This window comes from Hakea prostrata, chromosome 11, assembly GCF_041222555.1.
Source record: "Hakea prostrata isolate BN-2017 chromosome 11, UWA_Hpros_2, whole genome shotgun sequence".
Classification (NCBI taxonomy): domain Eukaryota; kingdom Viridiplantae; phylum Streptophyta; class Magnoliopsida; order Proteales; family Proteaceae; genus Hakea; species Hakea prostrata.
The window spans coordinates 22,614,853-22,748,020 of record NC_142610.1 but is presented as its reverse complement, the minus strand read 5'-3'; the positions used below and the strand labels follow the sequence as shown (position 1 = coordinate 22,748,020).

The 133,168-nt window shown below is 36.7% G+C and overlaps 17 protein-coding genes and 3 pseudogenes across 20 annotated transcripts in view; 15 read left to right on the top strand and 5 right to left on the bottom strand.

The window, feature by feature from the left end:
• The first annotated feature begins 1,791 nt into the window (after nt 1-1,791).
• Nucleotides 1,792-5,039, top strand: LOC149000967 (11-beta-hydroxysteroid dehydrogenase A-like). The gene is made up of 7 exons (XM_089140601.1): nt 1,792-2,232; nt 2,341-2,533; nt 2,644-2,729; nt 2,970-3,101; nt 3,199-3,363; nt 3,436-4,724; nt 4,858-5,039. The coding sequence occupies exons 1-6, from the start codon at nt 2,050-2,052 to the stop codon at nt 3,631-3,633; spliced, it is 957 nt and encodes a 318-aa protein (XP_088996727.1). The 5' UTR covers nt 1,792-2,049; the 3' UTR covers nt 3,634-4,724; nt 4,858-5,039.
• A 4,418-nt stretch (nt 5,040-9,457) lies between these two features.
• LOC149000966 (11-beta-hydroxysteroid dehydrogenase A-like) lies at nt 9,458-11,355 on the top strand. The gene is made up of 6 exons (XM_089139243.1): nt 9,458-9,640; nt 9,767-9,959; nt 10,055-10,140; nt 10,652-10,783; nt 10,886-11,050; nt 11,155-11,355. Exons 1-6 carry the CDS (start codon nt 9,458-9,460, stop codon nt 11,353-11,355), a joined length of 960 nt encoding a protein of 319 aa, XP_088995369.1.
• Nucleotides 11,356-12,041: 686 nt separating this feature from the next.
• On the top strand, nt 12,042-15,062 carry LOC149000965 (11-beta-hydroxysteroid dehydrogenase A-like). Its single transcript, XM_089139242.1, has 6 exons — nt 12,042-12,266; nt 12,365-12,557; nt 13,023-13,108; nt 13,199-13,330; nt 14,470-14,634; nt 14,847-15,062. The coding sequence occupies exons 1-6, from the start codon at nt 12,084-12,086 to the stop codon at nt 15,060-15,062; spliced, it is 975 nt and encodes a 324-aa protein (XP_088995368.1). The 5' UTR covers nt 12,042-12,083.
• An 8,800-nt stretch (nt 15,063-23,862) lies between these two features.
• LOC149000964 (caffeic acid 3-O-methyltransferase-like) lies at nt 23,863-26,040 on the top strand. The gene is made up of 4 exons (XM_089139641.1): nt 23,863-24,355; nt 24,481-24,791; nt 24,938-25,002; nt 25,335-26,040. Exons 1-4 carry the CDS (start codon nt 23,946-23,948, stop codon nt 25,626-25,628), a joined length of 1,080 nt encoding a protein of 359 aa, XP_088995767.1. The 5' UTR covers nt 23,863-23,945; the 3' UTR covers nt 25,629-26,040.
• Nucleotides 26,041-30,993: 4,953 nt separating this feature from the next.
• On the top strand, nt 30,994-32,786 carry LOC149000963 (caffeic acid 3-O-methyltransferase-like). The gene is made up of 4 exons (XM_089139724.1): nt 30,994-31,496; nt 31,619-31,929; nt 32,076-32,140; nt 32,472-32,786. The coding sequence occupies exons 1-4, from the start codon at nt 31,087-31,089 to the stop codon at nt 32,763-32,765; spliced, it is 1,080 nt and encodes a 359-aa protein (XP_088995850.1). The 5' UTR covers nt 30,994-31,086; the 3' UTR covers nt 32,766-32,786.
• Nucleotides 32,787-41,627: 8,841 nt separating this feature from the next.
• Nucleotides 41,628-43,355, top strand: LOC149000962 (caffeic acid 3-O-methyltransferase-like). The gene is given in 5 exon segments (XM_089139764.1): nt 41,628-41,792; nt 41,794-42,038; nt 42,146-42,456; nt 42,699-42,763; nt 43,062-43,355. Coding segments are annotated over 5 exon segments (1,080 nt in total).
• Nucleotides 43,356-44,912: 1,557 nt separating this feature from the next.
• Nucleotides 44,913-46,664, top strand: LOC149000961 (caffeic acid 3-O-methyltransferase 2-like; annotated as a pseudogene).
• Nucleotides 46,665-49,403: 2,739 nt separating this feature from the next.
• On the top strand, nt 49,404-52,571 carry LOC149000960 (caffeic acid 3-O-methyltransferase-like). The gene is made up of 4 exons (XM_089139960.1): nt 49,404-50,010; nt 50,118-50,428; nt 50,872-50,936; nt 51,170-52,571. Exons 1-4 carry the CDS (start codon nt 49,601-49,603, stop codon nt 51,461-51,463), a joined length of 1,080 nt encoding a protein of 359 aa, XP_088996086.1. The 5' UTR covers nt 49,404-49,600; the 3' UTR covers nt 51,464-52,571.
• Nucleotides 52,572-61,183: 8,612 nt separating this feature from the next.
• LOC149000959 (caffeic acid 3-O-methyltransferase 2-like) lies at nt 61,184-63,214 on the top strand (annotated as a pseudogene). The gene is made up of 3 exons (XR_016170736.1): nt 61,184-62,128; nt 62,354-62,418; nt 62,716-63,214. The product of XR_016170736.1 is annotated as a caffeic acid 3-O-methyltransferase 2-like (transcript).
• A 596-nt stretch (nt 63,215-63,810) lies between these two features.
• LOC149000958 (caffeic acid 3-O-methyltransferase-like) lies at nt 63,811-65,979 on the top strand. The gene is made up of 4 exons (XM_089139692.1): nt 63,811-64,431; nt 64,539-64,849; nt 65,319-65,383; nt 65,620-65,979. Exons 1-4 carry the CDS (start codon nt 64,022-64,024, stop codon nt 65,911-65,913), a joined length of 1,080 nt encoding a protein of 359 aa, XP_088995818.1. The 5' UTR covers nt 63,811-64,021; the 3' UTR covers nt 65,914-65,979.
• Nucleotides 65,980-66,392: 413 nt separating this feature from the next.
• Nucleotides 66,393-72,328, bottom strand: LOC149000957 (putative U3 small nucleolar RNA-associated protein 11). 2 transcript variants are annotated; one of them, XM_089139693.1, is made up of 9 exons: nt 71,923-72,328; nt 70,137-70,304; nt 69,951-70,041; nt 69,753-69,844; nt 69,581-69,674; nt 69,364-69,443; nt 68,624-68,707; nt 67,392-67,491; nt 66,393-67,306 (listed from the first exon to the last, which is right to left on the bottom strand). In XM_089139693.1, the coding sequence occupies exons 2-9, from the start codon at nt 70,190-70,192 to the stop codon at nt 67,214-67,216; spliced, it is 690 nt and encodes a 229-aa protein (XP_088995819.1). In that variant the 5' UTR covers nt 70,193-70,304; nt 71,923-72,328; the 3' UTR covers nt 66,393-67,213. The 2 variants fall into 2 exon arrangements, with proteins under 2 accessions (XP_088995819.1, XP_088995820.1); XM_089139694.1 differs by lacking the exon at nt 71,923-72,328 and having other exon boundaries at nt 70,137-70,419.
• A 2,490-nt stretch (nt 72,329-74,818) lies between these two features.
• Nucleotides 74,819-76,588, bottom strand: LOC149000956 (putative carotenoid cleavage dioxygenase 4, chloroplastic pseudogene; annotated as a pseudogene).
• A 4,912-nt stretch (nt 76,589-81,500) lies between these two features.
• On the top strand, nt 81,501-85,709 carry LOC149000955 (large ribosomal subunit protein uL23). Its single transcript, XM_089140705.1, has 4 exons — nt 81,501-81,586; nt 83,041-83,092; nt 83,355-83,718; nt 85,352-85,709. The coding sequence occupies exons 2-4, from the start codon at nt 83,074-83,076 to the stop codon at nt 85,434-85,436; spliced, it is 468 nt and encodes a 155-aa protein (XP_088996831.1). The 5' UTR covers nt 81,501-81,586; nt 83,041-83,073; the 3' UTR covers nt 85,437-85,709.
• A 2,353-nt stretch (nt 85,710-88,062) lies between these two features.
• EMB2731 (ER membrane protein complex subunit 8/9 homolog) lies at nt 88,063-93,542 on the top strand. Of its 2 annotated transcripts, XM_089140581.1 has the most exons (6): nt 88,063-88,172; nt 88,268-88,489; nt 88,588-88,734; nt 88,880-88,939; nt 92,825-92,991; nt 93,185-93,542. In XM_089140581.1, exons 2-6 carry the CDS (start codon nt 88,283-88,285, stop codon nt 93,213-93,215), a joined length of 612 nt encoding a protein of 203 aa, XP_088996707.1. In that variant the 5' UTR covers nt 88,063-88,172; nt 88,268-88,282; the 3' UTR covers nt 93,216-93,542. The 2 variants fall into 2 exon arrangements, with proteins under 2 accessions (XP_088996707.1, XP_088996706.1); XM_089140580.1 differs by having other exon boundaries at nt 88,076-88,489.
• A 1,906-nt stretch (nt 93,543-95,448) lies between these two features.
• Nucleotides 95,449-96,718, top strand: LOC149000953 (ribonucleoside-diphosphate reductase small chain). The gene has a single exon (XM_089140077.1). It carries the CDS (start codon nt 95,530-95,532, stop codon nt 96,523-96,525), a length of 996 nt encoding a protein of 331 aa, XP_088996203.1. The 5' UTR covers nt 95,449-95,529; the 3' UTR covers nt 96,526-96,718.
• A 4,391-nt stretch (nt 96,719-101,109) lies between these two features.
• Nucleotides 101,110-118,827, top strand: LOC149000952 (uncharacterized). Its single transcript, XM_089139527.1, has 8 exons — nt 101,110-102,557; nt 106,536-106,635; nt 108,120-108,188; nt 114,545-114,659; nt 116,214-116,302; nt 117,057-117,118; nt 117,240-117,336; nt 118,333-118,827. Exons 1-8 carry the CDS (start codon nt 102,196-102,198, stop codon nt 118,387-118,389), a joined length of 951 nt encoding a protein of 316 aa, XP_088995653.1. The 5' UTR covers nt 101,110-102,195; the 3' UTR covers nt 118,390-118,827.
• A 4,040-nt stretch (nt 118,828-122,867) lies between these two features.
• Nucleotides 122,868-124,206, bottom strand: PQL3 (PsbQ-like 3). The gene is made up of 2 exons (XM_089140424.1): nt 123,698-124,206; nt 122,868-123,317 (listed from the first exon to the last, which is right to left on the bottom strand). Exons 1-2 carry the CDS (start codon nt 124,136-124,138, stop codon nt 123,222-123,224), a joined length of 537 nt encoding a protein of 178 aa, XP_088996550.1. The 5' UTR covers nt 124,139-124,206; the 3' UTR covers nt 122,868-123,221.
• A 1,724-nt stretch (nt 124,207-125,930) lies between these two features.
• Nucleotides 125,931-128,045, top strand: LOC149000950 (GABA transporter 1-like). Its single transcript, XM_089139241.1, has 7 exons — nt 125,931-126,012; nt 126,122-126,352; nt 126,609-126,706; nt 126,797-126,983; nt 127,069-127,199; nt 127,302-127,535; nt 127,617-128,045. The coding sequence occupies exons 1-7, from the start codon at nt 125,931-125,933 to the stop codon at nt 127,995-127,997; spliced, it is 1,344 nt and encodes a 447-aa protein (XP_088995367.1). The 3' UTR covers nt 127,998-128,045.
• A 1,063-nt stretch (nt 128,046-129,108) lies between these two features.
• Nucleotides 129,109-131,705, bottom strand: LOC149000949 (GABA transporter 1-like). Its single transcript, XM_089139701.1, has 7 exons — nt 131,612-131,705; nt 131,297-131,527; nt 130,665-130,762; nt 130,141-130,327; nt 129,917-130,047; nt 129,596-129,829; nt 129,109-129,489 (listed from the first exon to the last, which is right to left on the bottom strand). Exons 1-7 carry the CDS (start codon nt 131,703-131,705, stop codon nt 129,109-129,111), a joined length of 1,356 nt encoding a protein of 451 aa, XP_088995827.1.
• Nucleotides 131,706-132,236: 531 nt separating this feature from the next.
• The window catches only part of LOC149000948 (GABA transporter 1-like), a 4,152-nt gene continuing 3,220 nt past the window's right edge, over nt 132,237-133,168 (bottom strand). Inside the window, exon 7 of the mRNA XM_089139702.1 lies at nt 132,237-133,107. Coding sequence (XP_088995828.1) covers nt 132,727-133,107 — 381 coding nt within the window. The 3' untranslated portion in view covers nt 132,237-132,726. The remainder of the gene's footprint in view (nt 133,108-133,168) is intronic.

Genomic DNA, 133,168 nt, shown 5'->3' with positions numbered 1-133,168 from the left:
ATATCATAATTCTGATGTATACATGAAACATGTGGCTTAACCGTGAGAACAAACAAGGAATGAGAGCCTTTATTTGAGTTAGGCACACCCAACTCAAATCTCAATTATTGAGACTAGTAGTTGAGTGTTGAGTGTCAAATGTAGCTTCTAGTCATAGAAGATAAGATTTAACTATCGCAGCTTTTCTTCGTACAAATTATATGATACATATGTGTCATAACTAAGCAAGTCCTTTCATGCCCAACTCAAATCTCAAATAATGAGACTAGTAGCTGAGTATCAAATATAGCTTTTAGTTATTGAAGATAAGATTTATCTCTCACAGCCACACATTTGGTAGAGGCATCCACCTTTGAACACTGATAAGGTTGATCAAAGGTGGCTTCCCTTCCTAGATGTATGTAAGAAGGATGTAAAGGTCCTACAATCCTCTACCCACTAGACTCATTGTATTGAATCCTTGTGCAATCTATGTGTTCACCACCTCACCACTTATAGGCACAATGGCTGTTGAGAAAAAGTAAAGACAACCATTGAATTTAAAAACAACGGGTGAATATCACTTGTGTGGCAGAAATCATAAAACCCTAACTAGAAGACCTAAATTACTATCTTGTCATACATGATATTGTCGACTAAATTGCCCTTTTGTCTACTTTTTGTTAGAAGGGGTCCGTGGCAGAAGCCTTGGAGGCATTGCTAGAAACCAAAGGAACCCTTTTAAGAACATATTTTTGTACCCTTGTTTGAGTCTGGATCATCTCCCCCAAAGGGGAGCACTCTGTGCTCTCCGGCGGCTATTGACCACAAAATTACGAGAGGGGGGGGGGGGGGGGCACAGAATTAGGGTGATGAATTTTTTTTTTTTTAAAATGTTAATTATTTTTTACTTGTGGGCCCCACATAGTTTGAAGTTGTAAAGCCGTCAGGGGAGCACCGAGTGCTCCCTGTCAGGGAAGATGATCCACACTCAAGGCGAAGTATCTATGGAGTAAGAAAGACATCTGCATCAAATAGCTAGTTTTATTCACTTCTAATACAAATGATCTGAAATTGGGATATATGAACAGGAGCTTGGAGGATCTGAAATTCCACTTGAAAGTGCAGGGACTGTACAAGGGCTGTTGTGGCTGGAGCATGCCATGGAGACAAATACATTACAGAGCCATAGTTTTATAATATGTTTTACCCCTTAAAGATCCTTAGCAGTTTTAACTGGTTGAATGGACTGGTAATTGGTTGAACTACCATACCTTGCCAAGCCCAACTTGAAAAAGAGGTTGATAAAACCATGAGATGTTGTATGCCACTGGATTAGGTGAACTTTGTCAAGCATGCATTGTGAATGATTTAAGCATCAATCTTAATAAAATTCTGTTATGGTCCACCAGCTTTCTCGGTGTTTAGGAACCAGGAAAAACTACTCATTTTCAATAAATCAAAACAAGAAACACTAATCAGTCATGAGCCAGACCTAGACAGAAAATTGAGGATTTTGAGTCTCTCTCACTGATTCCATAATTGAGAAGTTACTTGCTAACTCAGAATCACTTGCGTACAAACAAGTAAACATTCACATGAGAACTAACCATGCGTCTCATTTTTAACCTTGTTTTAAAGAACCACATGCTGTATGCACACAAACAAGACATACTTACTTGAATATCACATGCATGCTATAACATTTTGTGGCTCATTGATGGTGAAGTTGCCCGTCAAGATATCTTAATGACCATAAAAGGTGAAACCCGTCACCCTTTTTTTTGTGTTTTTTTGGGGTAAAACCATCAACTCCTTTAGGTGGTCGGTATTGATTATGCATTGCCAGATGATACTGTAATATGCTACCTCTTAACTCAAGAGCTCCAAAACTTTTGAGCCTTCTCCATGGCATGGTAGTATTGGTGCAGGTTTCTTCTAGGAAGTAAATAGGTTAAAAGTGATCGATGGAAGAGGCCTTGAAAGCACTGCACAACTGCTAAAACCAGAGGAACTCTTATAAGAGCTGGATTTCTGTTCCCCTGTTTCAGAGATTATTGGAGTAGAGTCATGGAGTTGACTCAGAATCTACTCAACTTAGTGATTCTTCCAATCACTATAGTTCTTATTTGTTTCATACTTCCTTTTCTCTTGGTTTTTAAGTTCTTATATTTTATTGTCAGATGTCTCTTCCCTGAGGAAATGAGGGGAAAAGTTGTTCTTATCACTGGTGCTTCTTCAGGCATTGGCGAGGTTTGCTCTGATTTTTTTCCCTGATGAATCTGTTATAATGACAGATTAGGAGACAGTGAATTTGGTAGTTTCATGGTTGATTTGATTTATGTTTCTATTGTTTTGCAGCATCTAGCATATGAATATGCTAAGAAAGGAGCAAATCTGGTACTTGTGGCAAGAAGGGAGGAAAGCCTTAGAAAAGTCGGGGAGAAGGCTGCTAAACTTGGTTCCCCTGATGTCTTAGTTGTTCCTGCAGATGTGTCAAGAGTTGATCAATGCAAGAAATTCATTGATGAAGCTGTGAATCATTTTGGCAGATGTAAGTTTCGAAGGAAAAGAAGCTTATGACATTCAATTCCATTTCCCTCTGCATCTGCAAGTTTGGTGCTTTGTTTTCATTTGTAACATATCAAATGCTTTGATTTCCAGTGGATCATCTGGTTTGCAATGCTGGGATTTTTAGCTATTGTACATTTGAAGAAATACCTGATGTCACAAATTTAACCGCAGTGATGGTACTTGAATCTCTCTCATCTCCAATGTTTGAAGTTCTATTGGAAGCTGATAGGGATGGTTTTGAACTCTCCATGTGTTGGAGGGCTTTGATGTCTTGCATTTGGCATTGCCAGTAAAAGGGTATCTAGGAGTGGGAACCAGGCAACCAGATAACATTCTTGTTCCTAAGGGTTCTTTCTCAGTGATCATCTTTTCTTCAATGGTTTTAAGTTGTCATTTTTAACATGAGCTGTGTACAGGATATAAACTTCTGGGGGTCAATCAACCCCACTCACTATGCAATTCCTCATCTCAGAAAATCCAAAGGCAAGATCATTGTGAATGCATCAGTAGCAGGGTGGATGCCTTCACCAAAGCAAAGCATTTATGCAGTAAGGAAGACATCTGCATCGACTCATCATCATCTCTATATATTTCTTACACTTCTTTTTCTCTTCTCCTTCCCTTTTAATTGAATCCATCTTGCAGGCAAGCAAATCTGCATTGATACACTTCTATGATAATCTGAGAATTGAAGTTGGCTCGGAGATTTCTATAGTTGTAGTTAGTCCTGGTTTTGTAGAATCAGAGATGGCCGAAGGCAAACTGCTAACCAAGAAAGGGGAAGTTGAACTAGATCCTAGGATTAGAAAGGTGAGACTCACTTAAGTAGATAGTTTTATTCACTTCTTATAAATATGATCTGAAATGGGTATTGATGAGCAGGAGCTTGGAGCATATGGACTCCCATTTGAAAGTACAGGGGAGTTTGCAAAGGCTATTGTGGGTGGGGCATGCCGTGGAGACAAATACATTACAGAGCCATGGTTGTATAATATGTTTTACCTCTTAAAGATCTTTTGCCCTGAACTGGTTGAATGGACTTCTAGGTTGATATACAGTACCTTGCCAAGCCCAACTTGAAACAAAGATTGGTTGAACTATGAGATGTTGGATGCCAATGGATTAGGTGAATTTTGTCAAGCATGTATTGTGAATGATTTTAAGTTCTAAATTCTCATCAATATGAATGGAGTGTTATTATGGTGCATCAGCAGCTATTCTCTGATCATCTTCTTTCTGGGTATTTGAGAACCTTCTTCAATCCAAGCATTTTTAACCGGTCATCAGCCAGGCATGGATGGAAGGTTGAGGATTTTAAGCCTCTTACTAACTCTATAATTGTGAAACTACTTAATGACTGCGAATCACTTGCATACCAACAAGTAAATATTCACATAAGAGCGAACCACGTATCCCATTTTTTGTGTTACTTGTCCGTTAAAGAACCCATGTAACACCCTGATGCCAATGGCCTGATGCTATGCATCCTGGGTCTATATCATTATATTCACAACAAGAGACATGTACTCCAAAATGCAGTGACACATGCAATAAAATGTTGTGCTGAATGACCATAAAAGGTGAACCCTATCTCCTCTTTTTGGTTTTATATTAGGTGACACCATCAACTCCTTTAGGTGGTTTTTATTGATTATGGACTGCCAGATGATGCTATAATATGCTACGTCTTCAACTCTAGAGCTCAAAAGTACAACGCAAGAGTGAGATCTCTCTCACTTCCCCATTCTAAATTTTTAGTATAGCCATGGTATTGATTCAAAATCTTCTGAACTTGGTGATTCCCCCAATCACTGTAGTTGTTCTTTGTCTCATACTACCTTTCCTCTTCATTTTCAAGTTCATCCACTTTGTCTTTGGGCACCTTTTCCCTGAAAACATGGGGAGGAAAGTTGTTCTCATCACTGGTACTTCTACAGGCATTGGCGAGGGTTTTTTTTATTTATTATTATTTTTTTTATATATCTTTTGTGGCATATGAATCTTTTGTGCATATCTAGCACTTGTTGCTAGAAGAGAGGAATGCCCCAGAAAAGTTGCAGAGAAGACTGGTAATCTTGGTTCCCCTGAAGTATTAGTTCTTCCAGCAGATGTGTCTAAAATTGATCGATGTAAAGGATTCATCAATGAAGCTTTGAGTCATTTTGGCAGATGTCAGTTTCAACAAAAATGGAGCTTGTGATGTTCTCTTACCAAAAAAAACAAAGAAGCTTGTGATATTCAATTCCAGTTCTCCAAATGTGCAATTTTGGAATTCAATTTTGATTCATAAACTTGTATTTCCAGTTGATCATCTGGTTTGCAATGCTGGGATGCTAGAATTTGTGCATTCCAGGATATGCCTGATGTCGCTAGTTACGCTCCAGTGATGGTAGTCCATCCACTCCCAGCTTATTTAATGTTTGAGGTTCTTTCTTGCAATCTAAGAGATCTTGTTTTGTATCCCCTAAACCCTTCTGTGCACTGTGTGATTGCTTGGGACTTTCCCATTTTTTTAGGTTTTTGTTTTCTATTTGGATTGTGGGTGTTCCATTGGGGATCACTTTTCCCACTTTTATGCAATTCCTCTCCTCAAGAGTGCAAAGGCATGTCATTGTGAATGCATCAGTCCTGGGTGGATGAGTCTGCCGGGAGGTGTTTTGGGTGAAAATCTCGTTCACATCTCTGTATTTCAGGCAATTCTTTCACTCCTGTGTTTCTTCGACAATCTGAGAATGGAAGTTTCCCCAGAGATTTCTCTAGTTTGTAATCAGTTCTAGTTATGTAGAATCAGAAATGAGCCAAGGTAAACATCTAACCAAGAGAGGGGAAATTGAAGTTGATCCCAGCAGGATTAAAAAGGTAGGACTCTCAATCGAATAGCTTCTTCATTTCATTCTTGAAAGTGACTAATTTCATACAAATGATCTGAAATGGGTATTGATGAACAGATGCTTGGAGGAATTGGAATTCTATTTGAGGCTGCAGAGGATTGTGCAAAGGCTATTGTGGCAGGGGCATGCCGTGGAGACAAATACATTACAGAGCCATGGTTATATAACATGCTTTACCTCTTTAAGATCCTTTGCCCTGAATTGGTTGAATGGGTTTCTAGTTGCTATATCGTACCTTGCTAAACCCAACTAGAAACAGAAATTGATGAAAGTATAAGATGTTGGATGCTTGTGGAGAAGGTGAAGATTCAGATAAACATTTCGTCAAACTTGTATTGTGCATGATTTGAGTTCTAAATAATTATGCTCTTGTAATAAAGTTCTATTGAGCAATAAGTTTTCATCCTTCTTTCTGTTGCCTTACAATTTGAAAATCCCTTCTTTCAGCTTTGTTATTTTCAGCAGGTCAAGTGTTGCTGAAAGAGATATTAGAAGACATGCCTTAGATATGAGCAACTGAAAAGAAACTCATCGTGTTCTGTAAGTATGAAATATGGTTATCACCTACATATACTCAACATTTTCATTATGCACATTTCCTTTCTCTTTACAATGAATATTGTTATGATATGAAAAAGAATTGCAATCAAGAGCTTGCAAATGCAAAGACTTAAGATATGGGAGAAAATTAATTTGATAAGTGTATATTTATCATAAGGAAATGTTTCAGAAATTCAAGTGGGATTAGTCTAACACCGTTGCCATCAGCTTGAAATGCATCCAATTTCCCCAATTCCTTCTCTTTATGATTCTCTGTTTTACTTTTGCTATAAACCAAGGAACAGGTTGTTGACACCCCAAGGAACATGCTTAGTGTTGTATCCTGGGGTCTTAGCTTTGCTTTCCAACCATCTATTTAGGGGTTATTTCCCCCTCTCTTTTGTACCATTTGTTTCTTTCTTCGTGCTTTATTTTAATATATATTTAATCATCAAAAAAAAATATGATTTGTTGGTGTGAAATCTCAGTTCATTCTCACATTTAAAAGTTAGATTTTAGCAATAAGAACATTGTTAACTGAGAAACCAAGTCATGCTTCTTCTTGATCAAAACCCATGTGCCTCCTTTGTCTTACAACCTCCTTTGCCAACACCTTAACCATTAAATGCTCAAGAAGTGTTTGCAAGAGGAAGGTGTTGCAGATGGAGTTGAATATAGGGTTTTAACTTCAAGGTTATTCTTGGTTTTATTTTTTATTTTTTTTTATTTCATTTTGAACATGCTTACATCATCACTTAAGTGTGATTTCCAAGGTACAAGGGTTTTTTTTTTTTTTTGGTAAAAAGGTACAAGGGGTTTCAATGATATATTTTTGCCTAATAGAGGGTCTTGACTAATAAATTGAATAACTTAGGAGTAAGCATTAATTTTAGGGCATAAATCAAGAAGTGGCACTAAAAATTTCCCTAAATAAAATCATTACCCAAGAGAAAGAAAAAGCGGGAGGGGGGAGTACAAATGCACAAAGGACTAGGCCCAGACAAAATGCAAGCAATAGAGGCTCAAGCACTGGCATTGCGCTAATTATAATATAAAGCAGCCCAAAAGAAAGCAAAAAACTAGACAAGGGAGACAGACCTTTTTTTTTTTTTTTTTTTTGTGTGTTCTAATGTTTTTCTTCTTCTTTGTTGGAGACTTAAAGTTGACAATAAAGTTGTTGCCAAGTTAATAGATACCCCTTGTTGGCACAAATGCTTCTTCTGCAACCATCAGGAACGGATATGTACACAGTAGATGAGATGTCAATTTTGTTATAATTTTTTTCTTCTCTTTGTTGGAGACTTAAAGTCAACAATAAAGTGGTTGCCAAGTTGATAGACACCCCTTTGTTGGAGACTTAAAGTCAACAATAAACAAAGTTGTTGCCAAGTTGATAGACACCCCTTTGTTGGAGACTTAAAGTCGACAATAAACAAAGTTGTTGCCAAGTTGATAGACACTCCTTTGTTGGAGACTTAAAGTCGACAATAAATAAAGTTGTTGCCAAGTTGATAGACACCCCTTGTTGGCACAAATACTTCTGCAACCATTAGGAACGGATATGTACACAGTAGATGAGATGTCAATGTCAATTGTGACCTCAAATGAGTCATTGCTGCATAACAAATTATCCAAATTACAAGAGACAGGGTTGCCCGCAAGAAGAACCCGGGAGGCAAAAGTAGAGGCCCACTAGGCCCATGGGCTGGTAAAGGGGTATAAGAGATTGGGAGGATAAGTGGACTGAGAATGGCCAAAAGTCCTACAAAGAGAGTAGCTAGTGCAGAGACAACCATGCATAACTCGCACTTTGCTTGAAACATCCTATGTTGTACTCAGCAGTGCACATATATACCAAACGATTGGCTGAGAAAACAAAGTAAATACAAGACTATTGAGAATTTTAAAATTTTAAAATTAAGCTTTTAATATCAACCAATCATTTAGTACAAAAATGCATTGATGTGTGCAACAGTGCACACATATAACAAATTATTGGCTGAAAAAAAAAAGTAAATGCAAGGCTATTGAAAATTTTAAAATTTTTAAATTAAACTTTTAATCTCAACCAATCATTTAGTACAAAAATGCATTGTTGTGCACATCACATGATTTGTTTTTCTCTTCCTGAAAACATGGCCATCCTGAACTTCAATTGTTACAATTTTTATTTTTTAATTTTTGTTCTCTAAACAACACATAAGGGATAGATTCTAGTAGAAGCAGGCACACATATGCCTCCTCTCATGACTCCACCACAAGTCTTCTCAATTCTTCAACATGGGCACTTGAATAGAAAGGTTTTGAAGGGATTTATGATGGACCTACGAAATCAAATATGGGCAGTCAGCTGCTTGGAGCAGTGCCACTCCCTAGCAGTTTGCAATAGCCATAAGGACCCTACCCTAGGTACCACATAAATTTGTCCCCTCCCTTCCCTTGGGGGTCAACAAATCCTAATGCCTGGAGATCCACATGGCCATTAGTCTTCATTGTCGATCATGTCCGTGATGATTGAATTTAATAGGTCCATTTTGTTCAGAAATGAAAACTTTGTCGAGCTATATGGGTGTTTCGGTAATTTACTATATAAGATTTATGTATGTATAAGAGTGCCTCCATTCAGAAGCATTACACTAAATGATATTTTTCAGTTCATTGCTACAAAATGGAAAGAACTCTTGCCAATATGGGTCAAATGCATATTCGACCACCCTTGAAAATGTAATTGGGAGTTTAGTGTAACATAAACTCTAACCAAGATTACAGAGATTGATTAAAACACCAAAATAGTGACAGAACAAGGTCATGAAGTATACTTTCTTTGGGATTCATTGGAGACATAACTCAACAAAATCTTCTCTTTAGTCTTCTACAAATAATGAACTCTCTTCGACATTAAGATCTTCTCATCTAAGCTCTTCCTTTTTCACTACCCCTCACTCCTTAATGTATAATTGATTAGAGTTAGAGGAGTGACCTAACTTCTCCTTATTGGTAATCCATTAATCCTTCAATAAAATCTAACTGTCCCTATTAGCCCAAACTGTATAGCTAGTCTATATCAGAGTTCTAATATCAAACCAATTTAAGAAATAAAATCAGAATATGATACAATCAATAATGCCCACTTTATGTAAATTATTTCATAAATATTCGAACCGTCTATTTATCACCAAGCAGAAATAATACATCGACATGTAGTTGTCTTGTTTAATTGTTTTCTTCTTTTGGTAGAACATGAAAAACCAATTTCATATGCAATAAATTTTGTAGCATGACAACAGCAAAAACTGAACCTAATCAGCCTGGTTGTGTGGTTGGGACATTTATAATGTATCCACTGTCTGGTCTACGGATGATTGCTGCATGACAATATAAACGCCAGCACTTAACACAAGAATTCAAAGTATAGAGAAGGAGATCTAGATATCTATCTTCCTCTTTCCCAGACTAAATTGTAAAATAGAGCCATGGAGTTGATTCAAAATCTTTTAAGTTTGGTGATTCCCCCCATCACCATAGTTTTTCTTTGTTTAGCATTACCTTTTCTCTTCGCTTTCAGATTCATCCACTTCATTCTCAGGCACCTCTTTCCTGAGAAAATGAAGGGGAAAGTTGTTCTCATTACTGGTGCTTCTTCAGGCATTGGTGAGGTATAATATATATATAGATAATAGTCTTGTGAATCTACTATTAGAGACATATATATGAACTCTATTTCATCCTTTACCTAGATTCATGGGGGTGTGGATAATCATACTATTTCTATTGATTTGTAGCATCTAGCATATGAATATGCAAAGAAAGGAGCATACCTAGTTATTGTAGCAAGAAGAGAGAAAAGCCTTAGAAAAGTTGCCGAGAAGGCCGAAAATCTTGGTTCCCCTGATGTGTTAGTTGTTCCTGCAGATGTATCAAGTGTTGATCAATGCAAGAAATTCATTGATGAAGCTGTGAACCACTTTGGTAGATGTAAGTTCCAGAGGAATAAAGTTTAATTGTGATTTTCAATTTTGCTTTTAATTTGATTCATGAATTAATAAGCTATCAAATTTTTTGATTTTCAGTGGATCATCTAGTTTGCAATGCTGGTATTGCTTCCTATTGCGCATTTCAAGATATTCATGACGTGACAAAATTTGCGCCGGTTATGGTATTTATTATTACTCTTATTAGAAGAACTATGCCTTTACCAACGGGGGTTGGTCCAAGTGATTAAGCAACTTGGTCCGCTTAAGCAAGGTTCCGGTATCGAAACCTTGTGAATGCAAAAAATCCCAGCTGGAAAACTCACCCACCACAGCCAGACCTGGGTCGAACACCGGATTAGTCGGGGCAAAGCCTTAGAACCGGGTTGGCAACAAAAAAAAAAAAAAAGAAGAACTATGCCTTTGAATGGAGTCTTTTATTTCTCTAAAAAATTATAGAAGTAACGTTTTTACATACAAGGTTAGAGTTCGAATCCCCTCGGGGCCAGGGACAAAATCCCATTCATATTAATTTTAATTAATTTATAAAAAATCCCCTGAAGATGTTGTTTGGGTGGACGTAGACTGATCCAAATGATCGTCAGATCCAAGAAAAAATTATAGAAACACAAAGAAAGAACTGAGAATTTTTTTTTTGGCAATTATGGTATTCTCTAAAACACTTTTTACGTTTAGGATGTGAACTTCTGGGGATCATTATATCCAACTTATTTTGCAATTCCACACCTCAAAAAATGCAAAGGCAAAATCATTGTGAATGCATCACTACTTGCGTGGATAAATGCTCCAAGGGCAAGTGTATATGCTGTAAGATAAATACATACTCTCATCATTTATTTTTCTAACCTTTCTTTCTCTCCTTTCTCTTTAATTGAATTCACTTTTGTGCAATTTTTCCATTGTTTTTAGGCATCAAAAGCAGCATTAATACAATTCTTTGACAGTTTGAGAATTGAAGTTGCCCCAGAGATTTCAATAGTTGTAGTCACTCTTGGTTTTGTAGAATCAGAAATTACCCAAGGCAAAGTTCTAACCAAGCAAGAGGTAGTCGAAGAAGATCAAAGTTTAAGAAATGTAAGATTCACTCAAACAACTAATAAAGAGATTATATATTGGGTGTGTGTATGTATGCTTTTCTTACTTAATATCAGTTATGTGAAATGGGTATTGATGAACAGGTTCTGAGAGGAATTCCATTTTCAATTGAGAGCACAGAGAAGTGTGCAAAGGCTATTGTGAGAGGGGTATGCAGTGGCAACAAATACATTACAGAGCCATGGTTAACTGCCAACATGATTTATCTCTTAAAGATCTTTTCCCCTGAGGTGTTCGAGTGGATTGTTGGCTTGTTTTATCGTACCTGGCTAAGCCAACCCTAAGAATGAGACATCCATGCTTTATATATATAATGCAATCTAGTGTATCAAGTTAAGATTCATATATAGATTGTTAGTCAGGTTATATATATTTCATAAATAATTGCACCTTGATGTAATTGTGTGTTTGTGGGGAGAGGAAGGTTTGTATTAATTTGTTAGAATTAGCTATGTAATATTTTTTGTTTTCACTGATATAAGGAAAATTTTCAGCATTATCTCCTGAGTTATTCAATTTATCAATTCACCTTATGAAAATGTTAATATTGCACTTAGTGACAATAGTGCATCTACCTTTCGTTTTGTTGCCAGTGTCAATCACAGGAATGACGATGACATTAGTTGACGAGTCTTTCGATCATTTGCGATATCTTAGAGTCATTATGAAAATTTACAAGTTGGTGAGAAGATGAGAAAAAATTTTGTTGAGGATTAAAAGTAATTTTCAATTAAATTTTAAAAATTTTTACTTGTACACGTATCATACATTCATAAAAAAATGGATAAAAATAAACCAAAATTTATATTTTTTTTTCCTTCTAAATGTTACACTTGTTTGATATATGATTTATGATACACCAACACGTGTATGCTTTAGCGCCAAGTGCAAGAGGATCCGTTTACTTGGTTCTCCAACTTCCTTGAATTCAGTAACCTACGATTTCCTCCATTAAAGCTGTGGTGAGAACTGAAACACTAAGCTTATTTGCCCTCTTTTTTTGGTAAGAGCCATGGAACTGATACACAAGTCACTAAACTTGGTGCTCCCTTCGATCACAATTTTTCTTATATGTCTCATGCTACCTTTTCTCTCCATTTACAAATTCGTTGATTACATCCTCAGACACCTCTTCCCAGAGAATTTGAGAGGGAAAGTTGTTCTCATCACTGGAGCTTCTTCTGGAATTGGAAAGGTTTGTTTCATTCTATTAACCTTTCATACAATAATAATAATCCCTTTTGATCCATACTTGAATGTTCTTCATTATATTCTCTCTGTGATCTTTGGTAGCACCTTGCATACGAATATGCAAAGAAAGGAGCTAATCTAGCCCTTGTTGCAAGACGAGAAGACACCCTTAGAGAAGTTGCAGGCAAGTCTGGTCAGCTGGGTTCTCCTGATGTCTTAGTTATTCGTGCTGATGTCTCCAAAGTTGATCAATGCAAGCAATTCATTCAAGCAGTTGTTGACCACTTTGGCCGATGTAAATTCCAGTTCAAACAAATCTTTCCTTCTCTCTCTTTGTATGCAAAGAAAAAAAAAACATGAAAAAAACAAAAATGAATTTGATGCCCAGAGAGATGCATCATCATGGTTTTTATTGCTTGAATTTGAGGTTATAGATACGAATACCATCATGGTTTTCTTCTCTCTTCATTCATTGACTTTGAATTTAAGGAGATTTGATAGGTTTGAAAATCGAGTTACTGCACTGGGATGATTTGTTTTTTGAATTTGATGAGATAGATAAACTTGAATATCAATTATTGTATCATTATGATGTTTTTTTATATATATAATTTTCAGAGATAAATAGACCAGGAAATTAATTATTACATTATTATGATTTTTGTTTAATTATTTTTTTTTTCTTGTTTTTGGTATCTGAACATAGTCTCAATGCCTGATCTATCATACATATAACTTATTGCAAAATTTTTATTTGTAGTGGATCATTTGGTATGCAATGCGGGGATTGGTGTTAATTACGCCTTTGAAGATGCATCAGATGTTACAAATTTGGTTCCTGTTATGGTATTCAGTTACTCACATTTTTTAGTATTCATTTGTTTAGAAAATTTATTAGATGTTTATATTCAGATTTGGATTATCTACACTCTACAGGATGTAAACTTCTGGGGATCAGTCTTTCCAACCTATTTTGCAATTCCTTATCTCAAAAGGTTCAGAGGCAAAATAATTGTGAATGCTTCTGTGGCTGGGTGGATGATCCAACCAACGGGTACCCTCTATTGTGTAAGTTTTATTATACAAAAATATTTTAAAAAATAAATTCGAAATGACATATTATTAGGTGATTATCAAAAAGGATCGTTATAATATATAGAGCAATTGTACCGATACCCCAAAATTGAGGTCTTAAAAGCACTGACACCTTAGTTTATATTTAAAAAACACGGATACTCCAAAATTGGATTTTTATTGGATACAATAGTCTAATTTGTCATTGAAAATTAGGGATTTAGGGGTGTAAACGGACCAGATTCGGATCAGATAGTGGTATATCCATATCCGCATCCTATTATATTCGGACGGATTCGGATAATATCCTATCGGTTTTCGGACGGATTCTGTCGGATTAGGATGATAAACGGATAGTTATTTTCTTAAGTAGATTCTTCTAAACGGACATGAATATTGATTGAATACAAGTTTTTGACTACCTATTTACATCTTTAACTTTTTATTTGTGAGGGCTAGGTTTGAAATTTAAGAATTTAACAACTTTGGTAGCTATTTTAGTAGAAAATCTAGAAAAATAGTCTCATATCATACGTAAAATTTATAAAAATAAGAATAATAAATCTAAATAAGTAACTTAATCGGATAATTTTATCAAACGGATAATATTCGGTAAGAAAGAGGTATACCATATCCACATCCTATTAATAATCGGACGGATTTGGATACCCCTAAACGGATGCAGATGCGGATTTCGATTTCGGTTATCCATTTACGCCCCTACTGATAATCGATAAATCACTATTTATTCTTTTCTTCCCTTATATTTTGATTGGGATATCTTTTGAATTGAAAGAAAATAAAAAGTAATTTAATGGTTTTGAATGACAAATTAGACCAATGTATCTAATGAAAATTCAATTTTGGGTGTCTGTATTTTTTAAACATAAAGTGGTGTGTTAGAACTTTAAGGTCACCATTTTGGGCTGCTTAGTGTAATTTGTTCTAACGAATATTTTAGTATATATGTAAAATAACACTATCACCCTCATTGGATGGAAAGCAATTGCTATCTCAAAAAGAGGGAAAGACCAAGATTATAGAAATCATATCTATTAATAATACTGTTGCTGTTGCTTTCATTTCCATCTTGAATTAATAATACTGTTTTTTTAACTTTTGATGTTTTTCAGGCAAGTAAAGCTGCATTGATACACTTCTACGACAATTTGAGAGTTGAATTAGGTCGAAAGGTTTCAATAACAATAGTTAGTCCTGGATTTGTTGACTCTGAACTTACAAGAGGCAAGCTCCTAAACAGGCATGGAGAAATTGAAGTTGATCCATTGATAGAAAAAGTAAGGCCCATTGGTTGGTGTTTTCAAACTAGAATACTTCTAAATGACTCCTTTACAGATGCCATTAAAACTTGACACTCTATGCACACAAGCGTAAGATCAACTTAATTCAGTTTGGTGATTCAATTTGGGGTTTTATATAATGGATTGTTTATGATGAAAATTGTTTGATTGTTACTGATCATATGATAAACTACTTTCATGTTGAACAGATCCGCCATTGTATTCCATTTGAGAGCACAGAGGAATGTGCAGAGGCTGTTGTGGCCGCGGCATCGTGTGGAGATAAATACATCACAGAGCCATGGTGGTATAATGTGCTTTACCCCCTAAGGATCCTCTGCCCTGACATAATCGAATGGATTTGTCATATGCTTTTTTCTATCATGTCAAAATACATGTTGAGAGATAGAAGTAGCCATACATGAAGAGATTTAAGACAATGATTTAGTATTTAAGGGATAAGAGAGCTTCCTGCTCTAAGACAGCATGATTTAGTATCTCTACCCAGGAATAAGTACTGTAAACATGATTCGATCGGTTGATTTTGCTAGCAGCTGAGTTTGTCCAGCCAAAACCTTGTTAAGTACTCCTTATTATACTCATCAATGGACAGTCACATTGACACTGAAACAAAATTCAACAATCCCGTGCGGTCCAGCCCAACACCTTGTTGAGCTACTCATTTTATTTAGTTAATGAATTAAATTTGCTTGTATTTTTATATCAAAAGAATCTTTGTGAAGTATTACTGTACCTCTATGAAACTTCAATCTCACTTCTTGAACTATTGTTGCTCGTCTACCACTGAAGTCTGATGAGTAAATCAATGTGAGGTCCTCTTATCACTGGTGATGAAGACCTAAGCAACCATCCAAGCTAGTAATGTTATAAAAAAATCAAACCCCAACTATGATAACTGGAATTACTCCATGAATATCATTACTTGTTCGATCAGTCAACCCACCCTTCTTCTTTCATTCATTTTCTTTAGATGAGTAAACATTTAATCATCCATTTAGTATTGCAGCATGATGAGATACATGATTACCTTTTAACCAGAGTGACCACAAACAAACAAAACCATGAAGCAAATTCCTAAAAATTTCTTAACAAAGTTCACTTTGATCAGTTAATGTAACCAGAGATCTAAGTACACCTGGACCAATACTGTCAGCCAGAACACAAAGAGATTTTTTTTTTTTTTTGGAAAATGGGAGCTTATATTATATTATATTGATAGAGATAAATATGAATTACAAAATTTTACATTCTAAAATATGATCGGCCATTTGCATCACCACGGACAATGTCCTTCAAAGGAGCAGGAAGGCCTCCAGGGTCAAAGTATATTTCATCATTAGAGTTTAGTAAACCAGCTAAGAAGTCAGCTGCATGGTTACTCTCCCGATAGCGATGTGAAAAAATACAATCTGCAACGTTCCTTTTTTTGTAATTTATCTCTGTCACAAGGTCCCTAGAATACCAAGGACATCTGTGGGCACCTAAAATCATTTGGACCGCTTCTTTAGAGTCAGAGAAGAGGCGCACTCTTCTAATCCCTCGATGTCTAGCCATCTCGAGGCCTTTAGAAATAGCCATGAGTTCCATCATAAGAATTTGATTTGTTCCTTCGGATGCACCTACCACTGCGAAGAGGACATCACCTTATAATTCCGACCCAAGAAGCCATAGCCACCTAGAGCTCGTTTGAGGGAGTCATCGCAATTGACACATAACCAACCAACATCCGGTGGTTCCCACTTAATTGACACAAAGAGACTTCTCCTTCACATAACTTTGTAGTTTCTTTGTACAATAATCAAGTCGTTCTTGATCTGCAAATCCAATAGAAAAGAATTAAGAAATTTAAACTAACAAATACGGCAAACAACTATTATAAATAAATGTCTACCAAATCAATGCACTGGTGTTTCTATTGCACATCAACCATCAATTTCCTACCAACCAGTTTGCTCCATTTTCATATAGTTTTATTTCTTAGGAGATCTTGGGAAGCTCAAAGCTTTACTGGATCTGGAACATGGGTTGGCTGAAATTTAGCATATTTGTGATGGAAAATTGACCCCCTTAGATCACATAAGCACTTGTGTTTTTATTGGAAATACAATGCATTCCATCAAAATCAAAATTTTGCAAAGATCACTTCCACACTAGACACCCGTTATGACCTTCTGTTTTTTTGTTCAAACGTTATGACCTATCAACCTAATTTTTATTATTTTTTAAAAACTAAGAACTGATAGTTATCTTTATGTTAGAATTAGGCATGTTAATGTATTAAAAACACCAGAACTAGCAGTAAAGCCAGAACCTCCAAAGACTCTAGTGGAAGAATTGAAGAGATTAAAGATGTTAACAGATATTTGATATCCATATTTGAACATGCAGCCGAATCTGTTTAAAAAAATGCAAATTTGTTTGAAAACTAATCAAATCTAAACATAGTAATCCCCTTAACCCTACCCTTCATTAATAAAATAACTGATGTTCTAATGGGTAGTAAGAAAATTTTGGCTAAAAAAAAAAAAAAGAATTTAGGAAATCAAATTCATATTTGACTTGTCTTCATATCTATTTTGGAAAACCTATATTACGAAAAATCATTACTCAAAAATTATTTGACCCTGTACAGAATAGATTGGGTACTATCTAAATCTGTTTAAATGTAATAAAAAAAAATTAAAAAAATTAAAAAGAATTTAATGTCACCATCCGAACCAAATATGATCAATAACATCCCTAGTTAGGGACTAGTTGAAATGTTAACAATGGGATATATAATTTTTTCTCTTTTTTCTTTGGGTAAAAGGGTATATAATACTCCTTTATGTCATGACAACATAATTTTTGTTTTTTTGGGTGGTGAAGAAATTACATTGTTTAATCACAAAGTTGATGCACTACTAGACAATGACAAAGAAAAGCACACATCAGGAAATGAACATTGATATGATATTGTACTGGGAGAGAAACAATTTTATTCTTCTTATCTTATCTTATTAGAGCAATACCTACACAACTACGCGTGGTGCTTTTCCATTTTAAATTGAATGAGAATCATTTAATATCTTTATACTTCTTGTCTTGAAGCAATACCCTACATGAACATGCGTGGTGTTTTTTATTTTAAATTGAATGTGAATCGTCTAATATCTTTTGGAAAAGAAAATCAATTGATTGTGACTCTTATCTAATATATATCTTTTGAAAAGGAGAAGAATTTTTAAGAAAACCACATAAAGAAGAAATTTGAATTCAAGGACTGAATGGTTAGAATATGATATCATCCTCATATCTAATCGGAATAGGAGAGAATATTAAGAAACAATATCAATGGGAAAAATAGTTGAATGATTTCATATGAGAGAACCTCAAATATATAGGCAGCATACATCCCATGCTATTAGGCAACTATAAACAATAAAAGAAAGAAATAAAACATAGAAATACAATACATGGAAATGTTTGCATGTAAATATAATACATGGAAATGTTTGTATGGAAATGATTTAATAGAGAAATCTAATCAAGCCAAAGCCAAATTAGGATATTGATGAAATGGAAGGATGAGATGGTATAGAAAGAATTCAAATGTAAAGAATGATGAATGGAAGGAATTCAAATTAGAGGAGTGATGATGAATGGAAAGAATTCAAATGAAAAGATGAAATGATATGGAAAGAATTCAAATGAGAGGATGAAATGATATGGAAAAATTCAAATTAGAGACAATTAGGGAAATGATGAAAAATCATCATTATCACGCCTAATACTCCCAACTTGCCTCTATGACTGAGAAATAAATCTTTTCCAAGGGCCTTGGTGAAAATGTCAGCAACTTGAGCAGCACTAGTGGTGGAGGTGGGTTGAATAAGACCATGTCGAACTTGATCACGAACCACATGACAAAAAATCTCAATGTGTTTGGTGCGCTCGTGAATGACTGGGTTTGTAGCAATATGTAAAGCAGCTTGATTGCCACAAAATAAAGGTATTGGTCGAGGGACCATGACGCCAAGATCTTTTAGCAATGTAACTAACCACATCAATTCACAAGTAGTGACAACCATAGCACGATATTTAGCCTCAATAGATGAGTGGGACACAGTAACTTGTTTTTTAGATTTCCAAGATAAATGGCTGGAACCAAGAAATACACAATATCCAGTGGTAGATCTTCGAGTCATAGGACAACTTGCCCAATCTGAGTCACAATAAGCATGAAGAGATAACTCACTATCAACAGATAAAAGAATCCCTTGTCCTAGAGTGCCATGGAGGTAACGAAGTAAATGATTAGCAACATCCATATGAGGTTTACGAGGCTCATGCATGAATTGACTAAGAACATTCACAGTTTGAATAATATCTGGACGAGTAATTGTGAGATAAATAAGTCTTCCCAATAACCAATAGTATGGTGTTGGATCAGGTAAGGGATCATCCATCAGAAGTAATTAACTTGAGGTGTTGTCCCATTGGAAATTGAGTCGGATTAGCACCTATGAAACCAACATCAGTTAAGATGTCCAATGTGTATTTTCGTTGGTTGATGAAAATACCTTTCTTAGAACGTGCCACCTAAAGACCAAGGAAATATTTAAGCAATCCAAGATCTTTAATTCGGAAACATAGCTGAAGAAGTGATTTTAAGTTGGAAATCACAGTTGTGTCAGACCCAACAATTAAAATGTCATCAACATAAACAAGTACAAAGGTAGATGGAGACTCTATAAGTAGAGAAAATAGAAAGTAATACCTTAGATTGTGTATATCCAAAATCAATAATGGCACCAGAAAGCTTGGAAAACCAATTACGGGATGCCTGCTTAAACCCATATAATGATTTGTGCAAGCGACAAACCAATTTCTCCCCCTTTCGATGATAACCAAGTGGAAGTGTCATATATACCTCTTCATCAAGATCGCCATAGAGAAAAGCGTTGTTCACATCCAATTGCTGCAAGGACCATCCTTTGATGGCAACAATGGCAAGAAGTGTTCTGACAATAACCAACTTAGCAACTAGGGTAAATGTTTCATGGTAATCAATCCCCTCAATTTGAGTATAACCCTTTGCCACCAAACGCGCTTTATAACGCTCAATTGACCCATCTGAATGCCGTTTAATTTTGTAAACTCATTTACAACCTATTGGTTTCTTGTTTGGGGACAAAGGTACAAGAGACCAAGTCTTGTTAAGGTCAAGAGCCGCGATTTCATTGTCCATTGCCTCCTTCCAATCAGGTGAAATAATAGCCTTAGCAAAGCTTGTAGGTTCAGTTATAGCATTGAGGGCCTTGAGATACCTGAAATGAGGTGAGGATAATCTATGATAGGATAAAAAACAACTTTCAGGAGTGAGAGTACATGTGCATGAAGGAGGAGCTTGGGCATCCATGACGTAACAATGATAGTCTTGAAGATGGGGTGGCGGTCGATGAACCCGAGATGGCCGAGAGATGGTAGTGGATGGGAGGGTGGGTGAAGGAGGTTCTTCAACCGGTTGGGGAGAGGGTGTGGTTGATAAGGGTGGGTCTAACAATATCTGAAGCTGCAATGGGTAAAACAGGCAATAATGGGGATGGCAATTTTGAAAAAGGAAAAGAATATTCAACAAATGTGACATCACGACTAATGTAAACCTTATGTGTTTGTAAATCATAAATCGTATACCCTTTTTGTGCATATGGATACCCAATAAAAACACCTGGAGATACTCGGGGATCAAATTTATGACGAATGGATGAATGGCTATGACCATAACAAAGGCATCCAAAAGTTCGAAGATGAGAATATGAAGGGATCTTGCCAAATAAAACTTGAAGTGGTGACTTACCATATAACAACGGGGTGGGTAAATGGTTAATTAGGTAAGCGGCTGTCAAAACACAAGGACCCCAAAACTTATGAGGTAGACTTGCTTGAAAAGAGAGAGCACGGGCCACATTAAGAAGATGGTGGTGTTTGCGTTCAACAACCCCATTTTGTTGGGGTGTATCAACGCAACTATGTTGATGAATAATACCATGGGTTGTAAAAAAGGCATTTGAATAGTGATTAAAAAACTCACGACCATTATCAGTTCGGAGTTGTTTAATTGGGTTTTGATCATAGCAAAAAATTCCCTTAATCGGGACCAAGCATCAAATTTATGATTTAACAAAAACACCAGGTGCATCGTGAAAAATCTTCCACAATAGTTAAAAAATGTTTTGCACCACAAATTGAGGAAACGAAATAAGGTCTCCATATATCACAATGTATCAATTCAAAGCAAGAGGTGGTAGAAATTGTACTAGATGGAAAAGGAAGTCGAGTTTGTTTAGCTAAAGGACAAATGGAGCAAACACAATCTTTAGGAAAAGAAATATTAGGATCCAAATGTGCAATATAACTAGAAACCTTTAAAGATGGATGGCCTAAACGAGAATGCCAAAGGTCTTTGGCGAGTAAAACAATAGCAGCGATAGGATGATCCAACTCCAAATAATAAAGTCCATTGTATGCCTTGCCTAGCCCAATCCTCTCCTTCATGCGTAGGTCCTGTATCACACAATGATCAGGATAGAAAGTTATGAAACAATGAAGTTGTTGGGTAAATTGGGTAACAGATAATAAATTAAAACCAAAAGAAGGAACATGTAATACATTCGTGAGAGGTAAAGTGGGTATGGGGCTGCAATTCCCAATATGTGTAACGGGAGCAAAACCACCATTTGGAAGACAAATAGATTGGGTGTGGGGAACAAGACTATTGGAATGAAATAAAGATAAGTCGGAAACCATATGAAGACTGGCACCCGAATCAATAACCCATAGAGAAGATACTTTATCTACAACATTTGCCAATGATGGAATGTTACTAGATTCCAACAGAGATAGAAGTTTATGGTACTGATCTGTGGTGAAAGATGGTGCAACAGCTAAAGAAGGGATCACAGTTGCAGCAAAAGAGTGAACCTTATGAGAGGAATCCATTGAAGACGTAATATTGGTAGCCATTGAAGAAGAGATAGAAGATGAGGAAGAAGAAGACGTGGTTGATAAAGATGTAGAATCATATGTTAGTCTGATACCATATTAAGAAACAATCTCAATGGGAAAAATAGTTGAATGATTTCATATGAGAGAACCTCAAATATATAGGCAGCATACATCCCATGCTGTTAGGCAACTATGTTAGAACCAGAAGACCAAAGGCACAGTATAGACAGACCAATAACAGAATCAAGGAGAAACGAATATATTAAGTATACCTTATGTCAGAATCACTTACCCGAATGTAGAAGAATAAGCGAAAGGAAAACCAACAAGAACTCAAACAAGGTGAGTTGAGGTGTACGAACAATACTTTTCCTTAAGGTATTTGAATGCCCCCTTTTATGCTGCTGGGTTTGACTTTGACGTTCTCACCTCCAAGATACAACAACTCCTAGATCTGAAGGCAGCACTCCAACAAAGTCTACTTGCAAAGGAGATCCGAAAGTAATACACAGCGACAGAATGAATAAAACAAAAAATGGAATTTTTCTAACACTAGATTTTCGAATTTCTGGTTTTCACCAAAAACCGAGTAATCCTTTGTTTAGAGCTTAACCTCTATTTATAGGCTCGTATGGACACCTTGAGAGCTACATATGTACGTAAGGTCACCTGCAGAGAGTTGTGACTGTATGATCAGTCACCTCCCTACTGGAAAACCCAAAACCGGGTTTTCTAGATCCATGACCCATCATAGAAACTTAATATTATTTATATAATATTATAATGCCCCATGGCCTGGTTAGACTAGGGTCTACGCACCACTACCGCAACCACGCCCGACTCGGTCCAGCTCGGTGCATGCGCGTGATCCACACTTAGCTCTCTATCAGCATACACCGCACTTAGGAGCTATATATGTATATATAAATCATATAATCATTAGCTCCATCCAATGTGGGACTAAACATATATGGTAATCTAAATTACCTAATATATATATGCCGAATTGCCAAAACCCTTTGATTGGAATCTATACATCCAAAAGAGTCCTATAGAGTAAGAATAAACAAGAGTCTTAAAACAAAACTAGGGAGATTTTAATGTTTTGAAACTTATCTAAATAGTATATTATATTATAATATTATTTTATTTTAAAACAAAAATCCAACAAACTATGAACAATAAAATAAATATATAAAACATAGAAATACAATACATGGAAATGTTTGCATGTAAATATAATACATGAAAATGTTTGTATGGAAATGATTTAATAGAGAAACCTAATCAAGCCAAAGCCAAATTAGGATATTGATGAAATGGAAGGATGAGATGGTATGGAAAGAAATCAAATGTAAAGAATGATTAATGGAATGAATTCAAATGAGAAGAGTGATGAATGGAAAGAATTCAAATTAGAGACAGTTAGGGAAAGAATGAAAAATCATCCTTATCACGCCTAATAGAGAATAATATTAATATAGATCCACCGACTGTGAGAAAAACATAAAAAAATATACAAAAAAATATAATAAAACCTCTTTCTTCTAATTAATGTTAAAAACTCAATTCTTTTTTTTTTTATTGGTGCAATGGGGCTTTATTAAGTCCAGGGATGGTGATATTAAATTATTAATATACTTCAACAAGAGTAAGAAGTACGTTGTTGGTTTCAACTTCTAGAACAACTCTGTGTTGGTAAAAAAACAAAAAAAAACAACTCAATTCTTTTTAAGTACCTGGTCAGCTAAATGAAGAAGCTTTTATGGAGAATTTTCAATAATAAATTAGATTCGACGTTTTCCCTGGTACATAGGGAATTGCATCGATCTCAATCACAAATAAAATATTGCAAATCATTATCTTCGACACAGTCCAAGAGCATTGGTTCGTGTATGTGTCTTCATATCCATCTTGTACCTATTAAAATATAATTATAAATAATAATAAAATTTGTTGAGCACTCCTTTATAACATTATTTATTCAAGAATGCCTCACAGCTTTGAAGTTGGGATTGAACGTAATAAATTTCCTTCAAAACCATAAAAACAAGATTTTGTGGTTGGCTCTTTAACATTTTTTTATTTTTTTCGATAAAATAAGATTTTATGGTCGGCCCTATGACTTTTTTTGTATTTGTTTATCTTTGATTAAATCTTAAGGTGATGGAACACTGGAACTTATATAACTACTCAGATCAATAAAATCAACAAGTCAGTTTTTCCATTTTTTGTAAGATCAGCGAGTCAGCTGAGCTTATAACAAAGCTTGAACTCTTCCCTGCAAAGCAAAACCCAGAATGGCTAGTGCAGGATCCCCACCCAAGAACATTAATGAAGAAGAAGATTGCTTATTTGCAATGCAAATAGCAAATGCTACAGTTTTGCCCATGGTGCTAAGAGCTGCAATAGAGCTTGATCTGCTAGAGATCATAGCCAAGGTTGGGGATGGTAACTTCCTCTCCCCTTCAGAGATTGCTTCTCATCTCCCCACTCAAAACCCAGATGCCCCTGTCATGATTGATCGTATACTTCGACTGCTCTCAAGTTTTTCCATCTTGTCATGTTCTCTGGTTACTGAAGAGAATGGTCAAGTCACAAGATTGTATGGCTTAGCACCTGTAAGCAAGTTCCTAGTAGGCAATCAAGAAGAAACGTCATTTTCTCCCTATGCATTACTGGTACGGGAAAAGACCTCAATTGCAAGTTGGTAAGTTCATTTTTCTTTTCTTTATTTTCCTCTTCTACTCATGATAAGGGTGACTGATAGATTTCAATTGCACCTGCCCTTCGAATTGGCTTTTTTCATGATTCTAGCTAATATATAAAATGTAGGTACCATGTGAAAGATGCAGTTCTTGAAGGAGGAACTCCATTTGAGAAGGCCCATGGGATGAACTTGTTTGATTATCTTGGCACAGATCCTATGGTTAACAAGCTCTTCAATACAGCCATGCACAATATCACTATGGCCACTATGAAGAAGCTCCTTATGACATATAATGGGTTTGAGGGACTAAAGGAGGTAGTTGATGTTGGTGGTGGGTATGGAGTTGCTCTAAACCTGATCATTTCTAAGTATCCAACAATCAAAGGAATTAACTTTGACTTGCCACATGTGGTAAAGACAGCACCATCATATCCTGGTAAGAAAGCTCTTAATGGAACCAGAACCTAGGGTGTTTGGAATTGAACTTCATCATCTATCAAAGAACTTCTAATTTGTTCTTTGGCTTTGTTATTGATTCAATTTTACATGATCTAAATGTCAAAGGTTTCACTTTGTTGTTAGGGGTTGAGAACGTTGAAGGAGATATGTTTGTCAGCATTCCGAAAGGAGATGCCATTTTCGTGAAGGTAATTAACTTTTTTTTTTTAAGTAGACACACATACTTTGTCTCTAATATTATTGAAAGATCATCAAACAAGTTGATTTTTCAATCAAATACTGTCAAGAAACAAGAACAATAGATCTATGGATCCATTTTTGTAAAAGCTCAAAACAGAGTCCAATAAACAGAAACATAATACTAATGGAGAGATGAAATCCCGATTCATACGCTATATACCATTAATGAGGCAAGAGCAAACCTCATATTTTTTTTCAAATCCAAATTAGATTCAATCATGTTCATTTATCATATATTTTTAAGTGCTAATTTTTCTGAGTTAAGCAAAATTGTTTGCAGTGGATGCTTCATTGCATGAGTGATGAGAAATGCTTGAAATTGCTGAAGAATTGTTGGGAAGCACTACCAGAGAATGGAAAAGTAATTGCTGTAGAGAAGGTAGTTCCTGAAGGACCAAAGAACAATATCCTATCTCATAACATCTTCCAGATGGACCTTACAATGTTAGCTCAAACAGGAGGCAAAGAAAGGACAGAGCAAGAATTTAAGGCCTTGGCTCAAGTAGCTGGATTTTCAGGCTTAAGAATTGTTTGTCAAGCCTACAGTGATTCAATCCTTGAATTCTATAAATAGATAATAAGTTAGAGTGAATAAACATGTCATAAATTTTGGATTTGCATCATTAAGATGATAAATCCACATCTAATAAAAAGATTAGAGCAAATTGCACTGGCACCTCAAAATAGAGGCTTTAAAGCACTAACAACCTACTTTTTTTTTGAAAAACACATAAATTCTATTATGTTAAAATGATTAGTTATATTATCGCAAAGACCATTATACCCTTTCAAGAAATCTTATTATCATTTACCAAAAAAAAAGTGGACATTCTTCTGGCTACAAAGGTTATTTGATGACGACATTGTTGTTGGATTTTTATTTTATTTTTTCCTCAAATTTTGGTAAGGGCACTTTTGGAATTAAAGAAAAATAAATAGTGGGTTAACTGTTTTATTAACATATATGGACTTATGTGTTTAATGAATTGGGGTGTCAGTGTTTTTCAAAGTGTCAATGCTTTAAAGCCTCCATTTGAGGTCCCAGTGCAATTTACTCAAAAGATTATAAAGGTTTCTCTTTCACATTACTTGAAATGTTGTAAACTAAAATAAGTAAAGTTTCCTGATTCTTGGAACAGGGAGCTCTTAAATAGATGGTGGCTAGGGCAAGTTGGGGAGAAAATTCTCTCAATACCAATCCCTCAGTTGGCCTTGGAGGATCGCTTAGTTTGGTACTAGACTTCTGTGGGGAATTTTTCAATTAGATCAACTTACAAACTAGCCTGTTCGCAAATGAATATACAAGATAATCACTCGAACACCAAATCACCAAGGCATCTTTTTTGGAAATTAGCTCTCCCTCCATAGGTTTTACATTTCCTTTGGAAACTCCTACATCAAAAGCTCCCAACAGCTAACTTGCTGGTAAGTCGTGGTTGTTATATGGCTCTTGTGTGTTTGTTTTGTGGGTTGCAGGAGACATCGTCGGATCATATTTTCATACACTGCCAGTATGCCAAACAAGTATGGAATGATTTGGGGATTAATGATTTGATCGGTGCAAATTTGATTATTTCTATTGTTCAATAGTGTATTAATTTGGCACAACACAGCATCAACAAAACAAAGATTCTCAACACTCTCCTTGCCTTCTAGCTTCTTTGGAAAGCGTACAAAGGCAAATATAGCAACTCACTCCACTATTTAGCCTTCACGAGTTAGCTTTCAGATATGGAAGGGTATTCAATTCTATTGCTTATCCAATGATATGAAGTCAGTGCCAATCTCCTCCCAAGGATGCATTAAATGGGAACTCCCTCCCTCTCATATAACAAATTAAATGTTGATGGTAGGGGCATCGTGGGTATATTGCTCATTCCCGCCGTTCGGCCTTGTCCCGCCCTGCCCCGCCTTCCCCTTTGGCCCGGCGGGGTGGGGCTGTGTGGCTCTTTTCTCCCGGCCCTTCCCCCGGCCCTCCTCCCCCCCTTCTTTCCTTTCCCTGCCCCCCCCCTTTCTTCCCTTTCTCGGGTGGTTCCCTTTCTTCCTCCCCTTTCCCTCCCGGCCCTAATTGGCCCCGCCCCGGCCGATTGGCGCATTGGCCCTAATTGGCCCCGACATTGGCCTCCCTGGCCCCTAATTGGCCTTGTCCCTAGCTTTAATTGGCTATATCTTTGGTCGTAAATATCAAATGTAAGACATGTAGAATTAAAATACATATTAAAGTAATTAAATACTTAAATTCCAAACTCAATTCGGAAAATAAAATATTAAAGATGTCAACAAATAATCCAAAACTTAGATTCAATATGTATTTAACTATTTATACCCATTTAGATTTTAGAGAAATAGAGAAATCCAAATTTCTAGGGTTTTTAATTTGCTCTCTCTCTCTCTCTCTCTCTCTTTTTCTCCTCTTTTTTCCTTTGGTTTTATCCAGCAACAAAGAGTTAAAATTATTCATGAAATAGAATAAGTAGAGAGAAGAATTGTAATTAAATTTAGGCATATTTGAAAGTCAAGTCAATTATAGAGAATGTCACACAAACTCTTTTTGTAAACTTAGAAACATCAGAGATTCATAATTCAAAAGGAATCTGATAAATGAAAATTTTATCTTCAAAGTCAAGAATTTAAGCCATAGGTAGGTATGTTTTCATTCACAACTGTTCAATAAATTGATATCTTTATTCAATACAAAAAAAATCATATTCAAAAACCTTGTTAACAAGTAAATGGACAATAATTTAGTATTCAACAAAAAAAAAATATTTTTTTTCATAGTTAAAGAAAATGATGTTTTAGTTACAAACATAGCTATATGTTTTTAATAATTTTTTTTGAAATATCACAGTAGATTTGTTAGATATTCATGATGAGAAGTTAGGGTATAGATTTGTTAGATATTCATTCTTTATGTAATAGTTTTTATTATTTATAATATATTATCTCGCCTTAGTCAAAAAACAAAATCCATATTTTACTGAACTAAAAATGACTTTGTTGGAAAAATAAAAATTACCTTACAAATAATATAAAAAGTGAATTTATAGTCTAATATGATCAAAGTGACTAAATATCAAAATCAAGACTCATATCAATGTTAGTATAAAGATCAGGGTAAAAATATAGTACTGTAGTAGATGATCATCGTCAAATTAATATTAAGATTAGAGCCAAAATTAGGGTCAGGATCAAGGCCAAAATCAAATAGATGCTTATTACATTGGTAATGAGGTTATAATTTATCTTTATTAATTTTCTACAAAACATGGTCATGTTTTTAAAATTTGACACGTGTCAAGTATCCACCTATATGTATTACAATTAATTCATCTCCATGTGGGTGAAGGGTCCAGAGTCTTTAGACTCAAATTAGGGCCAGGATCAGGGTCAAGGCTAATATCAGGGCCAGGATCAGGTTCAGGACTAATATCAGGGCCAAGATCAGGGCCAGGATCAGGGCCAAAATCGGGGCTAGGATCGGGACCAAAATCGGGGCTAGGATCAAGGCTCGGTTAAGGCCAAAATCGGGGCCTAGGTCGGGGCCAAAATCGGGGCCGGTCGGGGTCAAGATCGGGGCCAAAATCGGGGCTTGGGTTAGGGCTAAAAATCGGGGGCCGGGATGGGGGGTAGAGAGTAATCACGGGCCCCCTAGTTCGGGGCCGGAATATTTTGGCCCTAACCCCCCTGGCCAAAATCTTTGCCCAAGCCTTATTCGGGCTCGGGGCGGGCAGGGCCCAAACGCCCCCTAGTTGATGGCTCTCTCTTTTCTTTTTTCCTTTTTTTTTTTTTTTTCTTTTCTTTCTTTTTGGTACAAAAGGGCTTATTGATCGTCCGGGGATGGGGATATTAATATGCCTTAGCAAAAGTCGAACCCACGACCTCTTCATTGAGAGGTGTTGGCTTCACCACTAGAAAAAGCTCTGCGTTGGCGATGGCTCTCTCTTTAAGGAAGAGCATCTTGCGGGATATGGAGGGATTGCAAGGAATAATTGGGGCAAGATGATATTTGGTTTTGGGCAAGGTTCTGCAACTCAAGATGTTCTTACTCTTGAGGCTCTTGCTTTAAAGCAGACTATTCTATGGACGAAAGAGTTTAATTTACCCAAAATAGCTCTGGAAAGTGATAATCAAGCTCTAATCACCATCCTTCATAAGCATCCGACAAAGGTCCCGTGGAAGATCTTTCCAATCATATTGGATATCACCAACATGGCAAGCAAGTTTGACTACATTTCCTTTACCCATGTACTGAGGGAAGCAAATTTTGTGGCAAATGTTTTGGCAAAGGAATGCACATTAATGCAAGAAGCTTTCTTATATGTTCACACTCCCCCTTCTCATATTCGACAACTACTATTATTTGACACTGTATCTCTAGGTTGTAGTCATGGTTTTTCCCTTTAATAAAATTCCCTATTACCAAAAAGAAAAAATAAAAAAAATTTCCTGATTTCAGAATTTTAGTTTTCAAAATTAATTTTATTCCACCATAAATTTAGTTTTCCTGCATTTTAGTTCTTATGCCAGCATCTTCCACCACCCTAACAATTACATATGAATCTTCTTAATTGCATTTGGGGTAGAAAAACTCTGTGAAAGAGAGATTCATCCATCTTTACTAAAAGCAAAAACAAACCAAAAAAAAAATGGAGAGATTCATCCATTTGAAAAAAATGGTACAAGAGAGAAGCCCTGATTCACAACGAGTCAGAAGAAACAAAAAAGAGGGGAGGAGCACCAGGGCAGGAGGAGAAAGTTTTAATCGGTGGCTCTTGGACATTTCTTCACCAACTGTGTGTGAATTAAATAACTGTAAAATCAGTTTTTTCGATAAAACCAAATGAGTTTCAACAGTCATTGATTGCGTCTCCCAAATGAAACAGAACCATAAAGGTTATATTCAAAACAGAAATTGATGTCATCTTCACAATAATTTAAGTCAAGTATTGTTCATGCTAAAATCTCAGCAGTGAAACTTATCCAACTATCACATTGAATAAAACCAGCGGAGCAGTTGAGCTTATAACAAGCTCTCCCAGTTAGAAAATGACCAATGCAGAATCCCCAGCCAAGAACTCTAATGAAGAAGAATAATGTTTATTTGCCATGAAAATTGCAAATTCTGCGGTCCTTCCCATGGTACTAAGAGCTGCCTGCAATTGAGCTTGATCTACTTAGAGATCATAGACAAGGTTGGGGCCGGTAACTTGCTCACAGGTGCTAAGATTATATGGCTTAGCACCTGTGAGCAAGTTCCTAGTAAGCAATCAAGAAGAAATTTGCATTCAACGATTAGAATATAATATCATCCTCATATCTGATCGGAATAGGAGAGAATGATATCGATATAGATCCATCAACTATCATGTGAGAAAAACGTTAAAGTATACACAAGAAATATAATAAAACCTCTTCTTCCAAAATATATATATAATGTTAACTCAATTCTTTATGGACCTAGTCAGCTACTTGAAGAAGCTTCTATCCAGAATTTCTAATAATAAATTAGATTCCACGTTTCCTATGGTACATAGGGTATTGCATCTCAAACACAAATAAAATATTGCAAATAATTATCTTCGAAACAGTTAAAGTGCATGATTCATGTCTTCATATCCATCTTGTAGCTGTTAAAAAAATAACTATAAATAATAATAATTAAAATTTCTAGAGCTCTCCTTTATAACTTTATTTATTCAAGAATGCCTAGCTTCGAGGTCTGGGATTAAAGGTGATAAATTTCCTTCAAAACAGCCTGAAAAAAATGATAAAAACAAGATTTTGTGGTTGGCTCTTTGACATTTTTTTTAATTTTTATTCGATAAAAATAAGATTTTATGGTTGGCCCTTTGACTGTTTTTATTATTTGTTTATCTTTGATTAAATCTTAAGGTGATGGAACACTGGAACTTATATAACTACTCAGATCAAGAAAATCAACAAGTCAGTTTTCCCATTATCGGTAAGATCAGCAAGTCTGCTAAGCTTATAACAAAGCTTGAACTTTTCCCTACAAAGCAAAACCCAGAATGGCTAGTGCAGGATCCCCACCCAAGAACATTAATGAAGAAGAAGATTGCTTATTTGCAGTGCAAATAGCAAATGCAACAGCTTTGCCCATGGTGCTAAGAGCTGCAATAGAGCTTGATCTACTAGAGATCATAGCCAAGGTTGGGGATGGTAACTTCCTCTCCCCTTCAGAGATTGCTTCTCATCTCCCCACTCAAAACCCAGATGCCCCTGTCATGATTGATCGTATACTTCGACTGCTCTCAAGTTTTTCCATCTTGTCATGTTCTCTGGTTACTGAAGAGAATGGTCAAGTCACAAGATTGTATGGCTTAGCACCTGTAAGCAAGTTCCTAGTAGACAATCAAGAAGAAACGTCATTTTCTCCCTATGCATTACTGGCACGGGAAAAGACCTCCATTGCAAGTTGGTGAGTTCATTTCTCTTTTCTTTTTTTTCTCTTCTACTCATGATAAGGGTGACTGATAGATTTCATTTGCACCTGCCCTTCCACTAGGCTTTTTTCATGATTCTAGTTAATATAAAATGTAGGTACCATGTGAAAGATGCAGTTCTTGAAGGAGGAACTCCATTTGAGAAGGCCCATGGGATGAGCTTGTTTGATTATCTTGGCACAGATCCTATGTTTAACAAGCTCTTCAATACAGCCATGCACAATATCACTATGGCCACTATGAAGAAGCTCCTTATGACATATAATGGGTTTGAGGGACTAAAGCAGGTAGTTGATGTTGGTGGTGGGTATGGAGTTGCTCTTAACCTGATCATTTCTAAGCATCCAACAATCAAAGGAATTAACTTTGACTTGCCACATGTGGTAAAGACAGCACCATCATATCCTGGTAAGAAAGCTCTTAATGCAACCAGAACCTAGGGTGTTTGGAATTGAACTTCGTCATCTGTCATAGAACTTCTAATTTGTTCTTTTGCTTTGATATTGATTCAATTTTACATGATCTAAATGAACAAGGTTTCACTTTGTTGTTAGGGGTTGAGAACGTTGAAGGAGATATGTTTGTCAGCATCCCGAAAGGAGATGCCATTTTCGTTAAGGTAATAAACTTTTTTTTAAGTAGACACACATATACTTTGTCTCTAATATTATTGAAAGATCATCAAACAAGTTGATTTTTTCAATCTAATACTGTCAAGAAACAAGAACAATAGATCTATGGATCCATTTTTGTAAAAGCTCAAAACAGAGTTCAATAAGCAGAAACATAATACTAATGGAGAGATGAAATCCCAATTCATGTGCTATATACCATTACTGAGGCAAGAGCAAACCTCATATTTTTTTCAAATCCAAACTAGATTCAATCATGTTCATTTATCATATATTTTTAAGTGCTACTTTTTCTGAGTTAAGCAAAATTGTTTGCAGTGGATGCTTCATTGCATGAGTGATGAGAAATGCTTGAAATTGCTGAAGAATTGTTGGGAAGCACTACCAGAGAATGGAAAAGTAATTGCTGTAGAGAAGGTAGCTCCTGAAGGACCAAAGAACAATATCCTATCTCATAACATCTTCCAGATGGACCTTACAATGTTAGCTCAAACAGGAGGCAAAGAAAGGACAGAGAAAGAATTTAAGGCCTTGGCTCAAGCAGCTGGATTTGCAGGCTTAAGAATTGTTTGTCAAGCCTACAGTGATTCAATCCTTGAATTCTATAAATAGATGATAAAGAAGCTAGGAATTACAATCAATCAATCTTCCTGGATTGGTTTATGTTCAATTGTATCAGTTTCAATGTGAAAATGAGTGTGTTTACCAAAATAAATAAATAAAAATAAAATGTGAAAATGAGTGAATGAATACATCTCAAATCTCACAATTACTTTTACAAGAGTATTCTTTTTTCTTTTTTCTTTTTTTGTTCCCCTTTTTTATGTCGGAAAGGGTTAATATATTTAGTGTGACCCACGCAAGTAATCAAAATTACAAAGATCTTGAAATCAATGATGGGAATTTGGCCAACAAGTCCGGCACACTACGAACACAAACTCCTTCACTAGCAACTGTGAATGCGCTATATCAGCCAGAGTGATTATGCGCTATATTATCGATGCATCTAGTATATAAGCTATTTGACATTAACAATTTCTTCTCCGAAGGTAAAGCTAGCCTGCTTCTAGTGTTGAATAGATAGAACCAGTGAAGGGTCGTGGGGAGGTATAAATTTGAGGGATGATGCAAACCAAACAACTCTCAAGAAGCGACAGTCCATAAATATGTGGTCAACTGTTTGGAGATTCCACACCTGGCATACCGTGGGTTTACCTGAATGTTTCTCCTATTAAAATCTTTAGGGTTGGCAATGCACCTGCACAAGCTCTTCAGAGTAGGTTATGTATTTTGGGCATTGCATGGCTGGACCAAATGTTCTTCCATACCATAGGCGATACTTGAGAATGTCTTGAGCTCAATGAGCATGAGGGCCTTAAACTATTCTCCATGAGACCGATGGGATTTTCCTCCTGCCCCTAGAAGAACCAAATGGGATCGATCATTCTTAATATTGTCATGATGAGAAAGCTGGTAGTTTGAAGTGTGATGCTGATAAATTTCCATGCAAAAGAGTGCCTACGTATATCGCAAGAAATTGTATTGTAAGTGTGAAATCCAGCCCTAACTTTGACCCGGAAAACCTGTTGTTTGTAGGTCAGAAGACCCGAAGTGAAAGAAGAAGTCAACTATGGATCATCTTAGTGGAAGACATGGTGTTTGACCCAGAACCCATGGAAGTTGATGATGGTGCTCTATACTTAGAAGCCTTGGCAGATTTGGAAATGAAATTGCACTTTGATGAAGATGAGATTAGTTGATGGACCTAAAGCCTAAGTGGACATGATTTGAAGGCATTTCTCTATACTAGGTAAATCATATATTGAGTTGGGAAAAGCCCATTGGATTTGGAAGAGTTTTGGACCTTGATTTCCTTGTCTAGGCTTTGCTGACATGCTTGGTAGACTGGGTGGTCGACTGGACCACTTATAAGTAGATCTTCTTCGATCACAAGAGAGGCTTTGAGAGGAGTTCTCCACGTTCTCTAGGGGTTTTAGAAACAAAGGAGGCTAAAAACACGAAATTGTAATATATAGAACACCAAAGACCTAAACAGGAGATCTTAGCTGATTCTGTCCCTGTTGGTCTATTGGATATTGCCAGTTTTACATAAAACAATACTATATATAATAATTTACTAATTCACACATACATCATTAATTGGCCAATGTTGGACGGCATTAATAGCACCACAAAGGATGCAACAGTTTAGACCATTTATCTACCATGCATTTAGAAAGGGGGTCACTAGCACTAAAGGTTTATCTCTCATTCATTTCATGAAGAAATGAGAAGCCCAAGATGCATCCCCCCCATTCCCCGTCTATTAATATGTGTTGTAGAGATACAAGGAGAGCAAACACCTCTATGTGATGAATAAAAGATGTAAACTCCACGAGATGGACTAAGGCGAAGATTATTTCAACTCCTATTCTCGTTTGTTTTTGTTCTTTTTCATAGTATTATGGATTTGCCATACAATTCCTCAAGCTGTACTCAATGAATTCCAAAAAAAGAATTACAAAAACAAGAAGATAAAATTATATTATAAGAGCTTCAAAGCTCATTTATTCTTTAATATAATCTCAAGTGCTTCATGTATATATTTGTCCCTCTAATTTCTACTAATTAATACCCATATCCACAGGACCACAAGTGTAAGAACATCTGCAATAACCGAAGGGTTTAATCTTAAATTCACAGTAACCCCTGCCACCCCTCTTCGATCTGCAATCTTTCTTGCAATCAGCTTCAGTGTAATGTCTATTACAGTCACCCATGGGTTCAAGGCAGGTCTCTGCCTCTACTTTGGTCACCATCTTCTCAACTACCAACATTCACAAGCATTAGAGATCTGGGTTTCGTGAGCTTAAATCATTGAAGAATTAATGAAGGAAGAAACAAACCTGAGACAAGCATGAGTAAGGCAAGAACACAGAAGGTTACGTAGAGCTTCGCCATTGTATGTATAACAATCTAATATGAATTCCCAGCCAAATTAACGATAAAGTAACAAAAACTCTTGCACTTCTTTCTGTATAGAGCTGCTGATCAGTAGATCGAGATGGCTTTATAAGATGATATGAGTAGTAATTAAATAGGTAGATCTCAGTATCACCAAAAGATCTTCTAGGTTAATTGTTTAAGGAGGTGACTATTAAGGAATGAAATGACGAGGATTTGAGCTAATGAATTAACTTTCAGTTTTGTCCTGCTAAATTTCCTTTCATTGATCCATTAAATGGGTTACAACAGCGGGGATTGACTGGTTCTGGATCCTCTCTAACGTCCCTGTGGCTGTGGAAGAATCCTCTTCAGTGTAAACATTAGCAAGCTTTTAATCACTGGATTCCATGGAATTCAGATTTAGGATTTAAATAACTGTTTGGTTAAAAAACAATAATGCATTCACTAGAATCACATGATTCACTTAAATCTATTTTTAACACCAGAATGGATAGGGTGAGTCATTTCAAAACTTAAACTCAGGGTTTAAATTAACCACTTTTAGGCCCAGAGTGGTCGATTCTAGAAAATCCAATTTATGGTATGGGGTTTTTTCTTGCTGGAAAGAATAAGACTTTTGCTCTTCTTCTCAAACATGATGTTGTTCTGGTGGAGGATGTTAAACAACTTTCCTAATTAATTCAAAGGGGAAGGAGAGAAAACTTGGAGGATAAATTTCATTCCATATGCAAGTGACCACTTATATGATAGAGAGCAACCATAAAGCAATAATAAGGTTTGTCGTATACCCCATACACACTTCTACAACCTCTTCTATTCCCCAGCCATTCTGTTCTACATAGTCCTTCAATATCACAGTCCTCACCAAGTGTTGTTTGTGTATACAACTTCTGTTTTCTCTTGGTAGCAAGGGCTTCCTCATTCAGTGACCATTCAGGTAACGTAAACTCACTGCCACCAAATATGAATTCTCTGTATCTTTGCAATAGTGTAACCAAACAAAGTGAGATGGATGACGATACAGCAAGCACTGCTGATAAAAGTTGCTTCTGGAAGTGAAAATTTTGAAAATTGAGGAGAATGTCCATACCTACGAAGGAGAGCAAATTTTGTTTCCATCCTAGGAGCTTTTTACTGGTCCTCTCCTGAATTTCCCTAAAGATTTATGTCTTTTAAGAAGTGCTGAATTATGTAGGCAAGTCCAAGTTTTTTTTTTTTTTTTTTTTTTCTCTTTTTTTGGGGGCCTCGATGAGCGATCTTGAGGATTTTAGGTAGCCACCCGCATAGTCTAGGAGCTGCGTTGGTTCCCAGCAAATTTTCAAGTTTCAGATTTGTTGTTACAATAGTAATATTGTAAAAGGAGTTTTAAGAAATACTCTGAATGATATCATGCCTATTTGTGGCTGAGTAAAATAATGGACTATTAATGAATAATCATGAAGCTCGTCTTATTGGTTTTGCTCAATTCCCTGAAGTGAATACAGCAATTCATGATATGCATGAAAGAAGGCAAAATTAAAATTATGGTCATGACTGCGGAAGAGGATGAAGCAAAAGAGGGAATAATTACCGTCATTATTATGGAAATAAATAAGAGAATAATAAGGATTCTCAATACAACAATTCAAAAAGTGAAGATAATATTTGTTACCGATGTGATATGAAAACTATTAGACATGTATCTGTTATACTCCACAATATTTAATTAAGCTTTGTCAAGCCTTAATTAAAGAAATAAAAATAATGTGGAGATAAATTGGATTTTCCAAAATCATGATACTTGAGCAATTTTTTTTTCAAATGAACAAATTCAAACTTGTTATAAAACTAGATCTCAAACATGCTATTTATTTTCAAGTGAATGTTAGCTATTCTATGGCATTAAAAAAAAACTATAGCTGTCACTTCTTCAAATCATGAAGAGGTAATAGTGATTCATGAAGTAAACCAACAATATATTTGATTAAGATCAATGGTACAACACATTCAAGAAGCATGCAATCTTCTACTAGAAAAAGGGGTTTGAACAATATTATATGAAGATTATGCTGCATGCATAGCTCAATTGAAGGAATGATACATGAAAGGAGATAGAACGATACATATTTCACCGAACTTTTTCTTCACTCATGATCTTCAACAAAATGGTGAAATCGATGTTCATTGAATTCGTGCAATTGATAATTTCACAGACTTATTTACTGAGGCATTGCTTACTACAAAGATTGAGAAGCTGGTACATGATATTGTAATATGCGTATTCAAAGATACTCAATGATGTTATCATTAGGGGGAGTAAAATGCATGCTACACTCTTTTTCCCTTCACCAAGGTTTTGTCCCACTGGGTTTTCCTGGTAAGGTTTTTAATGACGTAGCTACCAATACGTATTATTTAGATATGTATACTCTTTTTCCTTCATTAAGATTTTTTCCCACAGGGTTTTTTCTTAGTAAGGTTTTAACGAGGTACATTATCTATTGATGGATATCCAAGGGGGAGTGTTATAAATAATATTGATTGTGGATATCCATCACCCCCTAATAGACAATACTTCCAGTTGAAGATCTCAACCACCTCAACATACAATCTTAGTGATTCATATTCCCATCTTAATTGAAGATTACAGTGATATCAACACACAATGTTGGCAGTCAATATTTCCATTCTATGCACCCTATCTTGGGTGACAATCTATCTTTCCATATCAAGAATATCTTATTGTGTGTAAGAATCATATATTGTATTTCTTTGTAAACTCTGATATTTCCATATTAGAGTAGATGCTTCTTCTACTATAATTATGTAATGCATTCAACTGAATGGACTAGTTCTGATTGAACTCATCTTGTCTTTCTTCTTTGTATTCTATATTTTCTCTTTATTTTATAACAAAATTAATTATTTTACCTAAATAAGAGTTTGTAAATCTAGACAAATCAAACTAGGACCAATCTTAGCAACTCTAGTGCCCCCTTTGTAACACGGACTCCAAGGAAATATATTTTTGGTATCTACTATTTATTGTTTCAATTAAGGAAATATATTTTTTAGTATTGACCATTTATTGCTCTTATAAAGAAAAGCAATTTAAAAAATATTTTGAGTATCTACCATTGATTGCTTCTATTAAGGAAAGGATACATGCTTATTAATTTAGGAATGTGAGATTTGTAAATATATATTTAGACATTTAAAGTTAGTAGAAACTGTAGAATACTTAAATTGTTTCTTACCCAAAAAAAAAAAAATAATAATACGATAACTATTATTTACCAAAATAAAAGAGATACTCGATTTATCTAATGCCATTTTAAATTTTAAAACATAATTTTGATTGAACTAAACCAACATAGGATTAGCTTGGGTTGGGCTGGGTTTGCCTGAGGACTAAACCCAAACTTGACCCGATTCTATCCGAGCTAATTATTTAGTAACCTAAGCACACCATTCGGGTTAAACAAACTAAGTCCAGATCAACAAAGTTTTATTGACGCCCTTAAATCTCGCATTTATGAATCTAAAGATTTGAAATCTCTGGATTCATGTAACCAAACAGGCCCTTAATCATTTATAAATGTGAATAGAAATCTTTCATTACTTTTTTTCTTTTTTCTTTTTTTGGGTAAGTTCATTACTTAATGTCTACGCAACTTTTTCATGCTCACCTCTTTACCCAGTTGGATTTTAAGGTAGTTAAGTGGATCTCATGATTTTCCTTTTTTGGGAGATGGATTTTATGATTTCCGCCAAAAAAAAAATTGCAGATTTCATGATAATAAATGCGAGCCTAAAAAAGGAATAATCAACAAATTACCCTACCTATAAATATAACCTGGCCCCTCTCTTAATCCTTCACCGAGTAACACAAAAGAAATTAATTGCAGGTTCGTATACTCACAAATTAACTCAAAGCAATGGAAAGAGGATTCGTCAAACTGACGATTTTACTTGTTTTCTTGCTCACTACTTCAGGTCTCAAACTACTCTTTCACTTGTTCATTCTCACACACACAAAATTCTATATTTCATAATTTTACTTTGCAAATAATGAATTAATGACTAACATATTTTCTTTTGCAAGTAGGTTTGTTATCAAATATACATGCAACTCGAGTACCAAATCCATTCTCAAATGTGCATGGAGATGCAGGAGTTACAAAGGCACCTAGGGTTGATGTGTTAAGGATTTGTGATCCTGCAAGATGTCTAGACCCTGCCTGTCGTGGTAACAAATGTGGTTGTTCCTGTCCACCCGCCGGATCAGGTTTCAAACCACTCTTTCGCATGCTCTTTGGCACGCACAATACTCTATATTTCATAATTTTGCTTCACAAACAATGAATTAGTAGGACATAAGGTTTATTATCATATGTACATGCAAATCAAGTATCAAGTCTATTCGCAGATGTGCATGGAGATGGATTGACAAAGGAACCCATAGTTGGCGTGCTCCAGATTTGTGATCCTTCGAGATGCCTAGACCCTTATTGTCGTGGCAACAAATGCGGTTGTACCTGCCCACCCGCTAGTTCAGGTCTCAGACCAGTACTCTTTCACATGCTCTTTCTCACACACAGAACTCTATATTTCATAATTTTGTTTAGCTAATAATGAATTAATAAGATGCATTTATTGTTTTGCAAGTAGGTTTGTTATCAATTAATGTACAGGCACCTCAAGTACCAAGTCTTTTCTCAGAAGTGCATGGAGATAAAGGAGTGACAAAGGCACCCAAGGTTGATGTGCTTCAGATTTGTAATCCTTCGAGATGCCTAGACCCTTACTGTCGTGGCAACAAATGCGGTTGTACCTGCCCTCCTGCTGGATCAACTTAACCCAACATCTTCGTTGGTTTGGATTTCGGCTAATAAGGAGATGTAGACTTCTAAATTATCTTTGTTTTTTTTTTTTTTGGTAGAATAAATTGTCTAAGCTAAAGGAATAGGAATGTGTTCTTGGACTTCTCATATGGAATAATTAAATAAGGAACAATTGGTATGGACATTTCTCTCGTCCTCTTCTTCTCTTCTTTTTTTCTTTTTTCTTTTTTTTTTTTTTTTTTTTTTTTTTTTTCTTTCCTTAAGCTAAAAGCCATTTGTTGTTTCTTTGGGTCCAAATCCTAAATTCATTGAGCCAACGACATCTAGATCAAGGGCGTGATCTGCCAAACTGAACCAAGAGTGATTTCTTATTGTTACAATAGAAAAGGATAGAACTGTCAAGTTAGGTCATGCGGACCCAACAGAAAACAAAACAAGGAAAAAACTAATTTGGCCCTACCAACATAACAACCTAAAAAAAATTCCTCTAATTCCTGAGGTGGCTATTGTAGGATTTTCAGGATTTCCTTTTCATCATAGAACATCCTTGAACACTTATCGACTACTTGGTTTCCTTCTTGTCTAATGTGGGTGAAACGGTCCATTTGATATGAATCTTTGACGGATGTCATTATTAATGTTCCCAAACTTTCCTTAGATTTTCAAATAAAGATGATGAAGCAGAATAGCTTGGCAAGAGTTGGATCACATTTCAATAGGTCATGCCCCATATTGAAAGCAATGTTCAATCCTTCCTTTAATGCCAAAAGTTTGGCTTCTATTACTAATTATTCCTATTAAGGAAAGCATTTTGGAAATATATTTTTAGTATCTACAATTTATTTTGAAAGCATGCTTGATTATTGATTTAGGAATATGAGATTTGTGGAATGCATAAATGAGAGTGAGTAGGATGTTGAGATGGTATTGCTACTTACCAAAAAAGAAGGAATATATTTGATTGTAACATACCAAAATTAAAAGGATACTCAATTTATTTAAAGCTTTAAATTTTTAATTATAATATTAATTAAAGGGATAATTACTAGCCCCACGGTTTTTTTTTTTGTTTTTTTTTGGGGGGGGGGTTCCCTAATTAAATTAAGAATTTTTTTATGTGTAGATCTCTTTAGTGGATCACAAACTAATGGTTCAATTAGTACAATATATTACTTGTGGATCTTCACTGTAAAAATTAAAAGCATGATTCGTTTGAATTGTTATTATATTTTATTTTTTTCTACCACTAGTATCATATTAAGAAACAAAATAAAGAAATTAGTGTATAGTATGAGAAGAAACCCCGACATAAAGTTGAGACTTGAGACAAAGCGGTGTCAGTCTAACTCATCCATGAAAGGTTTAATTGGTGGCTCTTGGACATTTCTTCACCAACTCTATGTGAATTAAATGATTTTGATATCAAATTACTTCCATAAACCAAAACTATTTTCAAACTTTCAATAGTCAAATTAATTGCGACTCCCAAAGGGAACAAAAAGGATAAAGATCTTATGCAAAACAGAAATCGATGTCATCTTCACATGAATAAAGATCAACTCTTGCTCATGTTCATATCTTAGCGGTGAAACTTATCCAACTATTACATGGAATACAACCAGGAGACCAATTGAGCTTATAACATAGCTTGAACTCTTCGCTAGCTGTGAGTGACAAAAGCAATATGACCAGTTCAGAATCCCCAGCCAAGAACTCTAATGAAGAGGAAGATTGCTTATTTGCAATGAAAATGGCAACGTCTTCGGTCCTGCCCATGGCATTAAGAGCTGCAATTGAGCTTGATCTACTAGAGATCATAGACAAGGTTGGGGCTGGTAACTTCCTCTCCCCCTTTACAGATTGCTTCTCATCTTCCCACCCAAAACCCAGATGCTCCTGTCATGATCGATCGGATACTTCGCCTTCTATCGAGTTTCTCCATCTTATCATGTTCTCTAGTCGCTGAAAAGAATGGTCAAGTCACAAGATTGTATGGCTTAGCACCGGTGAGCAAGTTCCTAGTAAGCAATCAACAAGAAGTTTCATTATCTCCCTTTGCATTCATGTTACAAGAAAAGGCCTTAATTGAAAGTTGGTTAGTATTTACTATTCTTCTTCTACTCATAATAAGGGTGAGCAGCAACTGACTTTAAATACCGCTTCCCATTGAATTGGTTGAATTGGGCTGTTATGATTCTGTAGGTACCATGTAAAAGATGCAGTTCTTGAAGGAGGAACTCCATTTGAGAAGGCCCATGGGATGACCGTTTTTAGTTATCTTGCCAAAGATCCTATATTTAACAAGGCCTTCAACACAGCTATGTACAATGCCAGTATGATCACTATGAAGAAGCTCCTTGAGACTTATAAAGGGTTTGAGGGACTAAAAGAGATAGTTGATGTTGGTGGTGGGTATGGAGTCACTCTGAACCTTATCATTTCTAAGTACCCAACAATCAAGGGAATTAACTTTGACTTGCCTCATGTAGTAAAAGCTGCACCATCCTATCCTGGTAAGAAAGCAACCATATTTGTCTCAATATACAGTCAACAATTAGCTCTTAATCTATGGTTTTTTGAGTTGAACTTGGTGGCTTATTGTAAAACTTCAATTGGTTCATTGAAAATCAGGTCTGTAGCTATACTTTTTCACCTTCTTCATAGCGAAAACCAGTGATGCAAGACTCAATACTTGTTTGCTTTTGTTTTCATTTTGTAGCTTTGCCAACAATTAATATGATCATTCTATTTCCAGGTATTGAGCATGTTGAAGGAGATATGTTTGTCGAAGTTCCCAAAGGAGAAGCAATCTTTGTTAAGGTGACATCTTTTTTTTGGTTTCAAATATAAACTCGCATGCTTTGGTTCTAATTTTATTGAAAGAACATCAAACAAATCATTTTTCATTCAAATACTGTCAAGAAACGAAAAACACAATAGATCAATGGATCAAATTTTCATAGAGTGTTGAACAAGTAGAAACATAAGGTTAATGGAAAGATGAAATCCCAATTCATATACTAAGAGGCAACCTTAAGGTTTCCCAAAAATGGATTTAACCATGTTCATTTATCATACATCTAAAGTCTGATTTCTGAGCTAACAAAATTGTTTGCAGTGGTTGCTTCATTGCGTTAATGATGAGAAATGCCTGAAATTGCTGAAGAATTTCTGGGAAGCACTACCAGACAGTGGAAAAGTAATTGCTGTAGAGTCTCTACTTCCTGAAGCACCGGACAGCACTCTCCTATCTCATAATGTCTTCCAGATGGATCTTATGATGTTGGCTCAACCAGGAGGAAAAGAGAGGACAGAAAGAGAATTTAAAACTTTGGCTCAAGCAGCTGGATTTGCAGGTCTGAGAATTGCTTGTCAAGTCTACATCTACACAATCCTGGAATTCTATAAATAGATAATAGCTAGGATTGAATAAACATGTACGAGATCATATTTTGGATATGCATATATGTTGTCATGGAAAAAGATAATCAAGGTTTTCTGTTTCATATATCGAGTGATCAATGCAAGTATGCATGCAACCACCCAGTTTGGAGTTTGATCCACTTCTAAGGAAAACAGAAGGATAAAGGTTTTATCCAAACAGAAATGGAAGTCATCTTTCAGAAGACTAGAAGTCAAGCCTTGTTCATGTTTGTATCTCAGCAGTGAAACTTATCCAACCATTACATTGAATAAAACCAGCGGAGCAGTTGAGCCTATAACAAAGCTTGAACTCTTCCCTGTGAGAATCCCTCTCTGTTAAAAAAATGTAGAAGAAAATCAATTTTGTTTTATGCAGTATATATTGTTGTTATGTTCTTTCAAGGAAGATCCATGTTCCACGAGAACTCTTCAAATTATAGATGCAGTTCTGAAGTAATGAAGAAACCATAAAGTGTCCAGGCTAAACATGCTTAAATTAGTCCAAAGAAGATAATTAGCGTTTGAAAATTGAATCAGATTTGTTGATAAATGTCCACAGAGATTATAGCAACTAGAGTTCATGACAGGGCGGAAAGGTACAATTTAAAACGGTATGGTGCCGTTCCACAGGCCTGAAAAACAGCACCATGCCGTTTCACTAAAATATATGAATCACCTTTAGAATTTATAACGGCACGGTGTCGTTTCACTAAATATGTTTGATTATAAATTTTAGTATATATGCAGTGGTGGTGATCTAAAAGGTTCTACAGATTCAATATCTTGAACAAAAGCTTGAGCAAAAGGCTTTAATGCCATCTGTAATTAATCTGCAGTTCTAGTTAATCGGAACTATTAAAGCTTGAACAGAAGGCTTTAATACCATCACCTCCAACTCCAACCTGAATGTCGTCACGACCCATCATATGGAGAAGGTCGTACGCTTGATTCACAGCGTAACCCAGCATCATTCCATGAATTGGGGTTGATAGTAACAGCCTATATCATGTTGCAGTTCCATGGGAGATTGAAAAAAATTCCTGAGAAAGAGACCTATAAAGGCACAAGAAGATCTGAAGAAGCACTTAAAGTTTGACTACTTATATTCACAAGAAGATCTGAAGAAGAAATGTTTAATCAGCGGATCTTGGACATTTCTTCACCAACTTTATGTAAATTAAATAATTTTAGCATAATTTTTTCTTGATAAAACCAAACCAGTCTCAACAGTCTAATTATATGCAACTCCCAAGGAAAACAGCGCCATGAAGGTGCTATCCAAAGCAGAAATAATTTGGGCTGGACTATAGTGTTGCACAATTATTAATGCCCAGCACGTGCTACGCATCAATTAGGCAGCACCTGCTTCACATTAATTAGGTAGCACCCAAGCAATTTCAAAATTTTTGTCCTTTTTATAGTTCATGCTTAAATCTCGACGATGAAGCTCATCCAACTAATACACTAAAAGAAAAGAAAAAAATCCACCAAAGCAGTTGAGCTTATAACAAAGCCTGAACTCTTCCCTGTGAGAGGCAAAAGCAAGATGGCCAGTGCAGAATCCCCAGCCAAGAACTCCAATGAAGTAGAAGATTGTTTATTTGCAATGAAGATTGTTTATTTGCAATGAAAATTGTTTATTTGCAATGAAAATTGCAAATTCTTCAGTCCTGCCCATGGCATTAAGAGCTGCAGTTGAGCTTGATCTACTAGGGATCATAGGCAAGGTTGGGGCTGGTAACTTCCTCTCCCCTTTACAGATTGCTTCTCATCTTCCCACTCAAAACCCAAATGCCCCTGTCATGATCGATCGTATACTTCGCCTCCTTTCGAGTTTCGACATCTTATCATGTTCTCTAGTCACTAAAGAGAACGGTCAAGTCACAAGATTATATGGCTTAGCACCTGTAAGCAAGTTCCTAGTAAGCAATCAACAAGAAGTTTCATTATCTCCCTTTGCATTCATGACACCAGAAAAAGTCCTCATTGAAAGTTGGTCAGTTTTTACTATTCTTCTTCTACTCATTATAAGGGTGAACAGCAACTGATTTTAACTGCACCTTTCCATTAAATTGTTTGAATTGGGTTGCTATGATTGTGTAGGTACCATATGAAAGATTCAGTTCTTGAAGGAGGAACTCCATTTGAGAAGGCCCGTGGGATGAATATACATAATTATTTGGCCAAAGATCTTGTACTTAGCAAGGTCTTCGATACAGCTATGTACAATGTCAGTATGGTCACTATGAAGAAGCTTCTTGAGGCTTATAAAGGGTTTGAGGGACTAAAAGAGATAGTTGATGTTGGTGGTGGGTATGGAGTCACCCTAAACCTTATCATTTCTAAGTACCCAACAATCAAGGGAATTAACTTCGACTTGCCTCATGTTATAAAAGCTGCACCAGCCTACCCTGGTAAGAAATCAACCATACTTATCTCAATGGTCAAGAATTAGCTCTTAATCTATGGTTTTCTGAGTTGAACTTAGTGGCTTATTGTAAAAATTCAATTGGTTTCTTCACTGAAAACCAGGTCTTCTTCATAGTGAAAACCAGTGATGCCCAAGTATTTACTTGTATGATTTTGTTTTCATTGGGTTGCTTTGCCAACAACTAATATTATGATATTCATTCTATCGATAGGTGTTGAGCATGTTGAAGGAGATATGTTTGTCAGAGTTCCCAACGGAGAAGCAATCTTTGTGAAGGTGACATTTTTTTTTAAATATAGACTTGCATTTTTTGTTCTAATATTATTGAAAAAGCATCAAACAAGTCATTTTTCATTCAGATACTGTTAAGAAACAAAGAACAATAGATCAACGAATCAAATTTTCGTAGTGTTTAATAAGGTGAAACATAATGTTAATGGAAAGATGAAATCCCAATTCATGTACGACCCTTGAGAGGCAACCTTAATTAAGGTTTTCCCAGAAATGGATTTAACCATGTTCATTTATCATAAAGCAAAAGTCTGATTTCTGAGCTTACACAATTGTTTGCAGTGGCTGCTTTATTGCTTTAGTGATGAGAAATGCCTGAAGTTGTTGAAGATTTTCTGGGAAGCACTACCTGAAAATGGAAAAGTAATTGCTGTAGAGTAGGTAGCCCCAGAAGGACCAAAGAACAATATTCTATCTCACAACATCTTCCAGATGGACCTTACGATGTTAGCTCACACAGGAGGAAAAGAAAGGACAGAGAAAGAATTTTAGGCCTTGGCTCAAGTAGCTGGATTTGCAGGCTCAAGAATCGTTTGTCAAGTCTACAGTGATTCAATCCTTCAATTCTATAAATAGATAATAAGTTATAGTGAATAAACATGTCATAAATTTTGAATTTGCATCGTTAAAATGATAAATCTGCATCTAATAAAAAGATTATAGCAAATTGCACTGACATCTCAAAATAGAGGCTTTAAAGCACTGACAACCTACTTTTTGTTTGAAAAACACATGAATTCTATTATGTTAAAATGATTAGTTATATTATCACAAAGATCATTATACCCTTTCAAGAAATCTTAGTATCATTTACCAAAAAAAAAAGTGAACATTCTTCTGGCTACGAAGGTTATTTGATGACGACATTGTTGTTGGATTTTTATTTTATTTTTTCCTCAAATTTTGGTAAGGGCACTTTTGGAATTAAAGAAAAATAAACAGTGGGTTAACTGTTTTATTAATAGATATGTGTTTAATGAATTGGGGTGTCAGTGTTTTTCAAACAATAAGTGGGGGTGTCAATGCTTTAAAACCTCCATTTGAGGTCCCAGTGCAATTTACTCAAAAGATTATAAATTGCAAGAATTATATATTTTGATTGCATTTGGGGTAGAAAAACTCTGTGAAAGAGACCAAAAGCAAAAACAATAGAAAAACAAATGGAGAGATTCATCCATTTGAGAAAAATGGTACAAGAGAGAAGCCCTGATTCACAACGAGTCATAAGAAACAAAAAAAGGGGAGGAGCACCAGGGCAGGAGGAGAAAGTTTTAATCGGTGGCTCTTGGACATTTCTTCACCAACTGTGTGTGAATTAAATAACTGTAAAATCTTAAATCAGTTTTTTCGATAAAACCAAATGAGTTTCAACAGTCATTGATTGCGTCTCCCAAATGAAGCAGAACCATAAAGGTTATATTCAAAACAGAAATTGATGTCATCTTCACAATAATTTAAGTCAAGTATTGTTCATGCTAATATCTCAGCAGTGAAACTTATCCAACTATCACATTGAATAAAACCAGCGGAGCAGTTGAGCTTATAACAAGCTCTCCCTGTTAGAAAATGACCAATGCAGAATCCCCAGCCAAGAACTCTAATGAAGAAGAAGAATGTTTATTTGCAATGAAAATTGCAAATTCTGCGATCCTGCCCATGGTACTAAGAGCTGCCTGCAATTGAGCTTGATCTACTTAGAGATCATAGACAAGGTTGGGGCCGGTAACTTGCTCACAGGTGCTAAGCCAAAGTTCCTAGTAAGCAATCAAGAAGAAATTTGCATTCAACGATTAAAATAAATTCGGTGATTTCGCCCCCTGGCGAACCAAAACCAGGGGGCGAAACGATATTGTTTAAATATCGCCGGAAAATCGACGATTTTCCGGCGAATCAGCGAAAATCGCCAGTTTGATTTTCCGGCAAATCAGTGAAAATCTGGGTTGAAGGAGAAGAAGAAGAAGAAAAAAGAGAGAAAGAGAAAGAAACAAAAAGCAGGAAGAACTGCCGGTGGTCAGCACGTCCTGCTCCGGCGAGTTGGCGGAAAAGCATCTGCAACCTGCACCTGCAAGAAATCACCGAAATAATGAAGAGAATAAGATGAGGTTTTAAGTTTTAAGAAATCACCTCTTCAATTTAGCCACACACGTGATTCAAGGAGGACCATGGGATTATTAAAACAATATATATATTAAAGATAAAGGTAAATACTGACTTGAGTGTGCAGGATATTTTTAAATTTTATATTAATTTATTTAACTGAGTGTGATGTTTTGCAGGATATTTTTAAACTTTATATTAACTTATTTGACTGAGTGTGATGTTTTGCATTAATTTATTTAAAGTGGTTGACAACGAATGGTTCAAACTTTACATTTTTTAAAATTTGAACAGCAACTTGGGGTGAAATATCGCCGAGATTCTTTCGCCTAGTTTGCCGAGCGGCGAACCGGACGAAACGAACGAAAGTTCGTTCCTTGAATAAGACCACATCTAAAGGCTTCAGCTAAATTTATTCTCTGAAATTGATACACAGATGTACTAGATATTCAATTGAGTATTCAAGTTCGATATCGTTGATCAGTCCCAAAGTAGAACCAGCCTAGGCCAAAAAAACCCTTCCAATTAACAAACCATTCTTTTACTGGTTTGTAAGGTTCAAGGTATAACATACTGCATCAAAAAGTAGTTGAAATGCTATACACAAAAGGATCTTACAATTCCTTATTGTATGTTATGTTTAAGTAAAGTTTCCTAATTCCAGAATTTTAGTTTTCGAAATTAGTTTTTAAAAGGAAGCAGCATCACAATCCGTCTGAAGGATCTCCTCCAAACCTTGAGGAACATCCTAGAACACTTCGAATAGAGCGAAAACTTAGACATCCAATCAACATCCTTATTAGCAGCACGTCCAACATATACGCATCGCATACTCGCCATCCCAAACAACCAAACCTCCCACAATCCACACAACATGGGTCCAAAAGCTCTATTACTTTCCAGGAATCCAACTCCAACTGTAATGGCAGGAAAAGACTACTCACTACGAGCTCCAAACCTTGGCAAATGGCTTCAAGTTCAGCTTCAAGGACACAACTTGACCGAACCCTTCTAATAAAACCACCAATAAAACGATCTACAGAATCGCGGAAATACACCACCAATGCGAACATCCGCACCCCTACGTCGAAAAGCAGCAACCACGTTTCCTCCACCATGATTTTATAAGCATTACCCCCTAAGGGATAACCCAGGAAATGTTTAATAAGTGCCTCTTGGAAATTTCTTCACCAACTCTATGTGAATTGAATAATTTGCAACGCCCACAGAAAACAGAACCACAAAGGTGTTATCCGCAGAAATTTTTGTACTTTTTTCTTTTTTTAAAAGTCAAACCTTCTTCATGTTTATATTTCAGCAGTGAAACTTATCCAACTATCACATTGAATAAAACCGGCAGAGTAGTTGAGCTTATAAAAAAACCTGAACTCTTTTCTGTGAGAGACAAAAGCAAGATGACCAGTGCAGAATCCCCAGCCAAGAACTCTAATGAAGAGGAAGATTGTTTATTTGCAATGAAAATTGCAAATTCTTCGGTCCTGCCCATGGCATTAAGAGCTGCAATTGAGCTTGATCTACTAGAGATCATAGACAAGTTTGGGGCTGGTAACTTCCTCTCCCCTTTACAGATTGCTTCTCATCTTCCCACCCAAAACCCAGATGCTCCTGTCATGATCGATCGTATACTTCGCCTCCTCTCGAGTTTCAATATCTTATCATGTTCTCTAGTCACTGAAGAGAACGGTCAAGTCACAAGATTATATGGCTTAGCACCTGTGAGCAAGTTCCTAGTAAGCAATCAACAAGAAGTTTCATTATCTCCCTTTGCATTCATGTTACAAGAAAAGGCCTTAATTGAAAGTTGGTTAGTATTTACTATTCTTCTTCTACTCATAATAAGGGTGAGCAGCAACTGACTTTAAATACCGCTTCCTATTGAATTGGTTGAATTGGGTTGTTATGATTCTGTAGGTACCATGTAAAAGATGCAGTTCTTGAAGGAGGAAGTCCATTTCAGAAGGCCCATGGGATGACCTTTTTCGATTATCTCGGCAAAGATCCTATATTTAACCAGGTCTTCAATACAGCTATGTACAATACCAGTATGATCACCATGAAGAAGCTCCTTGAGACTTATAAAGGGTTTGAGGGACTAAAAGAGATAGTTGATGTTGGTGGTGGGTATGGAGTCACTCTGAACCTTATCATTTCTAAGTATCCAACAATCAAGGGAATTAACTTTGATTTGCCTCATGTGATAAAAGCTGCACCACACTATTCTGGTAAGAAAGCAATCACAGTTATCACAATAGTCAACAGTTAGCTTTGATCTATGGTGTTTGGAGTTGAACTTCATGGTTTATCATAAAACTTCAATTGGCATCTTCATTAATTGATGTGGTTTACATGATCTCAAAGATGAAGATATGGTTATTGGTGAAGCCTAATTTCACTAGAATAGATTGTTTTGGATCCAGTCTGGGGTATAAACAAGTTGAGATGACAAAAATAAGTAAACATCCCTGCTGGAGGCATGTGTTGTGCTCAGATCATCAAGATGCTTTTGTTATAAATAGATATCTTATTTTGAGATGGTATAATGAACCTATTACGTACGGCTCTATCTATACTCTTCATTTTCTTCATAGTGAAAACCAGCATCAAAATCCTTGTGATGCAGAGTCTATACTTCTTTCGCTAACAACTGATGAAACTTTATTGTTAGGTGTTGAGCATGTTGAAGGAGATATGTTTGTCAGTGTTCCAAAAGGAGAAGCCATCTTTGTGAAGGTGACATTTTTTTGAAAAAAATATGAACTTTCATGCTTTGGTCCCAATAGTATTGAAAAAACATTGATCCAAACACTGTATAGAAACAAAGGACAACAGAGTGATGAACTGAATCTTTTTTTCAGTGTGAAATCCCAATTCGTTTACTTAAGGTTTTCCCAAAATGGACTCAACCATTTTAATTTATCATACATTCTAGAGTCTGATTTCTGAGCTAACAAAATTGTTTGCAGTGGTTGCTTCATGCCATGAATGATCAGAAATGCCTAGATTTGTTAAAGAATTTCTGGGAAGCACTACCAGACAACGGAAAAGTAATTGCTGTAGAGTCTGTAGTTCCTGAAGCACCAAACAGCAGTCTCCTATCTCATAATGTCTTCCAGATGGATCTTGTGATGTTGACTCAACCAGGAGGAAAAGAGAGGACAGAAAGAGAATTTAAAGCTTTGGCTCAAGAAGCTGGATTTGCAGGTGTAAGAATTGCTTGTCAAGTCTACAACTACACGATCCTCGAATTCTATAAATAGATAATAGGTAGGATTGAACAAACATGAGATCATATTTTAGATATGCATGTGTTGTTTTGGATAAAGATAATCAAGGTTTCTGTTTTTATATATAGTGTGATCAATGCAACCACCTGGTTTGGAGTTTGATCCACTCCTAAAGGTGAAAACATTGATTGTTTCTATGGCCTTTTTAGGTTAATTGACTGTTTTCTGTTGTTCACTGTCCTCAGAGTAGGGCAAATAAGGGGAATCAGGGGTATTCATCCTGAAACAACCAGAACTTGAGAACAGCAGTTGATTTCATTACTTTTTTTCCTTTTAATTTGAGAGGTAAGTAGGCATCTAGATGGAGTCAAATTGGTATTTGTCTACACCTACCACTCACCAAGAAAAAAATTAACACTATAATAAATAAGGACAGTTGTGTCTCTAAATATGGGAGCTACACAGACCACAGGATGAGATAGTTGGTCTTTTTATTTTTCATTTGAGGAAAGACATCATTACCTTGGTGTCTAGAACCTACAAGCTCATGATCTCAAATCTATATGGATGAATGATCTCAGGATATACGGATTTTTGTTTGCTATGGTGCAGCTCAAAGATACTAACATATGGTATCTTCTAAATCCAAGGGCTACAAACCCTTGTAATCACAGCCATTGTATCTAGAAAATTTCATGTGTTGCAATCCAAGAGCTGTGCAAAAAATACCCACAAGGCAGCAATCGAAGGTTCCAAAAGGTACAAGCTTCAAACTCCCTGAACTCTGAATTGCATGATCAGATTGGTTTATGTCATAGTAACCCAATCCAAAATCAACTTGTTCCATTCACCAGGATCCAGTTTGTAGCCAAAGTTTTCTGTTAAAAAAAAATCCTACAAACCTGCTCCTGTATTTAAGCAATTAAAAAATATAAAGCCTTGTAATCTGTTAACAATCATACATATCCAAAGAGAGAAGAAAACAGTAATAAGAGTTGATCAAGTGATCACCAATCTATTGGGATTGAAATTTAGAGTAATTAAATAGTTTTTTCCATATCTGTCGGCAATCTCTCTTTCAATCGCTTCAAGCAATTTCTGATCGTTTCCTTCTTTGTGGTGATTTTAATGAAGTTATGACTGCCTCTGATAAATGTGGGGGTTATTTCGGCCAACACCTGCACTCTCTTTCCTCCAAAATCTAATCAACTCTTTTTCTTTGATTGAACTGTTAGGTACTGGTCCTGCGTTCACATGGTCAAACCACACAAAAACCTCCATTCTTAACTTTGGAAAAATTAGACCGTGTGTTCTTTTCTCCTACCATTCTGGACTTCTTTCCAACATAAAGCTTTCAAAACTCGCTGCTATTGGTTCTGATCATTCTCCCCTCCTTCTTAATACTAACCCTTCTCTGTTAAGTGGCAGGAAATTATTTCACTCTGCCTTGCATGATCATCCATATTTTTTTCAGGATCTTTCCAGCAATTGGGTAAGTATAGGTAATGCTCCCCTTAACCAAAGGCTTGTTGATCTTGCCAAATTTCTTAGAAAGTGAAATAATGGGAAGTTTGGGAATGTACAGTCCCTTTGTGAGAGAATTGAAGTTGAACTTTGGGCGATTGAAACCTCATATGACCCCAACTGGTTAGAATATAACCGAAAAAAGGCATGGCTCGGTTGGTTCTACAATGCCCAAGAAATGTTCTGGTTCCAAAAAGCTAGAAAACAATATGTGATGAGTGGTGATAGAAATACTAGATTTTATCATCTCTCATCACGTATTAATACCAAAAGAAGGAAAATTGAGTTCTTAAAAGAAAGGAATTGTGTCATTTTTTAACCTGCTTTGATGATAATTGTTTTGTTGATTACATGATTAGATTATACACTTCTCCCAAGCCTATTGATAATTCTTTTCTTAATGATATGTTTTTGCCTTCTCCCCTCGTTATTAACTCTAATTGCATTGTTGACGTGCTTGATGAGGTGGAGATTAAGTCTGTTGTTTTCTCTATTGGGGCTTTTAGAGCCCTAGGTTTTGATGGTTTCCAGGCGGTGTTCTTCCAAAAATTTTGAGAAATTGTCAAAAATGAAACTGTAGATTTTGTGGAGAATTTCTTTCGTTGTGCGACTTTACCTTTTGGTGTTAATCACACTTTGTTGTCCTAAAAAGGATGATCCTTCTGAAGTGATACTAACTTCAAAGCCATTAGTCTGTGTAATGTGTCCTACAAGATTCTCACTAAAATTCTAGCCCGTAGAATGAGACCTTTGCTAAGTGACTCCATCTCTCCTTTTTAGGGCGCTTTTGTTCCAACTAGACAGATTCATGATAACATTATGATTGCGCATGAAGTTTTTAATTTTTTGTCACACACTAGGGGTAAGCAGGGTTTTATGGCCCTTAAGCTTGACATGTCTAAGGCCTATATATGATAGAGTTGAGTGGAACTCTCTTCTGAAAATTTTGCAATGTTTAGGTTTTAATCCAAATGTTGTGACCTTATCTCTACTCTAATCTCCTCGGCCACTTTTTCAATCAAAATCAATGGTTCTCCTTATTCTTGGTTCACCAGTAATAGAGGCTCCAACAAAGGTGTCTTTTAAGTCCATATTTGTTCCTCCTTGTCATGGAGGTTTTATCTAGATTACTCTTCAATTTTAGAAGTGTCAATGCCTTTCAAGGCTTAAGGATTGCTAGGAATGCCCCTGAGATCTCTCACCTGTTTTTTGCTGATGATATATTTTTGTTTTGTAGAGCCAATGTCGAGGATGCATTTGTGTTTCAAGTTATTCTTGATATATTCTCTAACAATACATATATGACAGGTTATTAATCTGGAGAAAAGTGAAATTTTCTTTAGCAGGAATGTGAATCAGCATACTAAAGATAAACTTGCTGGTATTTTGGGAGTTAAACAGTCTGGCAAAAAAGCTCCTCTACCTTGGTACTAACCTCTTTCCTTCTAGATCTAGAATCAAAGATTTGCAACCTCTTCTAACCAAAACGCAGAGAAAATTGAGTGGCTGGAAAGCTTGCTCATTGTCTTATGCTGGGAGGCAAATTATTGTGCAATCTGTGCTAGCTGCTTTGCCTATCTATCATATGCAATACTCTCTTTTTCCTAAGGAAGTTTGCAAAAAAATGGGTTTCTTGTGTCATAGGTTTTGGCTTGGGCACACTACTTCAGGTAAACACCTCACACTTATAGCTTGGGATAAGTGTTGTATGCCTAAAGAAAACGGGGGTTTAGGCTTCAAAAAGCTTGAGGATGTAAATAATGCTTTGCTTCTTAAACAAGGGTGGAGACTGATTAATGAACCAGAATCTATGTGGGCTAAATTCTTTAAAGCTAAGTACTTTCCAAAGACCTCTATCTTTGATCCTAAAATTCCTCAAAAAAAGGGCTCACTTGTTTGGAACGAGTTGCGGAAGTTTTTCCAGACCTTGCAAGATTGGTGTTTAGGAAAGTAGGGAATGAACAATCTACTTCTTTCTGGTTTGATCCTTGGGTGGAATCAACACAGAACCATACCATCAGTGAGTTCAACTCCCATTTCCAGCAAAGGGACGTTAGCTTATCTAAGGGCCTGTTTGGTTACATGAGTCTGGAGATTTCAAATATCTAGAGATTTCAAATCTATGGAATCATAATTTATAAAATTAAATGTTTGGTTGTGGAATGAAATCAGTGGAATATTCATCCTAAAAAACTATTTGATCGACATGATTTTTGTGAATGTGCAAATGTATAGCTTTTTTGAAATCTTTGGATTCCACCCGTTACCCATAAATCTACAGATTCACGTTTTTAGTGTAAAAAATTGAATCTCTAGATTTCATGAATCTAGAGATTTTTACAACCAAACGGGTATAATTCTCAGATTCATGAATCCAGAGATTTGAAATCTCTGGATTCATGTAACCAAACAGGCCCTAAGGTGATTCAACAGAGAGCTTGTCACGACCCCAGTTTTCACAGGCTTGGTAGGGCCCACATCATGGACATTCAACTAAGGCACATGACAGCTCCTCTCACTATCACCTCTTTATAATCAATAAAACAAAATGCTAGACAAAACATTTTCAAGGCAAAACAAACAACCTGCTTGACAGTCTGACTTGTAAACATATATATAGTCTAAAGTCCTTTTATATCTACATTTGACCTTCCAACAATGTCTAGTCAAAAGCATACAGTTGCAAAAGAATATATCTATTCACAGTCCAGTTACACAAACATCATTCGCAACGAAAAGAATGTGAATTTACATCTTCAACTTTAAAGGCATTGTCAGGTGGCAGCACCCTTGCCTTTAACATGTATCTAAGTATCTGTCAACATTTACAATAATGAGCTTTGTGGCCCAGTAAGCAATAAAGACAACCATGTAAGTAAGTCAGGCAATTCATTATGCATCAATTACCACATCACCACATCAAAATCATATAACATCATACATTACAATTTTCCTTTCGTTTTCCTTTTCCATTATCCTTTTCATGTTCCTTTTTCCTTTTCTTTTCCTTTTCCATTAAACTAGACCTAAGCGCTACCTGTAGAGAGAGCACCATCAGTCTCAACCACACAAATGGCATCAGTCTCAACCACACAAGTGGCATCAGTCTAAACTTCACAAGTGGCATTAGTCTCTTGGCTCAAGGCCAGGTGTTCTCTACAGGAGGCCATCATCAGTCTAGTATATCTTTCCACTTTTCAATCTTGCTTCATGCCCTCCCATTTAGGTACATAAGTACCAGGACTTACAGAAGCCATTACGTTTTATTACTTTCTATATTTCTTTTATTTCCTTTTTTTTCTTTTCATTTTTCAGTCTTGCTTCATGCCCTCCCATTTGGGTACATAAGTACCAGGACTTACAGAAGCCTTTAACATTTTATTCTATTTCTCTTTCTTATATTCACTTTCAAAATTGCCTTACCATGCTCTGCCTATTTTCATGTACATTTTTCATTTCAAGCATCATTCAGTCTCATCTAAACACAATTCATGACATTCCATCATTTATGTATGAGAGAATGATAATTTACATTTAACGTGCATAAACATTCTTGCAATTTCATCATTAACAATTCAAGAACACTATCAACATTTCACTCAAGTAGTTCAATCAAATTATTAAATTGTCATCCAATCCCATGCATTTTGTTCAATACACAAAGACACATATATCATGCACTTTCCATAAATTGCATTAATGAATAAATAAAATAGACTTTATGTTATCATGTGCATGTTACATGTCTACTAAACATAATCACCCATTTAACATTCACAGGTTGGTCAATATCACTTACCTGATTATGTTTCATGCGTGTGGGTCTTGGCCCAAGTTCCGTTAAAATTCGCTCTCCCTGCATCCCGAACAATTAACAGCAATTAACGGCTATTTCGAATACGCAGAAGCCAACAGGAAAATTCCCCTTTTTATATTATTTTCTCTCTCCTCCTTTCTTTGTCTTTCCTTTCTCTCTCTCCTCTCTTGTCTTTTTCCTCTCATTTCTCTCTCCTCCCCACGGTCTTCCTCTCTCTCCTCTTTTGTCTTTTCTTCTCTCTTTCCATTTTTTTCTCCACTCCTTCTCTCTCCTTTCTCCTATTCATCTTCTCTTTCTTTCTTTAATGTTCTGCACCTGCACGTATTCCTCTTCCTCTTTCTTTTTCCTCTCCTTTCTACCTCTCCTCTTGCCGCCTCTAATGGCTTCTTCTCCCTCTCTTACATCTTCTGTCTTCTCTCTTTAATTTTGCCTTCACCAATATCTCTTTCCTTTCTCTTACCTCTCTTTTCTCTCTATCTGCACATTCTGTCTCTTCTCTCTCATGCTCATCACCTTTTCCCCCTGTGTATTCTCCAGTTACACGCAGAAAGCAAAACTCCCAAATTACTCTCTCCTCTCCTCTCCTCTCCTCTCCTCTCCTCTCTCTACTCTTAAATTCTCTGCAACGTTTTCTTCACTTTACTTTTCTCTTCTCCTTCCACAATTTTTCTGCAACTCTACTTATTCTCCACTTCAGTCTTCTCTCTTTCCTCTCCTCTCTGATCTGCTATCCCTCTTCTCTCTCTTGCTGCAACGAATTCTCCTCTCCTATTCTCATTAATCCGGATCAGCGACCCTGTCGGGGAGCCCCGACGGCTTACCACCACAAAAAACAAAGGCCTGAAGGGCCTGGTAGTGATGGGAGTGTTTTTTTTTTTTTAACATTTTTCAGTGTGGGGGTCATCTTTTTGTGGTGGAAAAACCGTCTGTGCTCCCCGTAATTCCTTCTCATTTACTACTTCCCTGTCACTTTCTCTCTTAACTCTCTTATTAAAATCACAAAGGTAGGTGGGAAAGTGGGAGGTGTCACTGTCACCTCCTCCCTCTTTCCCTCCTCCACTCTCCTCCATTGCCTTTTTCATACGGTACACCTCACCCCGCATTTCTCACATTTTACAAAATAATAATATATATAATACATCTAATAATATATTACATATATGATATTATGATCTATATATATCTACTTACATAATGGGCTTCTTTATGGGCTCGTGGGCCCGCTTTATTATTTACATAGGGCCCACTTTGGGGTGTGAATATTCATACCTCCGGGATTAAAAATTTATGCTGATCATTTTCTCGCTTACAGTTCAGTCTAATTCCACTATTGTGGGACCCACACGCGATGTCTGACCTTGACCACAATAACACGTTCACCCACAATAATAAAATAATAATAGAAAAATATGCGGGGCATTACAGAGCTTCTTTGACTGAAGAAATCAAGCTTTCCTTCTCGCCTCAATCTCGATTAGCCATCAACCGTATCTCTCTCAATAGGGACCCAGACTGTTGGGTATCAAAACTCTCTATGAATGGTTGTTTCACCATTAAACTTGTTTACATTAGAATTATTAATCAGAAATATGCTATTTGTGGTAATCCCAATAAAGCTTGGTGGTGCTTCTTATGGAAATTACCCATTCATCCAAAATTTAAACTTTTCTTCTAGCGATGTTTGCATGCAAGAATTCCAGTTAAGGCAATCATTGGTTGATGGACAACGATCCAATCTGATTGTCCTCTTTGTGCCAAATGTGAGGAGACGATTTTTTGGCATGCGCTTATGGAATGCGACTTGAGTCGACTGATATGGGCGTCAGGACCATTAGGCCTTCGAGTGTACCATATCCATCACAATAATCTATTGCAATTTTGCCTTCATTTTCTTCATTCTGGACTGGATAAAGCTACACTTAAGTGGTTCTTTAACATGTTTATTCTCACATGTTATATTATTTGGTCTTTTTGTAATGGTGTTGTCTTTAATAATATAACTCCAAATCCACTTAAAGCCATTGAGTTTATAAATAAATGGTCTTCAGATATGCAACTATACCAATTAACACAAAAGAAGAAGACTTAAGAATCATCATGAACCACCCCCAAATGTGTATTGTAAGTCTCTCCTCACTTATCAACATAATAATGACTCAATTCTAATTTGTGCAAGGAAATGTCGGCATGCGGTAAAAAAAAAACTGGTTGGTTATGGGGATTGCTTGAGAAAGGCACGATCACATTCCTAGAATGGGGAAGCGTGGATGGCGTTGATACAACAAAGGCAACTTTAGAGGGCATGGCTCGTTGATTGACCCTAATGTCCAAGGAAAAAATAAAGATTCACTCAATTTGGAACAATGCTAAGCAACTGGATCACATCCTTCCTCGTCCGATCTTGACTCCTTGGCACTTACAACATCTTGTTTAGATTGTAACCATCTTAGACCAACTAGGAAATACAAAAATCACACTATTCCAAGACCACAACATCCAATTGTGGGCAGAAACAATTGTGGAAAAAAGACATAAATGTATAGATTCAGGGACAAAACTTATATTGCCGCAATGTTGTATTTGTAGTTCTATTATTTAATGGTTTTTGTTTTCTTTCAACAAAAAAAAAAAAAGTTTTGAAATGCATCAGTTTGGTTTGCAAATTCGAATCAGTTTGGTTTATGCATCGTTGAACTGAACCGGTAGACCGGTTACTTCACATAAAACATCCAAAGACTCACATGGGTATAATCAATGGTTCAAACACAATTGGCTGACGTGGCTTAATCCTGACCGTTCGCAGCTCAAAATTGCAAATGCAATATTATTTTGACATTGAATGTCAGAATTTTTTTTTTTTTTAAGGCCAAGTAAACCCACAAGCTCAAGGTAGAATTCCAACTATTACACAGTAACATGTCTAACATTTTCTTTAATTGGACAATGCTTAATTATAGGCTTCAGCTAAATTTTAGTTCTTTTCCCAAAAAGTAAAATAAAAGAAGAAAAATCCGTCCAAACTCAATGATTGTTAGGTCTTTTATTAAAATATATATTAAGTTTCAAAATTAGTTTTTTTATTTCTTTTATTTAATTGTTTTGTTAGTGTGTGGGACCCCTGAAGTAAGGGTGGTAATGAGACACCCATGAGTAAAGAAGGCCCTTCATGACCTTAGTTTATGAGGCTCTTTATGACATTGATCATGGGTCTTAAAGGTCTTAATCATGATGATAAGGTGGACTTACTTGTAGAGTGGAATTTACTCAAATTCTAACTATTGACCTTCAATTCTCATTTCAACTTTATGGCCATTACCATGAGTGAGGTTAAGGTTATTAAATGGATTAAATCCAATTCATACAAAAGAGGTGAATATGAAAGTTAATCTCCAAATAGTGGAGAGATTAGGTCAATGTGGTTTATTCACATTAGTGGAGAAAGGACAAGCCCATTGATACTCCATTAGTAAGGAATTGATTTTCCCCCTTGTGATGAGGTGAGTCATTGTGATTCAATGACCCAATTCATTACCTTGGAATCTCAAGGGATGTAAGGTGTGGTTTGGGCCTATATAAATCCAACCCTTCCTTGCATATGATGAGTAATAGAGACACTCCTCACACTTACATTATTTGTTACTTATTTTAAAAGTTTATTCCTTTGCGTTTGTCTAAGTGTTGTGCTCTAGCTTTTGATTCCTTGAAGGAACTAGAAGAACTACATCATCTTCTAGTTGGATGTTGCTTTATCTTTGAGATGGTGATGCGAAAAACTTTTGGTAGTAAGGTGCATCAATTACCTTAAAGACAGCACTTATGACTCAACCTCATTCATCGGTAGTTCGTTCAATTGCAACATCAAGCTCTCCGAATTGGCTAAAGATCTTCATTTTCAATTGTATTACAATTTCATTATTGTTTTTTGTAGAATTTGTAATACAATTACCCCAACAATGATCTTCATGAACCACCAATCCTTACAAAATCCCCACCAGCACCATAGAAAACAAAATACAGAGAGTCCACCACTGGATCTCATTCATTGCCAATCCTCTTCCTACCATTTGGTGGCACTGAAAATTTTTCTTTAAAATATTAACAAACACCTCAAGGATCATGGCACCCGTGATATCTTTAAAATATAGTACTTGCGTAGCAGCAGCCTAACAAGACCAAAGAAATCAGAAGAAGAAATGTTTAATCAGTGGATCTTGGACATTTCTTCACCAACTTTATGTAAATTAAATAATTTTAGCATAATTTTTTCTTGAAAAAACCAAACCAGTCTCAACAATCCAATTATATGCAACTCCCAAGTAAAACAGGGCCATGAAGTTGCTATACAAAGCAGAAAAAATTAGGGCTCACTATAGTGTTGCATGCACAATTATTAATGCCCAGCACGTGCTACGCATTAGGCAGTACGTGCTGCGCATTAATTAAGCAGCACTCAAGCAATTTCCAAATTTTTGTCCTTTTTACAATTCATGCTTCAATCCCAACGATGAAGCTCATCCAACTAATACAATGAAAGGGAAAAAAAATCCAACAAAGCAGTTGAGCTTATAACAAAGCCTGAACTCTTCCCTGTGAGAGGCAAAAGCAAGATGACCAGTGCAGAATCCCCAGCCAAGAACTCTAATGAAGAGGAAGATTATTTATTTGCAATGAAAATTGCAAATTCTTCAGTCCTGCCCATGGCATTAAGAGCTGCAATTGAGCTTGATCTACTAGAGATCATACGCAAGGTTGGGGCTGGTAACTTCCTCTCCCCTTTACAGATTGCTTCTCATCTTTCCACTCAAAACCCAGATGCCCCTGTCATGATCGATCGTATACTTCGCCTCCTCTCGAGTTTCAACATCTTATCATGTTCTCTAGTCACTGAAGAGAACGGTCAAGTCACAAGATTATATGGCTTAGCACCTGTAAGCAAGTTCCTAGTAAGCAATCAAGAAGAATTTTCATTATCTCCCTTTGCATTCATGACATCAGAAAAAATCCTCATTGAATTGTTTGAATTGGGTTGTTTTGATTGTGTAGGTACCATATGAAAGATGCTGTTCTTGAAGGAGGAACTCCATTTGAGAAGGCCCGTGGGATGAATGTATATGATTATTTGGCCAAAGATCCTATACTTAGCAAGGTCTTCGATACAGCTATGTACAATGTCAGTATGGTCACTATGAAGAAGCTTCTTGAGGCTTATAAAGGGTTTGAGGGACTAAAAGAAATAGTTGATGTTGGTGGTGGGTATGGAGTCACTCTAAATCTTATCATTTCTAAGTACCCAACATTAATCAAGGGAATTAACTTCGACTTGCCTCATGTGATTAAAGCTGCACCAGCCTACCCTGGTAAGAAATCAACCATACTTATCTCAATGGTCAAGAATTAGCTCTTAATCTATGGTTTTCTGAGTTGAACTTAGTGGCTTATTGTAAAAATTCAATTGGTTTCTTCACTGAAAACCAGGTCTTCTTCATAGTGAAAACCAGTGATGCCCAAGTATTTACTTGTATGATTTTGTTTTCATTGGGTTGCTTTGCCAACAACTAATATTATGATCATTCTATCGATAGGCGTTGAGCATGTTGAAGGAGATATGTTTGTCAGAGTTCCCAAAGGAGAAGCAATCTTTGTGAAGGTGACATTTTTTTTTAAATATAGACTTGCATTTTTGGTTCTAATATTATTGAAAAAGCATCAAACAAGTCATTTTTCTTTCAGATACTGTTAAGAAACAAAGAACAATAGATCAATGAATCAAATTTTCGTAGTGTTTAACAAGCAGAAACATAATGTTAATGGAAAGATGAAATCCCAATTCATGTACGACCCTTGAGAGGCAACCTTAATTAAGGTTTTCCCAGAAATGGATTTAACCATGTTCATTTATCATAAAGCAAAAGTCTGATTTCTGAGCTTACACATTTGTTTGCAGTGGCTGCTTCATTGCTTTAGTGATGAGAAATGCCTGAAGTTGTTGAAGATTTTCTGGGAAGCACTACCTGAAAATGGAAAAGTAATTGCTGTAGAGAAGGTAGCCCCTGAAGGACCAAAGAACAATATCCTATCTCACAACATCTTCCAGATGGACCTTACGATGTTAGCTCACACAGGAGGAAAATTTTAAGGCCTTGGCTCAAGTAGCTGGATTTGCAGGCTCAAGAATCGTTTGTCAAGTGTACAGTGATTCAATCATTGAATTCTATAAATAGATAATAAGTCAGAGTGAATAAACATGTCATAAATTTGGATTTGCATTGTTAAGATGGTAAATCGGCATCTGATAAAAAGATTATAAAGGTTTCTCTTCCACATTATTGAAATGTTGTAAACTGAAATAAGTAAAGTTTCCTGATTCCAGAATTTTAGTTTTCAAAATTAGTTTTATTCCACCATAAATTTAGTTTTCCTGGATTTTAGTTCTTAGGCCACTATCTTCCACCACCCTAACAATTACATATGAATTTTCTTAATTGCATTTGGGGTAGTAAAACTCTGTGAAAGAGAGATTCATCCATCTTTACCAAAAGCAAAAATAATAGAAAAAAAAATGGAGAGATTCATCCATCTTTACCAAAAGCAAAAACAATAGGAAAAAAAAATGGAGAGACTCATCCATCTTTATCAAAAGCAAAAAGAATAGAAAAAAAAAAATTGGAGAGACTCATCCATCTTTACCAAAAGCAAAAACAATAGAAAAAAAAATGAGAGATTCATCCATCTTTATCAAAAGCAAAAACAATAGAAAAAAAAATGGAAAGACTCATCCATCTTTACCAAAAGCAAAAAGAATAGAAAAAAAAAATGGAGAGACTCATCCATCTTTACCAAAAGCAAAACCAATAGAAAAAAAAAATGAAAAGATTCATCCATCTTTACCAAAAGGAGGAGACAAAAAAAAGGGGAGGAGCACCAGGGCAAGAGGAGAAAGTTTTAATCGGTGGCTCTTGGACATTCTCCACCAACTCTGTGTAAATTAAATAACTGTAAAATCAGTTTTTCTCGATAAAACCAAATAAGTTTCAACAATCATTGATTGCGTCTCCCAAAGAAAACAAAACCATAAAGGTTATATTCAAAAATGAAGTTGATGTCATCTTCACAATAATTTAAGTCAAGCCTTGTTCATGCTAATATCTGATCAGCAGTGAAAATTTTCCAACTATCACATTGAATAAAACCAGCAGAGCAGTTGATCTTATAACAAAGCTTGAACTCTCCCTGTGAGAGACAAAAGCAAGATGACCAGTGCAGAATCCCCAGCCAAGAACTCTAATGAAGAAGCAGATTGTTTATTTGCAATGAAAGTTGCATATTCTTCGGTCCTGCCCATGGTACTAAGAGCTGCAATTGAGCTTGATCTACTAGAGATCATAGACAAGGTTGGGGCTGGTAACTTCCTCTCCTCTTTACAGATTGCTTCTCATCTTCCCACTCAAAACCCAGATGCTCCTGTCATGATCGATCGTATACTTCGCCTCCTCTCAAGTTTCAACATCTTATCATGTTCTCTAGTCACTGAAGAGAACGGGCAAGTCACAAGATTATATGGCATAGCACCTGTAAGCAAGTTCCTAGTAAGCAATCAACAAGAAGTTTCATTATCTCCCTTTGCATTCATGTTACAAGAAAAGGCCTTAATTGAAAGTTGGTGAGTATTTACTATTCTTCTTCTACTCATGATAAGGGTGAGCAGAAACTGACTTTAAATGCCCCTTCCCATTGAATTGGTTGAATTGGGTTGTTATGATTCTGTAGGTACCATGTAAAAGATGCAGTTCTTGAAGGAGGAAGTCCATTTCAGAAGGCCCATGGGATGACCTTTTTCGATTATCTCGGCAAAGATCCTATATTTAACCAGGTCTTCAATACAGCTATGTACAATACCAGTATGATCACCATGAAGAAGCTCCTTGAGACTTATAAAGGGTTTGAGGGACTAAAAGAGATAGTTGATGTTGGTGGTGGGTATGGAGTCACTCTGAACCTTATCATTTCTAAGTATCCAACAATCAAGGGAATTAACTTTGATTTGCCTCATGTGATAAAAGCTGCACCACACTATTCTGGTAAGAAAACAATCAGAGTTATCACAATAGTCAACAGTTAGCTTTGATCTATGGTGTTTGGAGTTGAACTTCATGGTTTATCATAAAACTTCAATTGGCATCTTCATTGATGTGGTTTACATGATCTCAAAGATGAAGATATAGTTATTGGTGAAGCCTAATTTCACTAGAATAGATTGTTTTGGATCCAGTCTGGGGTATAAACAAGTTTTTTTTTTTGTAAAAAGGTATAAACAAGTTGAGATGACAAAAAATAAGTAAACATCCCTGCTAAAGGCATGTGTTGTGCTCAGATCATCAAAATGCTTTTGTTAGAAATAGATATCTTATTTTGAGATGGTATAATTAATAAAACTATTACGGCTCTGTCTATACGTTTCATTTCTTCATAGTGAAAACCAGCATCAAAATCCTTGTGATGCAGAGTCTATACTTCTTTTGCTAACAACTGATGAAACTTTATTGTTAGGTGTTGAGCATGTTGAAGGAAATATGTTTGTCAGTGTTCCAAAAGGAGAAGCCATCTTTGTGAAGGTGACATTTTTTTGAAAAAAATATGAACTTTCATGCTTTGGTCCCAATATTATTGAAAAAACATCCATTCCAAACACTGTATAGAAACAAAGGACAACAGATTGATGAAATGAATCTATTTTTCACAGTTTTAAATCCCAATTCATATACTCCAGGTTTTCCCAAAATGGGCTCAACCATTTTAATTTATCATACATTCTAGAGTCTGATTTCTGAGCTAACAAAATTGTTTGCAGTGGTTGCTTCATGCCATGAATGATCAGAAATGCCTAAAATTGTTGAAGAATTTCTGGGAAGCACTACCAGAAAATGGAAAAGTAATTGCTGTAGAGTCTGTAGTTCCTGAAGCACCAAACAGCAGTCTCCTATCTCATAATGTCTTCCAGATGGATCTTTCGATGTTGGCTCAACCAGGAGGAAAAGAGAGGACAGAAAGAGAATTTAAAGTTTTGGCTCAAGAAGCTGGATTTGCAGGTGTAAGAATTGCTTGTCAAGTCTACAACTGCATGATCCTCGAATTCTATAAATAGATAATAGGTAGGATTGAATAAACACGAGATCATATTTTAGATATGCATGTGTTTGTTATGGTTAAAGATAATCAAGGTTTCTGTTTTATATATAATGTGATCAATGCAACCTAATCGTTTGGAGTTTGATCCAATCCTAAAGGTGAAAACATTGATTGTTTCTGTGGCCTTTCTTAGGTTAATTGACTGTTTTCTGTTGTTCGCTGTACTCAGAGTTGGGTAAAGAAGGGCAATCAGGGGCATTCATCCTGAAACAACCCGAACTTGAGAACAGCAATTGATTTCATTACTTTTATTTTTCTTTTACTTTTAATTTGAGAAGTAGGCATGTTCATTTAGATGGAGTTAACTAGTATTTGAATATACCTACCACTCACCAAGAAAAAAATTAACAATTTCTAATACATACGGCAGTTGTGTGTCTAGACGTGAGAGCCACACAGACCACAAGACAAGAGAGCAGGTCTTTCTATTTTTCATTTGAGGTAAGACATCATTACCTTGGTGCCTAGAACCTACAAGCTCATGATCTCAAATCTATGTGGATAAATAATCTCAGGATATACAGATTTTTGTTTGCTACAGTGCAGCTCGGAGATCATAACATACGGTATCTTCTAAATCCAAGGGCTACAAACCCTCGTAATCACAGCCATTGTATCTAGAAAATGTCTTGTGTCGCAATCCAAGAGCTGTGCAAAAATTACCCACAAGGCAGCAAACAAAGGTTCCAAAAGGTACAAGCTTCAACCCTCCTCAACTCTGAATTGCATGATCAGATTGGTTAATGTCATACTAACCCGATCCAAAATCAACTAGTTCCATGCACCAGGATCCAGTTTGTAGCCAAAGTTTTCTGATTACAAAAAAAAGACCTACAAAACCTGCCCTGTATTTAAGCAATTAAAAAATATAGAGCCTGATCATCTATTAACAATCATACATATCCAAAAGAGAGAAGAAAACAGTAAACGGAGTTGGTCAAGTGATCACCAACATAACCCAAAGGTTCAGAATCTCCTTTTTTTGTTGTTTGGGAAGAGAGATACCAACTGCTTCATGGCTTCTCCTTAATCCAAGCCTTAATCCTCCAGTTTTCTCTAAAGAAATGGTTCAGCTTCCAGAGAGATGAAATTTGACTTTTTCAGTTTGAGATAACAGGTTTTGACAACCTAGGACATCCACCTAGCCACTGGAACGATCATTTGTAGATACTCTCCAAAGCATGAGTTCAACTGTCTATGAACATAGCTGGAAAAGCTGCGTCAGCAATGCAGAAACAGAACACTGTTTAACTTCATTATCGCTTTCGCTCCTTCCGCCATTTATATACAGGTTGAGAAGTTGGGCATACAATCTCATCTTCACGAAGCTTTCTTTTGCGACCTTTTTTCTGCTTCAACATATTGATGATTTACATATACAAACCAATGATGCCTTCAAAAAAGAGGGAAGGGAAAAATCAAAGATGTTCAAACCTGCAGTTCCTTTTTCAATTCCATATCCATATACAGTTTCTCTAAATCATTTAGTCTCTTCTTCCTTGCGTCCAGTTCTCTATAGGAAACAGCTGTTTTCCTAGATGTGAAAAGCCACAAGTTATCAGGATTAATACAATCCCAAGAACAGGAAGATACATCTAGCAATAAGTGGATGAATACCCAAAATCTAGTAAATTATATAATCATACATAGATCTTTTAAGCCATATCTAAGAAAAGAAAAAACTTAAGTAATTACCCAATCAGTGACTACCAATTCAGACACCCCAAATGCACTATTATTTTGACACTGAATGTCAGATTTCTATTTTTTAGGATCACGTAAACCCACAAGCTCAAGTTAGACTTCCAACTATTACACACACTAACATGTCTGACATTTTCTTTAATAGAACCATGCCCAAAGGCCTTGGCTAAAGTTATTCTTTGAAACTGATGCACAGATATACTGGATCTTTAATTGAGTATTCAAGTTCAATATCATTTATTCATCCAATCCAACAAAAAAACGTTCAATATCGTTGGTAGGTCCTAAAGTAGAACCAGCCATGGCCAAAGAAACCATTCTAATTCACAAACCATTGAAAATTTAGTAATTGATTGGGCTTCCAAGTTGGTTGGAAGGTTCTGTCCTGTTTACCAATTGGTGAACCCAAGTTGTCTTAACATAGGAACTTTTCATTTTGGGAGTCACATATGGAGGTTTCAAAGATTATGTTAACCTTTTAAGAACAAACTCCTACAAATCAAATAGCCTGAAGCTCATATGGCTCATTGAGGCTTTGAAAATAGTTTCCGCTCTAGCCTAGTTTAGCTGTGCTGCCAGCATCACATGTATAAAGTGAAATTTAAGTTCATTGTATTTCTTCCACTTCACTTCCAAGAGGAAATAAAGGACTTGACTACCTATGCTATCTGGGGAGTTTGGAAAGATAAAAAGAAATTAGCAAGATGTTAGAGAACAGATTCAGACAAGGTCTCTGGTTCTGCAGCACCCAATATTATTTAGCTATATGAACACACACAAACAATTGTTTATGAAAAAGCTACATTGCTTACAAACTTCTATGAATGTTTATAAGTCACGACCTTCAAGAGCACATATCTTACGCGTTGTTAATAAAACCTTACGTTTTCTCAGTTAAAACAGCAACAAGCACAGAGGCATACAAGAGATAAACAGCCAGGCAAATGAGAAGTTATTCTAACCTCTTAATATGATCTGGGACATCCTCAGAAGAAGGTAACCTAACCCTTGGCTTAGCTTGTGATCGTATTTCTTTAGCATCCCCACTGTAAGGTAAAGGAAATAATAAGAAGAATGTCATATGAAGTTAAAATTAAATGGCCGAAAGAGACATGATTAGCAAATACACAGCCTGTCATAAAAGAAATTTACATCTCCATCTACCATTTAACCTCCTCTCAAGTTATTATACAGAATGGATGTGTAGGAATAATTATAAAATATTTATAGAATTATTATAGAATCATCAAGTTTACTAATTAAAAGAATCCTACTTGAACTAGGATGTCAGCCAAAAATTTTCAAAGGTGTTCCTAAAACAGTAAACAGGAAGCTTTTTCATGTTTTTTCCCACCTCACCCTGAGAAAACTATCACTTGCAGATTTATGGCAGTAGTTCATCTCTATCAGAAATTGAACTCAGATTCATCCCTATTCTGTTAGCAGTATATCCCTGCTTACAATTATAATTATGTTTATTTGAGATCTCCAGAATTTCTGTTCTATTATATTCAGTTTAAATGTCAACTCCTCTATTGTTCTCTATAAGTGATGCCATCTTTTTTTGGGGGAAAAAAACAACAAAGATTATCACCACCTAAGAGAAGTTCAGATTTTAAAAACAGCCAGATTCATTCCGTGGGTTTTGAATATAACAAAAATATAGTTCAAAGTGCAACAGTGAAGGTCAGGAAATTCAAACCTATCTTCAGCATAATATATGTGCTTGTTAGCTGCCTGATTATCAAGAGAATGCAGCACAGCGCCTAGCTTCTCAATTTTCTACAGAAACAAAGAACTCCACAATAAGATGCCAACTAAGGAATTGGGTAAAACTTGACTGATTAATTTCTATTCCCAAACCAGCAAAAATGATATTAGACTATTATTAACTAGAATAACTAGAAACACTATCACACCTTCTTTTCACTTCGAATTTTCTGAAAGATATATCCTATATCTTGGGTCTTCATGAGCATGATTTCCTCCTGGGTGTAATTCTTGGCCTCACTCCTGAGAAAACTAAATTAGTTAAGTGTATGACCAAAATCTATGGGACCGAAACAAAGAATTGAACAACTCATATCTCACTCTGGTTTATGGACTCCACCCTCTGTTCTTGATCTAATCATCTTGAAGTAAAATTCATCTGGGTTCCTGAATGATGCTTTCTCCTTGAGTTTCTGTAAACAAACCAAAAGACACAAAACAAGCACCAAATATTTAATCTTTGAAGAGGATATGAACAAAGAATAAGAAATCAGCAGAAGCAATCACTGGTAGAATTACCCGTATAGTCTCCTCCTTCTTGTGAAATGCTTTTGCACGCACAACATAATCCTTATGCTTTTCTAGTATCCCAAACTTCTTCCTAAATTGCCTGGATTATAAATGAAAACATCACGCCATAGTGAGTTGCTTAACAAATGAAAATAGAAGCCCATGGGGGAAAAAACACACAGTTAATTCACTTACGGCTGAGCTCGTTCTTTATGAGCACGTCTACTAATAGCATTCCTTAAAGAAGACATCTTTTCACGTAATTTGAAGTGCTTTTATACAGGACTAAGATCTTTCAGCAACCAATTGGCTTCACCGTTTCAAGACATAAGCAGAAGATCTTAAAACTCCCCTGCTATTCACCTAAAAAACAAGTTCCTTGTCCATTAACAAAACAGAAATAATCAAGCTTCCGAGAGTTCTTCAGAATCAAAGCTTAAAAGATAAACTAGATGTAAATCCATATCCTAAAGACCCAGAAAAGACAAAGAAAGGAAAAAGACAGGTGAGGTTACCTAAGGGTTGTTTCGCAATGATTTTGTGCCAAATTTTCCAATTCGGCACAGAATGCACTTTTTATGCTTCTGTGCCAAATTGGGTAAATTTGGCACAAAATTTGTACTGAAATCTTGTATGGTTGGACACAAATGGGCACGTTTTTCTGGCAAAATTGGCACAGAATCTTGTATGGTATGTACGACTTATGTGCCAAAATGGGCACATTTTTTTAATAAAAGAAAAAAGAAAAGAAAAAAAGGAACTGGAGTTTGTAATCAGTCTTCATCTCTCCTTGATTGACTTAGATTGAATTCCCAATGCAGAGAATTTGTTTCTAACTACACTTCAACTTAGTCCTTCAGCTTCCCCTCATCTTCTAAATGCCTATAATTTTGCAACATTTACTTGTTCATGCAGCAGATTAATAGAGTGCTTATGCATTAGCTGGCACATCATGCTTAGTTACAAAAGAGTCTAACCTGAACAAAGGTGGTGAGGGAATGCACTGAGAGAAGAAAAAAAAGGAACCTTTTGAGTGCTGGGACCATTCAAGAGCAAAGACAAACCCAATCCTCGATAGTTTTATTTTTCATCACAGTAAGAGCCAAACAGACAGAATTATATATACAAGTACAAAGAAAAAGAAAGACTATGAACAAAATTCATTTACGGACAGCAAAGGCAGAAAAATTCAAATAACTTCTAAGGACTTGACTCTGCTCACGACTTATCACTGAGACTGAGAAATGCTAGAAAGACATTTGCAATACAGAACTGAGATCATATTTTAGTCAGTTTTGACATCTGAAAACTCAATCAAACTCCAAGGAAAGCTCGAATGATCTTCATGTCAAACAAAAATTTAACAAAAAAATAATTAAAATAGGTGGTAATGAATATCAAATGCAATCCACAATATCATATTTGCAACAACAATGTCAAAAGCATTTAACAAAAAGGCTAGTACTTTCTTAGCAACTTCTCAAAGAAGGATAAGAACGCAGCCTCCAGCGGCAACATCAAAAATAACTTCTCATGAAAGCCAAATATTAAGTAGTATTCTGTTAAAACAAATTCAAACAGAGCTCCAAACAGGAAAACTGAAAACTCCAATGATAAAATAGGCAATGTCGAGGGCGGGTCGGGATCAGGTCTGGATGGTGTTAGATTAGGATCAATGTCGAGTCAGGATTGAATGTTGACATATGCATCTAGCTTCCACAGTCGGGTCTTCATCCAAGCATACTCAGTTAAAGAAATAAAAAATAAATTCATAATCATTTTAGGCATTATATCGTTAGGAACCCAGAATCCCACCAAACAATCTCAACCCATAATCAATTTAGGCATGAGTTTAGGAGACGAATGATTTGTAAACAACCCATTTTCAATGATAAAAAATCTGAAGAAAATCCCCAATAGCCTCTGAACGCAGGACTAATAAAAGCAGCAACTACCCAAAATATGCATAAGTGGAAAATACCTTGAATCAGAAGCAATTGAACGAAATGAAGAAGTGGTGCAGACACACGGCTTCGGTTGCAGAGACAGGGCTTCGCTTGCACAAGAGGGCTTCGGTTTCTGGTAGAGAGATCGGTTGCCGAGAGATCGATTACAGAGAGCTTGCGGCCTCGACCTCTTACGCTTGCTTAGGCTTCAGACAGACGAGAGACACGACAGAGACTAGAGAGATTCGAGAGACTAGAGAGAGTTGAGAGAAACCAGAGAGAGTCGGGAGAGTTGAGAGCGACGAGAGAGAGTCGAGAGAGTTCAGAGAGTTCAGAGAGTTCAGAGAGACCAGGGAGAGATGAGAGACGTGAGAGACAAGAGAGAGACGTGAGAGACCAGAGAGAAGTGCAGAGAGAGACGCGAGAGAGTGCAGAGAGACGAGAAACCTTAGGGTTTTGTTTGAAGTCGACTGAAATTACTTCGATAGATCACCGTCAACTCCTGTGTTGTTCCCGCGCGTTTTCAACGGAAGCAATTCTGCCCCAGAGAAGCAATTTACATACAAAATAAAAGTGTGCCCAGAATCGTTACCGTACAACCCGTTGAAAGAAAACATTTTTTTCACTTAATTTGAAGTGCTTTTATACAGGACTAAGATCTTAAAAGCAGAAGATCAAAGCTTATAAGATAATTCTTAAAAGATAAACTAGATGTAAATTCATATCCGAAAGACCCAGAAAATAAAAAGAAAGGGGTTACCAAAAAAAAAAAAAAAGGGAAAAAGATTGGCGAGTTTACCTAGTCTTCCCCCTCTTTGCCACCGTTGCTGCTTCGCTCACTGGAGTTTTGATTCTTTTGAAGTGGAGCAACTCTGAGAAAGTGATTTAGGGCTTTTGACTTCAGTTTGGTTTTTTGGATTTGTCGATATTTCAGTTCAGTTCTTAAAACTAATATTAGAGTTCGTTTAATTTAAAGAGTTGGATGATAATATTGTGCTTCAGTCCAGCGCATTTACTTACGACTATTGGATTGAGATCGAAATGTTTGATCTCGACCATTCATTGCATTTAAACTCAATCTCAATCCAACAATCGCAGGACTGAAGCATGACTACATCCAACCACCCTAAACTTTCTCACTTGGCATATAAAAAGAGTTTGAAAATATATAGTATTTAATGATAGCCTTTTTTTTTCTTTTCTTTTCTTTTTGAAGGGGTACATAAAAAAGGTCAAAAGACCCAAGGAAACAAAACTAAAAGACGTTAGCAATTTGATCTGCTTGGCAAACCTCTTCCAAATCCAGGGGAATATCCTGAAAGAACATCAAAGAGCACTTAAGACTAAGTGCCAACTTTGACATCAAATCAGCAACATGATCAAGAGCACCGAATACAAATTATACGATCGCCTCTTCCAAGGTAACCTTGGATCTCAATAAGCTGGTTGACCCTCCCCCAGTCCACATACAACAACCTAGACATCTTCAAGGAGCCAGTCTCAAGTTGGAGAGGAGACAACCTCCTATCAACCGCCAACTTCAGTCCTCAACCCTTCACAAATGGCCCTTGGCTCAACTTCAAGCACACAATCATGGGAGACCCTCCTAGAAACCCACCCACGAAACAACCCTCAGAGTCACAAAGGGGATTTGAAGAGATCCAATCATCCAAGGACTACTTCATTTTGTTTGAATTTTTTTTTCAAACAAACAAAATGTTTTCTTTTGTGAAAGGGATTTGTCAAATAATTAAGGACAAATTACGTGATTAGCTGCTTTTAGGTTTCCTTTTACAAAAGTAACCACTCAATGTTCACTTAACAAAATTAGTTAAAACTGAGTTTGGGTTTACAAAACTAACAAAAATAGTGCTTTTTCACCCTTTTGGACATTTTTAACCCGTAAACTAATTAACCATATTAAAGAGGGAAAAATTACAATTTTGTCCAAAAAGAAAATTCACTAATTTTTCATACCCTTTGGACATTTTCACTCCCATATTTGTATGGGCAAATTTAGGGGTAAAAATGTCCAAAGGGATGAAAATTCATTATTTTTGTTAGTTTAGTGAATGAAAACTAAGTTTTAATTAATTTTGTTAAGTGAAACATTGAGTGGTTATTTTTGTAAAGAGAAACCTAAAAGTAAATAATCACGCTAATTTTTCCAATAATTAATACGGATTTACAACCTTTTTTTTTTATAGGAAAAACCATAAGCAACTAGATTAAAATGCATATTATTGAGAGTTACAACTACTTAGGGGAGAAATAATACTAAAAGTCCTACTTAACAGGGGTCTTATATTAGTTATAATACAACTATTATCCTTGTGTACTTCCATATTTGCCAATTCAACAAAAAAGTTTAAAAGAGTGGGGGATTGAAATTTAGAGTAAATAGTTTTTTCCATTTCTGAGACTATTTCTAACAGGATTGTCAGATGTTGAAGAGGCCATGGTGTTTTCAAGGGTTTTGGTATGAGAGTCATGATTCTTTCATCACTGTACCAAATATGTGATATAGATATGCTTTCCTTTTGTACCAAATATGTGATATGATATTATTACGCATCATGTCATCAGCATCCACATACTGCGAAAATACATTAAAAATATATATATAAAATAAAATAAAAAAGAAAGAAAGAAAGGAAGAAGAAGAAGATTCTTCTTTCTTTTTTTACTTGTTACAAAACCCTTTTTGATGTGTGATACTACATGATTTCAGCATTCAGATACTGCGAAAATACATAAGAGAAAGAAAGAAGAAGAAAAAAAATCAGCATACATCTCCTATAATCCGAATAAAAATATGTTCCATGTAAACTCCTGATTAAATGAAGCGGGGTTGATTATTATACATAAGTATACAAATATTGATACCCCTATGACCAAGAGAGAGATTTCCTTTGGGCAACTATGAATTGCTCATAATGTTTTGAGATCTTTTTCCCTCACGAATAGTCCATGGAATCCATAGGGCACTCGTTGAGGCAGCTTCACTACTGCAACTATCTCAAGAGAAGGTGATTTTGCATCCATGACCAAGAACTTCGACTCGTCTAAAATCTCATTATGAACGTAAGAAACCAAGTACCCATCATCCTCCTTAGCTTTTGGGTCATCTGGGTTTTTTGCCACAAAGAAGGGTTCACCACCATAGCACCCTTGCCCATACATTCTACTAGCCACAACATGTTCTTGATGCTCCCACCCTGAAAGATCCAGCTTCACTACCCCAGCGATCTTGGGCATTGGGTCTCCAACACCCAGATAAGCGTACTTGGTCTTCTTCCCCACGAAGGCTGGGTTTATCACCCCAAAATCTAAGTTCCTCGCAGACAATGGAAATCTTGAAACAATTCCTCTCTTTAAATCGATCCTAACCTTCTCTACCGATGCATGGTTCAACTCAATCCTCTCCAAGCAGTGTTCTACGGACATGTTGGGCGCGATTAGGACAATTACATCCTCTTCTTCCTCTTCCCATGCATTTATGATATGAAAGATGTTAAATCCAGGCACATTGAACCACTTCATCTCTGAATCATCCTTAGCGTACCTTGGAATAATACCAATCCTTGGCACTGTTGCATGGTCTAACTGTATCAAAGGTTTTCCTTTCATAATTGCCATTGGGTTTAATGTGATCTGCATTTGAGGAAATATTGCATAATGTTTAGTGATGGCAAAGTCATGAATCAAAGACAGATGGGATAAAGAGAAGATGGGTATATCTGGTTGCTTTGAGCCATTTGGATCAAAACTGAAGAAGGTCAAGAATGGATGCTTCGGGCCATAGCGAAAAGCGAATGTTTCTTTGGTGTCTGGATCAATCTTTGGATGTGCTGTCATGTTTACCAACAGTTCTCCATTAAAATCATAGCGCCCAATGGTCTCAGTGTCACCAGATTCATCTACACGAACTGCGTATGGAAGATCTGATTCAGCAAGAGCAAAGAGACTTTGTCCAAAGAAAACAAGGCTGGTATTGGCAAGACCACCCCCTCTTGCATTATCAATTTGTCCACTCAAGGTTCTTGCTGCAATAGACAAGAGAGTGGTGATAGAACTGGTGGTGAGACTGTGAAAGACTGAGAACATGTTTGGGAAGATTGGCTGACCAGCTTCATGTTCTAAATTGAATCTATAAGTTTTGACAAAACGGCTACATAGGATGGCATGGCCGTCAGAAATTGTGAGGGTGTGAAGCATTCCATCTCCATCAAATAGGTGGTATGAGCCAGTTGGGAAGTACTGTGGGTTGGGACCATTTCGAATGTAAGCTCCATTGAGGCAAGATGGAAGTTCTCCCTCTATAACCTGGCACTCGGTTGGGGGAAGCTCATCTACTGGAGCAAAGTTACCACATAGAACATATTGTGGATCAATGAAAGATGGGAGAGGAGCTTCATCACTACTGAAGTTATTGATGATATCTCTCAATACATTGAAGATGACAGCCAGTAGAGATGGTAGCAATGGCCTTCTAGTGTTAGATGACACAGTTTGAGCACCTTTGCTTGTTGCTGTTGCTGTTACTATTGTTGTTGTTGTATTGTGTGACTTCGTGACTTCCACTTTCTTAGTGGAAGTTCTTAGCTGAGGGCTGAGATGTGAATGTTGTCTTGAGACTATTGAAGGGAGAAGCACGTTTGGGTGTTGGAATTTGCAGATGGAATTCAAAAAAGACCCCATTTTCTCTCTGTACTATAGTGGGTTTGCCATGGATTTTATGAGTGATCAAATAAAATTCAAACCACAAGGAAAAGGGGTATGGAGACAAGGAGTTTGGAAGTCCATTCAATAACGAGTTAGGTATGGAGACAAGGAGTTAGGAATTCCAACTAATAATGAGTTAGGTATTGTGTTTAAAACAAAATAATAAATTTGGTATCTATTTGGTACGCATCATGTCATGAGCATAGAAAAACATTTTGCCGAAATTTACGGTTCAGTGTTTAGCAATTATTTTTAGAGTGAGACCGACACAGACAAAAGATCGCTGAAATCTTCGCGATATTTCGTGATAATCAACCGGCCCGCGATTTTTGGCGAAATATTGCTGAAAATAGCGATATTTTCGATGATAAAAACCAATATTTCTCCGAATTTCCAACCTATTTTTATCGAATCTCTCTCTTCTCCAAAGCTCCCCATACATTCTCTCTCTTACTTTTTATATTCTTGACATATTTTCTTTCGATCTTTGACATATTGCAGTAGGTCTCACTTCATTCTTGACTGATATAGCATTGTTTGCAACGATCAACATGAAATGTCATGGAATGACTTTGAAAAATTATGGAGGAGAAACTCATAACTGTAACCTTTGGGTCTTCTAGCATGAAACTTGAGTCATATGACTCACAGTAAAAAATCACCCTGAAACAAATCAAAACCCCTAGCTTTCACTCTTTTTAATCACTAGTCATTCATCTAAAGCAAGAAAAAACGCTCGCAACTCCTCCATCGCCGCTCGCAACTCCATCGGCGGCGTTTGGGGGAGACTCCAGTGTCTCTCCGCCTCCCCTGTTCCCCTTCCGTTTCCCGTTCTCTCTCTTTCCCTTCTGTTTCTCTCTCCGGTTTTCTCTCTCCCGCCCTCTCTGTTTCTCCTTCCCATTTCTCTCTCGTTTTTCTCTGCTCTCTCTGTTTTTCTCTCCGTTTTCTCTCTCCTGCCCTCTCTGTTTCTCTCCCGCCCTCTCTGTTTCTCTCTCCCGTTTTCTCTCTCCCGCCCTCTCTGTTTCTCTCTCTCCCGTTTTCCTCTCTCGTTTCTCTCTCCCGTTTTCTCTCTCCCGCCCTCTCTCGTTTCTCTCTCTCCCCCGTTTTCCCTCTCTGTTTCTCTCTCTGTTTTATCTCTCCCGATCTCTCTGTTTTCTCTCTCGTTTCTGTTTCTCTCGTTTTCTCTCCCGCCCTCTCGTTTCTCTCTCCCGGCATCTCCTGCTCCTCTTTCCCGTCTCCGCCTCCCTCTTTCCCGCCTCCGTTTCACTTTCTCCGTTATAACCGATCTAGGGTTTCCCCTTAGATCCGTGGTTGCGCGCTTTGTTTTTGTTTCTTGTTTTTATTTTTATTTTTCTTTCTTTTTTTCATCACAGCTCCTTTGGTTACGGGCTTACGGCGTTTCCGGTGCGCCAGGGCGTTTATTTTGGTGCACACGCGGAACAACTCCAACTTTGGGTACAAGTTGTTCCGTCGAGCTTGACTAGTCGCCTATCGGCGGGGTCGGATGGCGGTCTACACCTTCTCCGCACTTTCGTTGCTACCATCGCCCCCGTGGAGTTTGTGTCCGCCCTGCGGCGTTTGTAGGTTCCCCTATGTGGGTGTTTGTATCTCCCCCTAAGTGGGTGTTTGTATCTCCCCTTAAGTGGGTGTTTGTATCTCCCCCTATGTGGGTGTTTGTTCTAAGGGTATTATGGACGCGATCCATTTTGGGCTTGACCCAACCCTTATCCCGGCTTCGGCCCGTCCATTGCTGGTGCGCGTTTGGTCTATGCCGCTCCTTGGTTCGTTTCGACTTTGTGTACTCATGCGGTTGTATTTTTTTTAATTATTTAAAAGAAGTGCTGTTTACCAAAAAAAAATATGACTCACAGTAGATGAATCCACCGAGGCATAGTACTTGGCATGAACATGATACAGGTGGTGCCAACACAGATATGTACTTAGTGAATGTATTTGTATACCAGTATTTTATAATGATGCTTATTGTACTTGTACATCTTTATTTTGGTTTAATTGTTTAAAATAATATTTTAGAATTCCAGTTTTTACCTGTATACAATCGAATATGTGCTAATTAAGAACACCAATTTATGTGAGGTTTTAAGCAAAACGAACAATTCTAGTGTGTTTATTAGCATCAAATTAGAATAACGCCAAATTTGGGACTAAGTACCCCCAAAAATTTCAGCAAATTTCGCCAGTTCTCCTAGAAACGAATATGCAAAATTTGCCAAACCGTCACACTATTATGAGTTTGGTAACCACGTGTGGACTAAAAATAAATAAATTGGTAACCAAACGTGTCAATTTATCAAGCGTTTCATACACAAAGAAAATATATGACCCTGTGCCTTATAGACACGTAGGTATGTAAAATGTTATTCTTTTATATTTGTGAATGAAAAATATGGAAACCATATCACATGTGAACCAGAGACCAGCCACAATCATAGCCCCACTTTTCCACATAAAATGACCAATTCTATCTCTCCTCTGATGGTGTGTTTTTTTAGGTAAGAGTAGTTGTAATAGAATAAAGGAAAATTCGTTCTATTGGTAAAATCATCATCAATGATATCTATGTTTCTCTATTTAGGAAATTTTTTCTTTTTGTTCAAAAACCTAGGCAAACACATAAGCCTCAGCTGGCCAATACAAAACATGAAGAGAGGTCTGTTGCCAAACTCACTAGTGACTACATAAAAAAGATGAACTCCCACATGAAACGACATGTAACCACAAACCACTCCCAAGAATGTGACTTCTCACAACATTTAGATCCATGTCTACAATGAAGCAAATCATATTATCAATGATGTGACAGATTAATGGGCTTGTTTGGTTATATGAATTTAAAGGTTTCAAATTCTTAGGTTCATGAATCGGAGATTTATACTTGTTTAGTTATAAAATATTCTTAGATTTATATTTTTTTAACTAAAAACGTGAATTAAGTCATTCTTGAGCATTGAATGAAATCCAAGAATTTCACCATACGTATAAAATTGATGAAATTTGTTGATTCACGCGGAGTAATTCAACAAAACTTTATAAATTTCGATAGATTTGAGGCTAAACGAAAATTTAATTTTTTGAACTACGAATCCGTAGATTTGAAATCTATAGATTTTGAAATTCCATTTCATTTATCCCTGGATATAACCAAACAAGCCTTAAATTCATGACCTCATGCTTTCTTGGTGATCATCCCTAGTCGATTAACCCCCCTCCCCCGGGTTTAGCATAATAAGGATCCAGGAATTAGTGTTGGATTGATCAAAATGTAAAATTCATATTGATTTTTTTTTTTTTTTTTTTTTTTTTGCTAAATAAGCAATATATTATATTAGTTAAAGCAACAACTACATATTTTGGTTGTATCTATTACAACCACTCTGTTGTGATAGTCTAGTGCAGAAGATTCATATGCTATATGGTTAAACCATTGTTGGAGCATGGCTGGCTACACCCACTAAGGTGAGAGTCTTTAATATTACATATTATGTTAACCAAAATGGGGACATATGCTATTGGCCAAATGTTGTGATTCCGTGATGAGAGAAGATGTAGCACATTCTTGTCATCACACCAAATTTCATCCAGTAAGATATTCCTTTTCTACGCTTGATCCAGCCCATCCTTGATCCCAACTAGTATGGCCTCGTCTACCTTTCCTTCCCCTATTCTTCCAGTACTAGCATAACTTAGTCTTCCTTTCACAGAAAGGCCAATGCTCCATCCCACGCTATTTAGATCTGTGTTATGTACCCCTGCACATATCAAGAAAGATTCTTGATGGAGATCAATATTGATTCTTTGGCCGATATTTATCAATACATAAAATTATTAATAATTAACAACACAAAAATGAAACCTGCTACAGATTGCTTCAAAACCTTATCAGTGATTACAAAAACCTCATATATAAGGGTGTCAATCGGTTCGGTTTCGATAATTCAGTACGGTTCCAACTTTGAAGACCCAAAACCAAAACCGTTGCTTACCGAATTTACATAGTACGATACGGTTTATGTATTTGCAAAAACGATTCGGTACGGTTTTGGAATTAAATCGGTGCAGAAAAACAATTTAAACAGTCGGTATCTTTTGCGGTACAATTTGGGTACGAATGAACCCATGTCACTTTTGTTATTAGTTCATTAAGATCCTAATGAAATTGCGATCAAACAATTGATACAATCTAATATTAATGAAGACAAAGCAAATAAATTTAATTAACAGAGACAAAGCAAGTAGATCTAAGAAGATGAGTGAAGGACAAAACCAAAGATTGAAATAGAGAATTAGGGATATATAAAGGTAAAGTGTTTTAATTATAAAATTACATTTATATCTTTTAATTTGGTACTGATTTTGGTACATAAATGACGGTAGTACTTAAAACCTGTACATACTGCACCAAATTTCAAGATTCAGTTTCATACCGAATTTTGAACAGTGTGGTAATGTGCTGTTTGGTAGATGTAAACGATTTCAGTATGCAATTGACACCCTTACTCATAGGTAGAGACAGTAAGTCCAAAAAAATCATGGGTTCAAACCTCTATTCCTCCACGCCTTCCCCCTTTCCCATCTCTGTTATGGGCCCCAATCCTTGTGGCTGGTCTGAAATAACCGAAAGAAAAAAAAAAAAAGCTCACTGACATGATTCATCTCAAATCCGGGCCTGTTAAAAGAGATGGGCTTGATCATAATGCCGGCCAGCCCCAAACAGGCCCGCCACTCCGGCCCAATTAGAAATCCTACTAAACAAGCAGATGATCATGAGAACCGGTGAAGCCACCTGACCTAATATCGACGGCTCCGATCGAATATCGGACTCATTGAGAAATGAACGGATGGGATAAATCCTCTCAGTCCCAACTCATCGCAGTACATACCCGAGAAACCCTGGCTTATCCCCTTGGCCAGAAGGGAACTGAGAAGAACTCAAGAGGTTTTTCCTCTGCAGAGGTAAGGACAACGTGCTCTCTCGCTAAAGCCCTATCTCTTACACGCTCGAATTTCCATTCATTTATGTTTTTATTTATGAAATCTTGAAGTTGGGTTATTGATTCTGGCTCTGCTGAAGTAATTTACAGAGTTTACTTTTGTCATTTCTATTAGATCTAGGTTTACATATGGAAGGGTTTAAGGTTTAGAAATGTTTTTCTTGTTTTAATTGTGAACGTGTTCAGTGTGGAGGAAGGTTAGGTTATGGGTGGAAGTGAAACTGAATCGGTTGGAAAAAGTGTCATTTTTTCTTGATTGATTGTGGGCATTTTCTTGAATGAAAAGCTCTGGCACTATGAACTTAGTAATTGGATATTCCTTGAGTAATTGGAATTGTTGGGAAGAGGACTTCTACTTTTATATGGATGTTAAGGGATCTATCATGGCCCTTCATTCTTGACAAATGGATAGAGTTGTTCGGATGCTAGAGTGATACTCTTTGATTCGGCAGGTAGGATTTTTGTGGACTGTAGTAGTTGTTTGGTTGTTAATAGATGCTAAACGAAGTTAAATTTTGGGTAATACGTCGTTAAATTTTTCTTGGATTGACAACATCCATTTTCATGAGGAAAAGGTTGATATTTCAATCCAGCTTTGACATTAAGAAGGTTAAATTTGATGTTTTCCCTCCTTCATGGGTGTTTATTGCCTATGGTGCAGGTTTCTCTACAATGTTTTATGTGGTGATTCTCTTGTTATGTTTTACTGAAGTATTTCAACTTTGTACACATATGTATACATCTCCTTCCATGTATCTGTGCAAGAAACAATTACTTTATCCTTTGTTTTTTTGGTTCATCTGTTCAATGTAAATGAAATTGGGTTGAACACTGAAATTCTTTATATAGAATATTCATGAAGAATTCTCTGTACTTCTAAAACATTGCACTAACTCAAGCAAAGATTGTCTTCTTGGTAAACGTCGGGGCTATTTTGTGTGGGATTTTTTCCCCACAATCTCCATAACCTGAACTAAATTATCTTATTTGGACATTTCTTTGTGTGCTGTTGTATGACTTGTGGCAAGTTGCATTTTTATTTTCTTTCTAAATTGTGGATGGTATGATGGATACAAATTTGCCATTTATTGATTTATATTTGTCCTTTCTGCCTTTCAGAGCTTTTACCTAATGGTTAGAAGCTCATAAATTTTAAGCTAGCAGTTCCCAATAGGACAAGTTTAACAGTTCATTGTTCACAATAAATATTTGAATGCACAAATGATTACATTAGTAATCTTCTTGTAGCGACAAAATTAAAATAATAATAATAATAATAACCATGGGATAACAAGTTGTGATGATCAAGTATATCACTTACCTTAGATATGCTTTCTGGTATAAAATGTTGACTTCATTTATAGTTTACTTTTTGCATGCTTGTCTTGATGATTTCCGTCTGCTTCTCTTTTGTAGTTGGTTAGCTGAACAAAGAACAAGTTGTTTCAAATGGCTCCTCCTGCTAAAGGTACACCGTTACTTTTTAGTTTGTGCTGCTTGTGCACATTTATCATAGTTGTGTTGGCCTTGCTAAATGATTTGTACTTCATCCCCAGAAGAGCTTCTTTTTTCTGGGTTGCTCTTCTAGCTTCTTTTTTTTCCGCTTAGATCTTAGCATTTGTTCCTTTTCAGCCTTAGATATCCTTTTCTGTATGTATTCTGGATTTCTCAGCTGTTTTCCCTGCTCTCATCTGGAGTTTTGATCCTCCCATTGTTGTTTTCTTTGATAGCTACTACGAAGAAGCCTGATGCAAAGGCCCAGGCATTGAAGGCTGCCAAGGCGGTAAAATCAGGGGCTTCTACTTTGAAAAAGAAGGCAAAGAAGATCCGTACTTCAGTAACTTTCCACCGACCAAAGACATTGAAGAAAGAGCGAAATCCAAAGTATCCCCGCATTAGTGCTCCCCCAAGGAACAAGCTTGACCACTATCAGATTCTCAAGTTTCCTCTCACAACTGAATCTGCCATGAAGAAAATAGAAGACAATAACACCCTTGTCTTCATTGTTGATATTCGGGCAGATAAGAAGAAGATCAAGGATGCTGTGAAGAAGATGTATGACATCCAGACCAAGAAAGTCAATACATTGATCAGGTAAACCTGTGATCTTTTGGATTTACCATAATTAAAATTGGTTGAGGTGTTTGTCTAGAACCTGGTTTTTTTTCATGCATGACTCAATTCTAAACTGCTGTGTGGGGATTTCTTTTTCTCTTTTTCATTTGACAAGTAAGGAAAATTCTAGTGTCACACTTGGATTCTGTGTCACCTTTTCCCAAATCTTAATTGGTTCTCCTTTTTGCAAATCTTAATTGGTTCTCTTTATGTGTACATTCTCAGTTGGTGAGCAGAAAAAATCCCCCATATGGTCCTAGTTCTCTTTATTTTTCTGTGATCCACCCTGTGCATGTTTACATGTTCTGTGTATTGGAAATCTTGATTTACACGCTTGTTCAGTTTGCATGATCTTATTTATCATTCCCACCAGGGTGATTGTCGGGTCGAAGCCCTCCTTGATTAAAGTCTCTTATTTGCATTGAAATTGTACAACATTTACTTCATGGCTATATAAGAAATAAAGTCATTTTCACATGATGCTAGAAGCTACCCCTTGGCATATGGTGTAGGCTTATTTGGAACCAAAAGATCCATCAAGGGATTAACAGATGATAGAACCACAGAATAGAGTTCAAATAGGACAACTGAAGGATGTGTATATTTGGACTGGTCAATTAGTCTACTCTGGCAGAGGAATAGATCCTGCAAAGTTTGATAGAGTTCTGATGATATAAGAAGTTATGCATAGTTCTAGTGCTACAAAGAAGGCAAGTAGCAGAAGTGGATTGGGTTTTCTCAGGAAACAAAAGCAGAGTTTTAGGGAGGATGAGTACCAATACTAGTATACGGAGTTTTTGAAGTAAATAATGCCAGTAACTAGAGAGGTATGCAAGAAAAAATTATCTGAAAATGGATCTAGAAGTGCGGTACTGCATTAGAAGATGCTATAAATAGTCTAAAGAGAGAGAATAAGAGAAAGGATTCAAGAGATTCCTCCTGATTTGTGGCAGAATTCAGAATTATAAGAAGAGATGAAAGCAGGATGCCAGAAGAAGAGACTTCCCTCATTTTTGTACTCCGTAGAGCTCTTTAGTTCTGGAAAAAAAAATTCAATTTTTCAGTAGAAATCAGAAGTAAAAGAGAAAAGCAGAGCCTTCCAGCATGTTTGTAGAGCTTAAAATGTCAATAACTCCTGAAATCCAGTTTCTGTTTTCTGATATTAGAATTTCCTAATTTCACTCATTAAGTATTCTAATCACATTTGCTGGTTTGAGTCGTTTGATTGAATATACTTAAAATTATACTCTGTAAATCTAGAACATTTTTTTTAAACTAGTACTGGGTAGCAATTTCAACCACCCCTTTCCCTTCAGCTTTTTGAGCTCATAAATTAGATCTGTAATGGAACCTGGGAAATTAGAATGCTTCACCTATAATATAAGTACCCAAAGCTTTCTTGCATTTCCTGCCCATTCTGGTATCATTTTCTGATACAACTGCATCAATATACCTCCAGTTATTAGGTGGGTTTCTTTTGTATGTTTTGTATTAATTTTACTTGTTCTTTTAGCTGTTTTCTGTTTGGTTCTCTTCTAACTAGAAATTAGTTGATGGTTTTCATCGATACTTCTTTTCAGTACTGACATTTTGTTTTTCTGTTTTTTGTTAGACCCGACGGCACCAAGAAGGCATATGTGAGGTTGACTCCAGACTACGATGCTTTGGATGTGGCCAACAAGATTGGCATCATTTAAATGAAAAACTGATTTCATATTGGCTGCCTAGTTTGAAATCTATGTGTGAACCAGAGATGCTATGCATCTGCATTTTTCAAAAGTTTATCAGGTGTAGTTTTAGTTTCCAGTTATATTTTTTTTTTACATGGACAAAATCAAAGCTTAGTGGCTTTTCTTATAATCTTTGGAGTGCTAAGCTTAAGGAAGCACATTGTCACATTGTGCCCCAAATTTTTGTCACCCCACCCATTTTGTTGCTTGATTGTGGAATTGAAGTAGAGTTGCCTAACAGTTTGAAACTCCAGTATGGTTATTATTTTTTATTTTTTATTTGGAGGGGGGTTGGAGGGAGGCGGGGAAGAGAATCCGGATCATCTCCCCGTCGGGGGAGCACAGAGCACAGAGTGCTCCCCATGGCTTCCTGACCACAAAAACCAGTGAGTCCTATTGGTGGGAAAAAAAATTTTATTTTTTCAAAAAATGTTTTTTACCTTGGGCCCCACTGATCTTTGTGGTCAGGAAGCGTCGGGGTTGCTGATCGGGACTCAATTCGTGAAGTCAAGATTACAAAGATCCCCAATAGAGTGGAAGTTGACAAAGTCGCACTCCCAAAAGACAATGTCCTCCTAATTAGGTTATCAGCTATTGTGTTAGCTCCCCTAGCAATATAGTTCACCTTACAAATTGAAAATTGGAGTATTAACTAAGCATTATAAATCATAGTTAAAATCAAGGTTTAAAGTATCGGCCGATACGTATTGGTGTCGCAAGCTTGCAATACGATACATGATGATATGTATCCAAACTTTTGTTTTTCCAAATCGTCTCTTATGTATCTCACTGTATCAACCAATACACACTGATACGTGCCAATACAATGCGATACATACTGATAAGACCCATGTTCTTAGCCTCTTATCCTTCTCGTTTATTTCTTCACCTTGTAAGTTTTCTCTTATCTCCTTTTCCTTTTTCTTTGATTTGAGGGTCTACATTGCATTGAAGCGCTATTATTTCAGTTTTTTAGTTCAACATCATGGGTTTTTGTTTTCAAATTGCTTCCTTGCTGACCCTATTTTAAGCTTTACTTGCCAATGGTTTGGAATCTAAAAAATTCAATTCCAAGTTGATAGTTGAACAATAATGATATAAACTTAGAAAGATAGTAGACCAACTTGCCCATTAACACTAAAAGAAACTTCTTGAATTTGCACATCCCAAAACTTTGGATAACTAAATGCTTAGATTGAAAAAATGGGGTGGACATACAAGCCTCCTAATTGAAATATGGTTTCTTGTTCTTATGGTCATTTTCTTTCTTTTTTAAGATATAGTTTATTGTTTTCTATTTAAATTATATTATTTTCATATGTATTTTGATCATTTCTATTCAATTATGCACCCATCGATATGTATTTTAGATAAGATACGAATCGCAACGTCTTTTAAAATCACCCAACCGATAAATTACCGAAATGTATAGAAAAAAATTCGAGGGAAACTCAAGTTTCAACCAAGTGAAAATGGGAAACTTATGTGGGAAACTGAGAAATTTCGAAGAAACTTATGATTTTTCGTACAAGTTTCGACAGGTTTTAAGGAGTATTTTAGGGTGAGATTTTGCATTTAATCTAATTAGAGTATAAAGAACATATTTGCTGTATTTTGCTAAAAAAATCAATGTAGATATGTCATTCAATGTACATAAAATCAATGTAAAGTTGTCCAAAAAGTACACTATAAATTTTTATTTTTTGTAATAAAGCACACTATAAACTTAACTACTTAAGAACATAATATTCGATATATAATTTCTAACTTCAAAATAACTAACAATAAAAAGAAAATACAACTTAGTGCCAAGAGTGCATTCATCCTGTAAGCTAAGTAGTACTATGCTTGTAACATCCTCTTCTCCAACCAATGAACATAAACATCCCATGACAGTTTATGTTTATGGTTGTCAAGGTAATCGATAATTATAATTTTATGAGTCTGGTCATCAACATGCTTAAAATAATCAATCTAAGGGAATACGTAATTTGGATAGAAAGTCCTAATGGAGGGGGTATTTGTCATGGTATTTAGAGAAACATAAAATAAACAAAAAAAAATTAAAAATTTGAGAAAGCTATAAAATTTATAGGAAAAAATATCAGGTTTTTACAAAATTTCTCGAAATTTTTCAAATTTTCACGAAATTTCCTATGTTTCCCACGAAATTTGGAATTTTTTTTCTTCTCATAAACTAGCTGGTCTAGCTGGGTTGAACCAGGTTTCGACAAGTTTTGACGAAATTTCGACAGTTTCGAACGAAACTGAATACTTTTTTCAATCCTCATGAGTTTAACTTTTCAAAAAATGCGAAATTTCGACCGAAATTTATACCATTGCCGATACGTGATAAAAAAAATTTAAAATTTGGGTATACTTTAAAACTTGGTTAAAATGATGCAAATGATAATGATATCCCTAGGTCAAAAAGTGGGTAAACCACATGGGACAAATAAGGCTCCGTTTGTCTTAACGTAAAATTTTACGCGAATTGCTTTTCTCAGGAAGGTCAATGTTCCAACGTTTCGTGAAAATTTAAAGAAATCTTTTCCATCAAAACAAACAGACTCATAGAGTAAAAGCTTTTTACCGATCTGACCTGGAAGGAGGAGGGGTGACTCAAGAATAGTGGTGAAGACCTCGTTCTTCTCTTGAAGTTGGAAAATCAGGATCTGCTTCGTCTCCAGAACGAAGAACCAGGTTTTCCCGAACTCGAGTTTTTGAATTATTTAATATTTTTGTTCGACAAATCTCCTTCAATATCTAAATTGCCAAGATATTGTTTCGGTTGCAAGTGATTTCGGGGAATCATGGGTAGTGAATTGAAGTATGAGATTGGTCAGAAGCCTTACATTAAGCTCGTTCTACATGCCCTAAAACACAAAACATCCTCTGTCAATGGCATTCTTGTTGGTAGTCTTGGCAAGAATGATGGGGTCATTGATATTGTTGATGCAATCCCTCTTTCTCACTCTCAGATTGGTCTCCTTCCAACTCTTGAAATTGCACTAACTCAGGTTGGATCATTTTCACTTCCACTTCTATAATTTGTATCTAATTCTTGATTGGATCTATAGTTTCTGATTTATTAGTGTTGAGTGCTTTAATTGGTTAGATAGAGGAGCATTTTGGTGCGCAAGGTTTAAGTATTGTGGGTTATTACCATGCCAATGAGAGATATGATAATTCTGAACTTGGGAACGTTTCGAAAAAGATTGGTGATCATATCTGCCGTTACTTTGCGCAGGCTGCGGTACTTCTGGTGGGTTTATGTTGATTCTCTGTGTTGGGTTCATTGTTTTCTTCCGCTTGACATCTACTGATGCTCAGTTTAATTGATCTAAATTTATAGTCGTTCTGCTTTGAGCATTTTGAGTTAATGACTGTGTTTGCTTTTGTTTGGTCAGTTGGATAATCAAAAGCTTAAAACCCTACCAAAGGGGAAAGATCGGAACCCTGTCTTGCAGGTAGTTTTAATATTTTGAATTTATAGTTTTCTCTTGCATATCTGTTACGCTGTTGTTGCATATTGCTTGCGTGTTCAAAACTTGGAAACAACCTCCTCTGCAAATGATGAAGTTTAGGCTGGTACATCTGCCCCTCCCTGACCTTGCAGTTGAGGGAACCATGTAACTAGGACACTTTTTTTTTATCAGTTTCTTTGGTTTCTGGCTATATGCTGACTTCACTATGATCAACTGGTTACTTTGGTGGTACTTTTTATGGCTACTTAGAGTAAATATATTCTATTTTGCAATTGGCAGTGCTTCATAAATTCCTTTGATTGGTTGTGGATGCTTTCATATTTTTATGGAATTGAATGCACTTTGTGAAGTCATTCGGAAGTTTTGATGTATATTTAAGAATGACTGATCACTTGCAAGGTGCATCTTGCTGTCCATGTAGGCATGTACGTTACACAGCAGTCTGTGAACTTTATGCATTATCACAGTTGATGACTATTGAAGTCACAAATTCCTTAGCATCGAATCTTATTTAGAAAATTTAGTTCATTACTTCATTCTTCAAAGTTCTTTTCAAGAAATGACCCCTTCTTTGTGGATCAGAAACTTAGTATAAGAATACCATAGTTAGAAGCCCATTCATAGGGTCTGCCAAACAGCATCTGACATTCAACATTGACCCCAACAAGCTCAACCACCCAAAAAATTTGCACCTAATGCAGTCAACTACATGGATCCTGGGAGTGACAATAGCATGTTGGCATGTTACATTGACACAAACAATATCTCCAACTGTAGGACATCAACCATTCCTGTTGCCTCTTGTTTATGGCCGAGCATTCTTCTATAGGGTTGAATGCAAGGATCTTTTTTTTTGAATGCACTCTATTTGAAATCATGCTATGGACTCCACCTTACTGTAGATATGCTTCTTGTCCTTTTGTATCCCTCAACTAGGATTCAATCACTCTTCCAGACTGGAGCTTCTGGGGGTCTCTGATAAACATGGCCGTGCCACCCCAACTGAACCTCTCTAAGTTTATCATGAACTGGGGCTACACCCAACTGGTCTCTAATATTCTCATTCCTAACTGTATCCTTTCTAGTTTTCCCACACACCCATCTCATTATCTGACCCATAGATCGTGAAGTACCCCCCCCCCATTTATTTGGTCTTAGTTCTATTTACCTATCTTTTGGTTCCAGGATGTATCTCCTTAATTGCACTTTTATGCTTATCCCTACTTTTGTCTCATCCACAAAACAATACCATCAACTAGGATCATACATCATGGTATGTATCTAGTTAAGTTGTCCATCATAATTCATGAGTAAGGCCAAAGAATGTTTTAATGTCCATCCTTGGTGTAGCCCAATTTAATCAAGTCCATACAGAGGTCATCTTGTTTGCTCTGTATCTTATCATGAGTCTCCTCATTAGGTGAGTCGCCTCTTGAAGATCTTCCTTTCGAAATTCTGAATTGGTCACCCTCTTTTCTTGGATGGGTTTTAATTCACCTCTAATATAGCTTCATTATACAACCCATCAACTTTAGATCTTTATAGTTATTACAATTCGGAGAATCTCCTTTATCTTTATTAACTGGGATGCAAAGCTTCTCATCTGATCCTCTGGTATTTTCCTCCTGTTCTATATTTTTATATTAACTTGACTAGGGTTTAGAACCCCAATGAAAATTCCCATACTGCTGAGGGTGGGTATCTGAAAGCGCAACTGATCTTTGGTAATGACAGAAGATTAGAAGTAGCAATTTTAAGATATAGGAACTCAAAAATAAGAATACAGATTTGAAACTAGGTTCAGAAACATTCTGAAATAGACATAATTAGAAACTGAACTGAATTCAGTAACAAAAACAGAAACTAGTTCAAAATTTAGAACTTGAAACTTCGCTCAGAAATAGAAAATTTTAGAAAATGACGAGGTGGAGCAGAATTAGTACTTGACTAAAAATAGATGCCAGTTGAAATTAAAATCTTGAGTTTTCAGCAACCAGAACCACAAATCACTGTAGCAAAACAATTTCTGGAAATTGAAGCTCAACTCAAGAGAGAAACTAGAGAGAGTTTTAGAAATCAATGGCATCTTCTGGTTTGAAACAGCACTGAAAAGAGGGCTTGAATAATTGATGGAAAGTACAACAGGAAGATAGAATTGGGAAGGTTCAGTGGTGCAGAAAACTGACCTCAACTTTTTGAGAAAGAGGGCAGAAAAAAAAAAGTTATTAAAAAAAAAAAAAAAAAAAAAAAGAAAGAATAGAATTCAAGGGGAATGGTTTAAAATTAGTCTTGAACCCCTGTGAGACAGTCTAATATTTCACAATGATTTTGCACATCGAACAACCTGTCTTGGAACATCCTTGCACTCCCTTTTTGTGGCACTAGATGAAAGCAATCGAAGTGCCTCCACTAGAAATTCTATACTTGCCTCAGAAGCTCAATTGCCAATTCCAAGCAATTAAGCATGATGATCTTTTGGCATTGCTTAATCCAAATCAAACTTTTGCAGCAAAAGCACAATAGAGAACCTGTTATAGACATAGCTTTTTATCTGGATGACAGATCAATGTTTGCCTAAATTCAAGAATAGCTAAAATGGAGAGGGCTGAACAAGGTCGGCAGGTTTGAAGAATGGAGAGTGCAAATTAGGATGGTGATGTAATCGTTATATCTAATGGATTATCAGTTCTGATAGGGCATTAAGGCTGCTTTCACTGAAGAAAATGTTGCAGACTATAAAGATGTTTGCATGCCTATGAGAGAAGATCAGTGGAAAATATATGGGAGTCTTTTCATTCTGCAATTGTTGTAGGAAAAAAGGGGGCCGTTCAAGTAAGTTTCTTTCTCTATTTCCTCTTTTTTTATCAAGAAGTTCCTTTTTAATTGTTAAGCCAAAGTTATTGGGGCTGAATCATAGCTTGCTGATACTTGAGTCATCTTGGCGACTCCCAAAGCTTGAGGAGCAGAATTTGTATTTCTATTCTTCTGCATGTTCTTTGTCAGATCAGTGTAAATTAGCTGACTGTCATGATTTAGTTGAGCATTAAGAGTTTTCATTTTAGCATTATTAGTAATACTTCTGTTGCAGAAAAACAGTCTTGGACAGATCCAAAGCCAACTGAGTTTCCAGACCAAGATGAGCCGGACCCAGTTTGAGTCTTGGGTCCTAGTAGCATTTTAGGAAATATATTATTGGAAATAACGTCTTTGTTTATTTTCAGTTGTCAAAGCATTCCCAATGGTTGACTTTCCAATCTCTTTCAAAGCCTTTTGTGTGTGTGTGTGTGTGAATGTTTGGATAAGGTCTAAGATCTTGTTTCTGGCTAACAGGTTTGTGTTTTATATATTGTGTGAGAATGTTTGGATAAAGGTCTAAGAGCTAGCTGTCTGACTGGCAGCGATGTCAAAGTATGCATATACAAAGTATGACTTATATGCAGTTCAAAAGTCCTAACCATTCTTGGCTACATCTATTTCATTGTTCTTTGATTGTGTTGCTTTATCATTTCGTTTGGTTGTATTTTTCCATGGTACATGTTCATTGCCTGGCTTATCTGTTAGGTTTTCATAGTACAAGGAAACAAGACCTATAATCTAAACATCACCAGTGATTCCTTTGGCTTTGAGCTTTAGTATTTCTACCAGTAAGGATCTTTGTACATACCCCCTTGGCCCCATCCCCCACCACCAGCCCACCCAAAAGCTAAAAATATTAAGTCTTTATTTTTTGGTTGTTTCTCTTTTGTCATTAGAAGCCTATGTGGTAACCTGATCATCAGAAAAACTTGAATATCATGTATGCCATATCAATTGGTTTAAGCGGTGTCAATTCTCTAACCAAGTTGGCTTATTCTTTTGGCTGACCAGCTTTACATCAGGGATGCATCGAAGAATTGGAAGAAAGCTGCATTGGATGAAAGTATTAGGTTAAGCATCAAGGAACCCTCAGCAAATGTAGTGCTGTTGGACTATATTTCATCTGAAAAATGGCAAGACATTATTGATTTTGATGACCACTTTGATGACATTAGCAAGTAAGGGCTATATATTCTTGCTTTTTCGCTCTTTTTCCTCTGGTTACCCAGAAAAAAGAAGTGTTGTGCTTTTTCTATTGTTTTTTGGGCTTGAAAATTTATTTCTGTAATTTAAACTTGCTTCATGCTTTTATCATTGCCTCAGTCTGAAGTTGGTTTTGGTGTTTTATTCCCCCTATTCACTGTTTTGCAGGGACTGGTTGAACCCAGATCTCGTGAAGTAGATATTCTGGTGCCACACATTGTCGACAACAGGCCAAAGCATCATTCATGGTTCTCTTGTGTGGGGACTGGAAAATAATTATTTTATGTTCGATTTTATCTCAGCTGAGACATATCTTTTGCTTTGGGAAAGGATGATCTTGGTAAGAACCAGACAGGATTTTTATGTGTTAGACAGTCTCAGCCGTGTAATACAGCTTTATTTTGAGAATGTGCTACTTCAGAATCTAACTTAGTTGTGCGAGTTGTTCTGTTTATTTCGGATACCTTAGGCATAGAAAACACAGGTTCACAAATAAGTAACAGCACCAAGGCTTTTGCCTGCAAAATCGAACTTTCTTATTCAATGGTGTCATATCTTAATTCATACTCTTGTCTTTTGGGTTTCAAAGTGCAACAAACGTAGAATCTTCTGACTGACTTCTGAAGCTGCTCTTGCATTTGAAGGATTCCTGTCTTGAAAATTCCATATGCATAGTGTTGTTCTGAGTCTTCTGGCGTTCTGTTAGACCATTGATACTTAAAATCTTCATCCTTGCTACTTTGAGTTACTTGCATAGGAATCGATGCGCTACTGGTACGGTGGTGAGAGGTTTTTATATAGTAGTATCGTTGCTCCTGAATCCATCCTCTGCTGAGTTGGTTCAAAGATCACGGAGTCAGCCATGAACCAGCTATCTGCATACAATAAGAACTGTGAGAGTGGGCCGTGGACTGGAAGGTACCTCAGACGATTTAATCAAATTTCGGATAATATAATTCCTCTTTGTGAGGAGTTGATACCCAAAGAATTGGGTAGTTTTTTTTTTGGGTAGACTTTTATTGGGTAGTTGCAAGAGAGTTGATGCAAAATTGATGTTGGTTTACCTTTTTCTTTCTTGATAGGCAAATTTTATGTTCTCCCTATTGAGAAGACTAATTTTGACCATTGGATTTGCATATATGAGATAAAAGGCCTAGATGTATTGTGACACCAAGCTTGCTAGAGAAGCTAAAGCCAAAATCTTCTTGGAGAAGCCAAGGGTTTGCCACACTTTACCCCAGATATTATCAAAGATCTAGAATTACCTATTCCTTTGATTTGACGTGCCCACTCTTAAACTTCAGATAAATCATTAGTAAGCAGTCCCAAGAGGATTATGATAGATTAGTACCCCTATGATGAGCGTTAAGTATTTAAGGTATAAGAGCAAAGCATTAAATGTTGAATTTAATGTTCTGATGTGCTTGTAGCTAAACACATGCTATTTTCCAGCCATCATGTCTTCATTTTCACGTGGCAGCCTCATAAGAGTAGCCTCAAGGAGAAGTCACTTATCAAGAAGCATACACCAACTGGTTTCTTCCAAGTTCCTTGAATTGGGTCAAAGACAAGATGCACCAAGCTGGTATAACAAGTAGTAAAATCAAGGAGGTTTTGGATGGGCCCAAGTCCTTGTGCATGGTTTGGTGACGACCAAGAAAAAGTCACCTACCAAAGAGAAAAATCAACCGCTTGTCATGAATCTGATCATATGAGTTGAAAAATCTCGTGTAGATATTAGTAGAGGATTCAAACTCATCTAAGATGGCATCAAATAGTTTTAGAAAGAATCAAATACATGTCGTACAAAAAAGCGCCTTTGTATCTGGAAAAAAAAAAATACATGTCGTGAATCTAACTATGTGAATTAAAAAGAACTGTTGTAGATGTGGATAGAAGATTTCAACTCAACTAAAATGGCATGATAGGATTAACGAAGAAAACCAGCGGCAATATCGTCTGAAAGAAGGCCGATCAATATGGTTTTTGTTGTACCCAATCAACAAAAAAAAACAAATTGCTTTACACGTGGCTCAATCATGGACTGCCAACTGGGAAAACAACCTAGCGGGAATATTCCACCTATACATATTCAATGCTTTTTTTTTAATAGAAATTCAATGCTCCTTTGAAAACTGTGAGCGCGCGTGACCTACTTAACGATTCATGCCTTCAAGCTTTATTAGTTTAATCCTTCCGTGCGCAAAGACAGTTTAGACCCTCTATTTTCGAGACTAAGTGACAGTTTTGCCCTTCACTCACCGAAACTGTTCAAACAAGAATTTCATTTGATTCTCCCGCAAGCTTCTTTCCCTGAAAATTTTCAAAAATTTCTCCCTCCCTTTCCAACTTCATTCTCGCGGAAGCTTTCTCTCGATTAATATTCAAATTCCCCGCCCAGTTCTCTCTATAAATTCTCACCACATCCCATCTCTCCAACTCAAACCTAAATCCCAGAAAACCCTAGTTTCTCTCCATTCCTCTTTCATCCTTTTCAGTCTCTGCAACCAAAGATGCCTTCAATTCCCGAAGAGCCTCTTCTTGCCCCAAACCCAGATCGATTCTGTATGTTTCCAATCCATTACCCTCAAATCTGGGAAATGTATAAGAAAGCCGAAGCCTCATTCTGGACTGCAGAAGAAGTCGATCTCTCCCAAGATCTTCGTCACTGGAATGACACCCTAACTCCAGATGAGAGACATTTCATCACACACGTCCTTGCTTTCTTCGCCGCCTCAGATGGAATCGTCCTCGAAAACCTAGCCGGTCGGTTCATGAAAGAAGTTCAAGTCGCTGAAGCTCGTGCCTTCTACGGCTTTCAGATCGCCATCGAGAACATCCATTCTGAAATGTACAGTCTTTTACTTGAAACCTACATCAAGGATTCTTCAGAGAAAGCTCATCTCTTTCGCGCAATCGAAACTATTCCTTGCGTGAAGAAGAAGGCCGAGTGGGCTCTTCGATGGATCGACGGGTCAGAATCGTTTGCAGAACGGTTAATCGCTTTCGCTTGCGTTGAAGGTATCTTCTTCTCCGGTAGCTTCTGCTCGATCTTTTGGCTCAAGAAACGAGGATTGATGCCTGGATTGACCTTCTCCAACGAGTTGATCTCGAGAGACGAAGGATTACATTGTGATTTCGCGTGTTTGCTATACGATTTGATGAAGCAAAAACCGAGTGAAGAGCGAGTCAAGGGAATCGTCGCTGACGCGGTGGAAATCGAAAGAGAGTTCGTTTGCGACGCGCTTCCGTGCGCGTTAGTAGGTATGAATGGTGTTCTGATGAGTCAGTATATCGAGTTCGTTGCTGATCGGCTGCTTGGCGCCCTAGGGTGTGGGAAGATCTACAACGTTCAAAACCCATTTGATTGGATGGAGTTGATCTCATTACAAGGTAAAACAAACTTTTTTGAGAAGAGGGTTGGTGATTATCAGAAGGCTTCAGTTATGTCGAGTTTGAATGGGAATGGTGGTGGGTCCCATGTGTTCAAGATGGATGAGGATTTCTGATCTACGGTCATGATTCTATAATATATATTTTTTCTGCAATTTTTTTTTGTTACTTTGGTTTTTTGTTTCGTTTTGGTATTCTCCTTTGTATAACTACCCAAGATGGTAAAGTAGGATTTTAGAGTTTGAATTTTTTTGGAATTAATTTGCCTATTATGTAATATTCTCATCTTCAATATATAAACTTTGTCTATTACAAAAATTATGTTTTTGTTCTCTTTTGAAGTACAAGTGTAAAACAGGTGTCATTTTGTTTTCATAAATAATTTAAGAAATAAAAAAAAATTATATATAAATTATTGGTAGGATTAAATACAAGCATAAAAGGGTTCTATAGTAAACTAATATTGTCTTCTAGAATAAAATAAAAGAATCATACGTTAAAAAAAAAAAAGGAAATTAAAAAATATATATGTTGATGCCTCTAATATATGTAATAATAGTCTCATTCTAACATAAAGTTCTCAATTTCTCCCAAAAAAAAAAAAAAAATGTATGTATTAGAATCTTAAATTTTTTCTTTATAATTTCATATAAGCCATCAATCTGTTTTGGTAGAATAAACAAGGATATCTAATAATACATTCAGAGCTTAGATCATGAGTTTGTCTTTCTTTTTGTCATTTCTCTTTGGCTTTTCAATTTTGGTGGTCCTCTAAATCTTCTTTTCACCTTCTCAATTGTTAGTAATAGAGACAATTGCATTAAAAGTACAAAACTCACAAGAATAGAAATGAATTCTTTCTCTTTCAGTGAATAAAGTAGATAAATTTTTATGATTATTATAGAACTCATACATTCAACATATTAAATGGTTTCAACATTTCATAGTTATCTTTTAGATTAGTTTAAATTTGGTTCCTTCCAATGTTTCATTAATGTCTTCCAGAATACTAGTGCAAACTTGTAGAAAGTCATAACAGCTAAACAATACGTTTATAGCATTTATATGCAAGATTTCACTAATTGAATATTGATTAGTTTTACAAATGCTTATTTTGTGAGTCATGTATATTATATCTCAATATGATATTTGTTTGAACTTTGTTCACTCATTCGATGTGAAGAAGCATATTTATTAGTGTTTTTTATTTATTTATCTAGTTGACTAAACATAAGATCATGTATTTGTATAGGCTAAGTGTTCATGAAAAGATGGTTTTCATTGATTTGGAATTTTCTATACTCAGGGTAGAGAATTGTACTCTCCTCACACCTTTTTATCGTACATTTAAAAAAATACCTACATTTGAACACTGACAAAATGTACTAGAAGTAAAACATTTTTCTAAATATATAGTGGAGAGGTGCGAGAATATCATAGCCTCTACCCTCGCGAATAGAAGATTCCAGCTTGAATGCAATGGGTTATGTTAATGACTAAAATGGTCATTCTATATATTCCGGTCTGAAACCCCGGTTGCACGATCCGACCAGGTTCGTTACCTAGTAAGATTCGACCAGGCGGTTCATGATAGGACTGACCCTAATGACAAGCACATTCGCCTGGCAGGATGAGGGAACCTGACAAAGGTAGACTCCTACCATCCAACAACCAGAGGAGAGAGTAAGCTAGGTAAAGAACTCTTTATTGAGTTACTTTCCTAGAACAACTCATATTAGAGTTACATTCCGAACACAACTCTATGATCCTACACTATATAAACACCTCAGTTAAACACTATAGGGTAAGCATTCATATTTTGTGTGATCAATTACTTGAATTCTCTATTGAGTAGTTGAGATCATATCATTGGTACTGACTTGCTCGTCGAAGACATACCTCGACCACACAAGATCGAACACGTATTTTGTAGATTCATGACAGGAAAGGACAAGCGAGATTCCGTATCAACAGGTTACAACCATGATCCACTGATCATTGCACACAGACTGCAACCCAACCCAACCCAACACAATCCCTATTCTTAGGATATGTGGAGCTTCATATGGGGGGCTTGCCCATTATATGCGCAACATTTACTGCCAACAATTAGGATAATTAAAAGCGAGACAGACAAGATCAATATTTTGATCTCAACCGTTGACAATACATACCAGGTGGAGCACCAAAACCAGCAAAGTTCTTGTCCTTTTCCAACATTTACCCTTGGCCTTGTTCCAGACTGTCACTTCCCACTTAACAGAAAAAAAGAATATAGAAGTAACCATTAAATTATTCATCCACTACACCACTCACGGAGTCACACTGTCCAAGGAATCTCTCCTTAATTAAGGAATCTGTCCTTAATTAAGAATTCTATAAACAAACCCATGATGAGAGTGCAAAAGATTCTTTATTTTCCAACCAAAGAAAATTTTCTAAATTACTCATTCCAATGGGCAACGACCCAATGATTTGACTAATTAGATATGTCTGAAGATTATCCAAATGGTCCAACCGCTAAAAAAACCGGTTTGACCAGATGGACCAACCCATCACAAATTGAACTCAGACTTGACGTCCATATGGGTTCAATTTTAATTCTTAATTCTTGTTGTCTTGGACATGTCTGGCTTTAATGCTAGATGTCAATTCTGAGAATTAGGTCAGAATTAGGAATTGTTTTTCATCCATAAAGTATGTTTAGGTCAATTTTAGTATTCCTTTTCTACTAGAAACAAAAACCTTAGTCGTTATCTCTATGTTTAGTTCATTATTCCAGTTTGTTATATTAAATGTTTTGTCAGCGTCACGATGAAACTCTTTCTTCTTCTTATTCCACCTTTTCATCATCGTATATTATTTTTTATGCACCTTTGAGATCATGCTAATGACTATATTTTCCTTATTGTAATCTAAGGGTCATGGGTAGGAAGGAAGAGGTTCTCCTACACTCTTTGATGAAAATGTTGTTGTGGGTCAATTTTAGTTTTTTTTTTTTTTTTAATCAAATTGATGCTAGTCATCATGGCTGAGGGTCCACAGGCCCTTTGGGGATGGGATTGGAAGGGGGGGGGGGAAGTGTGGAGGGAAGGGAAGACCAAACCACAGATGTCTTAGGACTCGATGCTTCTTACAAGAGACTACCTCCCAATGCACTAGAAGTGCACCCATGTATTTCTTTTTTGTTAGAAACAAAACCCTTAGTGACTATCTCTATATTTGGTTCCTGACTTGATTTTCTACGTTAAATTCTTTGTTAATGTTAAGGTGCAACACTTCCCCCCCCAACCTCTTCATTATCGTGGAGTATTTCTTGTGCAGCTTTGAGATCACACACACAACGACTTTAGATATCCAGTGACTATATTCTTCTCATTACATTTAACTTGAGCTCTGAGGATGAAAGAAAGAGGTTCTATTAATATTTGCCTTTATGGAGAATGTTGATTGTGAGTTTTAAGAGCTTTACATTGTTGCTCCAAAAACCTGATCAATGCCTCTCTAACAATGTAGAACTTGCAAAACAACGTACTTGACCAAGGGTGGTTTGGTTTACCAAAAAAAAAAAAAAAAAAAAAAGACCAAGGGTGGTCGGGGAATGTCTCTGATGATCGAGTCAATGGATGTGAGCAATTTTATAAAGACTCTAAGTGTGTCAAAGCATAAAGCTTTAATGCTAAAAATGAAGTAATAAATGTGTACCTTTGTATCGTGATTAGTTAGGTTTATATAACATTTCGAATATCACCTCGACTGTGCAATCTATATATAAAGCTAAGCAGCGCTTGGATTCAATCATCTCCTGCTCACTAGGGATTTAGCTCCGAAGATCTCGGAGTGCTCGATGGGACTCTAACTATTCTTTTGGCAACCAAGTCTTTTTTATTCCGCTGGACAAGTCAAGGGAGTAAGAGGGCATAACATTGCAACCAAAGAGAAGAAATAAGCCATACAGTTGAGTCTGAAATAGATTGGGCTTTCCGGACTATAAAGTCTGCTACAGTATTAGACTTCCAAGTAACATGATCAATGCTACAAGAAATGAAAAAAGTCTTTAGATGCCTTATGTCCCCACCATTGATGTAGAATGCACCAAAACTGAATTTGCAGAGGGATTGTTTAAGCACTTAACCAACTTTAAACAATTAGATTCGACCACAACTTCATCCAAGCCTTCACCTAAAGCATGTAATAAGCCCATTCTTAGTGTTAAGGCTTCACCCATAAATGTGTCTTGAAAAAGGGCCTGGGACTCTAAACCGGTCAATCTAAATTTGAGTTCTTTGCAAATAAGGCTTCTAGCTGAGCCGACCTTTTCCGGGTCATTCGGTGACCCATGTCCGGTCTGACCATATCACACGCAATTCCATTAACTGTCATAACCGTCGTTAGATGATTATTGGCACAACTTGGTGTCTTTTCCACTATTGGCGGTTGAAATTCATCTAATCCCCACTTGTCCTCTCAAGAATGTTGAAAAAGCAGAGCTTTTTCTTTTCTTGCTAGGGCTGGAAAGGAGCAATTCTGTAGTTTTCTTCAAAACTAGTGCTAGTAAGTGGTAATTAGAGCTGGATATGCAAGCAGCAATAAACTAAACAGCTTCCCAACAGCATGGGCGGTCAATCACTTGCAGAGAATAGAAAATGAGGAAAAAAAAAAATTAAATAACCCAAAACGAAAAAAGAAAGAAAAGTAGAGGTGGGAACTGGGCAGAGAGTTGTAATCCTAATCTCCCACAATAATTGGCATCAAATGCTTGTTGGGATTCGCACTGTTGCTGAATTCCAAAATCTCTCACCTCATGTATTTAAATCACTCATAGCTTTTGCTTCTCTGTTACTTGATTGGAGCTTTCAAGCATATTAAAGTAGAGAGAAGGAAAAGTTTGATAGAGAGAGTGACAGAGAGGGAGAGAGAAAAGGTGAGTTAACTAGGGTTTTCGGCAGAAAGTTGCACAGGAAGGGAAGGTTAAGCTTCTCACTACTCTCTTTCTAGTCTGAATCGTTTAGGGATCCGTTGTGGGTGTGCTTTGGAACAATGATGGATTCAAGGGGTCTTTTTTGAGGTCTGATTTCTGTCTGCAGAGTCTCATGCGGGGATTTGATGGTATTGGTGTCTGGGATTGAAGATGAAGCTTGTGAGTTGTTTTACGAGTTTTCGTGACTTAAGGTTGAATTTTTGGGTATCACTACGAGGACTTGCAGATTTTCTGTTAGTGGGTATTGATGTCCTGGTTGATCGGCAGCTGGGTGGTTTGAAGTATAGGTGAGAAAGGGAGGTGGGTTTACTGGATTAAGGAGTTGCTGAGCTGGAAGGAAATTCGTGTATCTCTCGTAATTTTGAATGAACTAAGGCAGGGGTATTCGGTTTCGGGATTTGGTGAGAATCTATTCTGGCATCTGGAGCATGTGGTTGCAATTCTTGGCCGCAGAGTGATTATTTGTAGTTTCTCTGCTGGTACCGAGACTTGAACTTTTACAAATTTGGAGCTTATACGATCGTTTGCAGGTGTCTGAACTGAAGATCTGTCTTAGCTTATTGCGTCTTTCAGCTTTGGGTTCGTGTGTAGCACGACTCAGTAACCTTGCGTCTTGCAATTATATATGGGTTTTTAGGTTGTTACTGGTTGTAGAATCCGTGCAATGGTTGGTTAAGCAAGAGATTAACTCTCTTGATTGTTTTCTGGCTTTAGCACTGAAATCTTTGGAAGTTGTTATTTGGGCAGTCGTAACTTTTAGCTGGTTGTGATATAGTAGAAGGTTTAGAGGCATATCAGGGTGAAAATGGCGGCTGATTCGAACATGGGCTTTCATCATGATTCATTTTGGCCTCCTGCTTTTAACAGGCATGCGATTTCATTTCAGTCCAGTGCGATAAACACTCCATCAGGAATGATTTCCTTAGGAAATTCTATTGGGATGAACGGTGCGCTCCCATTGGGAAGTTCTGCTGGGATGAATAGTACCTCTGGGATGATTCTGCCTGGTACTTCCAGTATGATAAATAGCAATGCTGGAATAACTGTGGCTACGAATTCCTCTAGTTCTTTTCTTCTTGATTCGGCGGCAGGTCTGAAGCATGATACAGGGTTAGCGGTTGTGTGGACCCCTGAAGAACAGTCGAAATTGGAGGAAGGTCTTGTAAAGTAAGTAGTTCGCTTCATGATTGTGTTGTAAGAGTTTCCTTTTCTCATTAGATTGCCAACTCGTGGAAGGTTTATGCGCACTTATTATGATAACTTGCTTGAAGTAATATGTTTCTTCCTTGCTATTTGTATTGGATAAATTTAATGCTTTCATTTGGTTGATGATGTCTTAGATCTGTCTGTTGTTTAATACTTGTTATCAATGGCATAATCTAGAAACTGATTCTAAAAGTGCAATGGTTTCGTGATGACTACTTTGGTTACTGTTTTTTTTCCTTCTGTTTTCTGTTTGCAAATGTACCTTTTTTTTTTTTTTTTTTTATAAGATATCATTTGTTGTTGAATGTAGATGGTTTCATCACATTATACATTATCATTGACTCCCCCCCCCCTTCCTTTTTCTCTATGATCAAGCTTTAGGGGCTGGTGAACACAAAACAATCAAAACCTTATCTTTTTTTTTGGGTTCGATCAGTATCACTTAAGTACTGCCTTCCTGCATCGTAGGAAAAAAATAGATAGACAAAAAGCTTGCTATTAGATTTTGGGACTTTAGAAAGTAGGTTGCTTCTGATGATAAAAAGTGGTAGCAGAAGTGCCAACTCTTTGCCAAGAGAGGGTTTGCTCATCCGCCTACCTGCCAAGAGGTGGCAGCAGCACAAAGACCTACCAAAACCTACGTAGATGAAACAGCAAGGTGTATGCAAAGAGGGATGATCTTCCTTGGAGATGCCAGCCTACTTAAAAGAATCCATGGGCTTGGTATGGTCCAAAGTAGAAAGTAGACCTTGTAGATAAGTGGGTTGGAAAAGCAGCATGTACATTTAGGGCGCGTTTGGTAATGGGCCAAGGAACTGTTTTTGGTGTTGTATCGTTATCAAAATGCCAAAAAGACCAAAAAGTGTTTGGCAAATTGGGTCGTTCTCTTGTTCTTAGGAAACAAATTAGTCCAACTTTTGTGCTTGAGAAGGCTTTTTGCAGAACAACTTTGACTTTTTTGGTCGTTATGAAAAATAATAGGCAAGTCTCAGAAGAAACAAAAAGGGATACTCGATGCAAATTTGATTCACTTATGACTTCCAACTCCTTCCCACCTTCGCAAAAAAAAAAGGGTCTTCTCAAGCGTTCATTTCATTCACTTGTGACTTCCAACTCCTTCCCACCTTTGCAAAAAAAAAAAAAAAAAGGGGTCTCCTCAAGCATTCATTTCATTCACTTGCAACTTCCAACTCCTTCCCACCTCGACACAAAAAAAAAGGGTGTCTCCTCAAGCGTTCCAAGCATAGGTTTTACCAAATGGTCAAAATTGTGCTTGAACCACCATTCTTTGATGAGAATATTAAAAAATGATTCTTGGATAGAACGGCATTCTCAGAAAAGACTGTTACCAAATGCATACTTAAGCAACCGGCTAGGTATAAACTTACCATGTATTCCATATTAGTTAGTTGACTTTGATTAGACCAGACCTACTTAGAGAAGGAAGTACCCATGAAGGTACGCCAGGTTGCAGATGTACCAACTGAAGAAGTGGAGTATATCATAGCTGAGTGCAATTATCAGTTAGCCAGCCCGCAAAAAATAGGGCTCTAAAATTTGCCCTAGATTCTTCTTTATGAATAAGAGCCTTTTTAATGGCTTCATATTCAGGTAGGCAACTTCTGGTTTGGGTCTAAGGAAAGTTGAAAGAGTTTGAGAAAGATCCACAAAACTCAATGACAGGACTTGCCAGTTGCCACAGCAAACTACATGTGACAGGACCTATGTTGTGATGGTAGCTCAATATGGGGTATATGGGCTGGTTAACGGTCATGGCAGAGCAGTGGATGACAGTGTTCAATGGCCTGCTTATTTAGGCGGTACAGAATGCCTATTAAGCTGTTGTAACATGTAGTTTATCTAGCTGGTTGCGAGCAATGACCTTTTAGCTTGTACAGGATTTGCCAGTAGTTAACTGTTAACTATAGATTGCGGGAGAGAGGATTTAGGGGCTGTTGCAGTAAGATGGTGGAGTCTCCTATGAACTTATTAATGCAGGGTTCAAGGAGGTCCAATAGAGTCATGCATTCAAGAAACCATCACTTCAAGAGCTTAATGAATTCACAGTTCAAGAGTTGCTGGTTGTATTCTTGTTGGTCAATAGAAGCTGAAGTGTTCATTTTTCCTTTTCTCAGATTGAAGGTTTGATTGAGTGTTCTAATTAAATTTTACTTAAACAAGGACAATTTTTTTTTAAAATTTTTCCAACAAGGGAGAGTTGATGCCAAATAAATCAGAGAAGTAATTTGTTTTAGTGGAATAATCCTTGGTTGGATTCTGTAAATGTTGAGTGGTCCGATGTGTTTTCGTTGTGTTAGGGCACTAATGAGCTCATAATATGGGTAGCAGCTAAAGCTTCCTTGGTGTATGCTTTTTGTTGATAATATTGTGTTGATAGATGAGACTCAAGTGGGGATTAATACCAAGTTAGAATCAAGGAGAGCAGCTTTGGAATCAAGAGGCTTTAAATTAAGTAGAACGAAGACAGTATATCTAGTTTGTAACTTTAGTCATGATCGGGCAGACGATGAGGTGGTGAAACTTGACGATAAGGAGATTCCTCAGAGTGATTCTTTTAGCTACCTTGGTTCAATCATGAATAAAAGAGGTGATATAACCAACGGGGGTTTGTCTAAGTGGTAAGCAGCTTGGTCCGCTTAAGCAAGTTCCGGTATCGAAACCTTGTGGATTGAAAAAATCCCCGCTGGGAGACTCACCCACCACAGCCAGGTGTGCAACCCGGGTCGAACACCGGATTAGTCAGGGCAAAGCCTTGGAACCGGGGTTGGCAACCAAAAAACAATAAAGAGGTGATATAGAGGATGATGTTTCCCAAAGAATTAAAATAGGGTGGATGAAGTGGAGAGGTGCGTCCGAGGTTTTGTGTGATTGATGATTCCATTAAAACTTAAAGAAAAATTCTATAGGATTGTCTTTCGACCTGCTATGTTGTACAGTGCAGAGTGTTGGGTTGTTAAAAAGAACCATATAGATAAACTTAGTGTAGCAGAAATGAGAATGCTAAGATGGATGAGTGGCAAAATTAGGATGGATAGGATAAGGAATGATCATATTAGAGTTGAGTTGGGAGTTGCTCCCATAAGTGATAAGCTTTGGAAAAGTCGTTTGAGGTGGCACGACCATGTTCAATGGGACCTATAAATACCAAGAAGTGATATAATCTAAATTGAAGGAACTAAAAGAGCTAGGGGTAGACCTAAGATAACCTTAAGAGAAGTGGTGATAAATGATATGCTTAGCTTAGGCCTTGTATCTAGCATGACCTCAACATAATTGATTGGAAGGCAAAAATCCATGTAGCCGACCCCATTTAATTGGGACAAGGCTTATTGTTGTTGTTGTTGTTGAGCTAAGGCTACCAGATTAGCTGAGAAAGATTAGGATTAGTTTAAAGTCTTCCTTTATGTTTAGCTAAGTTAGATCCTAGAGTCACTAAGAGTTTGTTGGAGCTTCGGCCGTTGTCTTTGTTGTTGTTGTCAGCTCAGTCAGATAGTCAACGCTCATAGTGTCTCTATGGTTGTATAAGATCTAGGCTGTTGAATTTCTCACCTAAGTTGACACATTGTCTTTCTATTTCTTTGGTTGCAACCTACTATTTATGCTACATCAACCTGCCTCACATCTAGTAGTTTAAAGAGTGCTAATTTTGTGGACTCGATTACTCTTCTTCCATGTCTCCTTGTGAAGAATCTTTAGATAGAGTTAATGGGTTGCTGACATTGAGTATCATGCTTTGTACTTTCAAGATTCAATGGTTTTTAGGCTGTAATGGCTTCAATTGGTTCATTGCTGGAAGATGGTCGTGGATTTTGTCTTCCATTCTGATATGGAACTCTCCAATTGACTGCTCATAAATGCGATGTTCTCTTTATTTCTCATAATTCAAGCAGAAGTTAATTCCATATCTGAAATTATTAGGTATGCTGATGAAGTGAGTATCATGAGGTACATCAAGATTGCAGCTACGCTTCGTGATAAGACTGTACGTGATGTTGCTTTGAGGTGTCGGTGGATGATGGTGAGCTTTCAACTTTTATGACTTTTGTCTCCATAAATCTCTACATGAAATGCCAGAGAGTGGTGTTGTGGCAGAACATGGTTTAACAAACAACTCATTCATGAGTTTCAGTTTTGTCATTTTAATAATGTAATCTGATCGGAATAAGATTTAGAGTCTATTTTTAGTGAGCTTTTGAGTTTCAAAATTGTTTTTAAGGAACAATTATACCATTATTGTTGGTAATGATTGTACAATTTTACTTCTTTTCCCTTTATTTCCCTTTGCAAACAAACAGAGGCAAGATAATCATGTGGGGTAATGATTATAGAAGTTTAACTTTAGGTTTGAACATCAGGTCTTTACTTTCTTTTGCAACCCCACAGAGCCAATATTTGTACTGTACTGGCTGACCATTTTAAGGCATGTTAAGCATGCTAAGAAACACATTTACTTGATGGCTTGCATTTATTCATGTTTTAGTATATATGGATTGCTTTATTAATCTGTTGTGTAATAATAAATTCAGAGTATGCATTTGAGCAACTCAAATATGATTCTGATCTGAGTTGGCATGAATCAGCCCCAAAAGAACCCTGGAATCGACCAAAAGTGTTCATGAACTGTAGAAGCAGAATTTTGTTCTGGTGGAGGATGATTGAGTCCAGAGTGTGGTGGAAAAAGTTCTCAGTTTTCAGGAGTGCTCATGAACAGGGAAAGCATATTTTATTTTTTAAAATTTTACTCTATTCTTTCAGATTTGATTATTGAGCACTTGTTCAACTGAAATTACTCTCTGAGCAGAACACCGTACTGGTGTGCCAAATGCAAATCTACTGACAATCTGCTCTGGGTATGCAAGAGATTAATGAAACTACTTCCAAAGAGTGCTACCAAATGCAGCCTAAACTACTCAACTTACCTCTTGAACTTCCATATTTCTGGCATTTATCACCCTTTCCTTCAGATCCTGTTACAGTTCAGAAATTGCTACAAGAGACTGGAGAATGCTTCTGAATTTTTGGGCTTGATTCTCATTAGTACCTAAAAATACTTTTGCATCTTCATATTGAAATATTTGCAGTAGTAAAAAGTTGGGTTATCTGTTATCATTCCACTTGACATAGTGTATAACAAATGGGTTAAATGTATTTTCACCAACAAAAGGATTTGCATATTTTAGAATTGATTAGTCCCTGTTTCTATACTTTTTTTTTTTTTTTTGGGGGGGGGGGGGGGCTTGGTGCAATGGTGAGGTTGTTCCATCATGATCAGTTGGTCATGGGTTTGAGTCTAGAAACAGTTTCTTTGCAAAATTAGGGGTATGGCTGCTGCATACATTCTTACCCTTCACAGACACTGCAGTGCCAGGTGCCTCGTGTACTGTTATACCCTTATTAATTGATTCTTGTATACTTAAATGCATCTGAACTGAATTTGTAAAGGTGTATGACTCATATTCTACTTAGTTATGTTCTAATACTTAAGTGCAAAATTATTCACAGAAGGAGAAAAGTGTGAAAAGAAGGAAACCAGAAGATCATTACACAGGAAAGAAGATGAAAGAGAGGAAGGTATGCTGCATGTGCATTGCTTTCTAAAGTTAATTATGTTTATCTCAGTGATCCTATACAATATCAGTTATTGTTATTATTATTTTGTTGGGGAACAACAGACTAATAATGGTAATCACACAAGTATATTGCAGTGTTTCTACTGCATTGTCTTTGGTAAATTTCGTGATTGTATTAAGTGTACCAGAATAAAAAGCATGTAAGCTCAGTCTAGGGAGAGTATCCCTCTACTTCACCAAGTAAACTGAAAACACTGAGAATAGATTAGTATAGCTAATATCACTGTGCACATGTTGTAGTTGAATTTTTAATCTCAAAGAGATAGCCACATGGGTTAGAAAAGAGAACTTCCAATGAACAAGAAATTGCTATCAAGGAATCTGAACAACCAATGCCTTCTAAGCTGATCTCATTGGAGAACTTCGTTTAGATCTATATTTTTATCTACAACACACAGTGGATCAATAATTAGCGGTGTTTCATCATGCTACTCTAAAGGGCTTGCTGAACCTTGATGATTTTATCAACTGATGGTTGTTAAAGCATCCTAGGGGACTTGAATCTTCCCTTTCCAATTGGGACCAAGAATTTAAAGATTGGTATTGGAACTTAAATCCTGTTAGATCTGGTTGGGAGTAGCTCCGATGCATGATAAGCTTCAAGAAAGTTGTTTGAGGTGACAGGCCATGTTCAGCAGAGGCCTCTAGATGCTCTAGTTTGGTGGGTTAATTTAATTCAGATCAAAACAACTAAAGAGCTAGGTAGAGCTAAAATGATCTTAGGAGAAAGTGAGGAAAGACATGCATAACTTGGGCCTTGTATTAAGTATGACCCCAAATAGAACTGAGTGGAGGGCGGTATCCATGTAGACTCTCCCATTTGGTTGGTATGCAGTTTCGATTTGTATCATATTTTTTAATTTTTTTTGAGACTAGTTTGCATAAAACTGAGACTTCCAGTGAATCAGCCAATCTGCAGTTTTTTGTGGGTAAAATCTAGCAATCTGGACTGTATCAGCCTGTCCAGTTAAACATATACTGCTTTATATTTCTAAAGCTAGTTGAAAACTTATTTGGACATGCTTTTTTTAATTAGATAAATATCTTATGTAGTCCTAGATTGATAGGCAATCAACTGGGTGCAAGTTCTTCCAATATCTTGTTCAGAAGTAACTCAAATGAGTAAGAAAGTTTTTATTGAGAATTTACTTATGGGGTCTGTGGGGTAAAATTGGTGAAATCTCAGATGGGATCCTAGATTTAGATAAAATTGTAATGATATTTGTTAGAATGATGTAGTGATAGAAGATAGAACCAAATGGGTTGATGAGAGCTTAGGAAACCAGCAATCTAAAAGGTGTATGGGGGATTCTTGACATAAGGTGATATGGTATGAAACCATAGAGTTGGGGACCTAAGGCTTATAGGTGTCAGAATGGGCTGAGACTTGGAGAATCATATGGTTGGATTTGGATGGCTAATTTGGAATGGAGTTTCTTCTTCTTCTTCTTCTTCTTCTTTTTTTTTTTTTTTTTTTTTTTTTTTTTATTTTTTTTTTTAGGATTTTACAGAGTATGAATAGAACTTGGTTTTTTAGGGTTAGGATGATGGGGATAGGTTGTAATTTGGCTTGAAGGCAGCAGGTGGTTTATATGTATGATGGTTAGAGTTTGGGACAGATCTGATGGTTAGATTAGTGTAAATCTGAGTTTGAATTGTAGGTTTCTTGGGGATTTAGAAAATTCAAAAGAATATAAAGAAGGTGATAGGGAAGGGAGACGGGCTGTTGGATGCAAGATTACCTTGATGGGAGAGCTTTATATGTGCTGTGGAGGAGATGGAATGGTGATGCAGGACCAGAAGCCTAGGGTTGCTACCCACGGCCAGCTGCCCGTGGCACTGCCAAGCAGCATGGTTCGACAGAAGGGGCATTTTTGTCTTTTTGGACAGTCAAATCAAGCCCAGCTGGGTCTAGTTACATTCAGAATTATATTAGGAGTCTAATTCTGTTTTTGGTTTGTTATCCATGTTGTGCTAATTAGAAGACCTATGTTAAATAGAAGTTCTATTAAACAGAAGTCCTTTCCAGATTTTTGTTTTTGAAGGTAAGTCCTAGTAGTCCTAGTTGGAGTCTTTCAATGAAGCCTATAAATACGCAGCCTAATGCTTGTAACAAATCGGTTTTGATGAATAAAATCATTGAAGGAGAGTTACAGCAAAAATCAAGGGATTGAGTAGGACTGTATGGTTTTTAAGGGCAGGGAATTCTTGCAGCAGCTTGTTTGGGTGTTTCACTTTCGTTCATTCTTCCTCCACAGCCCTTAAACTGGTAAGCCTCTTATCTTCCCCTCCATCGCACCTAGCCAAATCCCCTCCAACACCATTTGGTCCTTCTTCTTCCTCCCCAACACCCTAAATTCTAGAATTCCCAATCCCCAACCATCGAATTTTCTCCCCTTCTAGAATCACCACACCCTCACTTCTCCTAGCACTCGACTCCAAGTAGCAGCCCTATTCAACAACCCTAAGCCTGCAAACTCTAGTACACCCCCCCCCCAAAAAAAAAAAAAAAAAAAAAAAAAAAAACTCTAAAACCCCTAAACAGTTCATAATTCCCTAGCTAAAACCCTAATTTGCCTGCTATTCATCAAGAATCCTTGGTTTATTGGCCCTCATCCCAGTGAGGCTACGTCAAGTGGATTAATGTAGGTTGAATAGGGCGAACCTGTCTAGTTGAGTCCTCAACCAAAACAGGTTCTGGCTTGATTTCACCACGAAACCCCACCTTGGAGGTAAATTACCCAGGTTAAACTCCAATCTGAACTTTAGATCAGTAGTTCACTCAAAAGAGTGGCAGCATAGCTGAAGCAGGATACCAAATAATCAGCTTGTCCTTGTACTCTTCCCTCACGGGGGGGGGGGGGGTACAAATAGATGTTTAATCATCATGCCTTACAACTCATAATAGAACTAGGAAAGAAACTCCCAAGAAATAGGATGTAAAATCTTATTGGACCTGAGACTCCTACTAAGGACATGATTTGGGCACTTAAAACAACAAAAGGGGGAGGGGGGAGAAGAAGATTAAAAGAATGACTTTTGATAAGACCCTGCAGTTGTTCCCTAAATTCGATAAAAAAGTCCCCTGCAACTAGCTCAACTATTATGCTTCCAGCCTCACGCACGCACACTGAAAATGGAAAGGTAAAACAGAGCTTGAAGAAGAATACAAATAGGTCAACACTTCAACATTGAAATTGACGAACAACCATTGCCATTACAATACTTCCCCCAACCTGAATACCTAACTAATTGCTCCAACCTGAGAGTCTTCCTCTCCTTCCATGAAACCTTGCCCAAAAACGCCAATTCAATCCCCCCCCCCCCCCACACAAATACACTCCGCTTTATATACCCCCAACAAAATCCTAACAAGTCCTAACCAACTAATTCCCTTATTTGGAGTTGATCCCCTACAACTCCCTAGTACTCTACGCCTACAATACGCATCCCTCAATATTGGTGTCCTAACAACTTTAAATGCTATTCTGCGCTTGACTCAAAGTTGGCAGAATTTACTTAATTGCCACCCTAGCAAAAAATTAAAGCTACTTAGAAAAATTACAGGAATTTTGTTCTCACTGCATGTACCCATTATTTAGGTCCATTAAGTTGGCTGATTAAAAGGGAATCCCATTCAATGAAGGCCTAATAACTTACTAACCTAATCTTAGATGCCTATTCTTAGGATAAAGAGCCTAATTCGGTGCTAAATCTGCATCAGAATTGGTGCATAATGTCTTGATTTCTGTATCACTCTAATCTAATATACTTGAAATTTTTTATCGGTTATAGTTTTCTGATGTCGAGCATCAATACATATAGAGCCGGTGGACATTCAACAATTTTCAATGATAATACATGCATAGTTGCATACTCAATTTTTTTTCCTGTTTTTTCATTTATTTCATTCTCCACTTATTTCCTCTGGCATTTTTTTGAAATTTATGTTCCACGTGTAAGTCATAAAATCATCCCCACTTTGATGCAATTGGAGTGAAGAGTGAAGCCTATTTTGGTGTTAGGCCGATGGGATTGTTGTTAAGGGGTATAGTTATTATTGTAATATCTTTCATAATATTAGGTCCTACCTAGGAAAACGATAAATTTTCATCAGGGTAAAAAGTTTCGTGCCTACTTAGATGATGATTTGGCAAGTTGTGGTATGTGGGATAGGTAGGGCTGAACCCTAGTTTCAGATTTTACTCTACTTTGGTTTAAAAGAACAATATAGACTAAAAATTATGTTAAACAATAAGGTAAAAATCAACCTTTTTTTTATGAAGCCCATATTCTGATCAAGGTGTAGACTGTTATGATTTCTCTGTCAGATTAAGCTCAATGGTTAAAACAATGGAATCCGATTTTAATGCTGAACTTAATAGATTTTCAGTCGCAGCAGGTCAGAGGTTTGGATCAACTCAAAGCCTGGCTGAAGGTCACTGCTGGAAGGCCCTTTAGTACCGTCAAGTATGTGAAGAATCTGATGGATCGATTGCCCAGTACTGCAGATCTCGATTTTAGCAAAAGAGGCCACCAAGATAAACCACCAGGTTTATCTTGGTGGTCTCTTGCTGTGAGTTTGATTCCAGCATTAAGAGCACATGATTTAATAGATGACAATCCCTCTCAATCTAGGTTAAATCAAATTCCAGCATGCATGCAAATAGTTATGCTAAAAGTACTTGACAGAAGAAAAGGAACATAGAGAAGGGAATATGAATTTTGGTTATCTACGAGCTGGCCTAGATCAGAATCTCTTTAATCACCAGGGCTTTTCACTCCTCACTCAATCTCACAGCAGAGAAAGAAGCAAAGACGGTTCTCATTCATCAATGTCTAATAGCATTACATACATTCTATTTAAAATGTAGTGTCCCTACCCATGTAAGTGACTTGTCTACACACATGCATAGCAAATAGGAAACCTGAGGACAAGAAAAAAGGAACTCTTTTTGCTAGGTAAGGGAAGTAGACTGTAGATGTATAAAGTCAGTATTCTACCTCCAACCCTTAATTTAGGCCAATTAAAGTGGCCTATGGCAAAGAAAATCTAGCTAAAGGCCAACTTGTATAGTAAGGGGAGTTCTTGGAAATTCTAATCTACACTTTTTAATTGAGTCTTAAGTTTCAGTAAGTTCTTAGGAATTTCTGTTGTTGAAGAGTCAAGTTTGCAGACCATAGGTAGGTGTGAAATTATTAATTTTAGTTGTTCCTATTTTTCATAGACTAGGGTCTTATACTCTTGTGTATTGATTAAAATAATCCTTTACAGTGTTAGTGCAAGTGATGGAACAAGGAGTTATGTTTCTGTGCAAGTTCTGCACATTGTAAATTCTTTAGTTTTTTACTTCTAGTAGTTCCCATTCATAGATTAAAGCCGTTTTTTATTAATTGAAAATATCTATACAGCTTTAGTGCAAGTGATTTATTTATTTTTAGTAGAAGCTTTGCAAATGATGAGTGAGGATGTCTTTGCAAGTTGTGCTCATCATTTATTGCAAATTCTTTCCTGAATTCTTACCTGTTGGTAATGCATTTAAGCCCAAGTTAAAAGAATGATATTGGTCAATTAAGGAGGTAGAGAATGATTGATTAACTTAAACTGTCTTAAGTTCCATTTCTCTTTCTTTATATATTGGATAGATCTCTACTGGTTAATTATTAGTTGGTGGGTGGACAATTCCCTGCCTGTCTGTTTGCATGCACATCTATACTTGTGTACATCAATGTTTCCAGTTTTTTTTTTTTTGGTAGAAGAATTGATGGTTTGTCTTGTGATTTGGTGCATTTTCAATGTTGAAGTACTGGAGGTTTCCTTGTCTTGATTTCTGCCACTGGGTTAGAGAACTTCTTGTCCTGATATGTCTACAAAATTATATTTTAAACTTTTTTTTTGGGAGTCATAATGCTTTTTGTTCTTGTAACTGTTATTTGCGTGGGTCTTATCTTGTATACACATGTTTGTTTTTGAACATGAACAACATGCGGTGCAGGTAAAAGTAGAATTCTGGTGTTCAGGGCATTGTCAGTTGGAGAATTTTTGTCTTGACACACACACACTCAGAGTCATGGAGTTATGCAAGTTAGGGCATTGCTTGTACTTGTTCCTTCTTTTCACTTTTCCATTAGTTGATGGCCTTTATTAATGACATTCAGACATTTGTGGTATCACGACTCCTACCACACTTGAACCCTGTTCCTCCTGTGGTGTTTGACCTCAATTCTAATTTGGTAACATATTTAGGATTTAATTTAAATTGAAGAACTGGGATTCTAAAGAACATGCTTCTTCAGGAAAAGTTAGTGGAATCCTCATCAAAGGCTAGTTTATCTCCAGCTCCACCACAAAATATACAGGCACACCCTCTCATGATAGATCATATGGAGTGCAGCCGAACACAATGTGAAGGTTGGTTGCTTATATATTCTCATTATGCTAATACTTGCTATCTGTTTCTTTCTCGTAAGTTGTACTCTAATGTCCACATACAACTTATTTTTCTGGGAGAAATCCTTGTCACTAAGTTTTTGATGCGACTCATGTGACTATGCTACTCATGGAAACACTAGAACGACTTATTGCTTAATAATGGTAGAGATATTGCTTGGGCAGGCATGCGTAGAAACTAGAAAGGGTTCTGTATGTATTGAACCTCAACCTAAGACTATGATAAATCAATTGTAGAGTATATATAGTTGACTTAAATTTAATAGTCAATAATCTCTTGCTTTTCATTTTTCAAAAGAAATAATTCAGCATTCATTCATTTCAAGGAGATGATCCACATTCAGAATATAATTGGTCAACAGAATTCTGGTCTGATGATGCATACTTTGAAGCTGGCTCGAGCATGGGGTTATATTCTATGCCATGTCTGGCGCTGTAGATGCCTACTGTCTCAATTATGGACCACCCTCTGGATTAGACCCATACAATGAGTTCTTCTGGCCTTCCTTGTGTTTTTTTACTTGAAAAACATTATCCTTCTACACGCCTAAATCCCTGACCATTACTTATTGAAGATGTAGCTATTTGTAAGGGACTAGATGTGGTCTTTTAGAGGCCATAAAGCCATGGGGTTCATTTGTGTCCAATTGCAGGCTGCATGGGGCTGAGGACTTTTCAGTTTCTCAAGCCTGGATCTTTTTCAGGGGGTTTGCACTTGAAATTCCATCAGGCTCCTTACATATAAACATGTAGCCTTTTTATTTGTTCTTCAATTTCCTTCTTCCTTTTTTAATCTTTATATAAGCACAATTTCCAGCGCTGAATCTGGCAGCCTTGTATCTGCAATTTTTGACAGGTTTAAATATAGTTTTGAATTTTCTTTCCTTGTTTTTGGCATGTTGGTCAGAGGGGAAGAAAATTCAATGTTTGAATTTTCGCAATAATTATTATGTTACAAACAAACAGATAAAAAAATATTTTGAAAATGCCAATTATTTCAATCTGAATGTGACTAGCATTTGAGGAACCTTTTCAGGATAATATTCCTGTACCACTCTCTACAAAGTACAAAGTAGTACACTTTTGTTTCTGACATGTCATAGAAATTCAATTCCATGGATCTGAATAGTTTCTTTCTCCTTGTTTTGTTTTATAATTTCTGAACCCTGATCTTACTTAATCCTTATAGGCATTACCTTTGGTTTCTTTGTTTGTAATGTGACATGAGACTTGCTATTTTGGTAGATGTTGTAGTGTTAAGTATTTTGGTTAATTAGTATTTTTTTGTCTTAATTTGTTCATCTCCAAATGTGGTTGTTTTCTTGAAAGTCCCATTGTTTTGTGGATTCTGAACTGGCACTCTACTGTTTCACTCAAAAATAGAATTTGTCATATCAGTGAGGTTGATGTATTTCTTTTGTTTTTTGTCCTCATATTATATTGTGATTTTTTCCCCAAAGTCTTGGACTGATAAACGTTCTTCCTCCAACCCCCTGCCTTTGTTCTGTTTATTAGTCCCTGCAGTTGGTGGCATTACCAGGCAACTCTTGGATGAGAATGTTCGGGTTTTCAGCGAAATTTCTACCAATCTTTTAAGATTCAAGGTGAGTAGCTTAGCTCCTATTTAACTTGATGGAGATAACTCTTGGTTTTACTGTTTTAAAAGATTTGAGTTTTGAGTTTTGACAATATGGCTTTAATTATAACTCGAAGAAAGTAGGGGTTAGCTTTAACATGAAGCTTCTTTTGTGTCACGTGACTTCACTGTATTATGATATTATCCACCACTGTCGAGTTATGAAGCTTCATGACATTTTTGAAAGTAATCCTAGGTCACATGCCTTGTAAGTCCAGTTGAGAGGAAAAAGGTGGAGAAGAGCTCTGCAGGTTGGGAGTTGTAATATGTATCAAAATTCAAATAATAATGAATCAAAAGGAAAATACTTTCTACCCACAATGCAATCAGTCTAACATTTTTAGAAGAATATGTGTGTGTGTGAGTTTGGGCCTGATAGCCTGAAACTTGGGCTTGTGTACATCTATGTGCCCACTTGTGATGTTCATTAATAATTAAACTCTCATTCACAGGAAAATGGAAGAGAATATTGGAAAAAATATCTGATAGTTGTCCTACTTGTCTGACAATATTCCTTTTTATTTAGTCACTGAAGTGTTGTCCAAACGTCATGAACTTTGGTGCAAATGGTAGAACAGTTTCATGCCATGCTTCTGCCTTATGAAGATATTCCTGTGTCTATTTAGTATTTACAAAAGACTACTTGCTTTTTGCGTTGAAACTCATCGCTATTATAGTGATGCCAAAGGCTTTTTATTGGATCTGTCTGTTCCTTCAATCAGATACAGGATAACATAGACCTCTTCTGTCGCACAAGAAACAACATTGCAGCCATATTGAACGAGTATGTTGACATGTTTCACATTGTCCATTTGATTGTGGACTTCTGTACCCTATTTAGTTCATTTTTGGTATTACTGTTCTCAAATTTGAGTTTGAAAATATAATTTCTATAATATATGCAGTATGAAAGAGATGCCAGGGATCATGAGCCAGATGCCACCGTTGCCTGTAGCAATCAATGAGGAAATGGCAAATAGCATTCTACCAAATACGTTTGAGGTATACTGAATCCACTAATTTTTTTTCACTTCATTCTATTCTTGGTAGTTTCTATTAGAAATTTTAGATCAAAATACTGAATTGACATTAACGGGAACTGGGTAGAACACAGATTGGGTATGCTATAGAACTTGAGGCCCCTTGATATGTGTGCTTTGTTTCTGTGACTGACATGATGTTGTCCTGTAGCATATGAGTGAATATTACTTCGGAAGGGAAAAACCTCTCTCATCCATTTGAGTCCTAAAAATTTCCTGTTCAAGAAACAGGTTTAGATTGAAGAAAAGATTTCAAGTCATAGGTGTGCCTAGACAACATTTATCTCGATTGTGTTAATCGTCTCTTCAAGTCATAGAATCTCTTTCAATTCCTGCACTTCATACGATTCGTATTTCAAAATCAGGTCATTAGTTTCTTACAATCATTTGACCTGTTAAGTCAAAGGTTGGATTTTGTTCGAATTTTTAGAATAACTTGAATATCAAGAAAACATCAAAATTAAATAATTGACTTCTCCAAGGTGCTTTTCAGAGTTCACCCTTTTGTTTGAATGCATGAATTTGAACCTTGAATGGTGAGTCTGCCTGGTGTGCGCATTGCACTGGTAAAGCTGTTGAGTATTATCATTAGAACTTTGAATTTCTCCACTGTGTACCCTGCATACTCGAGCATTCTCCAGCTGACTGACATTAAAGGTGTTGGGAGGTGGATTTTTTTCCCAGTTTTTATTGATGGGTAATAATTATTAATTAGTATCTGGCATGCTTTGTTGTTTCTTTATCTTGCATTATATGATAGTGGTTCTGAACTCTGTCCAACATTGTTTCTGGTTGATCCAGTGTTGAATTAGCACTTCACTCGTTTTTTTTGGTGGGTTAAATGCTTGAACCATTATGGCCAAGTCCATTTCTGCAGCTTTGCTTTTCAAAGTCCTCTGGTAGATTACACAGTTCGATTGGAAGTGATGCTGCCTATTTGTTGTTGTGTACTTGACAGGCCTCCATGTTCAGATCGTCTAGAGGGATCCATCTGAAGCAAGAACCAGGATGTTGATGAGGAACAGTGGAGTGTAATGTGGGGTCTTTCTGCCCCGTGTAAGTACAAAAATTTTCTTCTGTAAATGCATAAAATGTAGGAGCTCTTTCTTCATTTCTGTACACATACATCACACACCCTTCATGGGTCCCAGCAAGAGGAAATGGTCCCCACTCCCCAGGAAGAGAATTTTGTAGAGATCCCTTTTTTGGAATCTGAAAAACCTTTACCAGCAACTGATTCAAGCACCAGAAAATAAAAGAAGTCTGTGTTGTCATCTCTCCTGGCTCCCAAGTAGAGAGTCTACTAGGAACCTACCTTGTAAGCAAATACTCTTGATTCAAACTCTGTATAATACTGAGATAGGTTACCTAATGTATATTATTGGTGCTTGCAAAGCAATTTAGACTATTTCCCCCTCCCCTTCTGATGGGTAGCTGGGTACTTAAATTTGAAATGCGTTTTCATTGTTCTTAGCAATGAAATATTTTGGCAAGGATTTTCACTCCATCTTTGCCTTCTGAGATTGTTGCTGTCCCTTGGGATCTTTTTGAAGATATCTCATGGGTGATGGGTTAAAGTCTGATCTTGCCATTTTGACAAATTGCTAAGTGATTTGCTTGTTTTGCTGAGTTGGGTTGGTTGGGGAAGTGCTTTTCCTTGGTCTCTTCTTGCGTCTATTGTGATAAGAAATCTGGCCCAAAACTTCAACACCCCCACCCCCTCCAACCCAAAAAGAAGATGGTTTTGACGAAATATTTATAGGGCAATGGATTTTTTAAACCCTGATCTTTGACCCTGAATATTCCTGTTTGATTTATCGTTGATCTCTCAAATACTCAACCTTGACCGTGATCTTGATCACAGAATATACGTGTCCATAATTTCATATTGTTTGTTGACATTTATTGATTAGGATTGGACAAAGATCAAACATTCAATTTTAACCCTAATCTAGCATCAGAGTATTTTTGGCAGCTTTGAAGTAAGAATTTAAGCCAAACTATTATAAATGTGCTTATCTCATCAGATCGACTAGATATTTAATTGAAGCTTGCATTTAATTATTTTCTCTTTGGCTCCACAAGTATTTAACAGTTATAGTCTGGCTGAAATATCATCTAGGATCAACAATGTTTTGATAGCACCATGCTTGATGAAGTCAATGCTTGGATGAAAACCCTTAATGTCTACGGATGGGTAGAGAGAGAAATTAGCTTTTTTTAGATGTCACCATGCTTGATGAAGTGTAGAAGTTACTGGGTACACGGATTAAGAAGGAAATTTTCTAAAATTTACAAAAATACCATCAAAGGTGGATGCATATGTATAATACAAAAAAAAAAATATATTTTTGCAAAAATACAGTGAAAGTGTATCCTTTGCTGACATTTCCAAGAAAAACTCAAGTACTTCAGACAGTCTTAATGTATAATTTGGGCTTTTCTTTTCAACAATCACCAGAGAGGTGGCACACACGCTAATCCAGAAATAAGAGCTTTGCCTTCTCTCTCTCCTTTTTTGTAAAACAATTAGTGTTGATTCAGAAACGCGTAGCAACTCACAACAATTTGAGTAATAATATGGTTTACCAAAGGAATTTGTTTTGATTTGAGAGGGGGATGAGGCTCACATGGGGCCCAATGAGATTTTCATTTTGCATTTTTCACAATACTTATAGGTTGGCCCCACCGTCTATTGGGTGTTTTAAAACCATTAGAAGAACGCATTGTGCATTGTTCTTTCTTGAACGGGAGATGATTGAGCCGCATTATATCTCTGAAAAGATGAATGGAAGAATGAAGGTCGGCAAGACTAGGTCATTAGAGAGAAGAGTAGCAAGAGTTGGATGGTGTTGGTTTGAAATTCGAACAATGTCCTATTCTTTTATCAAGCTCGGGGCTTCAAATTAAGGTAAGCTTTTTTGTAAATTTAAAACCCTTTAACATAAGTCTTATTCGAACTGTTGAATCTAATCAAGCTACGTGTAGGAATTCTAACGTCCGCATAGGCATAAACAAAAATCCAGCCATATATATATAACAAGAAAAAGAAAGATGCATAACTTACTAGTTAGCTTCTACTATTAAAAAAAATTTACTAGCGAGCTGAAGAAAATTTATATAGCGGCGCTGCTCCAGCCGTCCATGACAAAAATTCAAAATTGGTCTTCAGTTAATCTGGACCATTAATGTAAACAGTCCAGATCAAGTGAATGAATGTTGAATAGCTTCTGTGAAGTGCTTGCAGCGCTTGGAGCAGCATTGCTCTCAAGCAAGAGGGAACCTCCACTGAACTACAACTTTTTCGGGTGGACTATGAAGGAAACAGCACAAATTTAAGAGTGGTTTACAGAAAATTATCAATACTTCTTATATAGAAAACCCTAAATATTATATACTAATTAATACGTATTAATCTCCATTCAAGTGCGTACATGGAGTTGATCTTTTCCCTAACGGCCGCCGCCACCTACACCTCCAGTGCCACCGCCACCGCCACCACCAAGTGTCCACCTCCAGCACCTCCACCAAGTGCTCTCCCTGCACCAGCACCACCTCCAAGTCTTCCTCCACCACCTCTAACAGTACCAATAAGTCCTCCGCCTACACCACCCCCAGCTCCTCCCCCTGCAGCTCCACCTCCACCTTCAAGTCTTCCTCCAGTGCCACTGTCAGCACCTCTACCAGCTCCACCCCCTAGCCCTCCTACACCAGTACCTCCCCCAACTCCTCCATGCCATCACCAGCACCTCCACCAAGTCCTCCCCTTGCATCAGGTCCACCCCCACCACCAACTCCTCCTTCTGCTCCACCACCACCACCAAGTCCTCCTCCTGGACCAGCTCCAGCTCCACCACCAACACCAACTTCTCCTCTTGCACCACCACCACCACCACCACCACCACCACGACCTCCACCTGCACCTCCGCCTCGAAAAACATACTGCCGTCTCCAAATATACCGCCGTCTTCGCAGTTGCCCCATAAGGACCCGACCAGTCATATACCTCAAAGCAAAGTCCATCGCCCTGAATACCACAAGCAAAAGAATTAGAATGAACAGGACGGTGGAATCCATGTATGAAGCACTTGGTGGCAGATGGTCAGCTGTTTCACTCAGTCTTCTTTCATTTTGATTAATGCATCCTTGGCATGGCATGGCATGGCATTGTGCTTGTGAATATAAAGGGGAAGCCATAAGGCTGGTGGCACTGGTTGACAGAAAAGCTTGCATGGTCCACCCCCTACCTACTTTTTATCACTGTAATTTTTTAGGATGAATTAATGGGAAAATTAACTTCGAATGCATTTACTTGTAAGTAGTGTTCTAGGAAATAAGTACATGCATTAGAGACTTAATATATGCCATATGCATGAGAGGCCAAGGAACTTATGAACCCATATATTAATTTTTCTTTACTTTGTTCTATTCTTGGATATATAGGTGTTCTTTTCAAAATTCCAGATCAAAATACTGGATTGCCATTAACAGGAACTGGGTAGAACTCAAATTGGGTATGCTGTAGAACTGAGCCCCTTGATATTGGGCTATAGCACATGGGTGAATATTACATTAGAAGGGGAAAAAACCCTTTCTCGATCATCCATTTGAATTCCAAAAATTTCCAGTTGAAGAAACAGGTTTGGGCTGAAGAAAATACCTATTTCAAGTCATAAGTGGTGTGCCTAGACAACAGTTATGTCGATGGTGTTAATCGTCTCTTCTAAAGTCCTAGAACCACTTTCCATTCCTGCACTTCCTACAATTCGCATTTCAAAATCAGGTCATTTGTTTCTTACTTTCAAATTATGTCTGAATAGGGTAGAATAGCTTGAAAATCAAGAAAACATCAAAATTAAATACCTGAGTTCTCCAAGGTGCTTTTCAGATTCTTGTTATTTTTTTTTTGGTAATGATGCTTCCACAGATTTGACTGTTGAACTATTCCAAACACTCCTAAGACAATCCCACATCCATTGATGAGTGAACCTGAACCATCTCTATTTTCTAGAATAATATCTATATGCGATTTTGGTCTTTAAAGATATGGAGGAGATATGCTACAGAGTTCAATGTTAGAAAGCAGCTTTGGTTTCATACTTGGAATGGTTGACAAGGACAGTTAACCTCCTACTTGCCATGCACTTGAAAAGCTTCCACATTTCCATTAGCAGAAACTGTATTCTTTAATTACTTCAATGGCTATTTTCAATTGCCAGCTTTAAAACAAACTTTATCTTCTTCCTGTAAGGGTTTAACACCAAAAGCCTTTTCTTTTGTGTTCAATCTGTGATAGTCAGAGCTCCTCTGTTGTGTTCAATACTTCAATATATAAGTGCCAGCTTCAATTTACAATGGCTGATCGATGTATTTTAAAACCCTGATCAATCTATAATTGCTTTCTCTCTCTCTCTCTCTCTCTCTCTCTCTCTCTCTCTCTCTCTCTCTCTCTCTCTCTCTCTCTCTCTCTCTCTCTCTCTCTCTCTCTACATTGAGACATCCTAGTAAAGGTAAGGCAAAGCCAAGTGACTGTATGTGGGACCTTGGAGTCATGGGTGAGTCAAAGAGAAGTGGTGTTGATTGTTTCTCCGGTAAGAATTACTGTCGATTCAGAAACACATCTTCCTTCCTTGTGCTTAATTTCTTTCTGTCCCTCTTGTTTCCACACTTCTTCTCTTTCTTCAACCCTTCACACCTACATAGACAGGTACCCACTGCAAGAGAGCTAAGGAATTCAACTCCTCTCCATGGAGGAGAGAGAGAAACCCAAGAATGTGATTTATACATTCTAATAATAATGGAAAGCATTTAATTATCTTTCCATTGGCTTCCACAAGTATTTAACAGTTATAGTCTAGATAAAATATCATCAAGGGTCACAACAATGTTTTGATAGCACTCCAGGACATGTGTCATATCCTTACTCCTTGCTGCATAATCCAGCTGCAAAAATAACAATGAGATGAAAACCCTTAATGTCTATGGATGGTTAGAGAGAGAAACTATGTTATTTAGATGTCACCATGCATGGTGAAGTGTAGAAGTTACTAGGTACATGGGTCAAGAAGGAAATTTACTAAATTTACAAAAACAAAAAAAAAAAAACCACCATACCATCAACCGTAGATGCATATATGATACAAAATTGAGATATCTTTGTAATTATGGCTACTTCCAGTGCTGAACCAGTCAGACCGAAAATTTTTAAACCCAGACGAACCAAAAGAGATGGTTTTGAAAATTCAGATAATGGGGCTTGAAAATTCTGGCCACAAATTCCCATCTAACATCTAGAAGCCTATAAGGATTGTTGATAGTCTTACCTCTGTAACATTATTGAAGAGATTGGAATAGAGCTTCCTCAGCAGAGGCCTTTCATTTCCTGGTCTGGCTTGGATTAATGTGTAGATGTCCTGTTTCAGTTTCCCAGAACTCTTCCTGAGATCTTTCTGTGCTGCTTCCCACGCTTCCAAATCTATCAGAGCCTTCACTCTTAGCAGGTCTCGAGCATGGCCTCTAATTTCACTCTTTGCTTCTTCAGGAGTTTGGTCAGGAGCTACCAATCTAAAATCAAAGGCATAAGCTTGTTTTGGGTTCAAAATTGTTTCTTTTGCTAAGAGAATTGTAGAAATGCTTGCTATTGTTGCTTTTCTTCTGCTGATGCTATTGGCTTGGAGTTGAATTCTGGGATTAGTGTTGAACTCGTTTGATAGTTTCAGAGATGATTGGGTGTAGGGCATTAAGGTTCTTAGTATTGAAGCCATCCTCTTGTGTTCTTCGTGGGTTCTTACTCTTTTTCAACAGGGATTGCTGGTTGTGATGAGTGGTTGTGTATACGTACACTGGATAAGGTTTTCTCTAGTAGATATGGACTTCTTTTTATAACTGAATGTGATGTAAAACAAATCACATTGAACCACATCAAACCAAGTCGAACCACAATAACTAAACGATGCATAATTCCAAATTGTTGCTTCCCCCAACTCCCTAAAATAAAAAAATTAAAAAAAATTTAAAAAAAAAAAAAGAAGAAGAAGAAGAAAGAAAGAGGCTAGTAAAAAACTGGTCCAAACTAAATCTAAAGCTTAACCTGCTTGACTCGGCTTGACCCGTCCGCATCAGGGTTGAGTTTTAACCCAAATCTTATTTGGGCTTAAGATAGATCATTTGGCCTTGTGACTTTGGATCATTGGGGCCAAACTTGTACCCCTAGTTTAGATCATTAACTTCATCATTTGTTGCGGAGATAAATCTTTTCTAAGATATGCTAGTCATTTTCAACTATTTTTTCTAAAACTTTATAAAAATAATATGAAAGGGCATCTCAAAACTATATGAGATTTCTAAGCTCATTGATGCTTGCTCTCTTTTTTTTTTCCTCTTACTTCCTTACTCATCCCTTAAACTATAGCATATGATTTGATTGCGTAAGCACACAAACAAAAATTCAATCATATTGAGTATCACTACAATACAATGTCACAAGCGCATTTCCTTGCACACACTATTAATCTGTCAATAATTTGTCTGTAATGCACTCAATAACATATCATGTCAATATATGTATCCTTATCAAAAGGTCATGGGTTCAAACATCGTGATTCATGACATTTCTTTTTTTATTATCTTAGAAGGTCATACGTATTAAAGAAAAGGAAACAAAAAATAAAATAAAATTACACATATACAAACTACTCATCTATCATATAAAAATAATAATAATAAGATACAAGTTACTCAAACGTCCCTTAAAATCGAAAAAGAAGTCTAGAGATTAAAAGAGTCTCTACTTTATTAAATATTCTGATTCACTTCATCTCTCCTTTTCTGCCAATCTGCTAAAGTCGTATGTATTAAAGAAAGAGTTTGTCATACATAGAGATAAGATCTCTCTAACTCCCGTTAGGGTAGGCAGTAGAGGGTAGATGATCATGTTCTCTTGATATCCATTCATCACAACAAATTTAAGAGAGAGCTTATAACCTCTAGTCCACTAATTTGTCATACTTAGAGATAAGCTCTCTTAATGTGTAATTCAAAAACGTGAGACAAACATAATCCTCTAACCATAAAGAATCCGCACTCTTAAAGAAATGGAAAATTAATTATATATGAAAAAAAAAAAATAAAACCATTATAAAAAACACAATTAAGCTACTCAAACATCCCTTTAAATGGGAAAAGACTTATTGAGATTAAAAACCCAGCATGCAAGCTGCATCCCTTTCTAAGTCAGACTTCAATGGATTTTTCCAACGACGTAGCCCCTTAATTAAGAGCTTGACTCTTTGCTACTGACAATAATCGGATTAGACAACAAACTCAAAAAAAATTTAAAAAATTATTCTCAACTATCAATATTTGAAGCACATTATTTTATCATACATTTAGCTTATCATGAAAAGTGAAGAAATTCGTGACAAAGCATGATCTAAACTCTAGCTAGTAGTTACAAGAACAGGAGCCCATGGAGAATCATTCTTTCCAGTGCCCACACTTGAATTTCCTCAAGCTCTCTGTATTTCTATTTTCTCCTTCAAATTCTCTGCCACTGAAATGACAGAAACAGGAAAACATTTGGAGGATGGCCCAACCAAAGAGCTTGATGCTGGAGCACTCTTTGTTCTCAAATCAAGAGGTAAAAGTAAATTCTATTCTATAAGGAACTTGTTAGAATTCATCCTTAGAAACTAATCTTTTTATATATATCTAAACGTATCAGATCATTTCAATTATGGAATTTGCAGGATCATGGTTGCATTGTGGTTTCCATCTAACAACGGCACTTGTGGGTCCTCCTGTTTTGAGTTTGCCCTTTACATTTACTACATTAGGATGGGTTGCAGGAGTTCTTTGGTTAACTTTTGGAGGTTTGGTATCATTCTACTCCTACAATATTCTCTCGTTGGTGTTGGAACACTATGAACAACTTGGTCAGCGTCAGCTTCGGTTTAGGGATCTGACCACCCATGTTCTAGGTAAAAATTATTAGATGAAATATATCTGTTCTTTTTGCTTCTTTAGAAACTGGGCTTTCTATGAGAAGCATGATTCTGACTCGAAAAGCTGCTTAACCCAACAAATTTATTCAAATGCGTTTATCAAATGATTTAATGCACTTGATCATGCTTGGCATGAGGATCATGCATGATCTTCAAAGAAAGCTTGCCTAATCTTGTATTTTTCAGTATCTAAAAATTATCGTTTCAAGTTCTCATCCTCCAATTCTCTCAGGAGCAAGGTGGGCTCGGTATTGTGTCGGTCCCTTGCAGTTAACATTATGTTTTGCCACAGCTAGTGTTTTCATTCTTATTGGTGGTCAGAGCCTTAAGGTGAGCAATAGGAAAGATTCCCCATTTAACTTTAGCTCTTGTGCGATTAACATTAATTTATAATTATTAACTCTAAATGGGTTTTCTCAGGCAATTTACTTAATCTCCACCACAGATGGGAAGATGCAGCTTTACGAATTTGTGGTAATTTTTGGAGGCATGATGCTGATCTTGGCTCAATTCCCATCTTTCCACTCCTTGAGGCACATCAATCTTATTGCAATAGCTTTCTTCCTTGGGTTTTGCACTTGTGCTGTTGTTGGTTCAATCTACATTGGTAAGAAGCTATGATTTGATCTGTAACTAGAATATACTCAACATGACAAGCTTATCAAAGGTTTCTTCTTTCTCTTCTTTTGCAGGAAAGTCAAAAACTTCAACACCCAAGGACTATTCAGTGAATGCCCACGGTGTAAATGAAATGTATAATATCTTTAATGCTATTTCCATCATTGCTACTGCTTATGGGACTGGAATCATACCTGAAATCCAGGTTTAAACCCTTTTCTCTATTGTTCTTAATAGATCTTGTTAGGGTTTGCTTAGCAACAAAGAGAGTAAACATGTGAAAAATTACCTTCAAAACTGTTTGCAGGCAACCCTAGCTCCTCCAACCAAGGGGAAGATGTTTAGAGGATTGTGTGCCAGTTTTACAGTAATTGCAGTAACCTTCTTAAGTGTTGCTATCTCTGGGTATTGGGCATTTGGAAATCAAGCTCAGTCATCTATTCTCAGTAACTTCATGGTTAATGGAAACCCTTTAGTTCCCAAGTGGTTTATTTTGGTAGCAAATGCCTGTGCTCTTCTGCAAGTATCAGCAGTAGCTGTGGTAAGTAGATATCAAAACAAAATCACTTTCTGTTCTAGCTTTTGTCTTGCTACCAGATTCAACTTTTGGCTCTTTTGACAGATCTATTTGCAACCAACAAATGAAATTTTTGAGAAAAAATTAGCAGATCCAAAGAAAGATCAATTTTCAATCCGCAACATCATTCCCAGGTTAGTTTCTCGGTCTTTTTCAGTGGTTGTGGCTACAATCATCGCTGCCATGTTTCCATTCTTAGGAGATATCATGGCCTTCATTGGAGCTGTTGGATGCATTCCGTTGGACTCCGTTTTACCAATGGTCATTTACAATGTGACATTTAAACCATCCAAAAGGGGTCTCATCTTTTGGATAAACACATTCATTGCTGTAATCTTCTCTGTGTTGGTGGTGGTGGGAGCAATATCATCTGTTCGGCAAATAGTACTTGATTCCAAAACCTATCACTTGTTTGCAAATATTTGAAGGCATTGCAGCCAATATAAGATAGTTGATCTATGTTGAAGTATATGATCGGTGTCACAAGAAGATCTTTTGAGGATTGGGTGGGTTTCACTATGAATATGTAGCAGGTGCTCTTTCTTTGTGATGCAATTTGTACTCTTTGCTTGTAGAGAATAGATTTCATCTCTTAGTAGATGTAGGTAATAATGTTGAACCACGTAAATTATTTAGTAGTCTATATGGTTTAAATTCACAACCTCCATTAATTCTTCCCTACATTGTTATAGGCATGGTTCGAGCTGTGAGCTGTCGGCGATATATCGTCATGTTGGAGTGGGGTGACATGCATGACACCCCCTCCGACACAAGGTCGACAATAAGTTGACGATATATCGCCGATATGTTGCCAATGTCGCTGATATGTCGTCATTGTTGTTTCTCTCTCCTGTTTATTGCATTTTAACCCTGTTTTGCTCCAATTTTCAACCTTTACGAGTAGATTTTTATCCAAATTAATAGGATTCAAACTAAAATGACCCCAAATACCCCCTCAAAACTAGGAGTCGATTTTTTATTGACACACCTCCAATGTCGCCTGACATCACGATATGTCTGTCAATTGTGTTGCCAACCACCAACACGGCGACACAGAGCGATTTTTCGAACCTTAGTTATGGATTATATTTTTTCTTAAATTAATAGCTTTAGGTTTCTACACGAAATATGTACCAGAGCTTCATATACAGCTTCATATATGATCCCAATACCCACAAATGGTAGATCACTGGGATGATTTACTTTTTAATTAAGTACGATACATTGTCTCACCCTTATTACGTACGGTGTTTAACTTTTAAGCTTGACATAGCTGAGGGCATGACGAAATGAACCATGTTCAAGATCTAGATCATTGCAGCTTTATGAATTATTAGTTTAGGTGACATCGGCTTCGCTGGTTTTAAATAAAGCAAGGTGGTGAGAAATGAAATTAATTGAAAAGACAAAAAAAGAAAGAAAAAGAAGAAGAATCATACTATAGTGGATTGGTTTGCTACATGACAACTATGTATTGAGAGACATTTTCTTCATGTTGACATTGTTTAGAGTTACATAGCTATTGGTGGTGTTGTCTTCACACATTAGCAAATAAGTGATAAGTGTTAGAATCAAGAATTATTTGCCGAACGGATGATATCGCTCCCAACACCACCAACACTGAGAAGATTACAGCAATGGATGTGTTTATCCAGAAGATGAAAGCCCTTTTAGATGGTTTAAATGTTACATTATAAAAAACCATTGGTAAAACAAAATCCAATGGAATGCACCCAAATGCTCCAATGAGGGCCATAGCATCTCCAATGAATGGAAACATTGCAGCAAGGGTTGTAGCCACAACCACAGAAAGAGATCGAGAAACTAACCTTGGGATAGTGTTGCGGATTGAAAATTGATAGCTCTTTGGATCTGCAAGTTTCTGTTCAAAAATCTCATTTGTTGGTTGCAAATAAACCTGCTCAAAAGAGGCAATGCATGGTCAAGTAGTTAGAAACCTCTGGATTTGGTAGTAGGCCAAAAGCTAAAACACAGAGGGTGACCTTGTTTGAATGTTTAATTACCACAGTCATGGCTGATACTTGCAGAACAGTGAAGACATTGGTCATTATGAGGAACCACTTTGGGACTAAAGGGTTTCCATCGACTATGAAATTGCTAAGAATATATGATTGAGCTTGATTGCCAAATGCCCAATAGCCAGAGATGGTAACGCTGAAGAAAGTTGTTACTATTACTGCATAGCAGACACATAATCCTTTGAACATCTTCCCTTTAACTGGAGGGGCTATTGTTGCCTGTAAATAATTTGAAGGTCATTATAATGCATTTTTCTGAATCATTTTTATATGTAATTTGAAATGGCTTAAGTAAGGAAATAAAACCTGTATTTCAGGTAGGATTCCATTCCCATATGTGGAAGCAATGATGGAAATGGCATTAAAGATTGAATATATCAGAGTGGCACCTTGACCATTCACAGAATAGTTCTTGTGTGTAGTGTTTCTGGATTTTCCTACAAAAAGGTAAAGAGAAGTCCTTGCATAAGCTTTTCATCTGATCAAGCAGATTCTGGTTATACACCCATGTCTAGATCATAGCTTCTTACCAATATAGATTGAACAAACAACTGTGCAAATGCTGTAAGCAAGGTAAAGAACTAATGAAACAAGATTGATGTGCCTCAAGGAGTGGAAAGAAGGTATTTGAGCCAATATCAGTATAAGGCATCCGAAAATTACTATAAATTCATAAAGCTTCATCTTCCCATCTGTGCTGCAGATCAGGTAAATTGCCTGAGAATAATCATTTATAGAGAATTTAGGAGTCACAAATACACACAAACCACAAAGAAAATCTTGAATTACATTACCATAAATGTATATTATTGCCAGTAATTTAATTTGAGATCGATATTTGTTCTCTTATATTTTTCAATTTATCTTCGTCACCTTAATTAGGTCTCAGCTAACAAAAATTGGGGTGGGGTTGGGAGGATTGTGAATAAGAAGATCCAGTTTTGAACAATGACAAGATAGATCTCTCTGAATATATGCTGGGGCTCAGTAGTGTCGTATGATTTTTCCCTTTAAGGGTAGACAAACCAAGCTCGTAGGGAAGTATACCACTCACCTTAAGGCTTTGGCCACCAAGAAGAATGAAAAGAGCAACTGCAGTATAGCATAGTGTGAATTGAAGTGGACCAACATAATATCGGCTCCATTTTGGTCCTGACAGATTAAACAATGCAATAAACAAAATTAGGCCAGCTTCCTTTTGAAGATCTAGGCAAAAATTCCTTCTAATTAAATGGCATGCAGATCTGTGTCCAGGCAAGGCGTGCATCCATGTGTTCATCCACTTGATGTCCTGTCAGTGGCACTTGCGTTGGTTGCTTGGTACCATGGGTAGGCCATCCAGTAGAAGGATGTACAGATGCACGCCCTGACCAGATGCAAATGATTAATTTAGATATGATCCACTTAAGTTATTACCTAAAATCAAATCCAGTTAAATGAGTCTAGATCCCGATAGAGGCCGGTCTATGTTCTACTCACACTTCACCACATATTAGGAGGGCTGGGGCCTAAAAGGGCTGACCTCTGATTTTTTGGTTAGAATTCAAAGTTGAGCCCCTCTTAATGCGTGTAAAAGAAATGCGACGAGAGCATAGACCTCTACCCAACAGAATAGAGGATCAGAATTCTGGTTAAACCATACCAAAAACACTAGGAAGTTATCTCAAGAGAAATTTAGGTAATAACCTAGAATATCACCGGCCATGTCTCTGAACCGAAGCTGTCGCTGGCCAAGCTCTGCATAGTGTTCCAACACCACTGAGAGAAGGTTGTAGGAATAGAAGGTCACTGCAGCTGCAACCGCTAAGCACAAAAGTCCGGCAGCCCAACCCAGCATCCCGAATGTAAAGGGTAGACTCAGCACCGGCGGACCCACAATAGCCGTCGTTAGATGATACCCACAGTGCATCCATGATCCTGCAACTCTTCCAAGTTACCAAACAGAATAACCTCTCTTCTCTCTCTCTCTCTCTCTCTCAAAATCGAAGTCATGTTCTTTACCTCTGGATTTGAGAACGAAGAGAGCTCCAGCATCAAGCTCTTTGGTTGGGTCTAGTTGGGATTCCACCTCTTTAGCTTCTCCTGTTTCCGCCATTTTTTTTTGCAGGTTTGGATGATGGAAAGCTTTGGAAGTAAAGATGGAGAGTTCAGAGACTAATAAAGAGCTGTGGGTCAGAAGAAAGAGACTAAGTGCAGCCATCAGGTCGGACCAGTCAACCTGATGCTAGTCACCATTAGAACTGGAAATGAAAGCTACTCGATCCCTGGATTGTTGTAGTTGTAACAGTGGCAAGTTACATCAGAACTTGTCACTGATTTCCTCATTTTCATTGCTAAGAACCATGAAATAAAAGAAAAAAAATGGTTTAATTTATAGGTTGACATTGCGTGTAAGGAGTATACATGCATGAGATTGCATTATTTTGATAAGATCATAGATAATGGCATCAAAATTGGACTATTATGTATAATCATCTTATTTGTTTTCTTTAAGTTCATCTCAAAATTGAGTTGCTTGTTCTTATTATGCTTGATTAACATGATAGTCATTATCTTGGATATGTCATCAACATAATGTTTGAACAAAACATTAGGTCAAGAATCTCAATGACATGATCAAATGATTCTCAGGTTTTTCAGGTGTAGATGATTTCTTCTAACTATTTGAAAAGAAATGCAGATCAATGATATGTGTGTTTAGGAAAATGTAAATTATCTGAAGTCCAATTGCTGACAATATCCCTTCAAATTTTGATAGAAACTCTAAAGAGTGGTGATTGTTTGGACGAAACTTCATTAATCTAGTAGTAGAATGGCATCAAAGTGTCAAATACATTGAAGAAGTGAGTCAAACAAACTTCATAAAAACCCTAACAGAGATGACTGCATCACATTGTTGAAAGTGTCATATGTATAGGAGCCGTTGCTTTCACACTTTCCTTGAAGTAAAAGATCATTTGTATTAAAAGATAAAGTAGAATACACTAGGGATACATATATGAAATCAATTCACCCACAAGTAGTGAGCTACATCGACATAGTTAGAACATCTGAACTGAGGTCGATCCATTGCATCTTTCTCAATCTCTTGAGCAATCCCTACCAAGTTGTTGTCTTCACACATTAGCAAACAAGTGATAAGTGTTGGAATCAAGAATTATTTGCCTAACCGATGATATTGCTCCCAACACCACCAACGCGGAGAAGATTACTGCAATGGATGTGTTTATCCAGAAGATGAGAGCCCTTTTGGATGGTTTAAATGTTATATTGTAAAAAACCATTGGTAAAACAAAATCCAATGGAATGCATCCAAATGCTCCAATGAGGGCCATGATATCTCCGAAAAATGGAAACATGGCTGCGATGATTGTAGCCACAACCACTGAAAAAGACCGAGAAATTAACCTTGGGATGGTGTTGCGGATTGAAAATTGATAGCTTTTTGGATCTGCAAGTTTCTGTTCGAAAATCTCATTTGTTGGTTGCAGATAAACCTGCTCAGAGGAGGTAATGCTTAGTCAAGTAGTAAGCTGTAAGCCAAACACAGATCAAGCT

Coding starts and splice junctions, on each gene's coding strand:
- LOC149000967 (XM_089140601.1), top strand. CDS start 2,050: ATGGAGTTGACTCAGAATCTACTCAACTTAGTGATTCTTCCAATCACT. Junction 2,730..2,969: donor CAAATTTAACCGCAGTGATG/GTACTTGAATCT, acceptor AGCTGTGTACAG/GATATAAACTTCTGGGGGTC. Junction 3,102..3,198: donor CAAAGCAAAGCATTTATGCA/GTAAGGAAGACA, acceptor TCCATCTTGCAG/GCAAGCAAATCTGCATTGAT.
- LOC149000966 (XM_089139243.1), top strand. CDS start 9,458: ATGGAGTTGATTCAAAATCTTTTAAGTTTGGTGATTCCCCCCATCACC. Junction 9,641..9,766: donor CTTCTTCAGGCATTGGTGAG/GTATAATATATA, acceptor ATTGATTTGTAG/CATCTAGCATATGAATATGC. Junction 11,051..11,154: donor AAGATCAAAGTTTAAGAAAT/GTAAGATTCACT, acceptor ATTGATGAACAG/GTTCTGAGAGGAATTCCATT.
- LOC149000965 (XM_089139242.1), top strand. CDS start 12,084: ATGGAACTGATACACAAGTCACTAAACTTGGTGCTCCCTTCGATCACA. Junction 13,109..13,198: donor CAAATTTGGTTCCTGTTATG/GTATTCAGTTAC, acceptor TACACTCTACAG/GATGTAAACTTCTGGGGATC. Junction 14,635..14,846: donor TTGATCCATTGATAGAAAAA/GTAAGGCCCATT, acceptor CATGTTGAACAG/ATCCGCCATTGTATTCCATT.
- LOC149000964 (XM_089139641.1), top strand. CDS start 23,946: ATGGCTAGTGCAGGATCCCCACCCAAGAACATTAATGAAGAAGAAGAT. Junction 24,792..24,937: donor GACAGCACCATCATATCCTG/GTAAGAAAGCTC, acceptor CTTTGTTGTTAG/GGGTTGAGAACGTTGAAGGA. Junction 25,003..25,334: donor GAGATGCCATTTTCGTGAAG/GTAATTAACTTT, acceptor AATTGTTTGCAG/TGGATGCTTCATTGCATGAG.
- LOC149000963 (XM_089139724.1), top strand. CDS start 31,087: ATGGCTAGTGCAGGATCCCCACCCAAGAACATTAATGAAGAAGAAGAT. Junction 31,497..31,618: donor AAGACCTCCATTGCAAGTTG/GTGAGTTCATTT, acceptor TATAAAATGTAG/GTACCATGTGAAAGATGCAG. Junction 32,141..32,471: donor GAGATGCCATTTTCGTTAAG/GTAATAAACTTT, acceptor AATTGTTTGCAG/TGGATGCTTCATTGCATGAG.
- LOC149000960 (XM_089139960.1), top strand. CDS start 49,601: ATGACCAGTGCAGAATCCCCAGCCAAGAACTCTAATGAAGAGGAAGAT. Junction 50,011..50,117: donor AAGGCCTTAATTGAAAGTTG/GTTAGTATTTAC, acceptor ATGATTCTGTAG/GTACCATGTAAAAGATGCAG. Junction 50,429..50,871: donor AGCTGCACCACACTATTCTG/GTAAGAAAGCAA, acceptor CTTTATTGTTAG/GTGTTGAGCATGTTGAAGGA.
- LOC149000958 (XM_089139692.1), top strand. CDS start 64,022: ATGACCAGTGCAGAATCCCCAGCCAAGAACTCTAATGAAGAAGCAGAT. Junction 64,432..64,538: donor AAGGCCTTAATTGAAAGTTG/GTGAGTATTTAC, acceptor ATGATTCTGTAG/GTACCATGTAAAAGATGCAG. Junction 64,850..65,318: donor AGCTGCACCACACTATTCTG/GTAAGAAAACAA, acceptor CTTTATTGTTAG/GTGTTGAGCATGTTGAAGGA.
- LOC149000957 (XM_089139693.1), bottom strand. CDS start 70,192: ATGTCTTCTTTAAGGAATGCTATTAGTAGACGTGCTCATAAAGAACGA. Junction 69,675..69,752: donor GGTGGAGTCCATAAACCAGA/GTGAGATATGAG, acceptor TAGTTTTCTCAG/GAGTGAGGCCAAGAATTACA. Junction 67,307..67,391: donor AATTGAAAAAGGAACTGCAG/GTTTGAACATCT, acceptor ATGTTGAAGCAG/AAAAAAGGTCGCAAAAGAAA.
- LOC149000955 (XM_089140705.1), top strand. Junction 83,719..85,351: donor AAAGTCAATACATTGATCAG/GTAAACCTGTGA, acceptor GTTTTTTGTTAG/ACCCGACGGCACCAAGAAGG.
- EMB2731 (XM_089140581.1), top strand. CDS start 88,283: ATGGGTAGTGAATTGAAGTATGAGATTGGTCAGAAGCCTTACATTAAG. Junction 88,735..88,879: donor CGCAGGCTGCGGTACTTCTG/GTGGGTTTATGT, acceptor TTGTTTGGTCAG/TTGGATAATCAAAAGCTTAA. Junction 88,940..92,824: donor ATCGGAACCCTGTCTTGCAG/GTAGTTTTAATA, acceptor TTGGCTGACCAG/CTTTACATCAGGGATGCATC.
- LOC149000953 (XM_089140077.1), top strand. CDS start 95,530: ATGCCTTCAATTCCCGAAGAGCCTCTTCTTGCCCCAAACCCAGATCGA.
- LOC149000952 (XM_089139527.1), top strand. CDS start 102,196: ATGGCGGCTGATTCGAACATGGGCTTTCATCATGATTCATTTTGGCCT. Junction 117,119..117,239: donor ATTGCAGCCATATTGAACGA/GTATGTTGACAT, acceptor TAATATATGCAG/TATGAAAGAGATGCCAGGGA. Junction 117,337..118,332: donor TTCTACCAAATACGTTTGAG/GTATACTGAATC, acceptor TGTACTTGACAG/GCCTCCATGTTCAGATCGTC.
- PQL3 (XM_089140424.1), bottom strand. CDS start 124,138: ATGGCTTCAATACTAAGAACCTTAATGCCCTACACCCAATCATCTCTG. Junction 123,318..123,697: donor TCTTCAATAATGTTACAGAG/GTAAGACTATCA, acceptor TTATTTTTGCAG/CTGGATTATGCAGCAAGGAG.
- LOC149000950 (XM_089139241.1), top strand. CDS start 125,931: ATGACAGAAACAGGAAAACATTTGGAGGATGGCCCAACCAAAGAGCTT. Junction 126,707..126,796: donor TTGGTGGTCAGAGCCTTAAG/GTGAGCAATAGG, acceptor GGGTTTTCTCAG/GCAATTTACTTAATCTCCAC. Junction 127,200..127,301: donor GAATCATACCTGAAATCCAG/GTTTAAACCCTT, acceptor AACTGTTTGCAG/GCAACCCTAGCTCCTCCAAC.
- LOC149000949 (XM_089139701.1), bottom strand. CDS start 131,705: ATGGCGGAAACAGGAGAAGCTAAAGAGGTGGAATCCCAACTAGACCCA. Junction 130,763..131,296: donor CATGGCCGGTGATATTCTAG/GTTATTACCTAA, acceptor TTAATCTGTCAG/GACCAAAATGGAGCCGATAT. Junction 130,048..130,140: donor TGTTTGTTCAATCTATATTG/GTAAGAAGCTAT, acceptor ACCTTTTTGTAG/GAAAATCCAGAAACACTACA.